Source organism: Squalius cephalus, assembly GCF_949319135.1.
Source record: "Squalius cephalus genome assembly, chromosome: 19".
Taxonomy (NCBI): Eukaryota; Metazoa; Chordata; class Actinopteri; order Cypriniformes; family Leuciscidae; genus Squalius; species Squalius cephalus.
The window spans coordinates 2,399,581-2,537,080 of record NC_137140.1 but is presented as its reverse complement, the minus strand read 5'-3'; the positions used below and the strand labels follow the sequence as shown (position 1 = coordinate 2,537,080).

The 137,500-nt window shown below is 37.4% G+C and overlaps 4 protein-coding genes across 7 annotated transcripts; 2 read left to right on the top strand and 2 right to left on the bottom strand.

Moving 5' to 3' along the window:
• The first annotated feature begins 6,531 nt into the window (after window positions 1-6,531).
• tnfrsf13b (TNF receptor superfamily member 13B) lies at window positions 6,532-20,830 on the top strand. Its single transcript, XM_079852031.1, has 5 exons — window positions 6,532-6,582; window positions 8,353-8,522; window positions 10,037-10,153; window positions 14,031-14,285; window positions 20,256-20,830. The coding sequence occupies exons 2-5, from the start codon at window positions 8,405-8,407 to the stop codon at window positions 20,477-20,479; spliced, it is 714 nt and encodes a 237-aa protein (XP_079708157.1). The 5' UTR covers window positions 6,532-6,582; window positions 8,353-8,404; the 3' UTR covers window positions 20,480-20,830.
• A 2,052-nt stretch (window positions 20,831-22,882) lies between these two features.
• On the bottom strand, window positions 22,883-79,850 carry usp22 (ubiquitin specific peptidase 22). Of its 4 annotated transcripts, none has more exons than XM_079852000.1 (15): window positions 79,808-79,850; window positions 79,575-79,718; window positions 70,005-70,058; window positions 60,305-60,437; window positions 47,341-47,454; window positions 44,636-44,737; window positions 39,166-39,332; window positions 37,020-37,167; window positions 32,646-32,751; window positions 31,461-31,619; window positions 31,247-31,373; window positions 30,684-30,775; window positions 26,549-26,611; window positions 26,058-26,207; window positions 22,883-24,278 (listed from the first exon to the last, which is right to left on the bottom strand). In XM_079852000.1, the coding sequence occupies exons 1-15, from the start codon at window positions 79,814-79,816 to the stop codon at window positions 24,236-24,238; spliced, it is 1,611 nt and encodes a 536-aa protein (XP_079708126.1). In that variant the 5' UTR covers window positions 79,817-79,850; the 3' UTR covers window positions 22,883-24,235. The 4 variants fall into 4 exon arrangements, with proteins under 4 accessions (XP_079708126.1, XP_079708127.1, XP_079708128.1 ...); XM_079852001.1 differs by having other exon boundaries at window positions 32,646-32,748; window positions 79,808-79,831; XM_079852002.1 differs by lacking the exon at window positions 70,005-70,058 and having other exon boundaries at window positions 79,808-79,849.
• A 2,615-nt stretch (window positions 79,851-82,465) lies between these two features.
• cops3 (COP9 signalosome subunit 3) lies at window positions 82,466-101,030 on the bottom strand. Its single transcript, XM_079851828.1, has 12 exons — window positions 100,712-101,030; window positions 99,757-99,886; window positions 99,560-99,672; window positions 98,869-98,918; window positions 98,699-98,791; window positions 92,761-92,940; window positions 90,683-90,823; window positions 87,609-87,782; window positions 87,403-87,489; window positions 86,363-86,476; window positions 85,894-85,974; window positions 82,466-82,798 (listed from the first exon to the last, which is right to left on the bottom strand). Exons 1-12 carry the CDS (start codon window positions 100,764-100,766, stop codon window positions 82,745-82,747), a joined length of 1,272 nt encoding a protein of 423 aa, XP_079707954.1. The 5' UTR covers window positions 100,767-101,030; the 3' UTR covers window positions 82,466-82,744.
• Window positions 101,031-102,334: 1,304 nt separating this feature from the next.
• Window positions 102,335-118,454, top strand: nt5m (5',3'-nucleotidase, mitochondrial). The gene is made up of 5 exons (XM_079852032.1): window positions 102,335-103,081; window positions 104,109-104,209; window positions 104,414-104,474; window positions 113,441-113,555; window positions 118,192-118,454. Exons 1-5 carry the CDS (start codon window positions 102,815-102,817, stop codon window positions 118,326-118,328), a joined length of 681 nt encoding a protein of 226 aa, XP_079708158.1. The 5' UTR covers window positions 102,335-102,814; the 3' UTR covers window positions 118,329-118,454.
• Window positions 118,455-137,500: the final 19,046 nt, after the last annotated feature.

The following is a 137,500-nucleotide window of genomic DNA, read 5'->3' as shown; positions in this document are numbered from 1 at the left end:
TAGCTTGTCATAAGATTTGGTTGTAAAAAAGAGGAGGTCAGGAACTAGAGGCTCGACTGACCTCCTGGATGAGAGCCCCATACAAATAGAAAGCATTGGATAAGAGGTGAAGGCAAAAGCGCACCTTATACTTCAGATAAGCCTATTGGTTTATAGAAAGCCAGCTGCTCTCTTAGTAATGAAGGGAAATAGCTCCTAACCCTGACCTAGCTAGATGGACTGACTCCCTTCAGCCTGAGGCCTATATAGAACCCTCCAAGGCTATGACCTTGACCATCCGACACATGCGATGGAGGATAGAATACCTTGAAGAATCATAATTATTACCCACCGGCACCTCAGTACCGGAGCAAAAAAAAACGATTCAGAGTGGCTCCTCCAGTAGTAAGTGAGAGGGGGCAGCATCACCACTCTTCCAGGGAGTAAGATAAACAGGAAACCGACTCATTAGATTCTTCTATATATATTTATATATACTCATATATATAATATATGTCATCCACAGGACATGATGGGTGCCAGGGATACCCCATCAGCCTGATGCCAATAAGCTGGACGAAAGGATTTACCCTCCAATCTACTGGAACATGGAGTTTGAGTGGGAATGTCCCTACATATACACCCTTAGAGGCTTGCGGAGGGCACTAAGGCCGCCACAGAGGCCCTAAGCATGAACGGGAGGTCCCGTTAGAGAGTAAGATGGAACACCAGAACTGAAGCCAGTGGGCAGTAATAACACTGGGTTCAATGCCCTCCCTAACTTAATTGTTTAGTTCCTAGTAGAATGAGGTTCTAGAATGGCTGTCCTAACCACCTCAGTGGAAAGGCAACCTGATTATGGATGGGACCCCCTCAGGGGCCAGACCCATAGTCTCCATAACTCTGGTCTGGGATGAAATATTGTACCCTCAGCCTGGGACAGAAGATCTCTCCTAACAGGAATTTTCCATGGAGGACTCTCCAGGAGACTATTAAGGTCCGAAAACCAAATTCGGGCCGGCCAGTACGGAGCTACAAGGAGTAGTCTCACTCCGTACCTCCTGACCCTTTCTAGAACCCCAGGGAGCAGGGCGATCGGGGGAAAAGCATACAGAAGTGACCTCGGCCACCTCTGTACCATGGCATCCAAACCCAAAGGAGCTGGATGTGAGAGAGAGTACCAGAGCGGGCAATGAGAGTTCTCATAAGAAGCGAACAGGTCAACCTCCGCCCGGCCAAACTCTCTCCATATAAGCTCAACCACTTCAGGGTGGAGCCGCCATTCCCCGGGCCTCAGCCCCTGCCTCGACAGGATGTCTGCTCCCATATTTTCAACCCCAGGAATATAAATGGATCTCACAGAGAGAAATTTGCCCTGGGACCAAAGAAGGATTTGATGCGCAAGTCTGCAAAGAGGGCGAGATCTCAAACCTCCTTGGCGGTTGATATACGAGACCACCGACATATTGTCTGTCCTAACAAGAACATGATGGCCTCTGAGGTATACAAGGAAGTGCCTCAAGGCAAAGAATACAGCCAACATCTCCAAACAATTAATATGTAATGAGAGATGATGGTCCTTCCAAGCACCTCGGGTGTAACGGCCCTCCATAACCGCACCCCAGCCCGTGAGGGAAGCATCCGTGGTAAGAGTTCTTCTCTCACATGGTGCTCCCAAAACCGGACCTTGAGACAGGAACCATGGTTTCTTCCACATGACCAGAGAACGAAGACATCTGTGCGTAACTCTGATCGTGCGAAAAGGGTTTCCCAGAGGAGAAAATCCCTTGTTCCTGAGCCACCACTGCAGGGCTCTCATATGAAGCAGACCAAAGGGAATTACCGTGGAAGCTGCAGCCATAAGCCCTAAAATTCTCTGAAAATGTTTTACAGTGATAGCCTGGCCTAACCTGATACTCTTCATTGTGTTTAAAATGGTTTCAATACGAGCGGGAGACAACTGTGCCCGCATCGTGACCGAGTCCCACTCTACTCCCAGGAACGTAGTCCTCTGAAGAGGAGTCAATGAACTCTTCTTTACATTGAGTCTCAGCCCCAAGCACCTCAAATGGTTCAAAACAACATCTCGATGTTGAATTGCCAGTTCTTCCGACTGAGCTAGAATCAGCCAGTCATCTATATAATTCAGGATACGAATCCCCTGAAGTCTCAAAGGAGCAAGGGAAGCATCCATACATTTAGTGAAGGTGCGAGGTGATAAGGCTAGGCCGAAAGGAAGAACTCTGTATTGATAAGCTTTTCCCCCAAAAGCAAATCTAAGAAACTTCCTATGATGTGGGATGATGGAAATATGAAAATATGCATCCTTAAGATCTATCGTTACAAACCAGTCCTCGGATCTGATTTGTTGAACGATCATAGGTATAGTCAACATTTTGAACTTAAATCTCCTCAAAGATTTATTCAATACCCTGAGATCTATAATGGGACGCAACCCACCATCCTTTTTTGGAACTATGAAGTACCGGCTGTAGAACCCGGAATCCCTCTGCTCTAAGGGCACATATTCTATGGCCTCCTTAGCTAGAAGAGTCTGAACTTCATCTTCCATCACCTGAGCCTGATCAGGAGCTACCAGTGTATGAATAACGCCACTAAACTTAGGTGGTCTAAACTGGAACTGGATTCTATATCCCTTCTCAACTGTATTCAGGACCCACTGAGATATATTTTGAAGACCTTTCCAGGTGTCTAAATAATCTACTAAGGGAATCAGTCTCTCAGGACTGACCTCAGGTGCTATATTCACATCTGTATTCTTTTCCTTATTTTTGTATTTATTTTTATTATTATCGGTGACCTGAAGCAGTTTTCTGGCAGGAGCTAACCGAATCATTTTTTCTACAGGCCTCGTGAGAGGTAGCGAACGTTTTAACCCACTAGATGTTATAGAAATATTCTGTGTGATACGTTCGCTGGAACTCGATGCGTCCCGAGGCGCACTCGGCGGCGGGAAGCAACATCGATTTCCTGAGGGCTCCGCGGAGCGAAGTTTTAAAAAGCTCACGCGGAGGGGGATGCCCTCAGAGGCCTGGGTGTCCCGTCATGGCCTCTTAGCCGAAGCCTTCTTCGCCTGAATAACAGTCCTCAGATCTGCTTTCGGGGGATAAGCTCCCTAAATGCGGCTGACTGTCGCTTCGCCTCCTGAAACCTATCGACGACTTGGTTGACTCCGTCGCCGAAAAGGCCAGAAGGCGAAAGCGGGGCATCGAGGAGACAAGCCCTGTCCTTGTCCCCGATGCCCGACAGATTCAGCCACAGGTGTCTCTCCGTAGCTACCAATGCTGCCATGGAGCTGCCGATGGCGCGGGCCGTCTCCTTGGTAGCACGGAGAGACAAGTCAACCACACGACGCATCTCCCTGATGTCATCGTAGGCGACCTCCCCGCTGTCGTCCACCTCTTTGAGGAGGTCGGCCTGGTATGCCTGCAACAGCCCCATTGTATGCAGACAACTACCAGCCCGACCTGCCGCCATATATGCCTTTCCCACCAAGGCCGATGTTGTACGGCAGGGCTTGGTGGGAAGCGTCGGAGCCCGCAGGGATGATGCAGCGTCAGGGGAGAGGTGCGATGCAAACGACTCTTCAACCCTGGGCATCATCCCATAGCCCTCCTCCCTAGCACCCAATATATTGGAATATAAATGAACATTGGGGCCAGATATACGTGAGGAGAAGGGCTTATCCCACGATCTCGACACCTCAGTGTGGAGATCGGGGAAAAATGGCAGGCTCCGACGTAGAGGTTGTGACCGAGGCTGCAGGAAGCGCTCATCGAGCTTACTTTTTACTGTCGCTTCCTGCACCTCAAGTGGCCAGTCAATCTTTAATTTATCAACTGCTCTGGTCACAACCTCTAGCAGCTCCTCAAATGCAGGGGAATGGACTGATGTTTGATTTTCACATTCCCCCGCGTCGATGCTCATACTCTCCAATTCCTCAGAACCAGAGAGTTCGAGCATCGGTCCCGCTACCGGGGCGGAAGAAGCCGCAGCGCGGGCTTCCGCACCCTGAGCGGAACCACGGGAACTAGCTTCAGAATGCTGAGAAAGGGCCGAAGCCGTCTCAGCATTATCCACTAGATCCCGCTGCGATCCCCATGAATGCAGACGCCGCGCTGCCTCGACAGACGCGGGACCTGATCCACGAGGATCGCGGGGCTGGCCGGATTCATTAAACATAGCTTGCCGGGAGCGGAGCGTTCTCAGGGGCATGCTTTCACAGTTAGCACAGACAGCGCCCTCGAGCGCTGCCTGTGCATGCTCCACTCCCAAACAAACTACACACAGTGAGTGTGTGTCACCCTCGGCGAGAAAACGTGGGCAAGGGGACGCACACTGTCTGAACTGCTTTTTCTCGGCCATACTCATACCATATAATAAACTCTTTCAAATATAACAGGACAAACAACACCAAATAAGACAGACAAGTTGTACATAGAGCGCTTGCTGAAGACCAGAAGCTAACACTTCCTGGTTCCTGTGACCGTTTTATAGCTTCCGGATCACCGTCACATGCGACGTCACGCGTGACGTAATGACGTTGCACCAATCAAGATTGGAATAGTTGTATAGTAGACTTCAGACGCTTCATGCCGAAGGCATTCCCCAAAGTATCGAGTATCGATGCAGCGGGAGTTCCCTTTACGAAAGGGAACTACGGACTGCAGCTTTAAGGCTGTAGGGGGCGATTTCGGACTCAACCCTTCTTCTAAAATGAATCCAAAGGATCCAAATAAATCGAAGAAGGGTTGAGTCCGAAATCGCCCCCTACAGCCTTAAAGCTGCAGTCCGTAGTTTTTCCTCTTTGTCGCCATCTCTGTTTGAAATCTGCAATTGCATTATTCGCGGAATTATCAATTTCGCCGCGCCGGTGTGGATCCTGGCATTCGCAATCACAGATTCTGCTTTTTGGAAGTATGACCAACATAAGAATTTTCCCTGGAAAATGTTCTGAACAAGTAACATCCACGTTTGTTCTGACCAACTAAGGGGAAAAAAGCATTGCAGTAAATCGCGCTGATTAAATCTAACGATCGCTCATCATATCACGCCAAACCGTGCAAATTATATTTTGTTCTCAAATAGTTAATGTTAACAACATCAGCACTGCGTGACATTTAATGCCCTTCTGATATTATCCTTGTTTTTCATGTTTTGCGTTTTACAGCGGGTGAATCTCCAGTTGGTGATCATTGCTTGAACCTTTCTGGATCCGCCATCAAATTGATAAGTTTAATTATATCAAGTGCTGTGAGAAAAGACTATAAATCTCCAGCATCCTCACACTCACAGCTGACTAGCCGAGACTCTTCTTTATGTGGACAGATGTGACGTAATGACGCAAAGACATGCTCGAATTTCCCGCTGAAATCCACCAGTACCACTGGAGTTAAAAACATTATTAGAAGCTCACCGTTTTGAGTCGAGCTACGGCAAGCAGAGAGTTTTGAACTTGCTCAAACATTTATTTTGGATCATTTTAAACCCCAAAAAGTTACAGACTGCAGCTTTAAATTTGAGGGGACAGTCATTTGTAGTGGAACCATAGATGAGTGCACTCATTCAATCCCATAATGCCCTGCAACAACGATTGTACGACCAATGTGCGCTCGACGGCTAGAGAATACCCATAATGCACTGTGAGGGTCATGCCAAATGAATTCCCACGTGGCGTCCAGCTGAATCATTCATCCATCCGTTTACAAACCACTGGTCCAATGTGGGTACAGCGTAATATCATACAGTATCATTCACCCCTTCGACTGCACTATATTAGTGGATTCATGTAGGGAACAGTGAATGAGGGTATAGGGGGCGATTGCGAACATTTCGGATATCGGCGATCTACTCCATCTGTGTTTAGATCATCATTTCTCTGCTTTTTATTCAAAAAAATTTTTTTTTAAAGGGGACTTATCATGAAAATCCCTTTAAATGCTCGAATCGGCTCATTTGCATTTAAAAGGACACGTGTTTTTGCACACACCCAAAAAGTGGCAAATTTGACAAGTGATAATAGATGATCTGGGGGTATTTTGAGCTGAAATTTCACACACACATTCTTGGGACACTATAGATGTATATTACATCTCGTGAAAAGGGGCATAATGAAACTTACACACATTCAAGAGTTGATAAAAAAGCATGAAACTAGGGGTTTGTTGTTGTTTCAAATCAGAGGCTCTGTTCTTTCTTTTGATATATTGCATGTTCAAATATTCATACAACAAAATACTTTGAAAGTTTTGTGAAAAACTGAACATGATAAAAAAAAAAAATATATATATTTTACACAGGCAGTGAAAGAGTTAATGCAACAGTTGCAGGTTTTACTCTTCTTCTTTGCTTCCTCTTCCAAAACGCTTTGGGTTTTCACGTTCTCAGATTTACATGTATAATAAACTGAGACATGTATGAAATCATCAGATGTTTTCTGCATGTGTAATAAAAAGCAGTTGCATTAGTGTGGTCTCTTGAGACTGTGTGTGTGGTTACAGTCAAATCATGTGATGGTACAAATAAACTCACACACACAGAAACTGAACTACAGACCACCTCATGCCTTCAGTGCCACTCGCGGTAAGTCATCTCTAAACTAACACACGCTGAAGGAGAAAAGCTCGCTGTAAAACGTGCTTATTTGAGGATGCTTTACAAGTGTAATCCAAATGTGTTACTAGTTATTTGTGAAATTTACTATTACAATCTTACACCATCTTTTTTCAGTGTAGAAAGAGTATGAATGTGCTTGATATTTACAGGCTATTAGCAGATTCACAACACTTATGAAGATCATTTTAAAAAAACTAACTTTTAATGGATTATAATTGAGATTAATGGATTGTAAGAACTTTTGGTAACACTTTATTTTACAGTGTCCTTGTTACACGTCACGTTATGTAATAATAACTATATACTATGCATAATTGAGTGCAGCTAACCAAGTGCATGTGGTTAATTATTATTAGTCAGTACTTAAATGTTTAATTACACTGTAACAAAATAAACTAAAAATATAACCGTAAAATAAAATGTAACCGAATTTTTTAATGTTGCTTATAATAGTTTAACAGGTACAGTTGAATGCTTATTATTATTGGTAATATATATATATGTGTGTGTGTGTGTGTGTGTGAGGGAGGGTGTGTGTGTGTGTGTGTGTGTGTGTGAGAGAGAGAGAGAGAGAGAGAGAGAGAGAGAGAGAGAGAAAGTGTGTGTGTGAGAGCATGTGTGTGTGTATGAGCATGTGTGTGAGTGAGTATATGTTTGAGTGTGTGAGTGCGTGTGTGTGTGAGTTTGTGTGTGAGTTTGTGTGTGTGAGTGAGTGAGTGCATGTGTGTGTGTGTGTGAGAGCGTGTGAGTTTGTGTGTGTGTGTGTGTGAGCGTGTTTGTGAGTTTGTGTGTGTGTGTGTGTGTGTGTGTGTGTGCGTGTTTGTGAGTTTGTGTGTGTGAGCGTGTGTGTTTGTGCGTGTGAGTTTGTGTGTGTGTGTGTGTGTGTGTGTGTGTGTGTGTGTGTGTGTTTGTGAGTTTGAGTGTGTGTGTGTGTGTGTGTGTGTGTGTGTGTGAGAGTGAGCGCGTGTGTGAGTGAGTGAGCGTGTGTGTGTGTGTGTGTGTGTGTGTGTGCCCTTGTTTATATTACATTATGGGGACCAAATGTCCCCATAAGAATAGTAAAACCTGAGATCACCTACATTGTGGGGACCAGCCAGCGGTCCCCACTTTTCAAAAGGCTTATAAATCACACAGGATGAGTTGTTTTGAGAAAGTAAAAATGCAGAATGTTTCCTGTGATGGGCAGGTTTAGGGGCAGGGGCAGTGTGTGTGTGTGTGTGTGTGTGTGTGTGTGTGTGTGTGTGTGTGTGTGTGTGTGTGTGTGTGTGTGATGGGCAGGTTTAGGGGCAGGGGCAGTGTAAGGGGATAGAATGTACAGTTTGTACGGTATAAAAACCATTACGTCTATGGAGAGTCCCCACAAAGATAGTGAACCAGACGTGTGTGTGTGTGTGTGTGTTTGTGTGTGTGTGTGTGTGTGTGTGTGTGTGTATGTGTTTGTAAGTGTGGTTAAACAAGTTTAACAGGTAAAGTTGAATGCTTTAGTATAATGATAATATATTATATTTTATCATATATTTTCATATATATAATAACGATTAATATAATTGTTATGTCCATCAAGCAAAGCACTTAAATAATTTTGTCCACATTTATACATGTATGCTCATCTTTAACTGTAATCTGAATATGACCGACCTTGCTTTGAATGAGTCACATCTGAAGATCAGCTTCTGTGTGTGATGAATCCTAAGACTGAATATGACAAACTAAAAGTGTTTGCATCTCTGCTTTAAGCTGTCAGTCCCTCATGACTCAGATAAACACAGGTGTGTGTGTGGACTGAGCGATGGCCCAGCGCTGCGGTGAAGGCCAGTACATGGACCGGCTGGTGCGAGAGTGTGTGTCCTGCAGTCTGGTGTGTCACAACAACCCGGTGGCGATCATACGCTGCTCTGAATACTGCGGTGAGTTACTGTCTGGAGCTCACAGCACGTGCTAGAAGTGTTTTTGTTTTGTTGTTTTAAAAGACCACGCCGAAAATACACACACACACACACACACACACGATGCCATCAAGCGGTATCTCTGGTCGTAATCAGTCCTTCACTGACCAATCAGCGTTCATTAGCAGAATGCTAGCGTGTTATGGGCAACAACAAGTCAACCTGTAAGAAATGGAAATGACAGAAGTACTCGTTCATTCAACTGTCGACCTATAACCCATGATGAACTTGCAAAACCTACAATCAAATCTGAGATTTCTCAACGGCAATCGGGTGAAAGAGACAAATTTAGCCGTCTAGCCCCATAGACTCCCATTCATTCTGCACTCATGGGCGATCGCCCCCAGTGGAGCTCTGGTGGAACTACAACCAACATTCGGTACAATAGGACTCAATAGGGAGTGGCCAGGCTCTCCGTAGACGGGCTCTGGTATCACTGTGCAATAAACTGAAGCTCCACTTCTATTATATAGAAATCCTCTGACATTTTCTTAAAAATGTCTAATTTTTTGTTTTGCTCTTTCCTCTGCACTTCCGCGTTCGTCATTACGTTGTGCGTCGGGTCAGGGGTTACTCTGTTCAGAAGCCAGTGATTATAGTTTATAAAATTATAAATATAGGTATTTTTCTGACACAAATGACACACTTCACTTCAGAAGGTCTTTATTAACCCCTGGAATCGTATGGATTACTTTTATAATGGATAGACACACTTTTAATGCACTTTTATAATGGATAGATGCACTTTTAATGCACTTTTATAATGGATAGATGCACTTTTATAATGGATAGATACACTTTTATAATGGATAGACGCACTTTTAATGCACTTTTATAATGGATAGATGCACTTTTAATGCACTTTTATAATGGATAGATGCACTTTTATAATGGATAGATGCACTTTTATAATGGATAGATGCACTTTTAATGCACTTTTATAATGGATAGATTAACTTTTATAATAGATAGATGCACTTTTAATGCACTTTTATAATGGATAGATGCACTTTTATAATAGATAGATGCACTTTTATAATGGATAGATGCACTTTTATAATGGATAGATGCACTTTTAATGCACTTTTATAATGGATAGATGGACTTTTTTGGTCTTCAAAACTTTCTCCAGCCATTCATGCTCATTATAAATCTGGGAAGAGCCAGGACATTTTTAAATACAACTCTGTGTTCATCTGAAAGAAGAAAGTAATATATATCTAGGATGACTTGAGGGCGAGTAAATTATGGGAAATTTAAAAAAAATTGGGTAAACTAACCCTTTTATGTACTGAGATTTAATCAACTGGTAATATAAAGTTAAACACCAAAGAATCTATTTAGCTCCAGACCTGTTTAAACTACATTAGACAACACCCAGCCCTCGTTAAACACGCCTGAGGCAGTTCAGCAGTGTGTGTGTGTGTGTGGGGGGGGTTGTTCTTGATGAATGACGTGAGCTGTTGTGTCGGCAGAGGCCTGGAGATGTAAAGCCGTGTCGGGTCAGTTCTACGACCGACTCCTGAAGAAGTGTCTGAAGTGCTCTGAGATCTGTGGCGGTCACCCGTCGGCCTGCTCAGACGCCTGCAAGAGTGAGTAAACCGTGTGTGTTTCCTTATTTTAGTTCATTTTTTTAGTTATTTGTATAGTGCTTTTCACACACTTCATTTCAAAGCAGCTTTACAGAAAATGCATGAGTCCACATTGCAATTTAGAGTGATCTGATATCAGAGGAAACTGTCTAAGTTATGCATTTCAGAAATGCACATATACACAAAATCACAGTTAGCGAAAAATGTATTACTTTAAACAATGTAATAATTTAATGCAGAAACAATGAGCTCATTGAAGTAATGAATATGTGTTTGTGTGTGTCCTCATGACTCGCTGAGGAATGAGTCACGTGACCTTAAACCTCTCCGAGCTTCTTATACATGACATTTTAGCTTTTAATTAAATTCTTTAAATTCTCAACTTTAAATTACTTTAAATTTGGCATGAAGGGGAGTTGCGCTGGTCTTTTCTTCCCTATATTGTGTCTATATCCGAGTGAAACGCTTCTGAAATAAGAACAAATGTGGGCGGGGCTTGGTTGTGTCTGTGGGGAATTGATTGGATGGTTGTGGTTTGCTATTGGCTGATCTCATGTGAGTGACAGGTTGCCCCGCCCACATCATCAGAGAAGAGATGTTATACGTTATTTTGATTCAAGATTATAGGAGGTACATGAATTTAAAACAAACAATAATGTGCACGGATAAAAAATGGTCAATTTTGATTTCATGGTGACTTTAACAGTTCAGAGGAGTTGCTAATAAAATAATTGAATTATTTAGGTGTAGAATCATAAAATGTAGAAAATCAAACTCAGTTTTTAAAAGAATTGTTTGTGTAGTCATGATAGGGTAATGTAAAACATTTGAAGAATGTCATATACACCTAGGATGGCTTCAGGGGGAGGGAATCATGGGGGAATTTTCATTTTTGGGTGAACTATCCCTTTAATTTAAATGTTATGTTAGCTGTCCTTTTTTTTAAATTATTATTATTTTATTGAACATATATAACAGCAAATCCATAGTTACACATCAAAACATAATTAAACAACAATAGAATTATAAACAGTAGACAAAAAGCCAGTAAATAAAATAAACAGAGAAAAAAACAACAACACTGAGCCAGGGGTAACATATCATTTAAAATCAATTTAAATGTGTACGGAGTATAATTATTTTCTATATATAAATACACACACATGCATACATATATTTAAGAAAAATTTGTTATTTATATATAAAATATTTATATATAATATAAATTATATATAATATAAATATATTTATACACAGTATATACATGCAAATATTTCTTAAATATATACATGCATGTGTGTGTATTTATATATAGAAAATAATTATACTCCGTACACACACATATATTATGTAAACACAAACTTTTATTTTGGATGCGGTTAATCGCGATTAATCGTTTGACAGCCCTAATATATATATATATACAAAAAAACAATACAACATACATTTTGGAGTCAGGGGAGCAAAGAAAACACATAAAACATAAATAAATAAATAAACATTCCCAAAAATACAAGACCTTTGTATTAATCAAATATTTTGACGACAGTTGACAAATAAACATATTATTTAAGGAATACTAAGAAAAGGGGCTTTTTGTTAGAAAACTTGTGAAAGTCAAAATGTGAAATTTGACTAATAAAATTAACAAATTAATTACAAAAGTCTCCTTATTCATACTGTTATCATACTTTAAATATCCCAAAATTACATATTCAAAATGCAAAACAAAATGAAGGAGTTAACCTTTTTCTTAATGAACATATAGATACTTTATAACATAACTTTTTCACACGACTACAACTTGGTTCTGTTTCCAAGTGCAAAGAGCAGAAAGAGCAGAAAGAGCAGCGTACATCAGTGTCGTTCTTACACTTACTAAGGAAATGTCTGACAGGGTAGAATCTTGAAAGAGATTTCTTTGACCTTGTTTGCAACAAAAAACTTCTGAGGTAATAACCAGACACTTTCCCAATCAAGAGCATGAACACATTCAGTCCAATAGGATTTGGTCACAGCCTCCTTTAAAATAGAGAATGAATAGATTTGTCATTGTTTTTAGACTGTAAAAAAGAAATTGTGCATTTAGAAATGTTTTTATTTTTATTTTTTTTTTTGAGAACATTATATAAACAAAGAAGGAAACAGTCACAATGTAGAACAAATACACGAAAGAAAAAAAGACACAAGACGGGGGTATACACTCACCTAAAGGATTATTAGGAACACCTGTTCAATTTCTCATTAATGCAATTATCTAATCAACCAATCACATGGCAGTTGCTTCAATGCATTTAGGGGTGTGGTCCTGGTCAAGACAATCTCCTGAACTCCAAACTGAATGTCAGAATGGGAAAGAAAGGTGATTTAAGCAATTTTGAGCGTGGCATGGTTGTTGGTGCCAGACGGGCCGGTCTGAGTATTTCACAATCTGCTCAGTTACTGGGATTTTCACGCACAATCATTTCTAGGGTTTACAAAGAATGGTGTGAAAAGGGAAAAACATCCAGTATGCGGCAGTCCTGTGGGCGAAAATGCCTTGTTGATGCTAGAGGTCAGAGGAGAATGGGCCGACTGATTCAAGCTGATAGAAGAGCAACTTTGACTGAAATAACCACTCGTTACAACAGCAACAGCAAAGCATTTGTGAAGCCACAACACGCACAACCTTGAGGCGGATGGGCTATAACAGCAGAAGACCCCACCGGGTACCACTCATCTCCACTACAAATAGGAAAAAGAGGCTACAATTTGCACGAGCTCACCAAAATTGGACAGTTGAAGACTGGAAAAATGTTGCCTGGTCTGATGAGTCTCGATTTCTGTTGAGACATTCAGATGGTAGAGTCAGAATTTGGCGTAAACAGAATGAGAACATGGATCCATCATGCCTTGTAACCACTGTGCAGGCTGGTGGTGGTGGTGTAATGGTGTGGGGGATGTTTTCTTGGCACACTTTAGGCCCCTTAGTGCCAATTGGGCATCGTTTAAATGCCACGGCCTACCTGAGCATTGTTTCTGACCATGTCCATCCCTTTATGACCACCATGTACCCATCCTCTGATGGCTACTTCCAGCAGGATAATGCACCATGTCACAAAGCTCGAATCATTTCAAATTGGTTTCTTGAACATGACAATGAGTTCACTGTACTAAAATGGCCCCCACAGTCACCAGATCTCAACCCAATAGAGCATCTTTGGGATGTGGTGGAACGGGAGCTCCGTGCCCTGGATGTGCATCCCACAAATCTCCATCAACTGCAAGATGCTATCCTATCAATATGGGCCAACATTTCTAAAGAATGCTTTCAGCACCTTGTTGAATCAATGCCACGTAGAATTAAGGCAGTTCTGAAGGCGAAAGGGGGTCAAACACAGTATTAGTATGGTGTTCCTAATCATCCTTTAGGTGAGTGTATAACTAATCAGAAAAGATTAAAAGACTTGCATATTTCACTTGTTTTTAAAGTCTTCTTGTTACACGAGTCAGAGAAAGTCCTACAGTAATGTTGGACTTCAGTAAGCAAAACATAGAAAAGTGTTTTCTGACCTGAAAATTTACATTTATGTTTATAAAATTTTGTTAAAAAAAAAGAAGAATATATTGTTTTTGTGTAATTGCTCTTTTTTTTTTTAAAAAATTAACAATTCCAAACAAAACATTTTCCCAAAGTAGAGAAAAAATCCTTATCAATGTTCACAAATCGGGAAAAGTCTTTCCTCAATAATTTAGAGTGATGGCAAAGCATAAATAAATGCACTATAGTGTCTGGGTGCTGTTTACAAAAAGAACAGTTTGCGTTAATATCTTTACACGATGGACTACTCGAAAGGAAACTTCTCTTGTCTCATGTGCTCATGTTTGCTGTCCTCAGATGCGGTGACGCAGGCTCCTGTGGGCGTGTCTGCAGTTCCTCTGGTCACCGGCAGGGGGCGCGCAGGGATCCGCACACACACACCCGCGCTGTTCTCTGAGGCGCTGCTGTTCTCACTGCTGGGTGTGTGTGTTACTGTCCTGCTGTTCACACTGACCACCGCGATCCTGTTGCTGATCAGGAGAGCCAAACAGCAGCAGCTCCAGCAGGACACCGGCAAACAGCAGCACAACCAACACGCGCAGTCATCCAAAGGTCAATATAACAACCCGAGCCTGCGCACGGGGGCGCTCTAACACGCCTAACAGTGTTATTAAAAGACCAAACTCAGCAAACATCATACTAGTAAACTATACCACACAGTAAAAAAAAATGGGGTTATTTTTTTTAACCCAACAGTTGGGTTACACATGTTGGGTCATTTTTAAAATCGTTGGGTAGCCTAATTTCTAGTAATAACTCGGCTGTTGGGTTAAATACGTATGTTGTATGTACACTTGTGTGTTTTGAAATGATGTACACAACTATGTAGCCTATATTTAAATTCAATTCTAGACTCCCCAAAATTTAGTTTGTACTTTAAAAATATATTTGTTGAGACATATTTATTGTTTTATACAAATAAACAATCTGTATTTGAAAACAAAGTGTATTTTATTTATTAAAATAATGTCTTAAATAAAAACTTAAACTTAACTGTTGGGTTATGCATTGGGTTCAAATAACCCACAGGTGGGAAGGTGCTACAGCGCCTCATAGTTGGGTTATCTTTAACCCAACATTATTAAGTGAGCATGTACAATAACAATCAGATGAGCCCCAGAATATGAACATATAGCGTTTAATTACACATTAAGCATTTTCCTCCCATAGAAAACCATGATAAGAAACGTGGCTTAATGTAATAAGGCAGTGTTATTAAAAGACGTATTTATACTTATAAAGTATACTATACAGAAACATCAAAGAGACCAGGATATGAATGTTGTGGAACGTGTTTAATGATGGTTCTTATAATGGATCTCTATGGAAGGAAAATGCTTAACGTGTAATTAATATTCTGGGCTCATCTGATTTTTTTGCACATATATGTAAAAATGCTGGGTTGTTTCAACCAATGTTTGGGTCAAATATGGACAAACCCAACCATTGGGTTAAAACATTAATTAAAAAATGTAAACCAATGGTTGGGTTTGTCCATATTTGACCCAAACATGGGTTGAAATAACCCAGCATTTTTAAAATTTTTTAAAAAGGTTTATTAATAAGGTGTTTACTGAGTTTGGTCTTTTAATAACACTGTCTTAGTACATTAAGTCATGTTAAGCGTTTTAGAAAGTCCCCTTATCTATACTATTACTACTCAAAACATATTCAGGATTTATGGAGACAGATTTATTCATTTTGCCGTACAACATTATTTTTAATATAAAAAAGATTTAGGCTATTTATTAACAATAATTTTTTTACACTATTTATGCGGGGATCTAAAAAATACATATCAAATATGTGTTTTTATGTGTAGGGAAATAAGTGCAGTTTTTTAAATGCATTTAAGAACAAAACATAATTTACATACAGGAGTAGCCTACGAGTACATATAAAAGTTATTTAAGGGGGGAAAAATATGGAAGTAAAATAATGTCAAATGTTTTTGAAACAAAAAGCCTGTTGAATTGCACTTCTTGAAAAAAAATAGGCATTGCATTAACCATGCTTGCATTTTAATGCATTGTATTTTTAGGGCTTGCATTTTTATGGGCTGAAATTCAACATGGTTGAATATTTAAGCTGTGAATATTTCAATTAAAAACATTTCAAACACATTTTCATTATTAAAAATTCAATAATCCATATTCACCTTTCATATTTCACTTCCAAAATATTCAAACTGTTTAAAAATACAACCTATAATATTCAACAGGCAATTTTCGGTCCATTTTATTTCGCTTTGAAAATTCGCTTCCACAAATTCGGTGGTTCAAATTCGACAGAAAATATTACGTTGACATCCATGAACTGCAGGAAGAGCAGTAGATTACCGAGCGTACTCTCCATCTGCTGTTAGTCGGCTTCACCAGCAGGTGGTGCAAAAGCTCGTGTTGTTGACGAAGACAGAGCAACAGTTAGAGCAAGCCATTCATTCATAAAACTCATCAATGCAAGTGTATTTGTGATTATTATGACGGCGGTTTTATGTTAAATTCAGTGTCTTCACAGTTACTTTCCCTGTGTAGCCTACAAGCATCTTTCTCTACCGTTAACAAGATTATAATGTTATTCCCCGATGCGGATATACAGATCCAATATTACATTTTTGAGGTTGACATATATTTCTCTTGGTTGTTTAGTTGCCTTAACTTTATATTGTGTCGATGTGCTGCATGCAAGCTATTAGGGTTTCCCTCAATACTTAAGGATTCACCAGCTGGACATATAAAACGCTTAACGTATAGCTTAATGGACTAATTACAGTGATATAAAAGACCAAACTCGTTTAATGCTGAGCGTTTCCCAGTGATAGACTGGCATAAAGTTGGCTTGACGTTGGACATTCGCACATTTAGGGACCGTCTCTAAAGTGTAGGCTATACGACTTTGGTATACACGTTTCTAACTTCAATAGCATTTGAATAGAACAACTTACAGTCATAAAACCAACTATAAAGTGTTCATGTAGTGTCAGGCATAATGCGCACCCTTTGGATTTTTTTATATTTATTCAATTAAAGTTTGCTATTGAAGTTAGAAACGTGTATGCTAGTGTTTTATGCAACTTTTGAGACGGTCCCTAAATGTGCGAATGTCCAATGTCAAGCCAATTTTACATTTATTAGGCTACATTTAGTCATTTATTTAGCAGACGCTTTTATCCAAAGCGATTTACAGTTAAACTAACAATAGGAGGACAGCAATATGCAAGTGCTATCTCTTCCCAGTTTAAGCTAATGCAATACACGTAGGCATAGCCTATACTATACTATACTGTAGAGAGAGAGAGAGAGAGAGAGAGAAGAGAAGAGAAGAGAAGAGAAGAGAAGAGAAGAGAAGAGAAGAGAGAAAGTGTTAGTATTGATCAAGTGTTGATTTTATGCCAGTATATCACGAAACGCTCTGCATGAAACTTTGCGCGTTACGTTCATATTCTTAGTCCATCGAGCCTATATAGTAGCCTACAGCCTACATCCCCAATAAGATGCTTGTAGGCTACACAGGGAAAGTAACTGTGAAGACACTGAATTTGACATAAAACCGCCGTCATAATAATCACAAATACACTTGCATTGCTGTTAAATGAGTTTTATGAATGAATGGCTTGCTCTAACTGTTGCTCTGTCTTCGTCAACAACACGAGCTTTTGCACCACCTGCTGGTGAAGCCGACTAACAGCAGATGGAGAGTACGCTCGGTAATCTACTGCTCTTCCTGCAGTTCATGGATGTCAACGTAATATTTTCTGTCGAATTTGAACCACCGAATTTGTGGAAGCGAATTTTCAAAGCGAAATAAAATGGACCGAAAATTGCCTGTTGAATATTATAGGTTGTATTTTTAAACAGTTTGAGTATTTTGGAAGTGAAATATGAAAGGTGAATATGGATTATTGCATTTTTAATAATGAAAATGTGTTTGAAATGTTTTTAATTGAAATATTCACAGCTTAAATATTCAACCATGTTGAATTTCAGCCCATAAAAATGCAAGCCCTAAAAATACAATGCATTAAAATGCAAGCATGGTTAATGCAATGCCTATTTTTTTTCAAGAAGTGCAATTCAACAGGCTTTTTGTTTCAAAAACATTTGACATTATTTTACTTCCATAGAAAAAACTAAGAAATGCATTTATAAAACTTGTACCTATTAAACAGCTGTGTAGTTTTCCTTGCTTTTGAGTTTTTACATTTGGATATTGTTTCTAAATATATTTTAATATAAATTTTAAATTGTTAATTTTTTCATTCCATTTGACTTTAAATGCATATAGTAACGTAGTGCTGGGCAATGATTAATCACATCCAAAATAAAAGTTTGTGTTTACATAATACTATATGTGTGTGTGCTGTGTAAAATTATTTAGTATATATAAATACTCACACATGCATGAATATATTTAAGAAATATTTGCATGTACAGTGAGGAAAATAAGCATTTGAACACCCTGCTATTTTGCAAGTTCTCCCACTTAGAAATCATGGAGGGGTTTGAAATTGTCATCGTAGGTGCATGTCCACTGTGAGAGACATAATCTAAAAAAAAAATCCAGAAATCACAATGTATGATTTTTTAACTATTTATTTGTATGATACAGCTGCAAATAAGTATTTGAAAAAATCAATGAGAAAATCAATGTTAATATTTGGTACAGTAGCCTTTGTTTGCAATTACAGAGGTCAAACGTTTCCTGTAGTTTTTCACCAGGTTTGCACACACTGCAGGAGGGATTTTGGCCCACTCCTCCACACAGATCTTCTCTAGATCAGTCAGGTTTCTGGGCTGTCGCTGAGAAACACGGAGTTTGAGCTCCCTCCAAAGATTCTCTATTGGGTTTAGGTCTGGAGACTGGCTAGGCCACGCCAGAACCTTGATATGCTTCTTACAGAGCCACTCCTTGGTTATCCTGGCTGTGTGCTTCGGGTCATTGTCATGTTGGAAGACCCAGCCTCGACCCATCTTCAATGCTCTAACTGAGGGAAGGAGGTTGTTCCCCAAAATCTCGCAATACATGGCCCGGTCATCCTCTCCTTAATACAGTGCAGTCGCCCTGTCCCATGTGCAGAAAAACACCCCCAAAGCATGATGCTACCACCCCCATGCTTCACAGTAGGGATGGTGTTCTTGGGATGGTACTCATCATTCTTCTTCCTCCAAACACGTTTAGTGGAATTATGACCAAAAAGTTCTATTTTTGTCTCACCTGACCACATGACTTTCTCCCATGACTCCTCTGGATCATCCAAATGGTCATTGGCAAACTTAAGACGGGCCTTGACATGTGCTGGTTTAAGCAGGGGAACCTTCCGTGCCATGCATGATTTCAAACCATGACGTCTTAGTGTATTACCAACAGTAACCTTGGAAACGGTGGTCCCAGCTCTTTTCAGGTCATTGACCAGCTCCTCCCGTGTAGTTCTGGGCTGATTTCTCACCTTTCTTAGGATCATTGAGACCCCACGAGGTGAGATCTTGCATGGAGCCCCAGTCCGAGGGAGATTGACAGTCATGTTTAGCTTCTTCCATTTTCTAATGATTGCTCCAACAGTGGACCTTTTTTCACCAAGCTGCTTGGCAATTTCCCCGTAGCCCTTTCCAGCCTTGTGGAGGTGTACAATTTTGTCTCTAGTGTCTTTGGACAGCTCTTTGGTCTTGGCCATGTTAGTAGTTGGATTCTTACTGATTGTATGGGGTGGACAGGTGTCTTTATGCAGCTAACGACCTCAAACAGGTGCATCTAATTTAGCATAATAAATGGAGTGGAGGTGGACATTTTAAAGGCAGACTAACAGGTCTTTGAGGGTCAGAATTCTAGCTGATAGACAGGTGTTCAAATACTTATTTGCAGCTGTATCATACAAATAAATAGTTAAAAAATCATATATTGTGATTTCTGGATTTTTTTTTTAGATTATGTCTCTCACAGTGGACATGCACCTACGATGACAATTTCAGACCCCTCCATGATTTCCAAGTGGGAGAACTTGCAAAATAGCAGGGTGTTCACATACTTATTTTCCTCACTGTATATAGGCTATATTTATACTAGGGCTGTCAAACGATTAATCGCGATTAATCGCATCCAAAATAAAAGTTTGTTTTTACATAATATATGTGTGTGTACGGTGTATAATTATTTTCTATATATATATTCACACACATGCATGTATATATTTAAGAAATATTTGCATGTATATACTGTGTATATAGATTTATATTATATATAATTTATATTATATATAAATATTTTACATATAAATAACAAATTTTTCTTAAATATATATGCATGTGTGTGTATTTATATATAGAAAATAATTATACTCCATACACACACATATATTATGTAAACACAAACTTTTATTTTGGATGCGATTAATCGTTGCCCAGCACTACTAATAATTAAATCAATATAAACTAAATATTTCTATCATCATCAACTGAAAAACATTTTTAACATAACATCCACTTGTTGAAAGTGAACAGGACTCACAGGTTTTCTTCGCTGTTTCAGATTCTCTGATGGCTCGAGCTGATGATGTGGATGTGGATCAGGATCAGGACAGATCGAGAGCGACTGAAACATGTGTTTATTGCTTCTCTGACCACACGGTGGCGCCACACACACTCTATCAGCAGGCCGGAGAGAACACACACACACCTCATCCAGCTCTCACACACTCCGACAAGAGCCGGCCGTTCAGGATTATATGTTCACCTACTCAAACAAGCATGTGAATAATAATAATAATAATAATACTAAAGTCAGATGTAACTGTACCGCACTGTGTCATTTTAGTTTTAATAAATGCTATATTTAATAGAGCACAACAGACTTTCTAAGCCACCTTCATCTTGAAAGTAGCCTATAGCTTTCTCCGTCATTTTCTCCATAGATAGACATGAACCATGAACAAAACCAACAGAATAACTCATAAATGACCATTTCTGATTCAAGGGCAAACACACACACACACACACACACACACACACACACACACACACACACACACACACACACACAATCCATACTTGAATCATCAATGGAAGTACAATATGAAACGATTAACTAGGCTATAAATATTCCACAAGAAAAAAATAAATAAAAAATCAAGCTCTGGTAAATCATAATTATGACAAAATTCAAAATTATGACACACTAAATCGAAATTATAACATAAATCTAAATTAAGACTTAAAAAGTAAAATTGTGACATTAATTTGAAATTATGACATAAAAAGTCAAAATTAAGACTTAAAAAATCATGACACTGAATCGAATATATAAGATTTGTCAAAATTATGACATAAATATAATATTATGATTAATTAAAAATAATAATAATTATGTCAAATTTATGACGTTGACTTTTAAGTCGTAATTTTTACTTAAATGTGTCCATTTCGATTTAGTATGTCATAATTTCTACTTTTTAAGTCACAATTTCCATGAAAAAAAAAAAAAAGCTAATAACTTCGACTTTTAAAGTCACAATTATGACTTACCGCGGCGGAGCATGAATTTATTATCATATGTGGCGGAGATGGGCTCCCATACAAGAGTGACTCTATCATAGATATCTGTGATGCATATCATATGTACATGCGTAGATTCTACCATAGACAGTAAAAGAAATGGACACAGCGACCCCATTGGATTCAACCATAGACAGTAAAGCTCCAGACAAGGCCCGCCATCTTGGAACGGTCAGCGTGACCGACGTCACTCACAGTAAAATGTTGCGTTCCAGAGGAGGCTGGAGTGCGCGGGAATATCGGAATATCCCTTATTAAAGTTCCAGGCAATCAAGAGTTCACGTTCACATTTTGACCAGCATAGCATATTGTGTTTTTGTGTCAATGATTCCCTAAGAAATGGGATAACCTTTCACAGTTGAGAATGCGTTAGTTTGTGTTTTTGTATGCAGTAACTCAATATTACAGGTTTGACTGAAAAAGTAAAACATTACTTTTTAAATGTTTTCAATTGTTCTATGATAGCTGTTTAATGTCATGTTAGCTTACGCCTTCGTTTTGTTATATTGTGTTAGTTAGCATTAGCATCCGCTGAAGTTTATTGCAGATATAAATATTCATACATGCATGAGTTTGCTTGCTTTGACTGTTCCAATATGGCGGACGGCTTACATATAGCGGCCCATCGAAACAGCTGCTAACGAGGCATCTGTTACTCTACACGACAGCTACTAAACACAATATTGTGTCTTAGAAACACATTTAATCGTTTAACAACATTGGAGCTCAACATATGTCTGTATATTCTGTGGAGAAAATCCAATGGAGAATCCTACTGTTGAGCGATCACTACAGGGAAAACATATATTCGAATATATATCACCATACTTTCACCCAATGATTAACCACTGTACATTATGACAACTGTTTTGCATCACGTTTTCTGGAATATTGTTTAAATATGCAAATGAGGTATTATCTCATTAAATATGCAGTAATTTGCAAACGTTTTCAGAAGAGAAATCTGAAAACATTAGATAAAGTCAAGTTTATAATGTGATTTTTTTTTTTTTTTGACATGTACAGTTTTTTAACAGGATATTTTGGATTTCTCTGTTTATCACTCAATAAGTCGGACAATACTGTCGACAGACAGCAGAAAAAAAATTTTTTTGCCATGTTTAAATGTTGTATAAATCAAGCAAATGATATGAACAAACCTTGAGATTATAGATGAATTCAACTGTAAAGTTTGGTGTGTGTAAAGCTGCTGAACTGTAGATTTCTGACTCAAACTCACCAACTTTAAAGATATAGATTGAAATTAGATACGCATATAGATGGTGTTATAAAATAAACACTTAAATGTATATTTTGGATGTTCTCTTTCCACTAGCCTGAAGGAAGATGAGATGTTATAGAGGCAAAATAGCCCTCAAAACCGACCAGTGCATGAAAAAACTGTTTTACTCGTGCCATAAGAGTATGATTCATTTGATTTGGTTTTCCAGCAGAAATAAAGATGGCCTAAAAACGAGCAAAAGAAATGGTGAAAGCAGAGAACAAAGGATACAGAGGCGAATGAGAAAGAACTGAAATGAATTAATTAAGAGAGGAAAAACTCATTGCTATTGAAATAAAAAAACAACCTTCCAACCCAGCGGAAAGCAGACATCTCGTGTTATTATTCCCAACTTGTTTCAGGCTGGAGAACAAATCAGAAACAGCACTTTTTTTCTTCACCATTTTTTTTCTCCATTGATTTGTTTTACATACATTACATACATACATACTATACATAGATACATAATTAACATTTATAAAATCCTCCCCAAAGTCTTTTAGCATCCAGTTTAAACAGCATGCCAAGTTTGAGTACTGATTCAGTACACACACACACACACACACACACATTAACACCACCAACACACAGGTGCCCACATACCTGCATGCGCGCACACACACACGCACAGGATATGCATACATGCGCGCACACACACACACACACTCGACATGTGGCTGAGGATAACACTGCTGAATCGAGCCATGGTGGCGACAGGCATCACATGAACAGAAAGAAAACGTCTTCATTCACAATGCGTCTGAAACACAAGCCTTCACAACCAAACAAACCTGCAGCCACACACTCATCAGCAACCGAAACTTCTCACGTCCAACCAAAGATCTGCGACGCAACCAAGCAAAAACACCCTTTCCATTCATATCCAAGACTGTAAGCACATAAAGAGAAAAGATGGGGGTATAGGACACGTAAACAAGAAATGAAGGACTTATAAAAATATATTTATATATAGATTTATGTGCGCATGTGTGTGAGAGTGTGTGTGTGTGTAAGTGTGTGAGTGTGTGATACATTTTCAGCCCTCAACCAAAAGAAAAACAAGCTTTTCCGAATGAAGAAGAAAAAAAAAGAAAAAGTGCTGGACAAGGACAGTATTTCCAAACTCAACCGACAATATAGGTTTACGCTGAAGTCAATAACACCTTTCTTTTGCATTCGGTACATCAATAATGCATACGAAGAAATAAAAAAGGAATATTTCCCCCTCATATACTTCTCGAGAAATCATCTGAGGACGAGGGAACTGATGCACGTGAATGCTTTATATTGTTTGTGGGTGAAAACGCAACTGAAAGTGAAGTGCGCGTGATGATGAAGATGATGATGATGATGAGATGTCAGTCTGTGTGTGTCTGTAGTGCCGGAGGTTCTCCATCTTCTCCTCCTCCTCTTCTTCTTCTTCTTCTTTCTGTCAAGTATGCTCCGGTTGCTCAGTGCAGATTGGTTTAGCTGTGTCATTTTTTTTCTTTATTATTTTTTTTTTTTCATTTAATTTCATATTTTGTTGTTTTTAATGTTCTTTAGTGAGAAAGGCTGCATTTTTTACTCTTCTGTCCCGGGACGAGCAAGTGTAGTTCCTGCTCTCCATCATCACGCCGTCACTCGTACGATCTTCCCTTCACAGCTTTGGACTCGGACCGCGTCTGGATCTCGGCTTACTCGTATTCAAGGAACTGTTTATGGTAAAATAACAAGTACCTGCAAAGAGAGAAAATACAATATATATATATTTATATATATATATATATATATATATATATATATATATATATATATATATATATATATATATATATATATATATATATATATATATATATATATATATATATATATATATATTTTAGAAACAACAGTAAAAAAAAAAATGGAAGCTTGATTTCGCCACACTTTCTCACTATTGTGAGATAAAGAGTTGCAATTACCATTTTAAACTGCGTTGTGGAAACAAGCTTCCATTAAAAAACAGCAGGATTATTTAAGTTTCAATGAGATATAGTTTCTATTAATATTTTGAATTAGTTTTCATTTTAGGTTTCAGTAACTATGTTATATGTTTTTGTCATTTTTATTAGTTATTGTCCATTTTAGTTGTCAGTGCAAGTGAATTATTAATAAACTATTTAAATGTACATTTATATATCTTATTATTTAGACATATAGTAATAGTTACTCAGTATGTTAAAGGAGTGGTTGATTATGATTTGACTTTCTAACTTTAGTTAGTGTGTAATGTTGCTGTTTGAGCATAAACAACATCTGCAAAGTTACAACACTCAAAGTTCAGAGCAAAGGGAGAGATTTGCTTTTAAAGAAATCGCTTTTTAAGGACTACAACAAACGGCTGGTAGAGACTACACCACATTCCTCCCGGGTTAGTGACATCACCAACCCTAGAATTTACATAAACCCCGCCCCCTGAACATGATATATAGATTATCAAGACAGAATATGCTAATCAATGACTAGAAGATAACTACACATAAGCTTCATAAATTCATCAACTAACCATTCAGAAATGTCCTGTTGCTTCTACATGTTGTCACTTCTTCTTGAGTCTCTCCATCATTGTCTGACTCCGGTTTGAACATAAAAGGCTAAAAGTTTTTGAAATGTTCAGTGCATGTGTGTGTGAGGTAAAAGGACACGAGCTGTTGTAGCTCCGCCCCCTGTGCCGGGAGCAGCAGCTCATTTGCATTTAAAGGAACAGACACAAAACGGTGCGTTTTTGCTCACCCTCAAAAAGTGACAATTTTAACATGCTATATAAAAATATCTGTGGGGTATTTTGAGCTAAAACTTCACACACACACATACACACTCTGGGGACATCAGAGACTTATTTTACATCTTGTGAAAAGGGTATTATACCACCCCTTTAATAAATGCTTTATTAACATGTATTCCTACAGTAATTCATGATTAATTCATGTAGTTTAGTGGTTGCCAGTTTACTATTTTTGTGAGCTCATCTAAAGTGAGGACTATTTATACGTCGTAAAGCTTTCATAAACCACTGACAACTCCTAAATAACTGGATTGTAAATGATGTAATAATTAAGAAATTATTAACTGATCATTAATAAAGTATGAAAATACAATTATTAAACATTATAGATATGCTTATAAATCAAGAAAAAAGCATGTATAGCTGTATTTATAACGTCTATTAATGCTTTATAAATGATGAATTAACCATTTAATGCTTAACTAAGTTATTATAACGTGTTATCAAACCTTTACTGTTCTGCTGAAGATAAAAATACACCTAAATGTTCCTTTGTGGGTGAACTATCCCTTTAAGAAAGCATAAGCTCACTTTAAGCAAAACATTACAATAAATGAAAGTATAGTTATTTCTACTCCAGCATAATTTATCTGCAGAAGTTTGATATTTGGTTTTGAATGCATTGAAACTCAAGTGTGACTCAAATGTCCACATAGTTTTTGGTGTGTGTGGATGAGCGTGAGACTGACCCCTCGCTGTCCAGGACATCTTTAATGCTGGCTTTAGTGATAATGGCGTCATCACACTTAAACCACTGGTCCTTGTGTTGCCGGATGAATGTGGTGTAATGGCCGCTCTCCAACGTGCCCTGATGATTCACCACTGCGAACAGAGAATACCTGCACACACACACACACACGTTAAGTCACCTACATTTATATAGCGCTTTTAACAATATAGATTGTTTCAAAGCAGCTTAACAGTGATCACACACACACATTCTTGTACATCTATCTTTATGAGGACATTCATTGACAATGCAATCTCTAGCCGCTTACCCTAACCTTACCCATCACAACTAAGTGCCTAACCCGACCCCTGCCAACATGTCCTCACTTTACTCTCTTTGTCCTCTAAAACTCAAACTGGTCCTCACAAAGATAGTTGTACTAGTACACACACACACACACCCCTGGTAATACAGCAGGAGCTGATGCAGTATTCTGAGTCAGTCACTTACTTGTTATCGTTGTTTAATGAGTCCACTGGTTGCTGGTACTGTCCATTCATTCGGCTCTCTTTACTGTGAGACGAACAGAAAATACATTAGCAATTAATTTGCAGAGTCACTCCACTTCGTTATCCATGATGAATCCATGACTGAATGTTGCCGTGTTTGTTGACGGGCATCAGAGACTGACGACCAAGGCCTTAAACTATTTTTTGCCAATGGCTGGTGACTTAAGAACATTTACCGGCCAAAAATACATTTTTACCAGCCATGACACAAAAACAGGGAGTTATGACACCAACATTTTAGATGCCAGTGAAAATTCACATTCCTCTATTCCAATTTGACACCACAGCTAAAACTACTAGCTTAACTTATATAAAGTTAATAGGCTACATTTGTTAAGACAAGAAAACTTTCAGTAATAAAATAACAAACAATCAAATTAAAAGCACAGATAAATACAATACAATACAATACATCCAAATTAAATAAACTGTTCTTCAGCCAGGTCTAATATCAGGTACCGTAATGTAATAAAGTAATCTAATCAAATAAATAACACTGCATAGTCTTCACATCCTTTTTAAAGGTTAAGAGGAGTGAGTGTATTTACATTGTCCTTTGCTGTTTGGTGAACATTAAAAACGCAGACAGTAGCAGGATTATTGGGATGCTGTCACTTTAAGACCGAATGAACATGATCATGCGTTTTGAGTTTGCGTTCACTTAAGACATAACCGACTATAGCCCCTTTAACACAGCGCGTTGATATTTAAAAATATATAAAATTGCTAGAGTGCCTTCTGTGTGAACGGCTGAACGCAAACACGTCCCAGGATTGATACCAGGATTGATGCCGGGATCGGGACCTAGTAACATTGCCGGGATCAGTCCTGGAACGCCCCGTGTGAACAAAAGCCAGGACCAATGCCGTAAGGGGTATTTTGTTGCTCTTAAAAAAAAAAAAGAGAGATGTGTTCGTCATCAACAAAGAAAGAACAAAAAAATGTGTGCAAACTAGAATGAAGCCGAGACCAGCAGCTCCTTAATGTCCGCGCTGAAGCTGAGAGCGTTCGTCAGCTTTGTGGAACGGGACGCGACGCGTTAGTGTACGACCGAATCCGGTAAACAATGCTCAAGCATGGTTTCTCGAGATCGAGAGCGCAGATCATTAGTAAAGTCAAGTCAAGTCAAGTCAACTTTATTTATATAGCGCTTTTCACAATGCAGATTGTATCAAAGCAGCTTCACAGTATTAAATAAAATAGTACATCAGTGTTTGTTTCTAGTGTAAAACGTCCACGTTTGGTAATGCTGATCAATAGTATTGTTGATTGATTGATTAAATTAAGTATCCCCAACTGAGCAAGCCAAAGGCAACAGTGGCAAGGAACCGAAAAACTCCATCAGGAGACCTAATGGAGAAAAAAAAACCTTGGGAGAACCCGGGCTCAGTCGGGGGCCAGTTCTCCTCTGGCGTTTATGAACTAGAGACCGGATTTAACTGTAAGATTAAAAGTATTATATAAATGCCTGGCTGAAGAGATGCGTCTTTAATCTAGTTTTAAACTGGGAGAGCGAATCTGAGCAACGAACAGTATCAGGAAGGCTATTCCAGAGTTTTGGAGCTAAATGTGAAAATGCTCTCCCTCCTTTGGTGGATCTGGATATCCTAGGTATGATCAAAAGCCTCGAATTTAGTGATCTTAAAGAGCGCGATGGATTATAGGGCGATAGAAGATCGGTTAAATAGACTGGAGCTAAGCCGTTTAGGGCTTTATAAGTCAGTAGCAATACCTTGTAATTAATACGGAACTTTATAGGTAACCAATGTAGTGATGATAAAATTGGTGTTATATGATCATATTTTCTTGATCTAGTTAGAACTCTAGCGGCGGCATTTTGGACTAACTGTATCTTGTTTATTGAGGATGCAGGACAACCAGCTAATAAAGCATTACAGTAATCTAGTCTCGAGGTCATGAACGCATGAACTAACTTTTCTGCATCAGAAACTGATAGCATGTTACGTAGCTTAGCAATGTTTCTAAGGTGGAAAAAGGCTGTTTTTGTAACATATGAAATATGATTTTCAAAAGACAGGTTGCAGTCAAGTATAACACCCAGGTCTTTTACTGTAGAGGATAAAGTAACAGGACATCCTACTATGTTAAAGTTGTATTGTGAGAGGTTTTGTGGGCGGTTTTTTGAACCGATAAGTATTACCTCTGTCTTGTCAGGATTTAATAAAAGAAAATTGCGCGTCATCCAATCTTTTATATCTTTAACACACTCTGTCAATTTGGATAATTTAAACTTAAGCTTAAACTTAAGACGCTGCGTAAAAGTGCACAACTACAGTGGAAAGAGTGGTAGAGGAAGATTAGACTGGCCTTTCTACAACACATCCTGACGTAACGTGTCTTAACGGGATCTTTACGGGATGTGTGTGAACGCACTCACTGATTCCGGAAAATCACTGGCAGTGTAAATGAACCAAAATCAAACCATCCCGGGACACATTATCCGTGTATTTTCCAGAATCTCTGTGTGAAAGGGGCTTGTGTTTACTAGGATTCTCGCCGAGACAGGCGTTTGCTAGGGCTGCACGATATTGGAAAAAAAAATTACACTGCGATATTTTTTTCCCAACGATATATATTGCGATATTGCGTGCCATCAATCCAGGCTAAAGTCAATAATTAGCCTACCATTCCATGATATTAATAATTTCACTAAGCAAGCTTCATTACAAGTGACAAAAAGGCCACTTAATATTTTATTCCAAAATTAGAACATATTTCTGTCAGAATTCGAAAAAAATATTTCTGTCAAAAAATCTTATTCTCTCTCTCTCTCTCTCTCTGTGTCTCTATGTTTTCGGTGCTGATGCAGTGACACGTTCATGTAAACGGCACTTAAAAGCTGTCACAAAGAACCAGCAAAAGTAATGATTATGAATATGTAAAATATTACAATGAGACATTTTAATTGTTTATTAATAAACAAGTGTTTTCTGTAAAGATGAAGTTGACGATCTTCATCTTCGCAGTAGTGATCGCGTGGGAGAGAAATGCACTTTTCATACGGATTACATAGTTTTATTTTGTTTTGAATGGTTCTGTTTAAAAGTAGAGATTTCTGTAGATAATAGATATATTTATATATTTTTTTTTAGGTGTGTGAGGCGAGTAGGCTACCTTATACGCTGAGTTTCGGTTCATGGATTCAGGCGCCGGCGCCTCCGTGTCGTGATTATGTCTGCTATATTTACTTTTTATTTATTAAATCCAGGAAATTGGATAATGAATCACTGATTAAAATTAAGATACAATTAATACAAAACGAAATTCGCTTTAAAGAAAGGCTTTGTGCTTTCTGTTTGAGGTCTCTGTGAAAGTTTTAATCAGTCTTTTAGTGCCGCTTTCATAACGGTCGCGTCCGTAATGGAGAACTGTCACGTAACATTGTTTTTTCCTCATAAATGCGAACACGAAAAATAAAATACTTTTTAAAAAACACAACTTCATAACACTCCAGCAAAGTACCTCTTTTTGGTCAACATCCTCCTTTTTGTAGACGAAATAGTCCCAAATAGCTGATTTTGACTTTCTTTTTGGTACGAAATCTTTTTTTTTTTTTTTTTTGTGGCGAATCCTCTTCGTCGCCCATTTTTTAGCTATAGGATGCCAGTGAATGTTGGCTGTGAGCGCGGTGAGCTGCGGCACAGCGAACCAATCACTGTGCAAACACGCGGAACGTGCAAGTCACCCCAGCAAAAAGCCATACAACAAACTTGTGTTTACTGTGTGCTACCCTGGTGCTACCGTTCTCTTAATACACCATGGGTGCTACTACCCTTCACGTCGCATGTTCTGGCGATGTGACTATCGCTCATTCGCACATCGCGATGTCGATGTTAAAACAGAATATCGTTCAGCCCTAGCGTTTGTTTTTGTTTTTTACATAATTTTGAGTGAATCTGTCCATGAAAAAGTGCTCAACATTGCATTTGCTAGAATTCAAGAAACTGTTACTGGCCATCTGGCGACTGACGCCGTTTCATACACGCCAACGCTGAGTTTTCCTCGCGTGTGGCGCTTGGCTAGTGTTGTTTCATCAGAGCTGAGTGAGGCTGTACCTGGAGGCCATGAAGGGCGTCATGTCCAGCTCCAGAGGAAAGGACACGTATGTGGTGATCTTACGCCGGAGCTTCGCTGAATGCTCGAACCGCTGGACAGAAGAGAACACAGGAATGAGAGATGCAGACGAGAGACAGGCTTTACAGAAGCACGTCTGAAGGCCAGACTCTCACACACACACACTCTTGTACATCTATCTTTATGAGGACATTCATTGACAATGCAATCTCTAGCCGCTTACCCTAACCTTACCCATCACAACTAAGTGCACACACACACACAGGCTTTACAGAAGCACGTCTGAAGGCCAGACTCTCACACACACACACACTCTTGTACATCTATCTTTATGAGGACATTCATTGACAATGCAATCTCTAGCCGCTTACCCTAACCTTACCCATCACAACTAAGTGCACACACACACACTGTGATTTTAGATGTGTGATTTAGTTTCAGCCTGATACTAATAAAAAATAAGATATATCAGTAAATAAATGTATATGATGCACTTTCATCTGCATCAAAAAAGAAACAAATGCACGCACACACACGTACGTACTTTGAGGTGGAAACATGCCACGATAGGAAGTCTCTTCATAGTCAGCTGCTTGGTGGACTCCTGGTAACTATGGCAACCGCTGCATTTGATCTTGGCGCTGCTTCCTAAGTGTTCGGGTCGGGTGAACCTGCAATGCAGAAGCGTGAGTCAGTGGCGTCCGGTGCGATCACAGATCCGTCCGTGTGTGTGTGTGTGTGTGTGTGTGTGTGTGCACCTGCGCAGGCAGTCTGTGAGTGTGGTGGCTCCGCTGGGATGACTGTCTCCGTTCACCACACTGCCGTCACTGCCCGGGCTCAGCGGCCAGAACGGGGTGGACGAACCCGGCAGATCCAAGCTAATGTCCCAGAAGGGGTCTATTGTGGTGGAGACTCCACTGCACACACAGAAAACACTGACGAATCACATCTTTCTCTCAGCGCTACTGATGCACAACCTCAAATAACACTCATGAATCCATTCAAACTTGATTTGATAGATGCATTTGCACTTAAATAATCAAGAAACGGCAGGAATGCAATGTGCATGATGCAATACCTCTGTTAAACACAAGGTGGCGTTGAGGAGCATTTATTTAGAGAAAACAAGATGCACAGACACTGGCTCTGTTCCAAAACCTAGTGAGCGGTCTATGTAGGGACTAGGGAGCATTTTAAGGCAACAAATTTAATCAAATATATCTTTTTACAGTGCAAAATTAACAAAACCATTGCTATCAGACTTTATTTTAATTATGTAATTGAAATGTAAAATCAGGGGTACTAGTGTGTCAACTGACTACATAAAAAAAGCTTACTAAAATGGATGTAGAGTGCTTTTTTACATGTTTATCTTTCTTTAGCATGTAATGTTGCTGTTTGAGCATGAAAAAGCTCTGAAAAGTTATGTTATAATGAATAAAGTTACAATGAATATGCAGAATAAAGGGGCGTGGTTGAGTTAGTTAATAGTGTGTTAAACTGATGGTTATGGTAATGGGCGGGACATTCCCCAAACACACTCGACCAATCACAACACACAGCTCCAGCCGACCAATCAGAGCACAGTATGCTTTTCAGAAGGAGGGGCTTCATAGAGACAGGAACTAAACAGAGCGTTACTGACAGACTGGGAAGAGAGGAGCCGCAAAAATGGAGAATATGAGGAAAATAAGGTGTTTTTGAACATTCAAACATGAAAACTTATTGTAGTAGAGCCCAAAAACAACATCAAGACTTCAAAAAAGGGACTTAAAAGTGGCCTTATTCACAAAAGACGAGCAGAATGTCAGTTCATTATTGCATTCATCAACACATTCAATGTGCCAATTAATGCAAGAACAGATATATGAACGGTTGACAGATGTTCGCTCGCCTCGTTTCATCTCACACACACACACACTGTGCTGTATATCTGGTCTTACTGGCAGACTTGGCAGGTGACGTCAGACTGCAGGCCTCCAGTGAAGATTTGGTCAATGATGCAGTTGCAGTGGTTTGGGTTGTTGGCTTTTTTCCCATTATCATCTCCTTAGCGGACATGGAAGCAGCATATGAACACACACACACACACACACACACACACACACACACACACACACACACACACACACACACACACACACACACACACACACACACACACACACACACACACACACACACACACACACACACACACACACACACACACACACACACACACACACACACACACACACACACACACACACACACACACACAGAGAGAGAGAGAGAGAGAGAGAGACAGAAGGTCTGATTAGAAAGCAGCGCTCGGACTGCTGCAGAAACACCCCTCCCTCTGCTTTCACACTGCAGGAGAGAGAGTGAGATCTGTCTACCGACTCTACATCTATATCCTCTCGCTCGTTTCATTCGCTCGCTCTCCCGTCTCCGTTTCGGAGCGCTTGCTCCCATCGCCCACGACTCCGACCTCAGTGCGTACACTGCGACAAGACTCTCCTTCGCTCTCGCACATGCGCGCGTTCAGAGTCCAATCAATATTTTAAGGAGGAAATGTTTTATCCTACAGAGTCACGAATCTGCACATGAACAACAAGCAGATCTTACATGAGAAGCGCTGACGTACTATAAAGCTGACGGTGCTGTGAGGAATCTTTATGAAATAACATGCACTAAATCTGCATGCTATCTGACACATGATCCAGAAACACATGATGATAAAGGCGGACCAATTAATAGAAATAAAACCGATCATCACACCGGAAACTCTGTGATTTCATACAATAAACACGTGTTGCATGTTTCAGAACGGCTAAATAAAAGCTTGATGGTTTTACATTTTCTTTAGAAAACTTATTACTATAGTAATCTTACAGTTGCACTTATAAATAAAACTAAAACAATCATTATTAAAATTATTACATTTTTATCTTCTTAAACACCATTTTTTATTTTACAGTATTTTTAAACATTAGTGTTTAATAAATCTTGTTTCATACTTTTATTTAGTAATAATAATAATAATAACCATAATAAAGATAATAGTATCTATTATTATTATTTTAATACATAAATCACTAAATGTGGCCAAATTTTGCAGCCTAACAAACTTTAAACTTAAAATTGCATTTTTAAATCACAATAGCAATTTTTATCAGAAAGAGAGAAAAAAAAAAGGTTTTTAAAAATGTTTTCCCGCCAAATCGTGCAACCCTTCTTAAAGGTAAATGTGTGTAATTTTCTTGATGTTAAAATACTTTCTCTATCTTAACCTTGTTTTAATTGGACACAGCAACAGCGGCTCCACCAATAGCGTGATTTTGAGGCGGGCTTTTTGTTTGTCCAGCCAATAGCAGATAACGTCATCTTTAATGTACATCTTTACCCGCCTGAAATGCATTCTGTTCCGGCTCGTCTTGCTTTCCGACAGCAGATTAGTCCTAAAATACACTGTCACCATTAACACACATCATGCAGCGTTACTTCATCCTCTTTCCTGCTCTAAACCACACATTTCATCTGAAAAGCAGCCAGGTGGAACTGATATAATTAGCAAGCTAATGCTGCGTTTCATTCAATTCAACCTTCGCAGGGAGTTTGATTGACAGGCGATCTGACCAATCATAATCCGCCATTTTTGTCCGACAAATCAGTCAGGAGAGTTATTAGATTAACGTCGGTGGATTTGAACTTGAAAGACGGAGTGTACTGACGTCTTTCCGCGGTTAAAACAACATTCCTTCTGATGTTCATTCATGGTTATCTGATGCTATAAATGAACTAGAAGGAAGAGATGATCGGTTCACGAGCCGCTTTAACTCATCGATCTGTCAGACACATTAAAGAGACACAAAACGGTATTTATGGTTTAATTTTCTTTAAAAAATGACCAACTTTGAAAGTTGGGACTGTTTAATATCAAAAGTAAGCTGGTCTGTCCTGTGTGTCAGTGTGTTGTCAGTGTCCTCTCTGCTCCGAGATGTGTGTTTCACTGCGTGAGAACAGTGTGTGTGAGAGAGGCGTGGCTTGTCAGACATAGCAACAGTAACTAAAGGGGGCGGGACTTTGTGAAGAGTCAATTGTGTTACTTAGTTACTTTTTTAGAAAAGTAATGCGTTACGTTACTTTTTTTTCACCATGGCTGGTCTTGTTTTTTTATAACAAAGTAATATTTTTGGGCAAATGCAACCTTTCACACCAAAAGCCTCAGGCTGAAGGAAACAAACCTTTCAGCTGCTGATATTCTGGATAACGGAAGAATAGGATGCAGGAGAAGAAAGTTTAACACTTACTTTACCAATAAAAAAAAACAAAAAAAAAACACGATAAACCACGATAAAATGTCCTGACGGTTAGTATTATCGTTTAAAATTTAATGATCATGAAAACCGTGTTCGATTATCGCGATTTTGAAAACCTTTTGTAAACCCTGTCCTGGCAGCTTCAGTCTGACGCAGTCACAGCATGCAACGCTGTTTTTTTGTATGAGGGTCAATCTGACTGCAGTAGATGTGAAAGACATGAATAAAAATTATGTTTATTCATCCAGCGCACATACCTGTATTTACTTCCTGTTTTCGGTCAAAGTCCATAGTAATCGATTGTCGAGTTCACGCGCATTGGTTTAGTACCTATGATCACGCGCATGAACTCGGCAATCGATTACTGAGGACTTTGACCGAAAACAGGAAGTAAATACAGGTATGTGCGCTGGCTGAAATAACATCATTTTTATACATATCTTTCACATCTACTGCAGTCAGATTCACCCGTGTTCACTCTGAAGGAATCACTCACATGACCTGTGCACTTGTAATGACACATCAAGGATGTTAAGAGGCTAAAAGCAGGTTTAAAACTTGCCCCATTGAAGTCAACAGGGTGCAAATTTCAAAAAGAGGATAACACGGTGTAGGCAACACCGATTTTTGTCGTTGTTCTCTGTACTGACAGCACTCCAAATGTACAAAAAAATGAGCTCAATGTTAAAATTGACCGGAGTTCTCCTTTAAGCCTCACTAAAGATATCAAAAATATTGTAAAACACCATAAAGTTTTCGTGCACTATATTCCAAGACTTCTGAAGCCATTCGATAGCTTAATGTGAGGTACAAATGAATATTTAAGTCTTTTATATTTATATTTAAAAACATTAAAAATATTAAAAAATAAAAAAATATTAAAAATATATAAAAAATAAATATTTTTAAATATTTAAAAACTTTTAATAGAAACTCATCTCCATACATTCAGCGTTCGGTTACGGCAGTAACACGAGGAAACTCGATGCTCCCATTATTATACTTCATTTGTAGAAAAAGGTCAATGGTTTTTCATACAAGCACTTTATCACGCTGGAGTTTATTTCTGAGCGTTTCTCCCGGGTGTCAGATCACACTGGAGTAGAGCGCACTGAACTGAGAGTCACTGAAACGTACAACTGTTAAAAGAAAAGGCTCAATAAACTGTTGCAGAGATATGATACACTACGCATCAATATCTATTCTCCTATAAGCCGCTCTATATCGAAGCCTTTCATATTAGCCCTGTAATACTTTTGGCCAATGAAAGATTACGATTATTACTGGTCTTTCTGGTTCTGTCGTATCAAATGTTGTTGCCTCATGAAAAAGCTGCGCTATACATATGCTATAAAATGAAAAGACATTTATTTTAAATGTAAATACATTTATTTATTTTTTATCAATGGAACATTTTACCTTTATTGGTTTCAAACTATATTTTTTTAAACTATAATAACATTTGATGCTAAATTATCCACTAAAACCTCATTTATAATAGCATATATAATACATATAATAATATAATATTTTAATGAAACGAGAGAGCGTGTTCGCGGTGATAGAAGAGATGTGCACGGTGTTATAATGCGTTGCTATTGACTACGGTCATATCATTTAATGTGTATGCTTAAAAAAAAAAAAAGTGCATAGAGCTGCTAATTTTATCTGTTGTTTGTTGATTTCCAAATATAAAACTTGAAATGTTTTTAGCGTGCGTATCAGTTGTTTTTGAACATTTTCATCTTTTTTTAACAAAACTGTGATAATATTGATAATCGTGATAATTTTGGTCACTATAATCGTGATATGAAATTTTCAGTCATTTTTGCTTATGGTTTCATTGAATCATTGAAGGTCAGAAGCAAGTACATTGGTCAATAAAGCGAGATTAAATGCATGTTTTATTTAATATATTAAAGGTTTGAGAGGAGCGTGGCTGGCCGGACTTAGCAAGCGCAACTAAAGGGGGCGGGTCTTTGCGTGTGTAATGCGTGTGATTGGCTGCGGTACCTTTGCAGTGTCTGTGCAGCACGTCGAGCGCAGCGATCAGGAACTCGTGAGCGTCTTGCTGCTCGTATCCGGCCAGGTGTCGAGCGTGGGTCCAGACCAGGTGAAGCAGCCGGAAGGGAATGTGAGGAGAGCGATGACCCGAGTAAAACTGACACAGAGAACGACAGAGACGTGAGCGACACACTACATGTGCATTTATATTATCAAAATACAGTAAAAAAATGCAATATATTATTGCAATTGAAAGTAAATGTATTCTATGTGAAGTGTGATTTATTCCTGTGATCAAAGCTGAATTTTCAGCATCAGTACTCCAGTCTTCAGTGTCACATGACCGTTCAGAAGTCATTCTAATATGAGGATTTGATGATCAATAGGGCTGCACGATTAACCGCAATTTACATGAAATCGCCCTTAAACCGATTTGGCTTATCACGATTATGAAATGGTAAAGTCTGTGATTGTAATGTGCAGCTTGTCAGTGCCGTACAGCTCAGGAAACGCGGCTCACTCTGAAAGCTCTGTGAGTTTGAGTCGCTTATAACATGCATTTGAAAAAGCACACTTTCCAGACATGAGACGCATTTATGAACCTCTTGTCCAACAAAAGACAACATTTAATAACACGCTTTTCCTCCAAACTCACTTCATGAGGACAGCTGAGCTCTTCTGTGAGATGATGAGCTTCTGACACGGATTAAACACACGACTGCCTTATTCTGTCAAAGTGTCTCAATCTTCTGTTTATTCAGATGCAGAGAGTGTGATGACCGATAGGGGTTTCCTGGAATGATGTGTGTTATCGTACTTCTGTGGCGTGTGTGTGTGTGTGTGTGTGTGTGTGAGAGAGACGCCCTCTGGTGTTCAGATGGAGCAGTGTTTACTGTATGGAGATAGATTTGTGTCTTTATTACATGCGAGTAAATAAATGATCTGAGAGAAAAAAAAAAGTTTGAGAAAAAAAGTTATCACACTGATAGCAAAAAAGCATTTCATGAGAGAAAAAATAATATTTGAGAGAAAAAGTTTTCATACCAATAGCAAAAAATAATCATATCTGAGACTAAAAAAAAGTTTTGAGAGAAAGTATTTTCTCATAGAACATAAAAAATAAAAAAATTCATATTTTAAAAATTATTTCTGAGAAAAAAAAATCTCTCTCAAAATACTTTGACAAAAACTCTCAAATATATATTTTTTGCTATCCGTGTGAAAATATTTTCTCTAAAAAAAGTTTCTCTCAAAACGCTTTTCTTTGCTCTCGATGCAATTTTTTGCTCTCGTGTCAGGATTTTGCTTTAGCTGTGAAATTTGTGTCATGGGCGGGGCCACAGTTTTCAAAAATATATGAAGCAGCACAGCAGTTTTCAACACTGATAATAATAATAAATGTTTGTTTCAAATCATCATATTAGAATGATTTCTGAAGGATCATGTGACACTGAACCAGCTCAAGAGTATTGATAATCTGATTACTCTGGCTGTGTTGTGTCTATGAGTGTGTGTGTCTATGAGTGTGTGTGTCTATGAGTGTGTGTGTCTATGAGTGTGTGTGTCTATGAGTGTGTGTGTCTATGAGTGTGTGTGTCTATGAGTGTGTGTGTCTATGAGTGTGTGTGTGTCTATGAGTGTGTGTGTGTCTGAGTGTGTGTCTATGAGTGTGTGTGTCTGAGTGTGTGTGTGTCTGAGTGTGTGTGTGTGTCTGAGTGTGTCTATGAGTGTGTCTATGAGTGTGTTTCTGAGTGTGTGTGTCTGAGTGTGTGTGTCTGAGTGTGAGTGTCTGAGTGTGAGTGTCTGAGTGTGTGTCTGAGTGTGTGTGTCTGAGTGTGTGTGTGTCTGAGTGTGAGTGTCTGAGTGTGAGTGTCTGAGTGTGTGCCTGAGTGTGTGCGTCTGTGAGTTAGTGTGTGTGTGTGTGTGTGTGTGTGTGTGTGTGTGTGTGTGTGTGTGTCTGTGAGTTAGTATATGTATGTGTTTCAGTGTGTGTGTGTGTAAGTTTGTGTGTGTGTGGGGGGGGGGGGAGTATATGTGTGTGTGGGGAGGGGGGTATATGAGAGTGTGTGTGTGTGTAAGTGTTTGTTTGTGAGTGAGTGTATATGTGTGGGTATATGAGTGTGTGTGGTTGTGTGTGTGTGTGTAGAGCTCTCACCTCCTGAAAGAGCTGAGACATTTCACACACTAGGCAAGAGTTGGACTGCATCTCACACTTGTGTCTGTCGGACAGGAAGAAATCCCTCAGCAGCGGAGTGTGTGTGAGAGCCTGAACGATGCAGTTCATGAAGCATGTGTTCCCAAGGTTTATTAAACCCCTCAATCCTGAAAGAGAAGACAGAAAGTACAGAGAGCATTAAAAATAAGGATGGACATCGAGTAATTTCAGTCGAGTCATCAAACACACAATAAAAGATTCATCACCAGCAGTGGTTTTGAGATAAGTTTTTCATTTATAACATACATTTTTATTTTATTATTAATACTTTATGATAGTTACTTTTTTGTGAGAGTAGATATAAAGTAAGTGAATAAGAAATGTAAGTGTTGCTAACATTACTATTTTTTTTAATTATTATTGTTATGCATCGTTTACTCCATTTTTATTAGTTAGAAATAATAAATATAACCAATAACATCAACATTTTATTCATTTACTTTGCATTATTTTCTGTTATGACCATTTTGTATTAGTAATTTATTATTTTATTAAATTTACTTAGTTTTATTTACATTTATCACCATAAAATGCATATTATTCATAAAATATTAATAATAATAATTTAAGTTAATTAACTTTCCATTTCCTGTTTGTCAATTTTATTAAAAAATAATTAGTAAAATGAGTAAAATGCATTCAAAAATACTATTTAAAAAATGTGCACTCACCTGGAGGTTAGTACCGGTAACCAATTTAGGTAACATGCATATATAAAAGAATAATAAAAAAAAAAAAAAAAAAAAAAAAAAGATATAAAAGGGCATTCAATTGTTATGTAACAAAAGCAAATGGAGAAAAGTCATTCTCAGTCTTTAGAGAATGTGTATTCACTAAAAAGAACTAGTTCAAAAGAGTCATTTGCTCAAGAACTAGACTCCTCTGGTGATGCTTTATGTCTTTGATTTGCTACAAAGAATCAGCTCAGAGCTCAAAAGAGTCACTTGTTTGGGAATCCTTCTATACGGTTCCCACTTTGTGTTTAATTCACTAAAAAAGGTCCAGCTCAAAAGAGTGATGCGTTCAGGAATCAGCTGATCTCCCAGTAAGTTTTCAACTCCATATAAGGAACTCAAAAGAGTCACTTGTTTGGGAATCAATCTACTCTGGTTGTTTTTGATTCACTACAAAGAACCGGCTCAAAAGAGTGATTAGCTTGAGAATCTGACTTCTCTGGTTGTGCTGTTGTTCTCAGTGTTTAGAGAATGTGGTCGAAGGGACACAATAATAGCGGTTTGACAAACAGAGTTTGGTTGCACTTTATTTTAAGGTGTCATTGTTACAGTGTAATTATATATTTAAGTACTGAGTAATATTAATGAACTACATGTTCTTACTATAGGGTTAGGGTTTGGTTGAGGGTTAGTTGCATGTAATTATGCATAATTTACTGTTATTACTATGGTAAGAACATGTAACATATGTAACAAGGACACTGTAACAAAGTGTTACCCAGAGTTTCTATCTATAAACAGACAGATAGATAGATAGACACAGACAGAGATAGATAGAGATAGATAGACAGAGAGAGATAGACAGAGACAGACAGAGAGATAGATAGATAGATAGATAGATAGATAGATAGATAGATAGATAGATAGATAGATAGACACAGACAGAGATAGATAGAGATAGATAGAGATAGATAGACAGAGAGAGATAGACAGAGACAGACAGAGAGATAGATAGATAGATAGATAGATAGATAGATAGATAGATAGATAGATAGATAGATAGAGAGAAAGAGAGATAGATAGAGACAGATAGATAGACAGACAGACAGACAGACAGACAGACAGACAGATAGATAGATAGAAAGAGAGAGATAGAGAGAGATAGAGAGAGATAAACAGACAGACAGACAGACATAGATGGAGAGATAGATAGATAGACAGATAGATAGATGGAGAGATAGATAGATAGATAGATAGATAGACAGATAAACAGATAGACAGACAGACAGAGAGATAGATAGAGAGATAGATAGATAGAGAGACAGACAGACAGACAGAGAGATAGATAGACAGAGAGAGATAGATAGATAGATAGATAGATAGATAGATAGATAGAAAGAGAGAGATAGAGAGAGATAAACAGACAGACAGACAGACAGACATAGATGGAGAGATAGATAGATAGATAGATAGATAGACAGATAAACAGATAGACAGACAGACAGACAGACAGACAGAGAGATAGATAGATAGATAGATAGACAGAGAGAGAGAGAGAGAGAAAGAGAGATAGATAGATAGATAGAGAGATAGACAGAACAATCTCTGTTACTGTAATTTCCTATTATCTCTGTAAAGCTGCTTTGAAACGGTCTATAATGTTAAAAGCGCTGTATAAATGAACGTGACTTGACTAGTGCAAATGGTTCAAATTGAGCAAACGCTCCATTTTCACAACGTTAATGGCCTCGCCTGAATCTGAAGTGTATAACCCCAGAAGTTAAAGCTCAGCAGGCTCTCTCCTCTGTCCGATCGAGTGTGTTCCCTGCTGTGCTGACGACGGGCGCTCGTACAGTTCGACGGGTCACCGGCCCGTGAGCTTCCAGACCAGCAGACAGACACGCGCTCACACAGGGCGGCTAAACGCCTTCACTGGCCCTGATCCAAACCCACAGCGCTCAGACATCTGCTCCTCACGCTTCTCAGAGTCCAGTTAAACTGAGGATGAGGAGAGGCAGACGGGACCAACAGCCCTGCAGAAAGGCCAACAGTAGCCGCGTTTCCACTGTCACTTCCGGGGCTGGATCGGGGCTTACTCGAGGCCAACGGCCAGGATTTCTGGCCCATCGAATACCTTGGGCCAAAGCGGGCCAGCTCGGGCTAGAGGAGTGGTTACCAACAGAGGAGGAGTTTACCAGCGCCGGATGATTCTGTCAGCATTAAAGACTTAAAAATAAAATAATTTAACTCGCGTTCATGTTTGAATGCCTTCTGTTTGTGATGCAAAAGACTATGTGCGCTAACCGTTACCATAGTAAACGCTTGAAGATACGCATAGTAAAAAAAACATAGCGAAGGCTTGAAGAAATCAGACCAATCTTAAAGGCTATGACAGTCATGTTTTTATTGTATCTGTCATAGCCTACGTCTCGTCTCTTTAAACCGGACTATCATAAAATAAAGTAACTTTTTTTTCAGGAGCTTCCTCTGTTTCTCTGACTGAAATATCTGTATGGGAGTCGAGAGATTGCTAAAGCTCCTCAGGTCGTGGCATAAAGTTGTAGAAATTATTTTTTTCTAAATGTGATGTAAATATGATAAAGAAACAGACGCGACTGAAGAAGTAAGTGTGTCCTCTTTCTTTTGTGAAATAGACCTAACGGTAATTTATTTCTGAGTGACTAATGTGCAATTTTGACATAAATTAATTCATTATTATCAATGTATCACGTTTTATTGTAAATCTGTGGTAAAACATTGATGCTTGGGTTTTTAATATTCAAGTAAACAAAAAAAAAAAAAATGTTTTCAACGCTGTTTCCAGTGATTTCTGATTAGTTTTCTGATAAAACTTCCATTTGTTGGTGAAAGGATGGGTTAGTGTGACGTTGTTCCAGAGAGGCGTGTTACGGGCGTGTTTTAGTGAAGCGCTGTGGAGCTTCTGGCCCGACAGTGGAAACGCAGGCCCGGTGCTATTGGCCCGAGGCTATTAGCCCGGCACGGCCCGTTTAAAGCCCTGGCCCGACAGTGGAAACGCGGCTAGTGAGAGAACTAGGGACGCACCGAATGATCGGCAACCCAAACTATTCGGCCGAAAATAGCAAAGAACAATATATATATATATGAGAGAGAGAGAGAGAGAGAGAGAGAGAGAGAGAGAGAGAGAGAGAGAGAGAGAGAGAGAGAGAGAGAGAGAGAGAGAGAGAGAGAGAGAGAGAGAGAGAGAGAGAGAGAGAGAGAGAGAGAGAGAGAGAGAGAGAGAGAGAGAGAGAGAGAGGGGGTGTTATCCGGCGTCTCCTGTGGCACTTTCAAGTACTAATATATTATTAATGCACACGAGTGATTGAACATCATACGTACGCCTGATCAACACACGGCACATCACTGCTGACAACGCCTCCGCTTCTGTCATTCCGGCGCCGGACACCGAAACTACATGCATGACATATACAGCGGAAACAAACTGTGTGTGCATCGCCTGAAACACGATAGCAATGCATAAAAACAGCTCATGTTAAGCAACTTAATGATGCTGGTACCGACTCCGGTTCGTTTAATGATTCTTCTGTACTTTTGAGGAATATTTGAGAGGATTTCAGATAATAGATGGATAGCATAAATTATTTAGTAAATAAAAAAATTAATAAAAAAATTAAACAAAAGAAGTGATAATTGTGATTTAAGTTTCACAGCACAACAAAACAAAGTAAGTTTTGTAAGCTATGCATGTTTGATTTACTAAACCTACAGAAAAGAGTTGGGAATCATTTGCCTCATGTGTAAAACACCGATTCAAAAATTTGCTTTTGACGCTGATTCTCATTTGCTTGAGAACTGGACAACTCTGGTTTGTGTTTTGTTTTTGATTCACTATAAAGAACCAGCTCAAAAGAGTCATGCGTTCAGGAATCAGCTGATCTCCAAGTACGTTTTCAACTCACTATAAGGAACTCAAAAGAGTCACTTGTTTGGGAATCAAACAACAACAGTCCTGTGCGTTATATTTAACATCATTTACGGTGTTTTTGTATTTAAAAAAAAAGCAATTGGTTCTGAATGAGAACTGGCTTCCAACACTAATTGATGTAAATTTTCTTAATTTTACCGTTGCTGAAGTCTAGCATCGTCTTTAATGAACACGCAGAGCCGAAAGCTGTCGTGTCGTGATTCGTTGTGTCATCGGACGCCTACAGTCTGTAAACCAACAGCCATCTCACACAATATCCATCTGAATTCATCATACACGGCCCATATTATGTCCTAAATGATCAATGGGAGCTCCGGCTCTCATATGGCTAATCGCATTAGTGCGTTACTCTGGGTGTGAGAGAGGCTAGCGTTTAGCGCCTACGCTGGGCCTGTGGTGCAGATATTTAACACTATTACGCCACTGCCAGGCCCTCTGACTGAGCGGAAACAGGCGAAAATGAGAAAAGGGAGAGGAAACGTTATTTCTCTAATGGCCAGAGTCCACATCTCCGCTTTATTCTCTCTGCGCCACGGCATGCAAACAGAAAAAAAATAAAAAAATAGATGGAAAACATCGCAACTGATGGCCAAGAAACAAAGAGTGGTCTTGGCTCCGGTGCAAAACTGCAGTCTCTAGACATTTGACTACTAGAAAATCATCTGAACCCACTGGTTTCATCCAGATGAGTGTTGGCAGAGGCCTGATCAACTGCGGTGTTATTGAGCTGGGTTTCAGAGATGTGGCCTGTGGGAAATGAACTTCTTACCAATGGTGCAGTTCGCTGTGATTTTTCTTCGTTTGGGGTTGTGTCGCAGCAACTCCAGCTCTCGCTTCGTCGGCTCCCACATCGAATACTTCTCTCCGATACCTGACGTTTCAGGGAATTTGCACATTATATTTCATACAAATCAAGCTTTGAATATGCACAAGACTGCATTAAAGTGACTAAAGATATTTTAAATACATGATGTTCTTTTGAACTTTCTATTCATCAAAGAATCCTGAAAAATATATGAAGAGTTCAGATGCAAAAGCCTCTAAGTGCTTATCTATCTATCTATCTATCTATCTATCTATCTATCTATCTATCTATCTATCTATCTATCTATCTATCTATCTATCTATCTATCTATCTATCTATCTATCTATCTATCTATCTATCTATCTATCTATCTGTCTGTCTATCTGTCTATCTATCTGTCTGTCTATCTATCTATCTATCTATCTATCTATCTATCTGTCTGTCTATCTGTCTATCTATCTGTCTGTCTATCTATCTATCTATCTATCTATCTATCTGTCTGTCTATATGAAGTGCCATCTGAAATTTTCTTCTAGAATGATCATTTTTATCAAGCTCGTATATTTAAGTTCAGTAATTTCACTTAAATGACAATTAATAGGTCATTTGCATTGCCATTTAATTTAAATTACTGAACCTAAATGTACTTAGAGGCTTTTGCATCTGAACTCTTCAAATGCCAAATGTTTCCATATGTATGAATAATCATAAATGTTTCTTGAGCATCAAATCATCATATTAGAGTGATTTCTGAAGGATCATGTGACACTGAAGACTGGAGTAATGATGCTGAAAATTCAGCTTTGATCACAGGAATAAATTACACTTTACTATATATATATATATATATATATAAGGGCTGTGAAAAGATTAAATGTTTCCAAACTTTTGACTGGTACTGTATATATATATTAGGGCTGTGAAAAGATTAAATCGCATCCAAAATAAACGTTTAAGTTTAAATAATATATATGTGTGTGTACTGTGTATAATTAAATTTGTATATATAAATACACACACATGCATGTATACATTTAAGAAAAACTGTTATTTATATATAAAAAATTATACTTGTATATAATATAAATTATATACAGTATATGTATGCAAATATTTCTTAAATATATACATGCATGTGTGTGTATTTATATATACAAAATAATTATACCAAGTACAAACACATATATTATTTGTAAACACAAACTTTTATTTTGGATGCGATTAATCTTTTCACAGCCCTAATATATATATACAGTACCAGTCAAAAGTTTGGAAACATTACTATTTTTAATGTTTTTGAAAGAAGTCTCTTATGCTCATCAAGCCTGCAGTTAAAAAAAAAAAAAAAAAAAAAAAAAAAGTAATATTATGAAATATTATTACAATTTAAAATAATGGTTCTCTTTTTTAATATACTTTAAAATGTTATTTATTTTTGTGATGCAAAGCTGAATTTTCATCAGCAAGTCCTCCAGTCTTTGCTGTCTTATGATCCTTCAGAAATCATTCTAATATGATGATTTATGATCAATGTTGGAAACAGTTGTGCTGCTTAATATTGTTTTTATAACCTGAGATACTTTTTTCAGGATTATTTGATGAATAAAAAGTTAAAAAGAACTGTATTTATTTAGAATAGAAATCTTTTGTAACAATATACACTACCGTTCAAAAGTTTGGGAACAATAACTCTTTTTTTTTTAAAGAAATTAGTACTTTAATTCAACAAGGATGTGTTAAATTGATAAAAGGTGATGGTAACGATTTATATTGTTAGAAATGTTTTTATTTTGAATAAATGCTGTTTTTATGAATAAATGCTGTTAACGTTTTACTCAATGAATCCTGAAAAAAGTATTCCACAAAAATATATTAAACAGCACAACTGTTTCCATCATTGATAATAACTGAGTATCAAATCATCATATTAGAATGATTTCTGAAGGATCATAAGACACCAAAGACTGGAGTACTTGCTGATGAAAATTCAGCTTTGCATCACAAAAATAAATTACATTTTAAAATATATTAAAAAAGAGAACCATTATTTTAAATTGTAATAATATTTCATAATATTACTGTTTTTTTTTTTTGTTTTTGTTTTTTTTAACTGCAGGCTTGATGAGCATAAGAGACTTCTTTCAAAAGCATTAAAAATAGTAATGTTTCCAAACTTTTGACTGGTACTATATATATATATATATATATATATATATATATATATATATATATATATATATATATATATATATATATATATAACGTGATTACCATGTTGCTAGCTTGATTTAACATGTTACCATGAATTATCATTTTGCATGCAGACTTTTTGGATTTCATAAAGTTTGCGCATAAAAAATAATATGTAAAGTTTGAAAAAAACTTTACAGTGATGACGTCATAGCAAGCCTGAAAACTAAAAACTTGCACGCTATTATTTTGAGGCCTTGCAAACAACAGCAAACGCAAATCTAGGATTACGCTACGCGTCACACTTGAGCCGATTCAATAGCAAGCTTTGGAAAATAATGAAAGATTAGCTCTTTATCAGCATCACAATCCAAACACACACTCTTGCCCTCCCGTGGCTCGCATCACAACAGTTTCGAATATTAATTTTCCGAATTAACGGCCTCTTACGCCACAGGCCGAGTGTAACTACCACCAACCTTGCAATTTCCAGGCTTTTCTTTGTTCTTCTTTGGCAATCTGCTCCATGTCTTTGTCGTATATGTAGTCTTGGCACACAAAGCAATATATTCCACCATACAAAAGGTCTATAGCTGAACAAGAGAAGGAGAGAGAGAGAGAGAAAAACACAAGGAAAGGACCTATTAGAGACCTTTTGGAGAAGTTGGCGTTCGCATCTTCCCGTATCTGCCCTGTAAATATGGATGAGGCATTAAGGAAGCATCCCAGCATTGCTCAGTGCAGCAAATCTGCCTCCTTTAATAAGTGATGGGAATAATAATTAGGGTGCAGCACAGAAACATCCATCGTGTGCCACGATATCGTGTCCTCTGTGAAATGTCATGGAGAGCAATCGCTTTTACCTGGCGGCTTCTTATAGCCCTGACTGAGGCTATAGTTGTGGACGAGGAGTAGCATTTATGAATGTATGCTTAAGTGCACTGTTAAAAAAAAACTAAAAGACGACTGTAAAAGTGCTACGGTAAAAACCTGTTATTCTATACAGGGAAAAACTAATATATCTAACCTTACATTATGTAATTTTGCAGTAAACCTCTGTTAAATGTACCTTATATTCAGCAAAGATGCATTAAACTGAACAAAAGTAACAGTAAAAACATTAAAAATTAACATATATTGGCCGATACCAACATGGTGGCCGATATATCATGCAATGGTACAATAGTAATAAATGCTGTTCTTTGACACTGAAAATAATCATAAATGTTTCTTGAGCATCAAATCATCATATTAGAGTGATTTCTGAAGGATCATGTGACTCTGAAGACTGGAGTAATGATGCTGGAAATTCAGCTTTGATCACAGGAATAAATTACACTTTAAGACATATTCAAATTAAAAATGGTTATTTTAAAACTTATTTTTCCATGATATTTCTACTGTATTTTTTTTTTATCAAATACCCTTGGTGAGACATCTTTCAAAAACAAGATTTTTTTTTTAAAATATAGTAAAAACAACAAATCATCTTATAATTTACAATGAAAACTGTAAACTGTGTGGCACTTCACATTTGATGTTTTTATTTTATTTTAATAATCATGTTTCTTAGGGTTTAATTAGGTTTTTTTTGTTACATCATATATTTTTGAATGAAGATTAATTGCATTATTTTAGTGTTATGATGGTGTTTTGTGTTGTTTTGTCCATCTTCTATATATTAGCATTTACCACAGCTTGTGATGAACTTTAATCATATATTTTTCTCATTAGAACCTGCATTATTACAGTTATTGTCAGTATATGTTAAAGGTAATGCAGGTTTTAGTAGCCGTGTGACTTTGCTATCTCAGCAGAAAAGGGCTGATGGATTTAGCCATACAATTTTTTTTAATATATTTTATGAATATAAAAAAAGAAACATGATTAATAAAACGAAAAGTTCACAGCTTTCACTGTAAATTATATGATGATTTGTTGGGTTTTCCCTTGATTTTCATGTTTTTTTGAACGATATCTCACCAAGGCTATTTGATAAAAAAAATACAGTAGAAATATCGTGGAAAAACTGTTTCAAAATACATGCATACACATACACACAATATGTAAATATGTTGCCATTTTTACTGTGTTTTAACAGAATTATTCTAATTATTATATTTAAAGGAACACACCGACTTTTTGGGACTTTAGCTTATTCACCGTATTCAGCCATCTTCTAACCGTATCCATACTGGGAACTACAGGTGCTGGTCATAAAATTAGAATATCATCAAAAAGTTGATTTATTTCAAGAATTCAACTTAACAGGTGAAACTAATATATTATATAGACTCATTACATGCAAAGTGAGATATTTCAAGCCTTTATTTGTTATAATTTTGATGATTATGGCTTACAGCTTATGAAACCCACGCAATCAAAATCCCAGAAAATTAGAATATTACATGAAATCACACAGTAATTACACAGTGATACCATGGTCATTGAAGCAGGTTTTGGTTATTTTGGCAGTGTGGGCCGGTGCAAATCCTGCTGGAGAATGAAGGAGGCATGAAGTGCTCTGGAAATGTCCTGGTAGACGCTGCGTTGACTCTGGGTTTAATAAAGCACAGTGGACCAAAGTCCTCTTTTCTGATGAGAGCAAATTTTGCATCTCATTTGGAAACCAAGGTCCCAGAGTCTGGAGGAAGAATGGAGAGGCACACAATCCAAGATGTCCCAAAAGTCCCAAAAAGTCAGCGTGTTTCCTTTAAAGTTCACCACAAGTTGCTTTTCCACAAGCTGTGGTAAATACTAATATACAGCAGATGGACAAAACAACATCATAACACACAAATGAAGCAAAATAATGCAATAAACCTTCATTCAAAGACATATGATGTAACAAAAAAAAAACGAATGTACACGTCTGATAACAAGAAACCCTAATTAAACCCTAAGAAACACGATCATTAAAATAAATAAAAAAACATCAAATGTGAAGTGCCACTCAGTTTACGGTTTTCACTGTAAATTATAAGATGATTTTTAAAATATTTTTTGTATATATGTTGCCATTTTTACTGTTTTAACAGAATTATTCTGTAAAAATGACATGGTTTTATAATTTTTTTACACTGTGCCATTCGCCCATTTCTCCAACCCTGCAGTACCAGTACCTGTTTTTCAGTTCCCATGGCAACCCCATGATGGTCTGTTTCACACAGACGCACTAAATGTTCGCAGGTGGAGTGAAGCAGTGGGAAGCGGCTTCTATTTGTGACACGACACTAATGCACAGCCTGGCACACGCTGTCGACAGCCGCTCGGACTCAAGCTTTTAGAGGCTTTCAGTGAGAGCGACCAGCGCCTGAGCGTTTGCACGGCTATTTTCAGTTATTGGAAAGGGACTGAAGTCTTATTGTGCGCGCTAGTTGAACTGGCAGGACGTTAACAATCCGCACAGGCATGTGGTAAATCTGTTAAATCTGCTCAAAAACGACCCCATTTACTTCCTAAATTAATGCATTTAGTCTCTTTGTGCAAGATTAGGATTTATTAGAAATGCATTGCATGATCTTTAATTAAAATGCAATGAAATCTAATATTTAAAATAATAAATACTAATGCACCGATCCATCCAATTAAATCTTAATGGATTTTTCTTTTCTTTTTTTTTTTATTAAACAGGCTTTATTATTTTCCATTGCAATATTTCTGTCACACTTGCAGATGCATCACACAATGGAAGTTGAATGCGTTCTGCTGCTGTCTATTTTTGTCTGAACGCATTCTGCGGATGATATTGTCATGGCAGTACATTCCTATTAAACTATAATCCTGTTCAAACCATTCATGATGTATTAAGATTCATTAAATGGTAACACTTTAAAATAGGATTCACTTCATTGATACATGGGGCATCATGAACTAACTATAAACATTAATATTTTACAGCATTTACAGAATCTAGGTTGATGTTAGTTGTTATGAATACAGTATTGTTCAATGTTTCTTCATAATGCATTAGTTAATGTAACTATATAAATATAATATAAATATATACATACACATACATACATATATACACACACACGTATATGCGTGTATACGTGTGTGTGTGTGTGTGTGTGTGTGTGTGTGTGTGTGTGTGTGTGTGTGTGTGTGTGTGTGTGTGTGTGTGTGTGTGTGTGTGTGTGTGTGTGTGTGTGTGTGTGTGTGTGTGTGTGTGTGTGTGTGTGTGTGTGTGTGTGTGTGTGTGTGTGTGTGTGTGTGTGTATGTATGTATGTATGTATGTATGTATGTATGTATATATATATATATATATATATATATATATATATATATATATATATATAAGGGCTGTCAAAAGATTAATCGCGATTAATCCCATCCAAAATAAAAGTTTGTGTTTACATAATATATGTGTGTGTACTGTGTATAATTATTTTGTATATATAAATACACACACATGCATGTATATATTTAAGAAATATTTGCATACATATACTGTATATATATTATTTATATAGTTTATATTATATATAAATATAATTTTTTTATATATAAATAACACATTTTTCTTAAATATATATATGGATGTGTGTGTATTTATATATACAAATTTAATTATACACAGTACACACACATATATTATTAAAAACAAACTTTTATTTTGGATGCGACTAATCGCGATTAATCTTTTGACAGCCCTAATATATATATATATATATTATGTGTGTGTGTGTGTGTGTGTGTGTGTATGTATGTATGTATATGTGTATGTTTGTATATGTGTATGTATGTATGTATGTATGTATGTATGTATGTATGTATGTATGTGTGAATACGTGTATATATGTGCATACATATGAATTAAATGTTCATTAGTAAAACTTAATGGACCGTAATGAATGAACTCATCTTGATGGGTTGTGTACTTTGTGCCATGTCTTGTATGTGTGACTGGTTTTGTGATCCAGGGTCACATTTAAGCGCAATAAGATACAAAAAATGACTAATTTTGGTTCTTACAAGCTTGTTTGAGAGGCGGCTTATGAGAGCGGCACTTACATAGATCAGTAGTGAGCGTGCGAAACCTGCGGGAATAAGTCAAATTATGCGCTGTGTGTGTGTCAATTCAGAGGGAGCGAGAATAAGCATATCAGTGTATCGATACTGCAAAGGAGGAGGATTGGAACCATTCTTAGATATTCAGTATCAATACATATCGAAAAATTTATATTTTTGACAACACAACAACAAACTCACAAAAATCGAATTATTAGAGACTATTTAAAACTATCATGAACAAATCAAATGCATTCCTGATGAATAATTATTCTTAGAAATGTCAAATCAGCATTTTTAGTTGGCAGAGCTACTGGTCTGTATGAAGTGAGGGAGAAGGTAAATATTATTGTCATTACGTTTATGAGCACTACAATCTGAACAAATGACAGAAAAGAATAAAGGCATTTTAACTGTATTTCTTAAACCGTGAAAGTGTAAAATACTGTGACTCAGGCATGATAGCTTTTAACAGTATTTGTCAAACGAGAGAAGTTGCACAAGAGCATGAGGTGGGGTTGCATGATGCGCGCACACACACACACACACACACACACACACACACACATCAGATGAATAAACCAAAAGCATAGCAGGCCTTCAGGTAACCATGGGAACCGGCACAGGAAAAAGAGGAAAGAACACCGAGATCAAGTCTGACAAGTGTGAGCCGGAAAAAAGCCACAGCAAATAGAGGGCGAAAAAACAAAACGCAATCTAAATAAATTGCAACAACAGAGACGCACAAGCCGAAAGAATCGGTGGCTCATTCAGACTTAATTACTCCCCGTTCGTCTTTGGAGAATAATCACAGTTTTCCTCCTCGGGAACGGCGCGCTCATTCACAGATATCCCATGTATGGAGACTAACCTAATTAACTGTTCAATTAAACTCCGAGGGGAACGCGGGGTGTAAAGACTGAGCGACGCTTCGACGCCACCTGGGAAACACAGCGGGACTCCAGCGATCGGATTAGCCTCTCTGCTAACATGATACCACGGATGCTGATGAACGGACCAGTGGCAAGGGACTCGGATTTGTTGGCAAAAAGACGCAAAAAAATGACTAAAACTAACGAAAATAAAAAGAAAACAGAAAGATAAGTCAGGTTAGAGGCCATCCATATTATATTTAACACAGGCGAGGCTGTGAGGATAAATGGGGCGCAATGTATAAGAGTTTTTGCCTACGGAAAGTTGTTTTGGAAAGATAATTAAAAGCAAAAAAAGTGAGTCCCATACTTGGGAATTTGCACACACACATTATTGAACACACACACACACACAGTTGTGGGTATGAGAGTGCAAGAGCTTGCTGTTCATTCACTCTCTCCATCGACATTTCATGCTGGTTTAGAGACTCAAACCTTAAAGTGCTCTATTAAGCCATTTTAAAAGTTCCTAATGTAGCTTTTGAGTCTCCTATCACAGGTTTTCATGCATCAAAGGCCAAAAAAACACTTTAATTTTCTCATAATACACATTGCAGAATCAGCTCTTTTCTCTCAGTTTCTGAAACGCTTTGATCAAGGATTCAGTCTCTCTAAGCTCCGCCTCTCTGAGAGCTGCTCTGCTGTGATTGGTCAGAAAGCAAACACTCATTATCATATCTGAATCTCAGCTCTTGATCACAGTGATACGAACAGTAACGATGGCGTGGGTTTTACCGTATCAATCTCATCAAAGTGGATTTGCTTTGTCAGCAGAAAACAGCGTCTTCTCGACACGGACAACACAAACCAAACTCTTCCAGTCTCAGATAAACTACAGTGTTTGAGGGCGGAGCTAAGGGACGCTGTTCAGCCAATCAAGACCAGAGGCGGACATTATGCAAATAAGTTACAAACTATAAACTACAGTGTTTGAGGGCGGAGCTAAGAGACGCTGTTCAGCCAATCAAGACCAGAGGCGGGCATTAGGGCTGAACGATATTCTGTTTTAACATCGACATCGCGATGTGCGAATGAGCGATAGTCACATCGCCGGAACATGCGATGTGAAGGGTAACGTAGTACCCATAGTATATTAAGAGTACGGTAGCACCAGGTTAGCACACCGTAAACACGAGTTTGTTGTATGGCTTTTTGCTGGGGTGACATACGCGTTCTGCGTGCCTGCACAGTGATTGGTTCGCTGTGCCGCAGCTCACCGCGCTTCTATGGCGCTCACAGCCAACATTCAAAAATGCGCGACGAAGAGGATCCGCCGCAAAAAAAGTCAAAATCAGCTATTTGGGACTAGCCTATTTCGTCTACAAAAGGAGGATGTTGTCCAAAAAGAGGTAGGCTACTTTGCTGGAGTGTTATAAAGTTGTGGATGGTTGTCTTTTTTTAAAATTCGTTTATTTGTCGCAAAATTCGCATTTATGAGGAAAAAACAATGTTAGGCTACGTGACATTATGGACGCGACCGTTATGAAAGCGGCTCTAAAAGACTGCTTTAAAACTTTCACAGAGACCTCAAACAGAAAGCACAAAGCCTTTCTTTAAAACGAATTTCGTTTTGTATTAATTGTATCTTAATTTTAATCAGTATTTCATCATCCAATTTCCTGGATTTAATATATAAAAATTAAATATAGGAACTAGCGCCTGAACTGGAGATTAAGCTATGATCCATGAAACGAAACTCAGCGTAAAAGGTAGCCCACTCGCCTCACACACCTTAAAAAAAAAAAAAAAAAAATATATATATATATATATATATATATATATATAAAATTATATAATTATATATATATATATATAAAAAGGATAATTTTTTTTTAAATTTTATATATATATATATATATATATATATATATATATATATATATATATATAGTACAGTAAGATATAAGATAAGATGTAGATATATATATATATTATCTACAGAAATCTCTACTTTTAAACAGAACCATTAAAAAATATATAGCTATATTTAATCTGTATGAAAAGTGCATTTCTCCCGATCACTGATGCGAAGATCGCGAGTCAGTATTGTCAACTTCATCTTTACAGAAAACACTTGTTTATTAATAAACAATTAAAATGTCTCATTGTATATTTTACATATTATTAATCATTACTTTTGCTGGGTCTAGGTGCCGTTTACATGAACACGTCACTGAATCAGCACAGAAAACATAATTTTTCAGGTCCTAGAACCCGAAGAACGTTAGGTCCTGCGTAGAACGTTCACCGAATTCTGAGAGAAATGTGTTTCTGGAATAAAATATTAAGTGGCCTTTTTGTTACTTGTAATGAAGCCTGCTTATTAGTGAAATTATTAATAACATGCAATGGTAATTATTGACTTTAGCCTGGATTGATGGCTCGCAATATCGCGATATATATCGTTGGGAAAAAAATATCGCAATGTAATTTTTTTTCCAATATCGTGCAGCCCTAGCAGGCATTATGCAAATAAGTTACAAACTATAAACTACAGTGTTTGAGGGCAGAGCAAGAGATGCTGTTCAGCCAATCAAGACCAGAGGCGGGCATTATGCAAATAAGTTACAAACTATAAACTACAGTGTTTGAGGGCGGAGCTAAGAGATGCTGTTCAGCCAATCAAGACCAGAGGCGGGCATTATGCAAATTAGTTTCAAACTATACAATAACTCAATTTATCTGCAATTTGATCTTTGAAACTTTGCTGAACTTTTACATTCAAACAGCTGCATCACACACACTACATGAAAGGTGATATATGAAAAAAGCATAATGGGGCACTTTAACTTTTATTGTGTGCCACATTCACCATTAAAATAAGTGTACTGTGTTTTTAACTCTCCATTTGCTAAAGTGTACAATTAGTTGTGCTTCCTTTACTAAAACAACTGATGGATAGAATCTGGATTACATTTATTCATTTCCGATAATCCGAGCATCACAATAAAGGAGGAATCTGTCGCCATTTCAGGTTCATTGCAACTTTTAAACTATTGTAAAGAACTTGGATTTGTTCAAGAAACCCCTTCAAATAATCCATGACATCAAGAGTCTTAAAGGGTAACTCTCGCCAAAATTGAACCTAGGCTCTTTTTGTTAATTTACCCGAGGCAAACTATAGTTTAAAAGCATAATTAGAATGGAAACGCCACTCAAGTTTGACCGTATTTTCGTTTTAGGTTAAAATGCCTTGTGAATGGGGCACTTCTATGATAGCATCAAAAATCGCTATTTTTAAAGCACTAAGAAGGCTCGACACAACATGAAACTGTGCTGGAAGTCTCACCAGCGGCTCTACACATGAACTCCAGCATTGAGAACATTGTTTTTGTACACAGATTTTACTAAAGAGAAAGATTTCGAACAACTCACTGTCTCTGTGTCCGTCGGCATTTTGACAGTCAAAAATAGTCGATCTCCGAATGTGAATGAACTGACTCTGAATTTTAATATTGCTTCTTATAATGAGGATCATTTTTCAAATACAAGGTCAATATTGCTTTGCACTAACGACAAAACAACAAATTATCCGTGAATTTATATGGAACTAAGCTTTAGGAGCTTTCCATCTTTACTCTCCTCCCTGTTACGGAGATCGACTATTTTTGACTGACAAAATGCCGGCGGATGGAAACACAGTGAGTTGTACACAAACAATGTTCTCAATGCTGGAGTTCATGTGTAAGAGCCCCTGGTGATACTTTGAGCAAAGTTTCATGTTGTGTCGAGCCTTCTTAGTGTTTTAAAAAAATAGCGATTTTTGATGCCATCATAAAAAAGTGCCCCATTCACAAGGCATTTTAACCTAAAACGAAAATACGGTCAAACTTAAGTGCCGTTTCCATTCTAATTATGCTTTTAAACGAAAAGTTTGCCTAAAGTAGATTAACAAAAAGACCCTAGGTTGCATTTTGGCGAGAGTTACCCTTTAAATGGATGACAAAGTCCCAAACTTAGAGTCAGTGCATCCATGTTCTCCTCTCTGATTTTAGCTTCTTTATGGACTGTTCAGGCCATCTGTGACAAAGACTGCCAACCGCATTACAGAAAGAGATGCTCATGCTCTCCTTCTCGGAAAATAAAGCTAATTTCGGGTTTTTCAAAATAACACCACCACTTTTCTGGCCTACTTTAGAACATATTAAAACATTTATGTTCTAGAGCACAAACTTTTGGTTCAAAAGCATATGAATGGTGTCAGGACAGAAGTTGTCTAAGATGCTTTTGTTGCCGTCGAACAAACACGTTTGCCCATATATATTTCTAACTGATCAGACTACAAGGCACACGAGCTACTTTCACATGCAAACAAATAATCCATTAGTAATCCGTCTGAAAACATACATTCTTTAATAATTTTCTTCAATCTACAAGTTTAGTGTATTTAGTTATTTGTATTGGGAGTAACCCACAAGCAACGTTCTCCAGTTAGCCTAGATACAGTCAAACCAACGTTTATTCAGACACTTTATCACAGTTTATTCGCTATAATTATAGGTAATAAAATATGACAAACTCAGTTGATATTTGACTGGTTTTGTCCATCCTTCTGTTAGACTGTCTCACAAGTGAATTATGTTGAATATCTGTCAGCTGTTAAATTTAACTACACAATTAGATAATACCAGTTTAGCTCAACCAATCACCAAGCAATGCTTCATTGTGTTCAGTCTGTGTGTAAAAAGGTCACATTAGCAATTAAAGAGAAAACACTTCAGCAAATTGGTCCCAAATATGTATAAATTTTACTGGTAGTCACTGTATTAATAATTTTTGGGTATAATATGTCACAGTTTACTTTATTTTGCTCTCCTCGCTTACATAAATTAACTAGGTGTCCTGCACACATTAGTTAAAAAAAAAAAAAAAAAAAACATTCTAAAATTATCTCTGGCATCTGAATAATTTTTGGTTCGACTGTGTATCTTGGGTGGTTCTTCCTCTTTCAATACACAAGAGGAAATCCTAAAAGATGGCAGCTTCAGATCTCTAGGTAGAAATTAATTAAACTGATTGTGTGAAGCCTGAGGGTGATCTGGAAAAGCCCCAACCCTCTGAAACAGGTGGCTGATGAACTCTAAGCCTTCGCTGGAAGCAAACACTGCAAGTCACACAGAGTCAGGGACTATTATCCCCTCGCACACTATAATTACCCAATTTCCCGTCTGTTTGCGCTTCTTATTTGTTTGTTGTTGGAGGGTGGCGCCCCTCCTCATTAAAACAGAGGGGATAATTACATGCCACCGATGCATTAAGGAACTGGGAGATTTCCAAGACCCCATCCAAACATCCACAGCCGCATTTGTGCACTTGCTGCCTCTTGCTTGTCGAGTACAATCAGAAAAGCGTCCTTTTTTTAATGGCTTTTGGAGCAGAAATGAAACTAGATTTCTGTGCATGTATGGTGGGGTATTTGATTAAACCAGTACTTCTCTATTCAGTATTCAACATTAGGGCCCTGCGATTTCCGTGATGTGAAAAGGCAAATAGAATCGACCGAACCCGGTCACAGAAATGGAAATTACTGTATAAACTTATAACACGGAACTTGGAAACTTAATAAATTGAAAGTAGGGCTGTATAATTGATCAAATTTTGATCTAGACTAATGTCTGTGAATATTAAAGCAGAAAAAGAAACTCCCAACCCATCAAAATAAAAGTTCAACTTGAAGAAATTATGACAGAAATATATTTGTAACATTTAACAATAAGGTCTCATTAATTAATGCATTAACTAACGATGAGCTATATATTCTTAAAGCATTTATTAATCCTTATTAAACAATTTTGGATTTTAAAAATGTGTTAGTAAATGTAGAAATTAACATTAAGATTAATAAATGCTGTAGAAGTATTGTTAACTAATGTAGAGTAGTGAACTAATGTCAACAAATTAAAACTTGCTGTAAAAGGTTACCAATATACCACGATTGTACAGTAGAATGTACTGTACTTCTCAAAGTAATAATAATGAGTATTACAATTTTTCTTCCATGTTTTAAACTTAACTGTAAATCATAAATACAGGAAAATTAACAGACAATAAAAAAACAAATACAAATTTTACAAATTTAAATTGTTAAAGTGGATTAGACATGCTTTTTGATTATTAAAACGTAATTAAATCATTAAAAACAAGAATCTAGAAAAAAAAAACGAAATATTTGGAAAATTAAAATGGTTTTCAATGTTAAACATTTAATAAATTGCTGTTAAATTGTATAAATTTCATGATTTCAAATAATTAGCCATGCGCCTTGGTTAATACAATTTAATTTAACCATAAAAACAGAATCCAGTAAAAAAAAAGTTTAAATTAATAAACAAATAAAAAATTAAGGGGAGAAAAACAGATTGTATATGCCCCTACATTTTTTATAAAAACATTTAACAAATCATTGTTAAATTGTAGAAATTTCTAAACATGATACATTTTTTAAATGTAACCATTAAAACAGAATCTAGAATAAACTGAATTCGGAGGGGAAAATAAAACCCTAAAATATGTTCTGAATGACCCGGTGTGACTGTGTCCGTTATCCATCGTCTCTATCAGAGTTTAATTGTCATGATTGTGAGTCGTGCTCATATGTTCTGTTTTCTGCGTGTCTTACCTTAGCCGTCGAGAAGCTGAACTGTGTACGAGTAAGCAGTGTTGTGTACTGTATTACTGCCTGATGAACGATACTGTGAACTCGTTCATTCTGGTGTCTGTGAACGGCACACTCTCTCAGTTTAACTTCGTTCAATAGGGTGCCAGATTTCTGTAGAGCCTTCCAGGCGAAAACCCGGCTAAAACACACCGTAAACCGGCCTTAATATGTAGCGGAAAAACACCCAATCTGGCAACACCAGCCGCCAGTGTCTACTGACTCTCTTGTTCGATCTCGTTCATCAAAATTAACGTTCATTTAAGGGGCTTTAAATGTTATACCATTAACTGGGAAATTCCCAGAACACATCCACCTACGCAATCTTGATCATATTCTGAATTAAGAAATCATTATAATGCAGTCAAAAATCGTTTACAGGGAACATAAATAATTACTTTACCTTCCGAGTCTTTCGTTCATTTGTCACGTGACAGACGCAACGAACGGATCGTTCATGAACGACTCATCACTAACGTTGCGAATCAAAACAAAAAGCAGCATGTTGGCGTCATGATCATTTAAACGAGTTTTATGAGACAGGCCGGTGAGGATGGGAAAAATCTGATGCATAGCTTCAGTGTTAAAACTGATAAAATAATTATCTATATGGGCTGTGGCAATCATTTTGAAAAAAATAATATCTTGCAGCAACATGGAAAAAAAGAACTAGTTAATTTTTGGAACTGTGAACTTAGTTCAAAATTTTTTGAGTATGAACTATGAACTGAACTAGTTCATTTTAAAATTTGTGAACTGAACTTTGAACTAGTTCATGTAGAAAGTGAACTTTCCCAACACTGCGAGTAAGTCTTTGTGAAGAACGCTCGTGTGCATCTTACCTAGGTTGTGTCTCTTGTTTTTGGCGTGCTCGTGGATGTGTTTCTTGCTGAAACAGCCGAAGAACACACAATGGAGACAGGAGTGAAGTCGATTTAAATGAGCTCCACACATGTGACACATACATGACTTCGCCTAGGATGAAAAGAGAAAGAGATACAAGCGTTTAGTTAAAGGGATACTTCACCGATTAGCATTAAGCTTTGTGTCAGTAGAAACCCGGTGGTATTTTGGCATGACCGTGCTTCCCTCCCTCATGTCCCCCTGAGACGAGAGATTTCTGTATTGTGTGTCTGGAAAAAAACCTCTGATGATGCAAAAATCTTCATTTAGCTTCATCATCAGAGGCTTTTGTGTCCAGAGGCGAGAGACTCCAGCCAGTAGGAGGAGCTCGTCCCGCATGTCTTCAACCCGCCCATAGGGGGATCTCACCATAAAACGCCGTCTTTTCAGTTTCCAGTCGACTAGTAGCCTAGCTGTATCATTTCTCCCGACACTGCCCTCTGTAACCGGTGGGCGTGGCCTCGTAGGGCAGTGAAGCAAGTGCATTCTGGGAGTTGTAGTCTTTCATCCACATGAGGCAAAAATACATTTTCTGGCTTTTCTCAGTCTAGAAGGCTCCAACTTCTAAAATAATTTCACATTTCTGCTACATAAATGACCCAATTTAAATACACATTCATCTTTCCAGTGGTGAAATATCCCTTTAGTTTATTTTAGCACAGCAGAAGGGGTTCAGGGAGCAAAAAGTGATTTTCTCAACGGAAAAACCTTTTAAGACAGATCAACCTTTCATTATAGGGACACGGACAACAATTTATTGCACAAAACTCTCAAAGTCCTTGAAAAAAAAATGGATAATGCATAAATAAGGGGCCGATTGTAAGTCCTGAAATTAAATTTAAAGGCGGTGAATGTGTTACAGAAGCGGTGCTTTGATGGCTTTAGCAACAGTGTTTCAGAGAGAATTAATTTAAGAGACAAATTATATTATATTTTGACGTGTTCATGATCAGTTTAATCTCTGAAGGTCTAAATGCAGTGAATTTGGTCTTGTAGTCCTGTACCCGAAGCTGAAAGCCTTTTCCCATGTGACGCATCAGTCATGATCCCACAGTCGCCAATCACCCTCTGGCTCCGCCTGCTTACAGTAGCCACGCCCCCAAACTCTCACTATTGGTTGAGCTGGAAAGTGATTGACAGATCTGAGCAGACACTATGTTTTGATTAGAGATGCGCGATATATCGGCTACCATATCGGTATCCGCCGATATATGTTAATTAAGAGAATTTGGCTGATATATTTAAGACAATAAATGTATTTCCTTCAGCTGAGACACTTCAGATGCGCACTATTCAACATGCATGATGGTTTTGAATTGCTTGATTGGCAATATGATTGGAATCACTTCAAAAAAGGAAAATATAGTTAAGTGCGGTCATATCGCCTACATAAAATTATAAAGAGAACATTATAATTGTGTGTTTGGGACATTGGGAGTTAATGGTGAGACTTTTGCTCTTGTAATCAGGCTCTCAAAAATTATATACAAATTTGGATTTGGATTTGGATTTACCGGCCAATATATCGGTTATCGGCTTTAAAATATAAAGAATTAACAGTATTCGGTATCGGCCAAAATGTTCATATCGGTGCATCCCTAGTTTTGATGATGCCTGGGACTTTTAAGGGAGATAAACCCATGAATGGCATACTAGTACTACTATTAGTCAGAACAATAAGCTGGGTTAAGAGAATGCATTTTAACATTCGCTTCACCTTTAAAATATGCATTAAACAGAAATAGCAAAGAAAAACCACAATAAGACTAGATGATTTGTTCCCATTCCTAATTTGTACTCGTTGACTATCCCAATACCCTGATCTCCAATTTAGTACAGTACTGTTGGTTTTAGATCACTAAACCGCTCCAGCGTTTAACAGTTCGCTCAGCTTTTACCTCCAGACTTGCTATTTTTGTAGAGACCCCATTTACAGCTTCACATCTCACCCTTTCGTTATTCCCTGGCGACACACCACCCAGCAGACGACTGAGAATAACTGAGAATAACTATCCTGCCGCATGAATGGAGCGCTAGAGCGTCACACCACAGAACTGGAGCACTTCTGCATGTTTCTTTTTCATTACAACAGCTTTAATGAAACTACAACCACCAAGGCCTGAAGTCTAGTGAGGGACATATGGAAAAAATGAGGATGTTACAGAGAAAAGATAAATGTAAATCATGCTAACGTCATTATTAAACCAAAAGAAACCTTAACGTTCTCATTCGAGTTGAAAGAAAGCGGCCCTGTGGATGTTTCGGGAGAGAGAACGAGACGGGAAAGGCCTTGTTTTGTCCGTGTTTCATCAGAGTAATTTGATCGAGGGAGAAAGGCCTGCGGTAAGGTGAACTTGGCGAACATATGATGCGGTGTTAAATCACACAACAGCGCATTAAACATCTGCATGGGATCACAAGAGCATGGCTAGGCTATTATAGGTTTTGAAGCTGCAGTGAAGCCTAATATCATTGAGTATTACAGTAATATGATATTCAAAAGTTCCTGATCACGTCATGAAACGGGATCATTTCATGACCAAGCATCTCGCCACACCCAGACTCTACAACACAACCTGACTGTGATGAGCACAACAGTGCACTACTCACAGTTAGTGTGCAATACATGTCGTATGCAAAATATCTGTAGGAATAAAGAGCGTTACCAAAAAGTGCATTACAGAACAAGCAATGCAATGTTCTTGACACGACCTTCCATTTCTGGTCATGTTCTTTACGCATTTTTTTTACGCCCTAAAAATTATTTTTTATTAAACTTGCAACGAGATCATGCAAAAACTATTTTGAGAGATCATGCAAAAACTATTTTGAACTATGAACTGTCCGAAACATTTAGCAATGCATGCATAATGCATCTATTTTTAAAGATCAAAGACAAAACACACAATTATGTAAATAATGACACAATGATCATTTTTGGATGAATAATAATAATTTGTTACATTTTCCACAAATATTAACATCATAATTCTAGCCAAGTTTTTATATTTAAATTTTAAACAATGTCATGCACCAAAGAACCCATATTTATCAGCCGGTTTTGATCAATTTAAAACCATTGGCATGTCGGCTATAAAAAAAGGCTGATATAACAAACCGATATTTTATTAATTAATGGCGTGAACGTGAAGACACTACATAAGAAATATGTAATGTTCTGTAATAAGTCAACTATGAGTTAATGTTGTAAATAAGAAATATTATATGATAGCATGATTAACTAGAAGGTTTGCTTAGTATTTTATCTCACTTTGTGCCTCTCTGATTATGTTGGCCTGTTGAATGTTAAATGGATCCAATCCATGTCTAATAAATATGATTTGATGATGCAACAAACCTTAATGCATGCGTTTTTGAACTTTAAAACATGATCAAAACAATCTATTTTAAAGACAAAAGCAAGCAAGCAAGTGACAAATATCGGTATCAGCCAAAAACAATAATTTGAAAAAATCCTATCAGTGTATCCCTATAATGTACATTTATAATGCTATACTTTGTGTTAAATTACCTTGGCTTTAAATTACAGAAAAGTAGTTTATGGTTTTTCTTTTTTGGTTTTCTTTTAGAAAATCATAAAATATATGACTTATCATGACTATCATAGATTTCATAGACTATCAGATTATTTTCTTATGCTATAGGGACAATTGGGAATGCAAAAAATATATTTGTTGTAGTCATTTACCATTATAGAGGTTTACACAACTATGATGGAAGTGAAAAGGGTACATCGTAAAAAGAAAACTGCCTTTCAAACTAAAAATATTTGCATAGCACAGTAATTCAGTGATCTGAACATTAGTTTCACTCTGAACATCTCTGACTCTCCACACATCCTGATCACATACAGGCGTCATTTCTCCTTTACATCTACACTTCATCCTGCGATCTCTCTCTCTCTCTCTGTCCTCCTGTTGTAATGTTGAATTAGATCATGCATTGATCCGGACCTCATCTGAGATGTGGATGTGAGGCTGAAGAACAAGCTTTTGAAGGATCAGCTTCGTCCTACAAGATCCACTGCAGGCTACGCGACGCGTGGAGAATCTTTGCAGCTTTGCTGGCACACATTTGTAAAATAAAACCCCTAAAATGGCACAGCGACGAAGCACCAAACAATTGCCTGCAGTCACCCGCTAAAAAAAAAAAATAAAAAAATAAAAAAAAAAAAAAAAATAAAAAAAAAAATAAAATAAAATAAAATAAAATAAAATAAAATAAAATAAAAAAAATAAAAAAATAAAATAAAATAAAATAAAATAAAATAAAATAAAATAAGAAGGATAGATTTGTTTGGGGGGGAAAAGTAAATAAATTAAATATTAAATAAAAAAATAGGGATGCATAAAAATAAATATATAAAATAAAATATAAAAATAATTTAAAATCAATTTCATTTTTTTTAAAAATAAAATTAATTTATTAAAATAAGATAAAATTAAAAATAGATTTTGTCAATCAATCACGATCTTCATTTAAACAATTCTCAAAATTCCAAGATCAGTCTCTTATTCTATGCCTGTATACATTCATTTCTGCAGATGTATAATAAGCAGTCTGTCCCGCTATAACAAACTTCATCACAATTAATATTAATATAATAAATGATCATAAGTATTATTATTTTTAAGTATTCAATTATTTGCTCTCTTCATTTGTGAGTCGCTTTGGATAAAAGCTGCTAAATGATTAAATGTAAATTAATATAATAATAATAATAATAATAATAATAATAATAATAATAATAATATGGCATGTTTGATGGTTTCAGTCGTTGTTGTACTGCGAAACATACAATGCAACCAACTCAGTCTGATTCACAAACAAATGACTCACATGAGACGGTTCTTTAGATGAATCGAATCAAAACGAAAATGAAATCCATATGAATAGGTAAGTAGATGACATCAGACCAGAGAGAAGGACTCCTCTGTTAGCCACGGAAACCAGACGATGATGCCGGAACCAGTATAACCAGCAACAAACCAGCACTGTCATCCCTCTCTAACGCATGTGCCTTTCAGTCATTCTGGCAGCGAATCAACATCCTAGAGGACAGCGGGAAGGATTTTTTCATTGGTCCTCCATGCACTATAGAGACTATGTGTGTGTGTGTGTGTGTGTGTGTGTGTGTGTGTGTGTGTGTGTGTGTGTGTGTGTGTGTGTGTGTGTGTGTGTGTGTGTGTGTGTGTGTGTGTGTGTGTGTGTGTGTGTGTGTGTGTGAGAGAGAGAGAGAGAGAATTGTCTTTGGCCATCCCATCACATTTTATTTAGTCACTGTATGTCAGCACCCCTCTCCGACCGGGTCTGTAACAAATCACTCCAGTTTTGGATAATTTCTGTTATGGTTATCAAACTCTAGTTGTTGTGAAATGCTTTGTTTGAGGTCAGAAGTTATGCAGTTAATGCATTATGAATTGGAATGCTTAAAAAAAAAAAAAATGTGGCCAAAATTTGGTGCATCCCTATATTGAAAATGCAGTCCAAGTGAAATAAAATGTAGGTGTTCTTATTTATAGGGTAAAAATGTGCCTATATTGTGAAAAAAACCATTTCAAATAAAATGTAAAATATTTTAGGTTTACATATTTATAATTAAATAAATAAAATCAAATAAATAGACAAAAAAATAAAATAAATTACATATATATATATTTTTAAATAAATATTAAAAAAATAAGAGACAAAAAAAATGTATATTATATATATATATATATATATATATATATATATATATATATAAAAAATCAATAAAATTATATATATATATATATATTTTTTTTTTTTTTTTTTTTTTTTATGTCTATGATTATAAACCATTCATAAGGATCAATAACGACAGTGACTATAACCAGCTTTCGAACCGCCAATCACATCGGCTCTCGCAGTTTCTGCGGCAACCGAACATCCAATCACTGCGTGGCTGCCGTGTTTCCAAGATCACAAGTGTAGTAGGAGGCATGTGGGTGATGAGGAGAATCAAGGGAGGCAAGAGACATGAAAGAGGAGAAACAAAAAAAGAGACACAGAGAGGGAAGCGCTGATGATAAAGGATGGATGACGGTTCAAACGCATGCAGATGAGGTACGAGAACGCCTCGACTGTGATGAGCCCGCTCGAGGCCAAATAAACGAGATCAGCTGAGAGAAACAGAGCGCATGTGAGCAAATGCAAAGGGAGTGTAAGACTGATGCTAAGAAGCTGAAGGCAACACCACAACACAATTAGTGGAGAGGCCTTGTTGTCAATTACCCAGAGTCCCATTCTGCTGAAGGACTGCTTCTGAATGGGAAGGACGCTCACGGTGTGAAACGTTATTACACTTAATCCCGGAGTCTATCCCTTCTCTGCAATTAAAAGACTCATTAAGATCTGCAGCAGAGAAATAGTGAAACTCTAGTTTCTTTAAAGTGATTCAAGTAACATGATGAGACAAAACATTATGACCGCCTGTCTAATATGGTGTTTAATTGATTACAGTTAATTTTGTTGGCTATTTTTTTTTTATTTAGTCTTAGTCCTGTGTCAAATGTGTACTTTTTAGCTAGCATTAGGGATGAACCGATATTAAAATTTTGGCCGATAACCGATAATTCTTTATATTTGAAAACCGATATATTGGCCGATAAATCTTTTATATTTTTTGAGAGCCTGATTACAAAAAAAAAAGTTTCATGTCCCAAGCACACCATTATAATGATGTTCTTAGGGGTGTGACAGTTAGTATATAACCATGAGACCGACGGTTATAGTCGAACACCGTCATTAGATCTCTATAACCGCCAAAACCGTGTTATTAAAATATTTTTTACAAACATTTTTTATCATAGAGAATGTTTAAACACTAATTAAAAACAATTGTTAACAGTCTGTGTCATTAATGGTTTACGTCGTTTCCAACTGTATTTGATTCTTTGCCAAGTACCAACGCAAGTTTTGTTTTGTAAATCAGACATGATTTTTACCACTTCATTAAGTTTTTCTTTAGAAAGCCTTTCTTTAAAGCGAATTTCGTTTTGTATAAATTGTATATTAATTTTAATAAATGTTTCATTTATATTTAATAAATAAAAAGCAAATTAGTAGACAATATAATAACCGTGACATTGAGGCGACAGCGCGCCGCGTTCACTTGCATTGCATTGTTAAAAGCCTTTCTTTAAAGCGAATTTCGTTTTGTACAAATTGTATCTTAATTTTAATAAATGTTTCATCAACCAATTGCATGTATTTAATAAATAAAAAGCAAATGACAATATAATAACCGTGACATGGAGGCTCTGATGCGCCGCGTTCACTTGCATTGCATTGTGAACTAGAGCGCATCTCGTCGTAAATGAATGAAACTCGTAGGCCTACGCCTCATACATTAGCATTAATCCATAGACCGTCCATAGACTGCAAAACAATCAGCGGGTGGCGGGCGGGTGTGGCTTTGAAATTTGGTCAAAAAACGTTGGTGCGGATGATGAGTTTTGTGATGCGGTTGCGTACGAAATAATACCCCATCCGCGTATCTCTATCGATAACAACATTGAACTACACAAATATTAATTTTATTTTTTTTAATTTAGGCGATCAAATAGCTAATCAGTGTCTGCTCGTTTATTCAAACTAAGTTGTCCTATAACAGACGAACCCCCCCCCCCCCGGTTATGTTACGAACCGTCACATTTGACTCACGTCATAACCGTCATCACCAATTCTGAAACCGGCACACCCCTAGATGTTCTCATAATTTTATGTAGCCGATATGACGGACTTGCGCTGCACATGTTGCACTGAACTAGATTTTCCTTTTTGAAGTGATTCAATCATATTTCAATCATCCATCATGTTGAACAGTGGCATCTGAAGTGTCTCAGCTGAAGGAAATAATACATTATTTATCGGTTTTAATATAATCGGCGAAATGTTCTTATCGGGCCGATAACGATAACATTAAAAAGGAACATATATCGGCCGATACCGATATGGTGGCCGATATATCACACATACCTAGTTATCATCATGTGATATGATTTTTGTTTAGTCAAGTTTTAGTCAACTAAATGTTTGAGCAATTTAGTCAATCAAAAGCGTCACTTTTTTGTCATGCTGCATAACGGTAAAATTGCTATTCCCGATTATTTTGCTCAAAATTATGAATCAATAGACATTTATTTTTACATTTCATTAAAATTATTGCACTTTCACCTATAAACACAAATCAAGCTAATATAGACGTAAACCACAAACGCTAATATAGTCAAGAGATTCATGTTTAGATTTATTACAGATCATCTCCGAGAAGATTCGATTTTAATCGCAGAAAACAACGCAAGTGGCTCGTGAGTCGTGACAGAACACCGACCGGCTGAATGACACTTTCATTTCAGCAGAAATCTCAAATGGATTAATATAAACGAGATCATCCGCACGACTTCCGCAGTGTAGAGAGAGCATGTGCGCATGGTTGCCAGATTGCAAACATTAAAGGGATAGTTCGGCCAAAAATGATATTTAACCCATGATTTACTCACCCTCAAGCCGTTCGAGATGCATATGTCAATCATTTTTCAGACGAACACATTTTCAGTTATTTTAGAAAATGTCTTAGATCTTTCAGTGGTTACCAGAAGCAAGATATTTTCATTTATAAAGTTTTAAATATGTATATTTTTAAATATGTATATTTTTACGACAAAACTGCACGGATTACCCTCAGAAGGCCTTCGTTTATCCCCCTGGACCCGGATGGTTGATTACTTTTGTGAAGGATGCAGGCACATTTTGGGACTTGAAGGAAGTGGACCCCATAACTTCACATTATAACCACTGAAAGATCTAAGACATTTTCTAAAATAACTGAAAATGTGTTCGTCTGAAAAATGATTGACATATGCATCTCGAACGGCTTGAGGGTGAGTAAATCATGGGTTAAATATCATTTTTGGCCGAACTATCCCTTTAAGTAAAACACCGGGTAGAAAGCGTGTTCTTTTAACAGAACAGCTCTGATTGGGGGACTGGTTTCATTTGCTCCGGATGAATATTGTTGGTGTTACAGGGCTTGAATTTCGGCGTGGGATTGAGCATAATTTTACTAATTCCTGCACAAAATCTGCGTGCACATAAAGAGAGGCATATTGGATATATAAAACAGTATAATAGGACCATGCGTCAGGTCTTAAAGTGACAGCAGCCTAATATATCGGCTGACAAATTATGAGATAATATTAAAAATATCTATATGGCAGTTTCTCTCCATTGTATCGATGCCAAAATTGTGGCTAGTGAAGTGAGTGGCTTGTAAGTTAACTTTGGAAAACCACTAGCCACTGTGGCTGGTAAGTAAGCCCTGATGGCCATATTTGTGTATATGATGTACATATGAATATATTTGTATTGAATATATGTATATTTTGGTGCTGAATTTGTTTGTAAACCAGTTTATTTACATGAACAGCCCAAAAATGAACGAACCAAATAAATGTTTAGGAGAGTGTGTCTGATTATTTGACCACAAAGTTGCATGCAGGCTACGGTCACACTACTGAAAATGTATTAAAGTAAGAGTTTGTAGTCTCTACTTTTGACTTATTAGTCCAACAAAAGTTCTGCAGTTTGTGGTACCTTGAATGTAATCTTCAATGCATCTGGAACGAAGCCGCCCTCCTCCACCACACACTAAAACCCAGAGAACAGAACAATATCTTGAGATAAAAATGATCAAACGTTCTTGATTTGTATTCAAGTCACAAAAGCGGTGTGTTTAAGCATTTGTAAGGCTGTGAATTATGAGCCAGTAAAACTGTAGTCCTTTATCTCCCTCCTTGAGTCGCATTGCTCCTTTTCTTCAGCTTTTCTGATTTAAAACATCCTCTACGCCCCTTTAAAACTCCTCCGAGGCCTGATGTCGAGCGCTTTAGACTCGCACCTTATCCGTAAATATTCCCGTTGAGGCTCAGGAGAGACATGCACATGCTGTGGGACCGTATATATTAAACACGAGAAGCTGGTATCAATATGACAACCGGCCCATGGTCCAATTAATTATTGATGGTGAGCTGGAAGCCCATATAACTTCACATGCAGAATAGATGTGGAACAGCCGCGCTATAAAAATAGTTTTAATGGTAAATTAAGAATATGCGAATAATTGGACAAGCTTCAGTGAAGGCTTGTGTTAATCACTGCGATGGCTAAGATGAACTTTGTGTGGATGATGGTTGTGCAATTTTTTTCAAAAGAAAGACATAATTCTCACCCTCAGACTAATGACCACTATTAATTGATGCGTTTGTGACCGTCGACAAACAAAATATGAATTAAATGTTCATTAGTAAAAATTAATGGACCGAATTTAAGTCATCTTGATGGGTTGTGTACTTTGTGTCATGTATTTTACAAAGGCCCAATGAACAGCCGGTATTAACAAATCTTATTTTAGTGTCCGTGACCCTGAGTTCATATTTTACCAGGGAGGTAATATGTATGCATTACATATGAATATATGAAGTGGTTATACATTACAGAAATGTCAGTACTGGTGTGCAAACACTGGTACAATTTCATGGTTCTCTGCACCAATTTTTATGCCATAGCAAAACTAACTGGAGGACTGATTAAAGTAACCATTTGAAAATAAGAAAATATAAAATTACTGATGCTAATAACAAGTGTATACATATATACATACTAAAGTATGGTCAAAATTGGTACCCAGAAGAACCATGAACCAATGAATCAATGGTCCATTCACAAAGAGCGCAATTTACCTCATTCCTGAATGAATCAGCTGTTTGAACAAATCGAATTAAGGACTCTAATGGCAGATTTAGTTTCTTATTTAGAGTATCATTTCATTAAAAAAAAATAATTTTTCCATATTAATTTAGTAGGTATAGTTCACTCAAAAAATGAAAATTCTGTCATCATTTACAAGCCTAAAAGTTTATATTCTAAAGATACTTTTTGTAATATCTATTTGATGGTTTTCTCCTTTAAAATTTTTATTACTTTACATTATTTTTGGGGGTATGCCAAATGTAATGTATGAATATTTAGATTAAAAAAATGTAATCGCTTGACAGCCCTAATATATGCATGCACACACATGCAGGCTACTATAATATAATATAATATAATATAATATAATATAATATAATATAATATAATATAATATAATATAATATAATATAATATAATATAATATAATATAATATAATATAATATAAGAAGAGTACCGGTATGCAAAAGCCTCTAAGTGCCATTTGAAATTCTTCTAGAATGATCATTTTTATCAAGCTTGTATATTTAAGTTCAATAATTTCACCTAAATGGCAATGAAGATTACCAATGAATTGTCATTTAAGTGAAATTATTGAACTTAAATATACGAGCTTGATAAAAATCATAAATATCATTCTAGAAGAAAATTTCAAATGTCACTTAGAGGCTTTTGCATCTGAACTCTTCATATATATATATATATATATATATATGTATGATTGATGTGTTATGCATGTCATTATTAACTAGCCCAGAGATGTGAAGCTAAGCTAAGGTGAATACAAGCACATACGATAAATAAATGAACACACCCGCAGGCGTCTCTGCATACGTAATGAGTGCTCTGTTCACTTGCTGTTTGAGCAAAGCAAACACCGTTGTCTACATGAAATACATAAAGCCAGCTCAGCAGGGATCATTACGATCACGGCATGGATATAACTAAACCTAAGCGAGGCGTCTCTTGTGCTCATAGTATAGCAGGTCTGGTATTTATAGTAAGTCACATGGTGGGGAAAACACAAAAAAACTCAATTGAACACTTATCTTTGAATCTACTGATTCAGGGCATGGGAAGGAAAGCATCCATAATAATCCATGTAATCGGACTCACTACACAACAATCCCTCCTCAATTGTGCTGACTTCAAACACTACAGCTAATAATGCGATGTTTAGTGGCGCCTATCCACCTGAGCAAACCGCACGGGTAATCTGGTAATCTGAACCGAGTCCTCTAGCTGTGAAGGACAGGCCTTGTGTTTGCAGCATATTTTTCATAAGAATGAGACAGGATGAGACTCTTAAAAGTGAAGCAACCAATCACATTTTGCCTTGTTTATTTGTGGCACTGTTAATCTGTAATGGATAATGGTCACAATAGTAGGCCGATGTCAAGCAGGATCATATTGCCCGCGTTATCGTGACATCTAGCTATTTTAAAAAAGCCTTTCTTTTAAAAACAAATGAACACTATGCTAGTATGCTAAGCTGTTAGCTTGCACACTGAAGGTGAACTGAAAACATAAAGGGAATCATTTAATTTAACAATTTTTAGCCGTAGTAATAAAATGAGATGTGATTTACTAATTAACATTTTCATGATTAAAAATTAAATACGCTATAATTATTCTCTCATTTAAGGCTCTGATATAAGTGAAATCAACTAATGAACTGGTGTGACGTCATTTTGAACAAAATCAGGAAAGCAAAGTTTGTTTTAGGAGTTCGAAACAGCAAAATTTTCCAGAAACGCCTTCGAACTAACATTGGTCCGTGACGAAGACGTGACGCGAGCGTGCGGCTCTGAGGCTCCGCCTTCTTTAACGTGGACATCTTCTCCGGTTCAGTCCGTCGAGGTCAAACGAGTAAAAACATGAACACATTGGAGATTAATGACATAATTGTCATTAAAAAGTTATTATTATAACTTTACTATTATAAAAACTGCCTTATGTGCAACTTAAATGTTTGTACAAATCCATTGTTAATTTTATCCTGTAATATTATTGTAATGCAAGAGAAAAATGTACATGTATTCTACCGTTTATATCCAAATCCAGACTAAAGATTCTTCTAGTCAACTAGTAGTCATTAATTTAAGCCCTTAGTCGACTAATTGCACGTTTAAATTAATTTAATGACTAAAATATATACTGGGGGGAGGAATATACAGCCTATTCAACGCTGATTATAATGTATATGATAATGATTGTGAATGTGTCAAAAAATGGCAAGGAGACATTATTAATGAACTAGTATTGTCTGCACAGATGAAGTTGACGATGCGGACACGTAGCCGAGAGTGGACGCGCCTATAGAGAAAAATGCACCATTACATAATCAGCACACATTTGATTTCTATTTGAATTGGTTTGTGTAAAAGTAGACATGCTCCGAAAAGTGGTTAACGGAGATCGAGACGGCAAAAAGCAAATCTTGTTTGTTTTCTTTATTTTACAAATATTTTGGCATTGTGAGTTTACACAAATAAAATTAGACCCTTTACAGTTTCGAATGATCCATATGACCAAAAATGTAGCATTTTTTCGAGTATTTTAAGCCGTTTCTGCTCTTATCGCGCCGGCGCCTCCATGTCATCCAGTAGGGACGCACCGATACCGATACCCGTACTCGGGTTTCGGTCCGATACTCTGCTCATGTACCCTCGAAATCCAGAGTTCTCGCGAGACCACAAGTTGAATTTGCTCAGCGAGTTTACTCTGGCGTCGAGTAATGATAAAGATTGATAATGAAAAAAAATTCTGTTGCTTTATCGTTATCGGCGGATAACGCTGTCCAATCACGAGCCAATTTGGCGTGTTACTTATGTTTACTCACTTTGCTGGGGAAGTTCGTGTAAGCCAAATATGTGCAGATTTAGCGATATCTTGATATATTAAATACAGCGTATATCTGCTCATATCTGGCCTTCTTGAACACACAACAAATTGTCTACAAATTGTAACAAAAAGTTACTTGTCACTACGCAAAAAATAACGGCGCGCTCGTTCAGTTGCATTGAAGCACTAGCGAAGATTAAAAAGCATTCTGTTAACAGAAAAGACTTATTTTCCAATATCCTACATATTTTTTTATGTTCTGTGTACTGTATTGATCTGTCCACCTAAAACACATTTTGGGCGAAAAGGATGAGAATGAAAGAAGAAGGGAAGAGAAGGCTGGGTGACAGGAATTTGCTTGAAAAATAAATAAAACTTTATAATTGTATAATAATTTTTTTTTTTTTTTTTTTTTTTTAATTCAAACAAATTCCTGTCACCCAGCCATCTCCATAGCTTTGACATAGTTAATCTGGTTTATTTCATTTCTTATTTTGGCTAGTAGAAGTTTTGAATGGCCGGTAACTTAAATTTAGTAGCCAAATTGGAGGTTGAGTGAAAAAGTTCATTTCAAAGCTGTGGTTGTGAACGCTGCTATTCTTTAATATTGAGAATGATTTTTAGAACTATGTGCCCTATTTTAAGGATCTGAAACGCAAGTATCAATTATCAAACGCGAAACGCAAGTAACTTTGTGGGCGGGTCTCGGGCGCTGTTGCTATTATACCGGCGGGATAAATGACTCTTGCGCCGACGCAAATCTAAAATGTGTTGGTCTGAAGTCGCTTCATCACTCATAGGTGTGGTTTGGGCGTAACGTGAAATAAACCAATCAGAGCGTCATCTCACATTCCCTTTAAGAGCAGGCGCGCTTGTTCCATGGCGGATTGCTATTATAACGGCGGATTTGCCAGGAGCGGTTCACAGCCGAGGAGACCGACGTTCTCGTCAGGGCCGTAAAACACAGAGAAGTGACATTGGGGATGGAGAAACACACACAGATTAGCTTCGGTTAAACAGGCGTATGATAATGAGGGTAAATGTGTAAGCTAGATTTATGCCTATTATCTTCATGGACACAACAATGATTTCCCTCGTGTGGAATATTTTTCCTTGTAATAATGTAGCCTATGATTTGCAAAAATGGAAACTGCAGCATCTGTGTAGATGAGAGAAGCAAAGTGTGTGTGTGTTGTGCACACGCTACATTATGGCCAAGCATGCGCCCTTAAAATAACATCTGAATAACATGCGCCACTGACTTTAGACGAGGTTTCTCCTGGTCAGTGGCGGAATTGTTTTCTGAAACTGCAAAATAGCACCAGGGAACGTTTGCGCCGGAACACGCCTCCTCTTTTCCCTGAACCGCCCCCGGGAGCGCAAGTTCATTCCCTAATTTACCGACGTGCGTCTGTGGAGGGAAAAGTCTGTGGCGGGTGCAAAATAGGAATGATACATGCGTCAGTGTCAATTGATACAAAGTCAATTGCGCTGGGTGCAAGATAGGGCCCCTTATCTTCATCGTTATCTTTACAGTTATCGTCCTTGGTGTGAACAGGCCTCAACTATTGAGGGCAAATCCAAATGAATCACTCGTGAATCAAAACCCCAGGCCTATTGTGAGCATCAGACGGATGGGTGTGCCATCTGAAGCTTAGACTCGGCACTGGTGTAAAAAACATCCACTAAAGGCCTTCATCACACACACACACAGTGTGTGTTGTTCTGCAGCGGGGCTTTATAAGCTCCTCGTACTCCTGCTGTTCCTTCACGCGAACAACCTGACAGATGAGAGGCGAGCCGGTCCCTTTCCCACCTGATGCGATCTGGTTTCTGACAACTTATGATTAATCTGTCAATTGTGACCTAAGACGGGTAAATTCAGCATTTCGCCCATGTCTAAACGCTGCATTAAAGCGTTAGTTCACCTAAAAATGGAAATTATGTCATCAATTACTCATTGTGTCATTGCAAACCCATAAGACTTTCTTTCATCTTCAGAAAGAAGATATTTGGTAACACTTTACAAGAAGGTTCATTAATGTATTAACTAACATGAACTACCAATAAGCAATACATTTGTTACAGTATTTATTCATCTTTGTTAATGTTAGTTAATAAAAATACAGCTGTTCATTGTTCGTTCGTGTTAGTTCACAGTGTATTTAAAGGGATGCTTCACCGATTAACATTAAGCTTTGTATCAGTAGAAACCCGGTAGTATTTGAATGACCGTGCTTCCCTCCCTCATGTCCCCCTGAGACGAGAGATTTCTGTATTGTGTGTCTGGAAAAAAACCTCTGATGATGCAAAAATCTTCATTTAGCTCATCAGAGGCTTTTGTGTCCAGAGGCGAGAGACTCCAGCCAGTAGGAGGAGCTCATCCCGCATGTCTTCAACCCGCCCATAGGGGGATCTCACCATAAAACGCCGTCTTTTCAGTTTCGAGTCGACTAGTAGCCTAGTTGTATCATTTCTCCCGACACTGCCCTCTGTAACCGGGAGGCGTGGCTTGGGCGTGGCCTCGTAGGGCAGCGAAGCAAGTGCATTCTGGGAGTTGTAGTCTTTCATCCACATGAGCCAAAAATAAATTTTCTGGCTTTTCTCAGTCTAGAAGGCACCAACTTCTACAATAATTTCACATTTCTACTACATAAATGACCCAATTTAAATACACATTCATCTTTCCAGCGGTGAAATATCCCTTTAAAGCAACACTAAGGAACTTTTCCTCTTCGGTCCCCCTACAGGTTGGAAGTGGAATTGTCCATTACCGCTGTTGTAAATAATTTCGCTTAAATAAATAATTTATTATAAGTTAAAGAGTCACGATCACTTGATGAACATTTAATTTAGGCTTTTATTAACATATAAACATTGATCCGCGAACGTACACCAATCACGCAAATATGGTAAACGGAAGGATATGAACATTTTGGCCGATACCGATATAACTCGATATTACATTTGAAAGCCGATAACCGATATATTGGCCGATAAATCCAAATCCAAATTTTTATGTAATTTTTGAGAGCCTGATTACAAAAACAAAAGTCTCACCATTAAATCCCAATGTCCCAAACACACAATTATAATGTTCTCTTTATAATTTTATGTAGCTTATATGCTGTATTTTCCTTTTTTGATGTAATTCCAATGATATTTCAAGCAATTCAAAACCATCATGTTGAACAGTTGCGCATCTGAAGTCTCTCAGCCGAAGGAAATAATACATTATTTATCAGCTTTAATATATCGGCGAAATTTTCTTATCGGGCCGATAACGACGACAAAAAATTACCATATATCGGCCGATACCGATATGGTGGTCCCTATCCCTAACAAAAGCTCAACCGTACTTGCTCGGTTCATATGGATTTATTTTATGAATGCTTTGAAGTGTTGGGTTTCAATGGAGGGACAGACTTCATTAAAAATATCTTCATTTGTATCTTAACGAAAGTCTTATGGGTTTGGTGAGAAACTGAACACAGAATTTTCATTTTCGGGTGAACAGTCCCTTTAAATAAACTAGAAGAATAGCGGGTGTGTCTAATACGTCAGATGTGCTGCAATACAAACCAAATTACAGTTTTCAATGAGATATGGAGAATATGGACTTTGATTATGATTATGCCTCTAAAACTATCTCCACTATATGCATTAATACCTCCCAGAAAGCTTGTCATTCAATGCATACGGTATATTAAAACAGTGACATTTACTCACTGAATTTGGAAGATAATGCACACATCATGTGGCTGGTTTATAGATTAGAATTATTGTTTTTTTTATTATTAATAATGCACACAAAAAAAACATCACCTATAATTTCTTGAAGAATAAAAAAAATAAATGCAATAAGAAAACATAAAACTCAGTTGACTTGACCTCAATTGTGACGATGATGAGTCATGCAATCCTGAGTGAACCAGATGTAACTTGAGGCAACATGACGGCACTCACCCTATATTAATAAACAACCCATTACCAAAGATTCGCCCATAAAATGATTATCATCAATATGTGTTATCATGTGTGACATATCAATCTGGCAAGCCTGTGAGACTGGCATTTCTTTCAGAGCAGAGACGCGTATATCGAGGGTGACATTTGATTTGCATGAATCATGATGCATATTTCAGGATAATCCTTTGTTTTCCAGAGGGAGATGGGTAGAGTTAGGATAGTTAGTTATTAAACTGTCATTTGATGCCACACGCTTTGACGCCATCGAAAAAGCGATGGAAGTCTGACTCATTTCTGCGAATTGGTTCTTTCGAACACTTATTTAATGAAGCGATTCAAAATGACAAAATGTGCAGCGTCACATGGTTCCTAACCGGTTCAGCTGCCTTAGTTCCAGTAGGATTTTCTTCCATTTATCTTGAGTTAGGGAAAAGGCCATGAAATAAGCCAACCAGCTGCGAGATTAATCAAAACATTACAAATATGATTTGAAGGAGAGAGAAAAAATTGAAAACGGCACAGAAAGACAAAGGCACCAGACTGTGAACTTTAATGATGGAAGAAACCAAGCATTGGACTATTGTTTAAACACATTATGTATATAAAAACAGTATATTTTGAAATATGTCTTTTGCAGTGCATCATGGGAGTGGGCAGGAGTTATTTTGCTGCAATTTTTTTGTTTCCATTCTCTGATTGGTGGAGAGTGTGAGCAGAATCATGGGTAATGTAGTTATTCATCGGAAATTCTCGGTTAAACATTATTATTTACAAAATAAGTTGTAAGAATGTTGGCTAGCGGCTTTAACAAAAGCATTTACAATCATTTAACGCCTAACGTTAGTAGCTCACGTCACAGTAGGTCTGCCTTTTAAGTTTATTGTTAATAATCAGTTCAATCAATCAAAATATGTAGATTGATTTACTATTAATGGTTTTTATTTAAATGTAATGTCCGGTTAGTTGAAGCAGACTCAACTCTTTAAAAACGTCATTTAGCTCAGTTATATTTTTGAATAATTAACGGTTCTCGGTTCAAACAAGTCGGCGAACCGATTCAGTGCGGTTGTTTAAAAGAAGCATTCGAACTGGTTCAAACGATTCACTGAAATGATCCGTTTTAAAAACGGTTACGAATTGTTGCTAAAATAATGGAATTATTAGAAATGGAGGCAGTGAACATAACTTGTTTGTCCTGAATGATGACACACAACGGACAAATTTCGTGATAACTGTGAAACTGAAACCTCTATTCGTGCATTGGGCAATCAATGATTTTAAAGGCCTGGTAAGCATCAGACAACGAAGAAATGAGGTCGTGTATTGGTCAAAATGACATCTCGTGGCAATTAAACTCGCTTAAAGCAAGTAAAAAACACTGCCAGCTGAATAGCATCTCTTGATCCCCACGTCCAGCCCCATGAAAGCAATGCATAAGGAGTCTGCGCAGGCCAGCCAATGCATCCACATAGGGATAAACGTGGATTCATATCTCTTGGTGAAAATAAATCACGAATTGGGTCTGAGGGGGCAATGCGACTTGGCATCGGGAAGGATGGGCCGATGCAATGCACCACTGGGTTCTGGTGGATTTTATTTACCTTGCGTTTCCTGGTTTCGGCAGAGCCGCTCCACACAAAGCACTGGTATATGACCCGCAGATTCTGCTTCCAGTTGTCCACTTTGAACCCGTTCACATGGGAGCACCCGGCCGGACTCATGACAGAAAACACATTCGAGTTCCTCTGTATTTCAGCGATGAAATGAAGTCACGAGGAGAATTATCCACCAATTGTTCCGTTTTGCCAGGCAATGCGGGGTCGAAGATGCGTACCTTATACATGCGTGGAGCGTTTCTCAATACCCTCGCTGCATAAATATGTCATTCCTGACGATAATAACGCGCGCAAGCTTGTGCTAAAACTGAGCACACTTTGATATTGTATTTTCCAAGTCGGCTGTTTTAATGGACGGCAATGGAATTCAACTGAGCACCGTGGGCGACGCAATCCTTGCGATACTAAGCGCTGATTGGCAGATGGCTTGTAGCCCGTGGCTTTGATTGGCTAGCGCGCGTGTCATTTCCGTTAAAGCCCCGCCGACGTTTCAGAACTTTGAAATCTGATTGGCTGGCGCGTCCGCTTGTCTTTGTTCAAAGACTTGGAGCGCTTGTGATTGGCTGCAGCTGCACCTCGCGTCGGTCCTTCTGTTCTTGTTGGTTATGTCATTCAAGTAGAAAACACACATGCCTACCTGCATTGAAGTTGTGAATTTGAAAATCAGTGTTGTCATGAGTGTGAAAGTGGAGCTCTCTGTCCCATTCGTTCATTACGGAGAACTGCTCACTGAATACATGGACTGGTTGGTTGGATACATTAATTAAACAAGGCATTTTAGCCCGTTTTAATGTTTTGTTGATTGCATATAATAGTGGCATAAGCTATTTTTGTCATATTTTAGACCCAAACCATAGATAAAATACAAATATAAGTGAAGAAATATAGGCTTAAAGAAAATGATGCCTATTTTCTGGGGGAAAAAATAAGACAAACATCAATTTTATCATCTTATTTGGTAGTGACACGGGAATATAAAATAGTGTAACATCAAGAAACACCCTTATATCATCAATGAATAGTTTATAATAATATTACTACGAAATGTAACAATTTTAATGACCTATTTTGATAGTGACACAGGAATATAACATATAATAAGACCAAGAAACACCCCAATATCATCAATAGATGGTTTATGAATAATATTGCAAGAAAAATTAAGCCTGTAAGTTGAAATGTAACTAGACAACATTCAATTTCAACTTAAAAGAAATATAATTTATTTTTGCTAGTTCATATGCTCTCAAGAAACCCAAATCATCAATATAACTGTTTATAAATAATATTAAGAGAACAATTAATTGAAATTTAACAATAAATCCTTTCTTTTTATTATCTAATTTGATAGTGCCACGTGAATATAAGATAATAAACACCTCAAATCATCAAAAATTTGTTTATGAATAATATTACAAGAAAAATGTAGCCTAAAAGTTAAAATTTAACTAGACAACCCTCAATTTAATTATCTATTTTGTTAGTGACACAAGAATATAAGATAACTATCTCTCAAGAAACAACCCAAATCATCAATAGATTGTTTATAAATAATATTGAAATAAAATTAATTGAAATTTAACAAGAAATCCTTTCATTTTATTATTTAATTTGATAGTGGCACATGAATATAAGGCAAGAAACACCCCCAAAATCATCAATAAATGTATCTAAATAATATTACAAGAAAAGGAGGTTCAATAAAATTGAAAATTCTACAAGCAACCCTCAATTTTATAATCTATTTCGGAAGTGACACTGAAATATAAGACATTCCTCTGAAGAAACACCCCAAAATCATCAATAGATTGTTTATAAATAATATTACAAGAAAAATTAATTGAAATTAAACAAGAAAGCCCTTCATTTTATTATCGAATTTGATAGTGGCACATGAATATAAGATAAGAAACACCTCAAAATCATCAATAATTTTCTTATGAATAATATTACAAGAAAAATTAAGTTGAAATTTAACTAGAAAACCCTAAATCTAATGATCTATTTTGGTAGTGACAGAAATATAAGACATTCCTCTGAAGAAACACCCCAAAATCATCAATAGATTGTTAATATCTGAAATTATCAAAAAAAAAAAAAAAAAAAAAAGAATTTAAATTTAACAAGCCCTTCATTTTATTACCTAATTTGATAGTGGCACTTGAATATAAAGCAAGAAACACCCCAAAATCATCAATAGATTGTTTATAAATAATATTTAAATAAAATTAATTGAAATTTAACAAGAAATCCTTTCATTTTATTATTTAATTTGATAGTGGCACTTGAATATAAAGCAAGAAACACCCCAAAATCATCAATAAATGATCTCTAAATAATATTACAAGCAACCCTAAATTTGATAATCTATTTTGGTAGTGACAGACACACATAAGACATTCCTCTGAAGAAGCACAGATTTCGTCTAAGTAATATTGAACACCTATTTTTGGAAAGCCTGGATTTGAAATGCCCATCTTTTTCCTAACATGACCTGAACATGTTTTCGTGGAAGTCAGGCTCAGGTAGCATTAGTTTCTGGGTATGTGATGATGTGTAATCTATTTATGGTGAAGCCCAAATCGTGAGAGACCTCTAGAGGACTGGAACAAAAGCACACCTTCGCCACGAGCCACGTCTCTGCTGAATCACGGTGAGCCGCAGTGAGCGTTCGGCTCGAGGGCGAACTGAACATTAGATCGGCTGATGGATGAAACTGTCTTTGGGTGAAAGAGCATCACATCAGAGAAGCTGTCGAAACGTCATGTAAATGTCAGCGCACTAAATGGAGCCTGAAGATGCACTTTGAGATGATAACATTGGTCAAGTTCGGCTTTTTGCACGTATATGATCTCATTGCAATAAAGACAAGCATCAACTCTTTTGAACAAAGAAGTCCAGTTTCTTTATTTCGCATGACCATGAATGATGCAAGTGGCATGTCAACCAAGCATTGATAAATAAACACTGACAAAAATGAGTTCTTGTTTAGGGTTGCACTGTGACAGAACCAAAAAAAAAAAAAAAAAAAAGGGTCATTCCACACATTTATGTTTTCCTCCAATATAGTCCATATTCAACAGAGCGTGAAGGTTTTCCAGCTTTTGGGATGAGGACGGGGACGCGGGGATAACGCAGTGATCCACCCTAAAGCTTCAAGAGTAGCTTGACGTCTTGCTGCCGACGTCATCCTCCTGCGTTCCCATACTCTGGAAACGGGAAAACACACAAATTAATCCTGGAATCACAACCTGGTTTTAGGGATGGGCGATTTTCCCCCAAAAAAATCATATCATTATCTTATAACAAATGATCACAATCCAAGATTTGAATCGTGATCTTCCCAATTTTGAGATGGAGAATATCCAGACTGATCTATTTGCACAATTTAAGGGATACTTCACCTCTGGAAAGATGAATGTGTATTTAAAATGGGTCATTTATGTAGTAGAAATGTGAAATTATTTTTGAATTTGGAGATTTCTAGACTGAGAAAAGCCAGAAAATGTATTTTTGGCTTATGTGGATGAAAGACAACAACTCCCAGAATGCACTTGCTTCGCTGCTCTAGGAGGCCACTCCCAAGCCACGCCCACCGGTTAGAGAGCACAGTTTAAACAACAAGGCTAGGCTACTAGTGAGTCTCCATGACGAGTCTGCCCGGGATTTCGAGATCGCCCAAGTCGCCATTCATCATGTTTACTGTGGCGAGCAGGACGAGGCTGAGGGCCGCGGGAGAACGGCGTGAGGCCGGTGTGTCGTGATTACCTGTGAGACGCAGCGGTCTCGTATCTCTCACGGAGGAGCGGGAATTAGCAATGTTAAAACGCACATCAACCGATCACTTGTTTAGCGTTCATGTAAACACTACATTCAGATTCACCAATCGGAATGAATTCAGTTAGATTGAAACAAAAGGTGTGTATGTAAACAGTGGCGGTTCTACATTGAATTACACCCTGGGCGAGACCCCCTTCGATTTTTTTGCAGTGTAATAACTGAACTTGTAACAGTTTTGTTGCAAAGAACAATATTATGGTGAAATTATTTCTCGTGTTTGAGCTAAAACCGAATTATTGTTAAGCATATAGCAAGAATCATAGCAAAAAGGCTAACAAATAAGAGTTATACCCACCAATTAATATTGCCCCTTCATTCATGACATGGATACCGTAATCATACAGAGAAAACATAGTTGCATACCTTTATCTTTCGCTCGTTTCTAAATTGAGCACCTGATGGCTTTGACCTTTCTTGTCCATCTCTTATTTGGCACTCGACATCGACAATCCCCTGATTTCCCCTGATCCCCTCCATACCAACTGTCACTCACGAGTCACGACCAGAAGTCAAGACTAAACCAATTCACCTTGGTGGTGGTGATCAAGTAATCGTTTTGTATTACCTATTTTTATTTGCCATTCAGACAATTCAGAAAAACAAAAATGTGCAGGAAATATAGAGGCCTGTATTTATAATATTATGAATGAAATGTGCGTTATTTGGAAGAAAGACGAGGTGTGACTGACTTAGATAACTATATGGATCCCCCCCTTGTCCGTTCCATTTGGGAGAGACCCAGAGATGAACTGTCATCCGCGCCCGCGCCTCCGTGCCCCCCCGGACCCTCCCCTTTCCCCTTCTCAAACAAAAAGCTTCTGTGCACGGCATCTTCTCAGCAAGCAGGGGCGCCTGCAGCTGCAGGGGGCCCAAATTTGCCAATTCCCCACACAGTGAAATGATAGATAATAGAAAATCGCTTTGCGGCGCATTATTTTTTTGCATTATTTATTATTTTTTTGCATTATTTATTATTTTTCCGGCGGCGCCGCCCCCCCCCAAAAATGCCGCCCCGGGCGATTGCCCGGTTCGCCCGTGCCAAAAACCGCTACTGCATGTAAACATAATGGCGACTGCAGAAAGCAAAAGCCGAATCCCGGACATTTTGGACGATCTCGACGGCCGGACATGTCCGGGACAAAGAGGATGGTAACCCCTACTACTCAGCTTTCTCCACAGAACAAGAGCTTGCTAGCTTAGCTTCCAAAGAAAGACGGCTGACAGTGTGTACATTCTGTGAGTGAGATCCCACCCCCTATGGGCGGGTTGAGAACATACGGGACAGCTCCTCCTACTGGCTGGAGTCTCTCGCCTCTGGACAAAAAATCCTCCGATGACGCAAAATGACGATTTTTGCGTCATCGGAGGATTTTTTCCAGACAAAAAATCCATAAATCTCTCATCTAAGGGGGATATGAAAATACGGTAATTCGAAAATACTACAGGTTTTCTACTAATACAAAGCTTAATGCTAAATCCTGAAGTATCCCTTTAAAACACAGTATTGCATTAAACAATCAGTTGTCCAAACAGTCATCAAACCCTGAGTTAAACGTTAACACACTGCATATCACATGAATTAAACATACATTGATTCATATTAAAACTACTACAGTTATTCAGTCAAGAGCAGTGAGTGATGTTGTCTTTGTCTTTTAACATTAATAACAGACAGCTGCAGATATTTGCATGAGGCTTTAAGACCAAACGCATGATCTAATCTAATGACACGCATCTGATTTCTCTATTCACATAAGCCGTGTGTCCACCAATGGTTTTTTGGCGTATTTTTTGAATGTTCAACTTTGGGTAAAACGCAGCGCTCATCACTGTCACTTTTTACCCAGCCATCCAATCACAGTGGAGTCGAAAGATTCAAGGAAAAGAAAACGAGAAACTGACCGCGTGAGGAACCGGACAAGAGTCACACTCGGCTTTCACTCGTTAGCGAGAGCTAAAGAGCAGCAAAGGATGCAACAGCGATGCGGACCTGGCGTTCTTGTTGACGGACTAATAAGTAAATCTCTTATTTGTAAACTTGCTTGCGTTCTATGTTCTATGTATGTTGAGACGGCTCTGCGTGAGTAAATACGACAGTAACGTTAAATACAAGTACTCCACAGCGACTCTAGGGGTCGCTGTTTGACTAAAAACGTAAACTGCATAGTGTGCCTTTAAAGGAAAGGAATGGCACGCGGCACAATGATCATTTTATCTTGATTATCACGTTTTCATAATCGTTTGGAAGCCAAAATCAAAATCGAAACTAAAATTTGATAGATCGCACAGCCCTACTCCTGTTGTTGAAATGTTTTTATCAAACGTGTCGCCATGCATGAAAGTCACATGATATAATATGGCCAGTCAGCGCAGTCAGACGTCTTCAAGATTGATCATGATATCAGATTGCCCACCCCTACCTGGTTATAAGAGCTTTAATTCAAAATGTTGCTCAAACTGGTACCTTTTGCACGAACTGAGGATTTACGGTGATTTCCTGATCCATGGACTTTAGTTTCTCATCCAATTCTATACATTTCAGCATCTGCATTAGAGTCAAAGACAGATTAACACTGAGACATCTGTGGACTCAAATACTCTACGATAACATATAAATGAGTGTTTAAATATCTGAAATAAACATTATATAATGAATAACAAATCAGCTGTGCATAAACATTATATTGCATTTATAGTTTAATTCAAGTAGTGCAGAATCTGAGATTTCTTCTTCATATACATTACATTTATCATAAAAATATAAGTATGTATTCAAATTTCTCTCAAATGTCCTTGAAAGAGATGATTAAAGAGATAATGAGGGTGTAAATATACAGTGCATGTTGTTCTCTGGTGGTATTTTAGGCTTCATGTTCTTGTTTTCTACTACATCAGCAGTGAAGTGAGAAAAGCACTGTTTTATAATTACTAACCTCTTGGTCAATTTTGTGGAGCATTGCAGGGTTGTTGTATTTCTCAGGGTTGTCATGGAAACAGACCATGCCGTCTTTCTGGTTGATACTTGCATAAATCTCTCCATCATCAATCTGAGAGATGAAAAAGGAAAGATTTGAGCACCAACAATCTGCAAATATTAAACAAACATGAAGCAGAGCAAGACAAATTGTTTAAATATGTCACCGCAAAACATCCAGTGATTCTCAACAGGAAATAATCAAGTAGAAAATATATATTTCATATTATATAGGAGTTATATATGTAAGCTTGTTTCTGACACAGAAATAAATAAATCAAAAAATATCTCACAATTCTGACTTTTTTCTCAATCGCAACTGTGAGTTTGTTTCAGGGTCATTATCGTAACTAATACTAAAACTATTAAAAACATTTCTGTTAATTGAAATAAAGCCAAACTAGAATAAAATATAAATAAAAGTTGAAAAACTAACAGAAAATTAGAGTTGAATCACTAAAATCCACTGGAAATAAATAAAAACTAAAACTAAATAAACTAAAAAATAAAGAATAAATTAAACCTTAATAGCAATATTTAAAAAAAATAACAATAAAGCGCATAATGAAATCTAAAAATTAAACTAAACATGAACACAAAAAAATATAAAAAAAGGCTAATTCAAAATATTAATAACACTATGATACAAATTACATTTACACTAGTTCATGTCTAATTTTACTCAGAGTAACTCGCAAAAAATAAAATGAAATAAAGTCAGAATTGTGAAATAAAAAGTACTAATTTACTTTTTTGTTCCGTGGCAGAAACAAGCTTCCATAGTTACACAGCGGCCGCACGTTCCCTAGTCGCTTACACATAATTACTCACTTTTATTAGGCTTTTCATTTGGATGTATATTTACACATTATCAAAAACTACTGTGGCTGATTAATAATAACATTTTTATAGAATTTCCAATTCATTTCCAATGTCGAACATCACAAAATAAACATGTGATTAGAGGAGCTGTGTGTCGTTGTGAAGCCGATTTCCTACCATATGCAGGACGTATTTCTCGGCTTCTTGAGGGCCGGAGAGCTGAACTCGACTTGCCATGTCTTGTAAGGATAATGTCAAGAATGTCTGTCAATCAAAAGAACAGAGATCACCATTTCCGTTTATCAGCACACAGTATATCACGCCTGCAAATTTACAAAACAAACGAAATACACGCAGAGCATCTGATTATTGTAACTTCAGACCTTGGTTAGCCTCTGAATGTTCTTCTTGTAGAGTGAGGACAGGCATTGTTTGACCAGGCCGGTGTTGTTGTCGCGTGCAAACGTCTCGCTGTGTTTGCTGACCTGAAGACGCAGCTCTGCCGGGTTATTGGTGGCGTACACCTGAGCCAGCTCGTGGTAAGCATTACTGAGGGGCTTTACATCACAAACACACACACACACACACACACACACAAAATATGATTAGCTTATGGAGCCTTTAAAGGGGTGGTATAATGCCCTTTTCACAAGATGTAAAGTAAGTCTCTGATGTCCCCAGAGTGTGTGTGTGAAGTTTTAGCTAAAAATACCCCACAGATATTTTTATATAGCATGTTAAAATTGTCACTTTTTGAGGGTGAGCAAAAACACAGTTTTGTGTGTGTTCCTTTAAATGCAAATGAGCTGCTGCTCCCGGCACAGGGGGCGGAGCTTCAAGAGCTTGTGTCCTTTTACCTCACACACATGCACTGAAAATTTCCAAAACTTTTAGCCTTTTATGTTCAAACCGGAGTCAGACAAAGATGGAGAGACTCAAGAAGAAGTGACAACATGTAGAAGCAACAGGACATTTCTGAATGGTTAGTTGACGAATTTATGTATGTGTAGTTATCTTCTAGTCATTGATTAGCTTATTCTGTCTTGATAATCTATAAAACGCGTTCCCGGGGGCGGGGTTTATGTAAATTCTAGGGTTGGTGATGTCACTAACCCGGGAGGAATGTGGTGTAGTCTCTACCAGCCGTTTGTTGTAGTCCTTAAAAAGTTATTTCTGTAAAAGCAAATATCTCCCTTTGCTTTGAACTTTGAGCGTTGTAACTTTGCAGATGTTGTTTATGCTCAAACAGCAACATCACACACTAACTAAAGTCAGAAAAGTCAAATCATAATCAACCACCCCTTTTAAGGTGCTCTCCTGAAGTCCTGGTCAAGAGCAGAAATGCCACATTACATGTTGAGTAGGGCTACACAATTAATCAAAATGAAACTGCACACAATTTGGCAAAGGCTGCAATTATTTTATGCCCAGTTTGTCAGAGTACGGCTGATCGGTAGTAAACGCTGCTTCATCTGAACACCAGAGGGCGTCTCACACACACACACACACACGCCACAGAAGTACAATAACACACATCATTCCAGGAAACCCCTATCGGTCATCACACTCTCTGCATCTGAATAAACAGAAGACTGAGACGCTTTGATAGAATAAGGCAGTCGTGTGTTTAATCCGTGTCAGAAGCTCATCATCTCACAGAAGAGCTCAGCTGTCCTCATGAAGTGAGTCTGGAGGAAAAGCATGTTATTAAATGTTGTCTTTTGTTGGACAAGAGGTTCATAAATGCGTCTCATGTCTGGAAAGATGTCTGACGCGTGTTTCTTTTTCAAATGCACGTTATAAGCGACTCAAACTCACAGAGCTTTCAGAGTGAGCCGCGTTTACTACTGATCACAGAGTCATACGTCACTGACATGATGCGCATAGAAAAAAAAAAAATAATCGCAGCCTTTGCAATTGCATAATCGATAGGGATGCACCGATACCGATACTAGTACTCGGGTGTCGGTCCAATACTGTGCTCATGTACACGTACTCGTAAAAATACCCTGATGCAACTGCACCTGACACCACTTTAAAGGGATAGTTCACTTTGAAATAAAATTTTGGTATGTTTTAGCTTTCCTCAAGGGCATCCAAGATGTAGGTGTCTTTTTTTCCGCAGTAGTTTCAGTTTTGATATTTTTAGTTCAAACCGTTCTTGTCTGTCAGTCATTTCATGCAGGTCTGTGGTCACTGTCTCAAAGAGCATGCACAGAGTCCAAATTAAACAATTCCCCATCGTAAGTACACATTGATGGCCTAAGACACGAGACGAGCGGTTTGTGTGAGAAAACGAACAGTATTTATATCGTTTTTACCTCTTATACACAGCCACGTCCAAGTGATCTGAGGGCGCGGGCGCATCCTATTGTGTGACGTGTGCGCAGACTGGTGCATAGATATATATACACTAGATGTAGCCTTGTCTACGGCAGTTCATTGGAACGAATGTCTTTAATGCGACATCTAGTGTATATATATCTATGCACCAGTCTATATAAATACTGTTCGTTTTCTCACACAAACCGCTCGTTTCGTGTCTTAGGCCATCAATGTGTACTTACGATGGGGAATTGTTTAATTTGGACGATGGGGAATTGTTTAATTTGGACTCTGTGCATGCTCTTTGAGACAGTGACCATAGACCTGCATTATACGACTGACAGACAAGAACGGTTTGACGTAAAAATATAAAAATTGAAACTACTGTGGAAACAAAGACACCTACATCTTGGATGCCCTTGAGGTAAGCTAAAACATACCAAAATTTTATTTCAAAGTGAACTATCCCTTTAAGGGGCCGTTCACATATCAAAAAACGCGTTTCCATAAAATGTTCCATAAAATGTTACATAAAATGTTGTTGCTATGCAACTATGAACATAGACACGCCTGGAAAAAGAGTGCGCCGCACCGCATGCCGCTTCTATTATGAGCGGGCTTACCGCGCGCCTACATTTGAAATAACAAATTTGCACGTGCAAAAAACGTGATATGTGAACGGCCCCTTATGGCAACCTGACACTAGCCTAACCTCTCGTCAGTTGAGCAGGCAGGAGGAGAAATGTCAGCCGATTGGAGATATTTTAAGATAAGCGATGATGATAAAAGTAGAGCAGACTGCAAACTATGCTCTGCTAAATTAAGAGGACAGGTGAGAAATAGCTCCTTTAACACAAGCAATTTGATAATACAAGTTGTATAGGCCTATTTACTTTGTTACAGTCATAGAGTGAAAAACCCCTGATGAAAATAAAACATGATTAGAAGAACTGTAATGGTATTATTAAATACTCATATTGGCACTTGGTATCGGCGGGTACCCAAATGTAAGCACTTGTACTTGGTCTGAAAAAAAGTGGTATCAGTGCATCCCTAATAATCGCAATAATCCAAACCGGTTTAAGCGCTAGTTCATGTTAATTGTCCCTAATGTCGAGGCAGAGAGGCTCACCTTGATGAATCGGCCCACGATCTGTGACGTGTATTTGGGAAGCTGCTGGACTTTGCCATGAAGGATGAGGGACACGAGGATGTACTTCTTGTACGCTTCTAACATGATGTGACTGACAGCCATCGCAGGAGTGGTTATTGCCTGAAGACAGACAGAAAGATTCACTTAAGGCTAGAAGAGTAGAATAGATACTTATTTACTGGGGAATTAGACATGAGGATGCAAAATATACTGGACATTTACAACATATTTATAATACCATATATTAATTGTGAATTTCACAATGATTTTAATGTGCTTTTTACTTGGTCATTAACTTTCTGTTACACCGCAACTGCAAAAACAGTGATAGAGTTTGATTCATTTCTGTGAATCAGTTCATCTCAGTGAATCAGTTCTGATTCGCTAGGCCCATCACTCAGTGAAGTTTATGGAAGTCTGCATGTGGCATGTATTACATTTCTTAGTATGTAGGTAAATAGTCTCGTCATATAAAATATAAATAGAAGTTGCTATGGCTGCTTTGACGCATGTCTGGTGTGGGATTGTGTGTGTGTGTGTGTGTGTGTGTGTGTGTGTGTGTGTGTGTGTGAGTGTGTGAGTGTGTGTGTGTGTGTGTGTGAGAGAGTGAGTGAGTGTGTGAGAGTATGTGTGTGCGTGTGTGTGAGAGTGTGTGAGAGTATGTGTGTGCGTGTGTGTGATTGTGAGTGTATGTGTGTGAGAGAGAGTGTGTGTGTGTGTGTGTGCGTGCGTGTGAGAGAGTGTGTGAGAGTGTGTGCGTGATTGTGAGTGTATGTGTGTGAGAGAGAGTATGTGTGTGCGTGTGTGTGAGAGAGTGTGTGAGAGTATGTGTGTGCGTGTGTGTACGAGAGTGTAAGTGTGTGTGCGTGAGCGAGAGTGAGTGTATGATAGTGTGTGCGTGTGTGTGAGAGAGTGTGAGTGTGTGTGATTGTGAGTGTATGTGTGTGAGAGAGAGTGTGTGTGTGTGTGTGTGTGCGTGCGTGTGTGTACGAGAGTGTAAGTGTGTGTGCGTGAGCGAGAGTGAGTGTATGATAGTGTGTGCGTGTGTGTGAGAGAGTGTGAGTGTGTGTGATTGTGAGTATGTGTGAGAGAGAGTGTGTGTGAGTGTATGTGTGAGAGAGAGTGTGTGTGTGCGTGCGTGTACGAGAGTGTGAGTGTGTGTGCGTGAGCGAGAGTGTGAGTGTGTGTGAGAGTGAGTGTATGATAGTGTGCGTGTGTGTGAGAGAGTGTGTGTGTGTGATTGTGAGTGTGTGTGAGAGAGAGTGTGTGTGTGCGTGTGTACGAGAGTGTGAGTGTGCGTGCGTGAGCAAGAGTGTGAGTGTGTGTGCGTGTGTGAGAGTGAGTGTATGATAGTGTGAGTGTGTGTGCGTGAGAGAGTGTGAGAGTGTGTGATTGTGAGTGTATGTGTGTGTGAGAGAGAGTGTGTGTGCGTGCGTGTGTGTACGAGAGTGTGAGTGTGCGTGTGTGTACGAGAGTGTGAGTGCGTGAGCGAGAGTGTGAGTGTGTGCGAGAGTTTGTGTGCGTGAGAGTGTGTGCGTGTGCGAGAGTGTGTGTGCGTGTGCGAGAGAGTGTGTGCGTGTGCGAGAGTGTGTCTGCGTGTGCGAGAGTGTGTGTGCGTGTGCGAGAGTGTGTGTGTGCGTGTGCGAGAGTGTGTGTGCGTGTGCGTGTGCGAGAGTGTGTGTGCGTGTGCGAGAGTGTGTGTGCGTGTGCGAGAGTGTGTGTGCGTGTGTGTGAGTGCCGTTCACCCTGTTACGAGTTGATGAACCACTGAAACGATTTTGGAAACATTATTTTAAGGTACAAAAGAATCTTTGGTGTTGCTTTAATGGGTAAAGCTACAGTCTTCAGCTAGTCAGCTTGAGATCCTTTCCATCTAAACTGGTTAAATCTCTTAAGCCTAGCAGACTGAATGTTTAATGAGCGATAGGATAATCTCTCTATTTTTTTTAGTCATTAGCAAGAACCATGTTCATCCACACAGTCACGCAGAGCCGAAGCACAACCTAAACGACGTTCTTCCACAAAAAGCATGCAAGACTGCACAAAAAAATGAATACCTGTTCAAAGAAATACAGTGCCCGTTCAAAGTTCTTCAGACCGGTGTAGATCATGCCTCCATAGTAGTAATAACACAGAAAGGGCTTTGCGTCGTACGCTCCGTTCTCCTTGCAAATATCCATCATGTCCAGCTCCAGGAACGGGACTGCAGGTTTGAAGCACTTGGCTAATAGGCATAACTGTAAACACAGGGCTGCATTATTATTAGTTGCACAATAAACATCTGAAAAAGAAAAAGTCTGTTTAACCCTCTGATGTTTATCACTTATATCCTAAGTAGACACGATAATCAATCAAAGTCAATCAAAACCCACAGCCAATCAGAACAGCGTGTGGGCGGAGTCAGCCAATCAGAACAGTGAGTGGGCGGAGTCAGCCAATCAGAACAACATGTGGGCAGAGTCTCGCGGCGAGTGCGCGGCACCAGAGAGTAATCCTGACGGCACTCGCAAGAAAATGGATAAGTCGCTACATAATCAAATTCACAAATATTACACCATTTAAACATTATTAACAATACATAGGCTACTGAGTTACTAAAACAATCTTTGTCAAAGAATACACTTGTTTGTTCACAGTTTGAACGTTCTTGTTTCCATTTGTTTAATTTCAAGATCTGAGGTGAATTATCCATTGTTGCTTTTACAGCCTCAAAGCTGGAGCACTAAATGATACTCAGAGTCACATTACACGCTTTTAACATTAAATTAAGCTCATAAACAGTGCTTGAGATTATCATCGTCACACTTTGTGTTTGTTGTTCCAGCGCAACGTCGCAGAAAAATAGAAACAGTTTCTAAAATAGAATTGTCGCGTGTCGCCGTTGCGGCTGGATAGGACAAACACTCTCATTAACATGGAAAACAACCTTTTATCGCGCGGCGTGGCGTGTAGTTAGGACACAGTGTTTCACACTTTTCGTCCACAAGCTTCTTTCTTTTTTCATGAAATGAATGCACTAGATTTTGTTTCAATACTATTTATTCTTTAAAATGTTGTACTTTCATGGTACTAATGTTTAGCTTTTAATTAGGCACCATTTGTTTTTATATAAAAGACTCCTCAGAGGAGCGGTTTCCTGGACAGACATTAAGCCTAGTCCAAGACTAAAATGGGCTTTAAAACCAGGGGCCGTATTCACAAAGCATTTTATCTTACCACTAGGAGTACTCCTAAATCGCACTAAAACATTTTAGCTAGGAGTTTTCTCTTAGAAGTTATTCACAACGCCTTTCAGACCTACTCTTAGTAAAGAAAAATGACAACTCCTAAACTAAGAGTGAGTCTTCGTTGCTATGGATGACGTCATTACTCATGCACGAGCTTGACTGAAGTGACCACTTTGATTGGCTGATGATTGTAACGTGGGAATGATTCCAAACCCCTCCCCTACGATGATGAGTGACAGGTGACAGGTCTGAGAATGCGTGCGCTACACAAGTAGTGCGAAGGACGGAAGATGATGAATAACTGAATAAATAGCCTAAATGAATAAAGAGCAAGGCAAAACAAATAGCCTATAGCCTAATGAAACATATGGATTGATGCAATATCTTTGCAACATTATTGAATTAATCTGTCACTATATGCCTCTGCCTACGTTTGCAAAGAGAAGAACATTTTAATTTGATTCACAATGATACGGTACAATTAGTTTACATGCAATGAGTAGCCTAGTTTTGGTTGTTGTTTGTGGCGTTATTTCATCCCTAGTTATGCCTACAATGCAGAATAGTTCCCTCGCGATGGGAAGCTCCTGTAGCGCCGCATACGCATTTCAAAACATCGCAGCGTGAAATGCCACAGAAAGCGGTTTGTGAAGGTCTTAGTGAGTTAGGAGTCCTCTCGACTTCTTTTAAGCTGTCCCAGGCTTAGGTGCTACTTTTAGGGCTAAAATGCTTCGTGAATTACTCTTAGTCAAAAAAATTAGGAGTCCTAAAGTTACGAGTGACACGCCCATTATTTTTAGGAGTTGCTCCTAAATTCGCCAGTTAGGAGCTACTTTTAGCCTTAAAATTCTTTGTGAATACGGCCCCCAGATTAACAGAAATCTGCTTTCTCTGTCATGGTTTTAAATAGTCCTAAACTTATAAGTCTAGTCCAGAGATTAATAAACTGATTTCCTGGAGGAAGACTAGAGCTATTTCAGGACTAAACTGAGGCTTAAACTAAACCTAACACAAGGGAGGTTTAACTTCAGATTAATGTTGTTTCAAAGATGACACATGGATTACTTGTTGACTATGTCAGTGAAGATATATATATACAAACACACATGTCTTCTTTCAAACACAACATTAACCTCCTGGCAGGTTTATTTAATTTTATTTGTATTTATTTAATTTTATTTTTCATGGTCATCAACAACAGGTTTTTTTAGGTTTATTTGTATATTCTTCCACAACACCGGTATTGAATTACCGCTGTAATGTCCACAAAACAGTAAGGTAATAAAGCTTATGATTCAATCCTACCTGAAGTTGTTTTATTGCTCTAGATGGGTTAATTTGCATTGAATTAATTAAAAAATAGATTTCCAGGCATTCCTTTTCTTTGATTCCACAGCTGAAGTGTGCAGTTTTTCTTTGCTAAGTAAAGTTTTTTCCTTGGATTTTCTTCTTGGTTCCATACAATTTTAAGCTTTTCATGGTTCATTCCATGTTTTATAGACAGACTTGCTCCTGCTAATTAAAGGGTTAGTTCACCCAAAAATGAAAATTCTGTCAGTAATTACTCTCCCTCATGTCGATCCAACCCCGTAAGACTTTCGTTCAGAAAGTGAGAGCTGTCTCACTCCTCCATAGGCTTCTCTGTAATTGACACTTGCCATCCCAGAAAGTTAGTAAAGACATCATTAAAGTAGTCCAAGTGACTACAGTGGCTCAACCTTAAGTTTATCAAGCGACGAGAAAAATAACTACGTCAGAACTAGGGCTGTCAAAATTGCTCAAAAATGACGTTCGAATATTCCCTCTAAAAAACACAGGAATATTCGAACTATTCGAACATGGTTGCGCATTTTGTCAATGACGCACATTACGTCAATAACAGGACACATTAATACAAAGAGACATAACTACTTGTATAGGTAGTTAATTAATTTAAGTTTAAACATATTTGACAATGTATTACCAACACAAAACCAAGTAAATAAACTAACGGCCAAGATCGCAGACCTCACTCTCGCTCACTCGCAGGCACTCTCTCTCTCTCTCTCTCTCTCTCGCCCTCGCGCTCACGCTCTCTCTGCGCATAACGGTTTAAATTAACAACAACAATAAGCACATGTTGAGTGCTGATCAAGAGTTTTGTGCAAGCAATTTAAGGTCGCGACTCTTGTCCCAAATAGCAGGCTTCATTCAGTGATTGAAACAAATTTATTAACATTAATTGAAGTTTTACAGTATAGAACCGACATTGAACGCTCCGAGCGAGCTGTGCTGTGGTCAACATAGAACTTTTCTGTTTAACGTTAAATAAAATGAGGCAAACAATTCCGAGAAATGTGACAACAAAGAACTTTTACCCTGAGGTTCATAAAAAATAAAGTGCTATTAAAAAAAGAAAAAGGCTACTTACATTCTTGGTGCTTGTATTAAAAAAAGGAAGAAACACTGACTGCAATTTATTCCATTGTCTTTTTAGTGCACTGTCAACTTTCAGCAGTGACGCTGTGCTAGACAGTGCGACTCGTGTGACCTGTCCCTCAGGCAGCGCGCGCGCCCACTCGCAAAGCAGACAGCCGCGCCTCTGCTTCCGCGGTCGTGTTTTTCCATATTCGAAATTCACATTCGAATATTAATTTTCACGTTCGAATTTCTGTTTTTTAAAACTATTCGAATATATATTCGAATTTAGAATATTCGTTGACAGCCCTAGTCAGAACATAGGCTCACTATTGGCCAGCATCACACGCATCACATGACCAGCGTCGGCCAATAGTGAGCCTCCGTTCTGACGTACAACCCAGAAGCGCTGCGTTGTTACACTACGTGAACTCACTCAGAGACATACAGAAGAAAATGAAGTGTTAAATAAAGTCATTATTTTAGTTTTTTTGCGCACAAAAAGTATTCTCGTCGCTTGATAAACTTAAGGTTGAGCCACTGTAGTCACTTGGACTATTTTAACAATGTCTTTACTAACTTTTCTGGGCCGGCAAGTTTCAATTACAGAGAAGCCTATGGAGGAGTGAGACAGCTCTCAGATTTCATCAGAAATATTTTCTTACGGGAGTCGTACGGGGTCGGAACAACATAAGGGAGAGCAATTACTGACAGAATTTTCATTTTTGGGTGAACTAACCCTTTAAGACTAGCACAGTTGGTTTTAAATGTATTTTATTTTGTTTTAGTTAAGGACTTCATAGCCCAAGTTTTAGTAATCTGTACTTAATCTGTGTTTCAGAAAGCCATGTTTAATGAATCGTTCTAGATTAAGGCCTACTCCCATCTTAATTTAAACGCTGTCTGGGAAACCTCCTGAAAGACTATCAGTCTCCTCTATCATGACTGATCTGTGGATTGTATTTGCATATTCATAGAACCGCGTATACTAAATGAGACAAGGGTGTCGAGTTACATTCAAACTATTTTAAGGCATGAAAAAACACTTAAACATGTCATTTTGGTGATCAAAGACGAGTTTTAAGGGATAATAGTATTGACTACAGGGGGAATATAAAATATTCAAATTCAAAAAAGTAAAACGTTTCTGTCTAAAATGATCAAAGATCAACTTGACTAATAAACATCTGGGCTGAAGTCGCCTGCGTTTCTTGCCAGAACATTCTTTCATTTACTGAAACTGACAGCTTTGTGGGGATTTCATTTCAATTGTTCATATTTGTCAGACAATAGCCGCTTTCCGACCAATTAGTTACAGGAACTTAGTTATAGGAACTGTCCACTTCTAAACAGTTCTAAGAACTACTCTCCCCCAAACTCTTTTATGGGCCCCAGGAAGACTAGCAACCACATTGTGGAAGCTAATGGGGATCCAAATAAATAAACAAAAAATAAACTCGGTTTTGCTGTTTGCGTTCGCACTGGCCCAGTGGCCATAGGAACTGGTAGGAGGGGTAAGGGAGTGACGCAAGAACGGTGACTTTTATTTTGACGGCGCGACGGACCTTTATTTTGGCGGCGCTGAGAACGCCAGAGCAAACAATGCTCGCATTCTCTGTGTTTATTAGTTAGCGATCTGTCTAACAGTACTGTTTAATATCTTATCAGATAGAACTGTTATAGAAAGTAGACAGTATATGAAAAAAAGGTTATTAGCCTATGCCGTGTGGTTGATGTCCAGTGTTGTTAGCTGAGCAGAAATACATAATCATGTTTCACTTGGTCCCCTCAAAGTTGCGTTGGATTTTCTCTTCAGCATAAAGGTTTAGAGACCCATCTATCACTGTTTTCCATGTTTGTATAGTTAGTTTCTGGAGTAAATATATAGGCTATAATCTGTGTGTTTACATTATAGCTGTTTTAAAAATGGCGGGTGCTGGTGTTCCGCGTGCGTTCGGTCAATCAGCGAACACTAACGTCACGGATAGTTCCTATAGTGGTGGTTTAGACCCTACTCTGAAGTAGGACCTAAATTAGTTCCTACAAATGGAGTTCCTAGAACTAAAATCGTTCCTAGTTCCTGCGGTGCGAACACGCCGACATCCGGGTACTTTAGCCAATAGTTCTAGGAACTGTGAAAAGGTTCCTCCGGTCGGAAAGCGGCTAATGTTTAGTTTGTTCTCTTAGCTATTACAATGACAGACTTTCCACTGCAATAAATAATAATAACCAAAACATCCCTGTATTATCATTTTCACAGCGTTACTGTTGCCTCTTACTTTGCTTACCACACAATTCCATCTTTAATTATCTATAACAAGTTAATAGCACTGCACTGACACAAAGTAATGTTCTCCGACTCCAGACTCACCTGACACAGGTCTGCGTGCACTGAGGTAAGCTGATTTGTGTTCATCTGCATCTTGTCTATGGCCTGTTTAAGTATACTTATTCCACGCAAGGGCTGTGGAGAACAAGACAACTTAACATCACTCGTGTAATTTAAAGATGACAACTCTAAAATGAGATAAAGACACTTGCCTGTTTTCTTTCTACAAGGGCATTTGTCAACTGATGGCACAGACCAGCAACTGAAAGGAGAAGAAAAAAAATTAAAAGAGGAATACAAATGAAACAGTAGGCTCGTCGTTTCCATTACAGATTTGCACAAAACTTTTGTGATTTTTTTTGAAATGTCGACAAAAAATTATTGGGAAATGACGCCGTTTCCATTAACCGATGTTATGCGACTAAAACTCTAATTTTTTCCTCTTGCGATGAGTAATTCCAATCATCATGGCGACGGACATTGGTAGGTTTGTCCATAATGGTCATTATTATTAATGGAAGGAGACGTATGCGTGTTATCCAATCATTAATGGCAAGGAAAGACCCTTATACTTGTGAGTGGCTCATATGAGGCGTTTCTGGGTGTTTCTCCCTCATATCTGCTTCGAGGTCTTGATTGTGGCATTTCTTTGTTTAGAATCCATTATTCCTGTAATTCTTTTGTCTTTTATGAGCTTAATAAAGAACTCTGTCTCATATTATGTCCAAACACACTACGTCAGGTGACTGTAAATGCGCAAAAACTGCTTACATTGCATTTAAATTGAAGAGTTTCCATTGGACGTATTTTCAATTCGCAATTTCATTTTGTGCAATTTGAAGGGTAATGGAAACGCGGCTAGTGTGATGAAAAACAAACAAACAAGCTGAGGTGTTTTCGTACACGTGTCTGTGGCGTATCGGATGTGCTCTCCGTTGCAGGTGCTGATGAAGAGTTGGACTTGGGAAAACAAGGTCTCGAAATCAGGGATGTTTGGCATGGAAAACTTCACAAACCTGCAAAACAGTAACTCTTTCAGACAGCCGCAAAACACTTCATAAACTCTCAGTGCTATGGGACTCAACAAGTCACGGACTTACAGAACCGCTAAAACCCCAAGCGAGTGCTCTTGGATGTCCAACGCTCCGAGAACAGTGTCCAGATGGGAGAGATTCTTGGCCAGAAGCTCCCCGCTTTTATTGATCAGTTCACATAGTTGAGTCATCTGACCTGAGAAGCACATGACAACATGATTCATGTTAGTGATATTATTCTAAAGTAAATGCATATGCGATCAAGATCAAATTTTTTGTTTGTGAAATGATGATGAACAGTTCCGCCTCCCTGAATATTTGCTTTACGTGACAGAGAAACACTAATAACAAACATCAAATCTTTTTGTATTTGATTCTTCATACATCCAACACATCAATTATATTTTTCAGTGGCAGAGATGTCATAACTTTAAAAAATATTTGTATCATAACAGATCTTTAAGTCAGCCATTTGGTAAAGTTGACATTTATTTTGAATTTTAATTATATTGTCCATCTCCAATTAACCAGTATCTCAGATATTGTAACAATCTTTTTAAAAAAAACACTCGATGAAAGCGGAGACTCAAATAAATCTGTACAAGTACAACTGAAAATATTGTTTCTGACTCCTCTTTACAGAAATAACACAAGTTGTTAATAATTTTTATCCATGATGTCAATGCAACTAATAGTAAGATCCGGAAGATAACCAATTACAGGTTTACTATTATTGTTATGAAGGTATTTTATGCCATATTTTATAAATGACTCAGCTAACATGACACGTCCAGTAATTTCATTAATTTAAAAGCTGAGCGGTTATGATGTGCAAATATTCAGCAGCTTTACGTTTTTGTATTAGTAGTCGGACGAACAGAGTAAGATAAACAAATACCATGTGTTACTGCCTGAAGTATAAACAGCTAGCATGCTTTCAAGCTAACTAGTTTTAGCATTAAGCTAGTTAGCCCACGGATTCGTTACTCTGAGTGTTCACGAGCGGTGTAAATGTCCGTACCTTGAGCGGAAAGTTGCCGCACATTATTCACGAACTGCTCCAGAGCTGAAGCCATCGTTTTTGCGCTTTTAAGAGGATGTTTTTCATTCAAATGTCAGAAGCAGCTTTCCAGTACAGAAGGGACGGGCCCTCAGCCGCCAACAGTAAACAACAAATATCGCGAGGTTTGAGTGACAGCTCAGATTCCACGAGATTTCACTCTCACTGGAAAGCAAACTCCGTAGAAGAGATCATTTTGAGGTAATTTAAGATTTCACTTCACAAACACATACCTATTATTTATTTAGAGCTAAATGTTTCATTTACAACAACAAAAATCACAGGATTTGGACTTTGAAAATGGACATGTATCTTTAAGGAATAAAAGGAACATGTCGTTATTTCTTCCGGTACAAAACAACAAAGACACTCTCTGACTGGAGAGATGATCAACTTCTTAATTTGCGAGCAGAAGAAGCCAGGATTGATAGTTGAATTAAGACTCTGCTTGAATAGTTTAGGTGAAGATCTATTTTAAAATCTCTGTTAAATAATAATTTAATGTATTATAGGTTAAAGTCCAAATCTTTATATTTTTCATTATTTTAGAGAAAAATATTAAAGAAATAGTTAAGCAAATAATTATTTGCTTAGCTTGTGAGCTTACTGAGAAAAGTTTAATTTGGCTTAGGATATGTGGCATAATTTAAAAGATATTAGAAAATGTTGTAGGATTTTCTATTTGTCTTAAAAGTTATGTCAGCCTTGACAAATTATTTTTCCCATATAGGGATTTTTACTAAAAATCTATGATTTGATCCCAAAAAAGGTAGTTAAAAATCGGGCAAAAAGACAAAGGTGGAAGACTGATCATAACGGCTTTAATGAGGAAACGAACTCATTTTACGTCTATTACAAAATATACGGATATTTACCGGTAAGCAGTTTCACGCGACTTGATTGTTTAAATTCCCAGATCTGTGAAGTGTTTTTTTTTTTTTTTTTTTTTTTTGTGTGCAGAATAATGGTTAATGTAGTTTTTCAGCAGGGATTCTTCCGTTAAACATTATTATTTAAAAAAAAAATTGTATAATGGTTATAAGTTATTGTTGAAAAATCAATTCCCCCAGTATGGAGAAAATGAATGGATTTTTTTACTTCCGGAAACCGACTGTTGAATCCATAGATATGATGTCTTATGGTTGAATCGCTTTTGGGGGACATTCGGCCACTCCAGACACGTCTGTGCGTCCGCCATCTTGGAACGGTCAGTGTTTCGCCATTCACAGTAAGAATTAATGATAATGAATAAAAAGATTGAATCGATGACAACGAATAATGAAGCCACAGCATTGTGCTGCTTTTGGTGTCAAACAGCCTAGATTTAAATTCCCGAAGAAATGGGATAATAACCTTTTAAAGGTGGGAATGTGTTAGTTTGTGTTTGTTATGTATTGTATGTATGTATATGTTTGTTATTCTGTGGTAACTCGTGTTAGCAGATGCAACTTTGTCTAGTTGCATTGTGTTAGTTTAGCTACATGCGCAGATTTTTTTCAACTTGCTCTCGAGTGATCACGGACCGTTCCAATATGGCGGACGACTTACAGAGACACGGTGAGGCATCTATGTTTGTATTTCTACGGTCCAACGGATACTAGAGAATCCTAAACGAGTGCGCGATCTCTCTTTTCGCAAATAGCCTCGGTTTGTTGTTCACTGACGGCGTAGAGCAAAATAGCCACTAGTTTTCAGCATGATTTTGAGTATGTAAACAAAGTGGTCAGATTAAAAATCACACACACTACTGTATCAATAACGTGCTTCATTTCGCAAATACTCCGCGTTTGACTTTAGCTGACATTTGCTCTGCTGTAAACAAATGCAGATTCGGGAGGTCAACACTGTTATTCAACACCAGCGACCGCTGGAAAAACATGAGACCCTCTGACCCCACAGAAACTAACAAAAGACTCCGCAAGAGTCGCACAAACGCGTTTACAATGTGCAAAACAATAGAGAGCCAACATAATGAGATGTGCTAGCAATCGGCATCACTAGCATATGGGTTAATGCACACTGTCAAGTGACTAACGTTGGATTTGGACGGTTATTAAGAGGTTTATGATGAGTTTATTGCCGAGGATTGTACGGTGGCTCAAGAGGAGCCCTTCCTCGTTCCACTTTCACTATCAAAGCAGAGTAAATATGTGTACGAACAGCAGAAGACTGCGAGTTCTGGTGGACATGGACGGGGTCATCGCGGACTTCGAGGGGGGATTCCTGAAGAAGTTTAAGGCGAGGTTTCCCAACGAGCCTTTTATATCATTAGAGGACAGAAGAGGATTCTGGGTGTCCACACAGTATGGAGACATGAGGAGTGACCTGTGTGTAAGTGTGTGTGTGTCAGACGTGTGAAATAATAGTCTGTTTGGTGAAATGGAAGAGTTTATTGAACCTTAAGACTAAATATAGTATTTAAAAAATAAGTTTTGTGTATGTGTTTTATATGTATTATATAGTGAGAATATGGAGGAAAAAACATTACAAAAATATGTAATTTGCTGCAGATTCTGATATTTATATGGACAAAACGTGATGGAATTCTGATGCTTGTAATGCAAATCAAAGAGATATTTATAACTGATGTTTATGCATATAAATATCAATATCTGCCAAATGTAAATCAATGAGACCTTTATAACAAACAGTACAGCAGATACTAACATAAAATGCATAAATAACTTAGTAAATATCATGTCTTAGTAAGATTAGCCTATATATAAATGCATAGTTTTATTATCAAAGCTCTGTAGTTTTAAAACATAGGCCTATAACGCAATGATTGAGAGATGAACAAATAAACCTGATCATTATATTTAATACTCATGATTTTTCAAAAAAATTATGTATGGATAATCAAGTAAACCTGCTTCAGTCCAGTTGAAATATTACTAACGATATCAAAGTTTATTTAATAAAAATCAGTGCAGATTTGACAGCAGAGAGACACTGAAGGTTTTTACAGTAATACTAACAGGCTTTTACTTGACTTTTTCAAATTTATTTTATTTTATTGACAAACTACCTTGTAACCAATCAGATCAACGTGTGATCGTCAACGAGTGGATCTCTGAGCTGAGTGAGTGGAAGCGAGGCTCATTTGCATATTCATAGAACCACGCATACTAAATGAGCAAAGGGTGTCGAGTTACATTCAAGATATTTTAAGACATGAAGACATTTTTTTTTTTCAAGGAATTTATTTTTAAACGTCATTTTGGTGACCAAAGATGAGTTTTAAGTGCTAAAATTATTGACTACAGGGGGACTTTAACATTCATCAGGAATAGTGAGCTGCCACACAAAGAAAACAAAATTTTCTTTAACTTCTAATCAAAGTTTGCTCTGATTGCAGGACAAGGCCATCAGCATTTGGGAGTCAAAAAACTTCTTCATGGACCTGGAGCCTCTTCCCGGAGGAGTCGAGGCGCTGAAGGAGATGTCCAAGATGGAGAAGTAAGATTTCAACTAGTTATGTCATTAATTTTATTTGTTGCAATCATGGAAATCAAATACCTAAATCGCCCTATTATAAACCCGCCACCCTCCAGAAGATCTTGCATAATAGACAGATAAGCGCAGCTGGTAATAGACGATCTCCCTTGAGTAAATGTTTGTCTGGATATTACCATCTGACTTACTTTCTCTTCTCTTCCCCAGTACAGATGTCTTCATCTGCACCAGTCCAATAAAGCATTACAGCTTCTGCCCGTATGAAAAGGTGAGATTCTCTTAAACTGAGCTTCATTTATACAGTCAAACCTAAATGTATTCAGACGCCTTCAACATTTCTCACATTATCACAGTTTATTCGCTATAGTTTAGAAAATGGTAATAAAATATGAGCAGAACTCAGTTGATATTTGACTGGTTTTGTCCGTCCTTCTGTTAGACTGTCTCACACATGAATTATGTTGAATATCTGTCAGCTGTTAAATTTAACTACACAATTAGATAATACCAGTTTAGCTCGACCAATCACCAAGCAATGCTTCATTGTGTTCAGTCTGTGTGTAAAAAGAGCATTAGCAATTAAAGAAAACACACTTCAGCAAAACATGATCAGCTCAAAGTGTCCCAATCATTTCTGGTCCCAAATGTTACTGGTAGTCACTGTATGAAGAATTTGTGGGCATAATATGTCACAGTTTACTTTATTTTGCTCTCCTCAAATGAACTATAGTGTCCTGCACACACTAGATAAAAATAAAAAATAAAATAAAATCTGGTGTCTGAATAATCTTTGGTTTGACTGTAGATGCATGTTGGTCTGATTTTCGGGGTCAGTGACGTCACAATCATTTTTTGTCTCGTAATATCAGTAAATCGTCAAAAAATGTAAGTGTGATGCAATATCTTGATATTTTATAACACAGAAAATATCATCAAAAATCTTAGGCAGTTATTCTTCTGTTGTTTCTTAGTATTTTGGAAAAAAAATACTTTAACAAAACTGCTACTCAAGTTTTAACTACTCTATATTAAAAAAAAAAAAAAAAACGAAAAGATGTATAATCCTGTAATTGGTTCTCTTCCTAGTCTGACTTTTTTTATAATATATCATAAGAATTTTAATCAAAGAAAAGAGTTCTTCACCTAAGGCAATGGTGAAGTGGAAACAGGATTACCACTTCCTTGTTTTTAAGAATTTGTGGTCCGATATAAATAAATATGTAATTCCTAATAAAGTCAAAGAAACTCACTTTAAAATAATAAACAGATACTATCCATGTAATGATTTTATTAGTATGTTTAAAGACTGGTTTTCGCCATTTATGCAGTTTCTGTAAAGAAGAAAATGAAACAATTGTACACTTATTTTTCAGTTGTAATTATACTAAATTATTTTGGTCCCATGTTTCTTGGTTTCTTTTTGAGATATTTTATAAGTTTGTCACAATAACTGATGTAATGGTCTTGTTTATGGATTGTGATTCTGGTTTATTGGAAATGGATAATATAATTAAACTTCTTATTCTATTTGGAAAATATCATATGCATAAAGCAAAATGTATGTCGACTGTACCAAATGGTAGACTATTTTCCACTGATCTGAAGATTTTTTTATGACTCTCTAACTTCAATACAAAACAATCGAAAAGCTCTAAAGACATCTAAACTGCTGAAAAGGATACTTAATGTATTAGAAATATGATTGATATGTGATATAGGATGCAGAATAATGATCTTTTTGTTTTACGGATTCAAATGTCTCTGTATTCCCCTTTTCTGTTATATCAATTAATAATAATAAAAAAAAAAAGTTCACTTGATCAATTTTTGCATAATAACTTTTCTTGAAATCTAGTGCAGCAGATTAATGGCATATTTCGAGAGAATCGTTCAAATTGGTATAGAAGCATGAAATTTGGCACAGATACTCTCTAAGGGTCACTCTTTGGGAAAAAGACGTTGGCCATCCAAAAATTCAACATGGCGGCCATTTTTTCCAGATGGCCGCTATTTCTGTCAAATGCTCATTATGTCAATCGTTCAAACAGTGATGTAGGCATTACATTTTAGAGCCCTGCATTTCAGCCCGAGCCCGACGGGCCCCGACTTTTTTACGCCCCTAGGGCCGGGCTTCGGGCCAATTTTCACGTCATAGTTAAAATGCGGGCCGGGCCTCGGGCCCTTTTTGGGTTATCCTGCTTTTTATATTTTTAGACATTAATTAAAAAAAAATATGAGAAGTTGACGTTGACGATAGAAAAACAAACATAGAAAGAAATTTCGTAACCTCATAACTTATGGCATTATTTTCCTGTCAAATGTCGAGAGCGCATTATTGTAGCGTGAAAGTAGGCTACATTAATATAATGCGCGAGCGCGAATCTCTCTGCTCGCACACGGAATATAATGTGCCGAGCGCGAATCTCTCTGCTCGCGCGCGGGAACTGGACGTGCCCTGCACTTAAAACGTGTTTTAAATACTGGCCATTATAGCCATGAGCTAATCTTAAAATTACACTGACATATGACTGACATGACAGTCTGTCTCACGCACGCACACAGAAGGTTTCCCGTCAGCGCGACCCAAGATTCACCTCATGTGCAAATAATGGAGAATATTAAGAGAAAAATTGCGTGCGTGAGAAAAATTTGTGATAGAAGAAAGGAGGACTGGGTTAAAACCTTCCACTGTGGATGCTTAGCTATTCTTTTTCTCCACGATGCTCTGTTAGAGACTGTTCTAACTTTTCGTTTGATTGGACTTTATTTTCGTTTAACTGTTGGAAACCTCTGATGTTTTTCGTTTGATTGGACTTTGTTTTCGTTTAACTGTTGGAAACCACTGGAAAAAAGAATGGCCATGTTCTGTGGTGCATTTTTGAGGTAAGATAATCTGCAAGTTTGTTTTTAATTTATTTAATTTAATTTGTTTATAGGCTATTGCTCATTTCGTTTGCAAGCGCTGTTGCGAGCAGCCTGAGCCTGCCTCAGTATTTAAAAAAAAATAAAAAATTGACTCACTGTGGTTTAATAAATAAACATTTATTAAACTAACTGTCTGTGTGATATGCTTGAAGTTTTTTATATCTATTGATTTTATTGTAGACAAGTAAAGTATTATAGCATTGATTTGAGAGGCTCAATTGATCAAACATGTTTTACTTGCTGTCGGCTCGGTTTGCTTGGTCGTCATTTAAAAAAAAAATGCTCCAAACATTTGTCTAAATTAACCTAATAAAGAAATGAAAAGAAACATTAATTTACATAACTAACAAAGAAACATAACTAACAAAACTGAGCTATTTTAATGGCTGCAAATAGGGCAGGCTGCCGCTGTGTAATGAAAAGAAAAAAAAAAAAAGAAAAAAAACGGGCTCGGGTCGGACTCGGGCTGATAATTCTGATGAGCTGTCGGACACGGGTCGGGCTAGGGCTTGAGCGTCTCGGGCCAGGGCCGGGCTCGGGCCTAAATTTGAGGCCCGTGCAGGGCTCTATTACATTTTGTGAAAATACTCTCTTCAGAATGTTTTTTTGGGAAAACGGTGCTTGTCCCTCAAAAATTCAAGATGGCAACCATTTTTCAAGATGGCAACCATTTTTCAAGATGGCAACCATTTTTCAAGATGGCAACCATTTTTCAAGATGGCAGCCATTTTTCAAGATGGCCGCCATTTTTCAAGATGGCCGCCATTTTTCTTGAATCCTTAATTTTTTTTTTTTCAAAAAGTGATGCTATCATGAAATTTGGTACAAATATTCTTAACCTGTTAAGCTGCAACCCCACTTTTGAAAAATCCCCAGAAATGACATACCCAAACTAAAACAGATACAGTTCATGAACCCTTTGCACTAAAAGCACAAGTATGATCTCATTTGAAAGCTGACACCTGGTAGTTTATTGTAAATGTAGAATTAATTATTGTCATAATGATTTTTTTTTTAAATAGCTTAAAAGTTTTGTAAAGTTATTAGAATTTTTTTTTTATGAAACATATTAATGAAAATAAAATTGAAGTTGGCACTGGAGCAATCTAGAAATGCACTACAGCTAAAGCCACATGTCTGACCATGTTATATTTAAAATATGAAGATAATAAGTCTAAAACTCTGTATTTAGTTAAATGTTTTTCAAGATCATGTCATGACTTTATTTTGATTAGGCTACTCTAAAAATGCTACTGATGTTTAGTCATCGTCTAAGCATCCATTCAGTCTTTTGTCTCTATTGTTTTGTGGTGCAAACGAGCCCCATTCAGTCTCAGTCTCCCCCTGCACACATTCACACCTCTCCAGCCTGGTTATGGCTCGAAATATGCATTTCTTTTGTCTGCATTATAGTTACTAACGACTGGCTATTCACAGGCTATTCATAGGGTTTCAATCCCTAATTTCTTTTATCAAAGTTCTCACTTCACATTTGAAGTGCACTAAATAGTGGTCAAATGCACTAAAACATATCAGTAAGCATTCTTATTTAGAACAAAATTCATAAAAGAATAACCCCTGGTGGCAGGTGCACCTGGGCTAGCTAGCATGTTAGCTTAGCACACCATCAATACACGACCATTTATGAGATTAAAACCATGTTTGTGCTCCAAACTTACTTCATAACGCAATCGAGTGTTTTAAATAATCTTCTGTGATCTAATTTGGCTTCAGATAAAAAAAAATTCAGACAGAAAACATTATTTATAGTTTTATGCACGATGATAAAGTCTATATCGATTAACATTACATTATAAATATAATCTATTATTATGAAAATACCTGGCATGGCTTGAAGAACACAGGCAAATCAAATATCATAGCAAACATGTTTATTGTCTTCAAAACATCTTTAATCTGCATATTACAGCGGGATCTCTGTAGCTTTGTGTGTAGCAGTGACGTCCTGGAATGTCACATGATCATGGCTCTTCTTCATGTTCCATATATGGATTATTTTTTGTGCATATAGCGCCCTCAGGCTATTGGTATGAATTGAAACAGGAGCTGAAATACCATCATTTGTGTCTCATTCATCTTTACAACAGAGAGAAACTCCACCTCAGAAGGCTTGAGAAAGAGTCACAGAGTGAAACAATTCAACCAGCCATCTTTCTTATGGCTCTTTCTGAACTGGTCACCTATATTGTTGAAACCAGTCTTAATTCTGATGGTCCTTCCGCCTTCCCTCTCGCAGATACAGTGGGGAGAACAAGTATTTGATACACTGCTGATTTTGCAGGTTTTCCCACTTACAATCTAAAACGGAATCTAAAACAAAAATCCAGAAAATTACATTGTATGATTTTTAAGTAATTAATTTGCATTTTCTTGCAAGTATTTGATACATCAGAAAAGCAGAACTTAATATTTGGCATCTAAAACGTGTGGAAAGCACGGCCGCGCCGCTTCTACAAGCGGTTGCGTCTGTTGTTGCTATGCAACCACGAACTGCTCTCTCCATGATGACGAGGAAGTAAGGATTAATTTATTTCTAGCCCTTTACAACTACATATATTTATGGAGATGAGAAATAAAAACCCGCCCTGTCCAGCTATGATCCGCTGTTCGGCCGAGCTTTCGATGTTGTCATGGAAAGGTCAGTTGTTTTTTTGTCACATGACCTGCGTGCGCTTGCGGCATTCTGAAAAGTTTAGATGTTTTCATCTCACCACGGCATAGGAGCGCCTGGACAAACGAGTGCGCTGCATCGCATGCGTGTTTCAACCGTGTCGCTTCTTTTATGAGCACACGTCCAAACCTCAGCCAGGTGGTCTCTGAATAAAACTCCCACAAATATAACGGAATCACCAAACAACGTCGGCATTATTTAATCCTCTGACCAGTGTTTGTAACAGCTGCCGTATGCATATGGATAGCCTCAAACTTAGCTATTTGCAGCTCCCTAAATACAATGACAAGTAGTTTTATAGATGAGGCATTTGCGTTTTCCATTTGGACCCACAAATTTGCTTAGCTATAGTTGCACGCACATATAGAGCAACGTGTTTCCACTTTCAAAGTGTATTTCAGCTAAGTCAAACAGTTAAAAAGATGCTTTGAAATTTTAAAACTAACCGTTGTCTTGAAGAGGCTTCCAGCACTCTGCTAGTGTGGGAGGGGCAGTGCATGGGCTGCACGTGAACTGCAGCTCTCCAGCAACACAGAGCTGCCTGTGGACGCCTGTCTGTAATTAATGCCGGGAAAAAAAACTATCGCCGAACACAGCAGCCGCGTATCGGCCGATGCCGATACACGTCAAACCCGCAAATATCGGCCCGATTTATCGCCCGACCGATATATCGGTCGATCACTAGTTACTAATGGTTTTCTTTGAGACTGTCGTCCCTGCTCTCTTCAGGTCATTGACCAGGTTCTGCCGTGTAGTTTTGGGCTGATCCCTCACCTTCCTCATGATCATTGATGCCCCACGAGGTGAGATTTTGCATTGTGCCCCAGATGGAGGGAGATTGACCGTCATCTTGAACTTCTTCCATTTTCTAATAATTGCGCCAACAGTTGTTGCCTTCTCACCAAGCTGCTTGCCTATTGTCCTGTAGCCCATCCCAGCCTTAAGCAGGTCTACAATTTTATCCCTGATGTCCTTACAAAGCTCTCTGGTCTTGGCCATTGTGGAGAGGTTAGAGTCTGTTTGATTGAGTGTGTGTACAGGTATACAGGTAACGAGTTCAAACAGGTGCCGTTAATACAGATAATGAGTGGAGAACCGGAGGGCTTCTTAAAGAAAAACTAACAGGTCTGTGAGAGTCGGAATTCTTACTGGTTGGTAGGTGATCAAATACTTATGTCATGCAATAAAATGCAAATTAATTATTTAAAAATCATACAATGTGATTTTCTGGATTTCCGTCTCTCACAGTTGAAGTGTACCTATGATAAAAATTACAGACCTCTACATACTTTGTAAGTAGGAAAACCTTCAAAATCAGCAGTGTATCCAATACTTGTTCTCCCCACTGTATGTGCAACCTGTACCAGCAGCGTATCCTTTTTTCTAACAGTGGCCCTTCCTCTCTGTGGACTACACTTTGCCGTGGTGGAGAGGCTTGTGTATGAACTCCATTGAACCTGAGAGCTATGCCGGCGGGGATTTTATATCCCTGGCCAGTTTAACTAAGCTGGACAGGTCAAAGAAGAGGAGGCAGACAAAGCAGACATTATAACTATTTGACAGAAATGGTGGCCATCTTGAAAATGGTGGCCATCCTGAATTTTTGAGTGGCACATACCTTTTTCCAAGAGAGTGTTCCTTTAAGAGTATTTCTGCCTAATTGTATGCTTGCATCACCATTTTAACAATTTAAATAATTAAGGCGAGACACTACGGGTGAATAGGGTAAAAATTATAACTAGCAGATATCACCATGAAACTTTCCCAGTTGATTACCTACATTAAGATGAGAAAAAAATGTATTAAAAGTTTTCTGTAATTTAATGTTTAAATATGCAAATTAGGCAATATCTAATTAAATATGCGCTAATTTGTATATATTTAAAAAAATGAAATCTGAGTATTGGATAAAGCCAGATTAAAAATTATTTTTTCATTGTGTTCACATATTAGATGGGGAAAAAATACAGAGGCATTTATGGATATCTACTTTTGTTATCCTGTAAATCATAATATACTGTCAATAGCCTTAAAAAATGATTTTCGCCATGTTTTTTGGAATAAAATGTTATATAAATCAGGCTAGGAATAATATATTTACAGATCCCTCTGTAAATGTCTTCATAATATAACTAGGTACAAGACTGGAAAGATTGGTGTATATAGGTGCTACTGAAGTGGAGATTTCAGACTTGGAGTATGAGAGAAAGGTCATTTTGAGAAAACGGGCTTTAAAGATTTATCATCAGCCAATGAGATTGCGCATTCAGCCCTTTTACTTTCACGATTGGTTGCTGATAAAAAGGAAATGACCATATTTGGATCCGACAGCATTGTACAGTGAAGAGAGAGCTTTCCAGCGGTGCCTGTGATGACAGAGAGCAGACAGAGATTGCGGATCGGCGGGAGGATTTACAACGACAACTTTTGTTGAATTTACGCGAAATCTACAGACGCAAACAGACAAAGTGTAGTAAAATAAAGACCTAAATGTGTATTTCGGACTTTTTTTCACCACAGTCTGAAAGAAGACATGTTATTGAAGACAAATATCCAAAAATCTCAAAATTGACCAGTAAAAAAAAAAACAATGTTTTTGCCTGCCATGTCTCACCTTAATATTCGACAGGAACAGTGGCCATCTTTAAAAATGGCGGCCATCTTGGATTTTTTGAGGGACAAGCATCTTTTTCTATTAACATGTCCTTTAGAGAGTATATTTGAATAAAATTGTATGCTTGGATCACTGTTTGAATAATTGATATAATAAGCATTGAATACCATATTGAAATTTTGAGTGGCCAACGCCTTTTTCCAAAATAGTGGCCCTTAGAGAGTATCTGTGCCAAATTTCATGCTTCTATACCAAAGTGAACGATTTTTTTACTAATCTGCTGCACTAATCCTATAACTGTTTATTTACAGGATATATATATATATATACGTATGTTTATATGTATGTGTGTGTGTATTATATTCTGTATGTGTTTGTATGTACTATGTATGTAGAATGTACTGTGTGTGTATATATATATATATATATATATATATATATATATATATATATATATATATATATATATATATATATATATATTGTTATATATATTGTTATATATATATATATATATTGTTATATATATATATATATTGTTATATATATATACAGATACAGTGCTGGTCAGAATTATTTGCCCCCTTGGTAAATATGATCAAAGATGGCGATAAAAAATATTGTATTAAAAAAATTAGCAAAAATCTAACCTTTTATTGAAGTAAAAGACTTTAAAGAATTGAAACTTTGACTTCAATGAAAGGTTAGATTTTTGCTAATTTTTTTAAATAAAGTATCAAAAGGATAAAAAAATGCAGATTTATTTTTTACAGCCATCTTTGATCATATTTACCAAGGGGGCAAATAATTCTGACCAGCACTTTATACATGTATATAGTTATTGTTAAATAATCAATACATTAAGGATTTTAAAAATATAATAGAGATTATATATTATAAGATATAATTTTATATAATATCCTGTTTTCAACTAGAGTCGGTATTTCAGTGCATTTTCTTCCCATTTCCACGGTTTCCTCTCATTGTGTGTGTTTGTCCACAGTACGCATGGGTAGAGAAGCATCTGGGCCCCGAGTTCCTGGAGCAGATCATCCTGACCCGAGACAAGACCATCGTGACCGGAGACGTCCTCATCGACGACAAGCCTGATATCCTCGGTGAGTAAGAGCTGCCGTGGTGGATCAGGTGTCCGTGTGATCCACAAACACGCGTTTGTTTTTCCCAAGCGGCAACTTTCCAATCTCTCTCTTGAATCAACATGGAAGTGAGTTAAACTGCAGTTCATCGACTGGCCACTAGAGGCCGGCTGCAGAAGAGACTCAATCCCATAGACCTCCATGTTAAAATATCCAATTTTACAGCAGAATAAAACATGTTTACAGCCTGGTGCAAAAACTGGTTTTGGTCTATATAGCTAATTTTGCTATTCATGACGACTGTGAGAGGAGTTAATTTTTTTATAACTCATCCGTTTAAATTATATTAAGCCTTAAAGGGATAGTTCACTTTGAAATAAAATTTTGGTATGTTTTAGCTTACCTCAAGGGCATCCAAGATGTAGGTGTTTTTTTTCCGCAGTAGTTTCAATTTTTATATTTTTAGGTCAAACCGTTCTTGTCTGTCAGTCGTATAATGCAGGTCTGTGGTCACTGTCTCAAAGAGCATGCACAGAGTCCAAATTAAACAATTCCCCATCGTAAGTACACATTGATGGCCTAAGACACGAAACGAGCGGTTTGTGTGAGAAAACGAACAGTATTTATATCGTTTTTACCTCTTATACACAGCCACGTCCAAGTGATCTGAGGGCGCGCGCGCATCCTGGTGTGTGACGTGTGCGCAGACTGGTGCATAGATGTATACACTAGATGCCGCCTTAAAGACATTCGTTCCAATGAACTGCCGTAGACAAGGCGACATCTAGAGCGACCGCTCGTTTCGTGTCTTAGGCCATCAATGTGTACTTACGATGGGGAATTGTTTAATTTGGACTCTGTGCATGCTCTTTGAGACAGTGACCATAGACCTGCATTAAATGACTGACAGACAAGAACGGTTTGACCTAAAAATATCAAAATTGAAACTACTGCGGAAACAAAGACACCTACATCTTGGATGCCCTTGAGGAAAGCTAAAACATACCAAAATTTAATTTCAAAGTGAACTATCCCTTTAAAGTTCTGCATAATTAAGGGCGTGGCCTCTTGATTGACAGGTGGATTGCCGCTGCTGTCACTACTAGCTGTTTTTTATTTTTTTATTTTAAAAATTACAACTACAGTCAGGTAATGAGTAAACAAACAAACACACACACAAAAAAGACATATATAAAGAAACAGTGACAAACTTGACAGTTAAACAAAAATGTGCAAATGCTTACAGATTGAAACACACTTTGCAGCTTTCTTATTTTTCAAACCCAATATTGTGTTTCGGTATTGCTGAATTTCTGATCTTAAAATTAAAAACAAAGGCTTGTTTCCTCCGAATTTACATTTATTTATACTAAATTTATATTAATTTGTTAATTATAAATTTATACTAAAAAAATCCAAAAAGATATAATAGCAGGTCTGGAGACAATATCCCTTTTAAACACAGCCCGTACGACTGCTAGCCGTTTGTCTGTTAGCGTCACGTCTCGTCAGCTAATCCGCCTTTTGCCCGTTTTCGTTTATCCGGTGTGGTGAAGTGATGAGTCCCAGTTTAGGACCCCAGTAATATGCCTGATCTAAAGCTGTTCTCGTGATTCTTAATGTAATCAATCAAACTTTAATTCATGTAATAAAAATAATTTTATTTTTATCCTGATTATTTATATAGTTAAAGTGAAAGAAAATGCATTTTTAGGTATGTTTTGCGACATTGTTAATTGTTATTAAGCACTAAGGCATAATATAATTTTTTTTAACTTTGTTTAATATCAAAAGTAAGCTGGTCTGTCCTGTCTCAGTGTGTTTCACTGTGTGAGAACATGTGTGGCGTGAGAGAGGCGTGGCTTATCGGACATAGCAACAGTAACCAAAGGGGGCGGGTCTTAGCGAACGGTCAGTTCAGCCCATTGAAGTTTCCGCCAGTAGTGGGCACTCATGCAACGTAAGCAATGGCGTACATCCGAGTGAACAAGACGGAGGGAAGTTAGCGAGTGAAGGGCATGACGATTTTGGACTGGAACGCAGCCGGGAGTGAAACGCTGCCAAGATGGCGACGACCGGCTCCGCCCACTTTGGGCTTCAGAAACACTATGTGTGACATCACGCACACTATATCCATATGTGACCCTGGACCGCAAAACTAGTCACATGTGTAACATTTTTTTAAAATTGAGATTTATATCACATGAAAGCTGAATAAATAAGCTTTCCATTGATGTGTGGTTTGTTATGATAGGACAATAGTGGGTTGAGATACGACTGTTTGAAAATTTAAAGGTGCAAAACAATCAAAACATTGAGAAAATCTCCTTTAAAGTTGTATAATTATGTTGGCGATTGTGCTGCATCCACTCACACAAATAAATGTTTTATATATTTACGGTAGGAAATTTACTAAATATCTTCATGGAACATGATCTTTACTTAAAGGCACAATATGTAACTTTTCTGCTTTAAAAATAGCAAAAATCACTATATCTATGTTAGATATTTTTTTTAGTTGTGTACTTACATTATCCCGACTGTTTCCAACAACTTTCAAACCAGGAGAAATTTTTATTTAATTCGAAGACACGTCACGTTTCTTTATTTCCGTTTTGTTGCAGTCAATGGCGTCATATCCGCGTTCTCCCTGGTTTCCGCTCGTGCTGCCATAGCAACCAGAGCCCTCTGATAGTAACCAAGGCGACAGACGTGGACAATGTAGTTCGCAATGTCTATTTGCACGCTGTTGTTGTTTCGTTCAAACATTATGGACCATGGCAAGCAGACTTTGGATAAAAGAGGAGAACTAAAACGAGAATCAATATCAGCGCGGTGTTTTCGAGATGCCGAGAGCTCCCATAGACAGTATATAAACGAGAGCTCCACGTCCGAGACTTCGACCGCTCCTACATGTACTTTATTAAACAGGTGAGCACATTTACATAAAACGAATCAATGTTTTATAGTTCAACAATGATAAAATGTTAGAATATGATCTGTATGTTATTCTAATGTTGATCTAGCTTACTGCTAGTCTCATACAGACAAACTAACACATACATTTCAACACATTCAAATGCAGTTTAGTGTGATAGTGTAATGTTAGACCAGGTGAAACAGCGCTGCGTTACCTCACAAGTTTAATTTGTCTAATAAACTGACCTGTGAGTTTATTCTGCACTCGTGTAGTTCGGTAGAATGAAATGTCCATATTCCTTTTATATCCGCGGGACTCGCGTCGCGTGTGGAGCTGATAGCTGTCTCTTAGCAATCCCGAACTGCTTCATATCACAGTCATGATAAAGGCATCGATGTATTCAGTCATCCATAAAAATTATTAGATCGGTCGGCTTGACGTTGACGACATGATCTATAATTCTTAGCAAATGTTGCGTCATCAAACTACGCCTTTGTTATTGCAAGAGGTTAGCGGCGAAAAAAATTACATAGTGTACGTTTAAAGGGACATTGTGTGGGATTTTCTCCCATCTAGTGGTGAAATTGTATTTTGCATTCAAACGAATAGTGCTCTCCAACGCCTCGCTTTTTCAAATGCGTGTTGCATCTACGGTAGCCGTTATGTACCAAAAAGCTATGACAGGATGTCCTCTAATAGCACTTCATCGAGTTTTCCTTCAGGTTAACTGGTTTGTTATTTCAAACAAACTGAAACTTGACACAATGAACAAACGAATGTTACAGTTTTGAACAAACAAGACTTACAACCTTGTTTTTAGGGCCTTCTCTACTTTACTCAATAGCTGCTATTCATCAAAGAGCCTGTTTAACTTTTAACTATAAATGTTCTACTGTCTATATAATAAAGTACACAACCAAGCAATGAAAAAAAGCTTGTAATTAAGACCGTACCAGTCGAGAAGACTGGCTTTTGAAAGCTTTCTCCTGCATTAGCTATCCCGACATTAACCCTTGTTTTTGTAATCTCCGGTCACGTTTTCTTTTACGGTCTATTTTGGACTTTTTCGACGACGAGGACTCCTTATCCTGTGACTCAGCATATGTATGGACTCCTCCATTATAAATAACCGTACAGTGCAGCCTTTTAAACTTGCCGGGGCAGTGACAAGCGCCTCTCTCTGCTCTTCTCCTCCGCTTCTGCTGGCTTCAGTCACGTGACGCTGGCTCTGAATGAAAACGCGTTGTGGAAACGCATTAGCCTAGTACTTTTTGTCCCTCTTTGCTATTATAGTTTTTCAAGATGGCGGAACTACATGGAATCCCGTCCCATTTATATAAAGATAATAAATTCTTCGTTTACGAGGATAAGTCAGATCATTGGCAGAGGTATTTGTACACCATTGAGGACATATTTATGAATAAAAATATTGATTTTAGATAATAAAATACCTGAAAAACTACACATTGTCCCTTTAATATCCTCATGATTTTTGGGATAAAAGAAAAATCGATAATTTTGACCCATACAATGTATAGTTGGCTATTGCCACAGATATACCCGTGCGACTCGAGATCCAGGGTCACATATATGTTTACAGTCTATAGTTTTTCCGTTTTTCCTTTGCAATTTGCAAAGGAGAGATATTTTCTATAGGCTGATAGACAGTATTTTCCACATGTCATGGTCTCCGTAATGCCATATTATTTTTACAGTCTGTGTTTTTTTCCGTTGAAGGTGTGGAGCCCAATCCCACGTGGGAACACGTTCTCTTCACCGCCTGCCACAACAAACACCTGGAGAACCCTTCGCAGCGCCGGCTTCTGTCCTGGGCCGACGACTGGAGAGCCGTTCTGGCCAGCAAACGCCAGTGAGACATGAGATCACATCCCATCATGCTCTCCTTCCACAGGGAATCCAGATCTGATAGAGACGGAGCGACACGCGTCACAATCTGAAAACCACACGCACACAATGTGGAAAACAAGCCAACCGTCTCCATTGAGTTTGCCTTGCGTGAAGCCGCCTCCTCATTTATGACTTATAGGGTTAGTTCACCCAGAAATGAAAGCTCTGTCAGTAATTACTCTCCCTCATGTTGTTCCAACCCCGTAAGACCTTCGTTCATCTTCGGAACACAAATTAAGATATTTTTGATTAAATCTGAGAGCTGTCTCACTCCTCTGTTATTGAAACTTGCCAGCCCAGAAAGTTAGTAAAGACAATGTTTAAAATAGTCCAAGTGACTACAGTGGCTCAACCTTAAAAATAACTACGTCAGAACGGAGGCTCACTATTGGCCAGCATCACACGCATCACATGACCAGCGTCGGCCAATAGTGAGCCTCCGTTCTGACGTACAACCCAGAAGCGCTGTGCTGTTACACTACGTGAACTCACTCAGAGAAACACAGAAGAAAATGAAGAGTTGAATAAAATCGTTATTTTAGTTTGTTTTTGCGCACAAAAAGTATTCTCGTCGCTTGATAAACTTAAGATTGAGCCACTGGAGTCACTTGGACTATTTTAACGATGTCTTTACTAACTTTCTGGGCCGGCAAGTTTCAATTACCTAGAAGCCTATGGAGGAGTGAGACAGCTCTCAGATTTAATCAAAAATATCTTAATTTGTGTTCAGAAGATGAACGAAAGTCTTACGGGGTTGGAACAACATGAGGGAGAGTAATTACTGACAGAACTTTCATTTCTGGGTGAACAATCCCTTTAAAAGCTCATTTTTAGGGGTCGACAGCTTCTAAAAACGTATTTCTGTTTTTTTTTTAGCTTGTTTGCTGCACACACCGCAGCTTTTAGACACTGTTTTGTCTTTTAGTTACAAGTCATAAATGACGAGGCGGCAGCTTCACACAATGCAAAGTCAATGGAGACGGTTGGATTGTTTCCCCCCCGGTGTGTGTGGTTTTTAGATTATGATGTGTGTCACTCTCTCTATCAAATCTCTGGGAAAAAAACATCCCATCATGCTCTCCTACGACAGGGAAACGAGCTCTGATGGGTAACCCGCTCCTCTATGATCAGCCCTCATATCCAGTGCTATTCTGTAATGATCCATTGTACGACGGGGAAACGCACTGTGTTTTTATAGGACACACAGTTTTTCATGCAAGACTTTTTATTTGTTTACGTGCATTCAGAGAGAGCTCACATATTCATCGTTTACATCACGCATACACTGCCTTTCTACAAAGGGGATTGAATATTGAAATACTTTTTACGCTCCCGTCCAGCCTCACGTATGCACATGCGAACACGAGCATGAACGATTTTTCACCGGTTTTCTCTCGGTATGTTAACATGAATGCATGATTCCTTTATTATGAAGTATAGTTTTAATTCAGGGAGAGCCACTGGAAAAAAGGGATCAGTTGACGTAACTTTAAAAAAAAATGAGGAAACCCGTTGTCTTAAAATTATTAAGTAAATAAACTTCATGCATAATCAGAAAAATTAAGTCATGTCAATTACTTGTCAAGTTGACATAACTTATTTTTTTCATTTAAGCATTACGTTTATTTACTTAAGGCAATGGGTCTACAATTTTTTTTAAGTAAGTGAACTGATCACTTTTTACAGTGGCCTGTACAAGACACGTTTGAATGTTCTGTCTTATGTTGTGTGATGTGAATGCATGTGTTTCTCTGGGTATGTTGTGAGATGTGAATGCATGTGTTTCTCTGGGTGTGTGTGTGTGTGTGTGTTGCACTCTTGACACTAGAGGACGCTATGAGCACATGGCTTTATTATAATGCCTGTGAAGAAGAAAAAAAAAGTGTTGCTTTTTAATTTCGGTTAATACTTTATTAGTTTGGAATGGATATTTTAATAAACTTTTTATGCATTTTGAGGATAGGTGTTTGGTTTATGGTTTGGCAGGTGCATTACCTTTGGCTGTCATGGATGAGAGCGGACCGTTGAAATGTTTGGGGTCGTTAAGATTCATTAAATTGACTAAATTACCTTACAAAAGATTTATATTTAAAATAAAATACTGTTCTTTTGAACGTCCAATTCATCAAAGAATCCATCAAGAATAAAACGTTTCACAGTTTCACCAAGTTTTCATGTTTCTTGATCACAAAATCATCATATTAGAGTGATTTCTGAAGAAGACTGGAGTAATGATGCTGAAAATTCAGCTTTGATCACAGGAATAAATTACATTTTACTATATATTCACATAGAAAACAGCTATTTTAGATTGAATTAAAAAAATATATATATATTTCTGATTTGCTGCTCAAAATAACATTTCTGATTATTATCAATGTTGAAAACATTCGCTTTACTTTGTGGAAACTGAAACCTTTAGTAACTGAAAAATGTCTTCACTGTCACTTTTGACCAATTAAATGCGTCCTTGCTGGATAAAAATCTTAATTTCTAAACAATTAAAAAATCTTAATGACCCCAAACATTTGCACAGTAGCATAGATATAATATATCTGCAGATGTGTGAGATTATAATCATGAGACACTCATGATTAGTTCATGTTAGTTAATACATTAATGTTAACTAATGAACCTTATTGTAAAGTGGGGTACACTTTATTTTAAGGTGTCATTGTTACACTGTAATTATATATTTAAGTAGTAATATTAATGAACTACATGTACTTACTATTAGGGCTGTCAAACGATTAATCGCGATTAATCGCATCCAAAATAAAAGTTTGTGTTTACATAATATATGTGTGTGTATGGAGTATAATTATATTCTATATATAAATACACACACATGCATATATATTTAAGAAAAATGTGTTATTTATATATAAAATATTTATATATAATATAAATGATATATAATATAAATATATATACACAGCATATACATGCAAATATTTCTTAAATATATACATGCATGTGTGTGTATTTATATATAGAAAATAATTATACACCATACACACACATATATTATGTAAAAACAAACTTTTATTTTGGATGCGATTAATCGCGATTAATCGTTTGACAGCCCTACTTACTATAGGGTTAGGGTTTGGTTGAGGGTTAGTTGCATGTAATTATGCATAATTTACTGTTATTACTATGGTAAGTACATGTAACAGGACACTGTAAATTAAAGTGTTACCAAATAATTAAATGTGCAGAATTTGAACTGAAAACACTAAAATATTCATACTTGAACAAACCGATACTCTCTAGAACTTTCTTTATCCAATGATGGTTCCAGTTTGAAGGGTGTTGCATCAAGGGTTAAAGGTCACAGGTCACATGATCTCTTCCTGAAGGCTGAAGGATTAACCCGGAGGTCGTGAGAGAGGTTGCGTCAGTTCTTCAGTGATGTTTGACCAACACTGCTCATGCATTACACTTTGTTTGTCTGCGCTTCCTTTTGTCCTCAAAGTATTATCTTTTTTTTTTTTTTTTCTTGTGCTTTGTGCCATGCAATTTAGAAGTAGATATGAATTAATTTGTAAATGTTCATTTAAAAAGTGAAGTTTACACATACTGATGATCAAGAAGTGGTGCTAGTGTCTCTTCACCTGAATAAATAGCCATGAACACCAAAGCTATTGTGTTTTCATTATTACCAACAGTTTATCTCTAGAAGTAGGTCTTATACAGGTAATCTCGGCTATTTAACATTTATGTTTGGATGAATTTTGTTTGTTTTTTTAATAAAATATGTTACTGTTATAGGATATAATGGGACTAAAGGCACGCCATAAGAAAAAAAGGTGCTTTTCACTACTTTCATAGTGTATGATTGCAGAAAATATATATATATGTTTGTATTGAACATGTATTGAGTAACAGGTTTTGTGTGAAAATAAATCATAAAAGTAGTTTATTAAAAATCTCATAATGTATGAGGTGGCGACATTTATACAAATACTTTAACTAAAATAATGTTTTTAATGACGTCTAAGTACTTGTTCAAAACAATCACTCTAGCAAAGTTTGTATTCTTTTCTGTTTATTTTGTTTGTTCAATAAATACACTGTCATTAAAAATGTTAATAAAATATACAGAAAAAAAGATTTAAAAAAGTTCAGATTTTGAAAGCATTGAAGATCCCATAATATTTTTATATATATTTACAGTTGTAACAATAAATTATATTATGATATGGTCAGTATCATATTTTCAAATATAGTGGTTTCATTATAAATATGATGATGATCTCTAAGGTGGACACCAAACTTAATATATGATATTTACCATCTGAATCTAACCATGTCATGTCAAAAAATGGAAAAGTCATCCGGCGGTTTATTATTATGTTAATTAGTGTGTCTTTCGCCTCGACAGCATATTCTTCTGTTATTAAAAAAATTAATTACCTTGAACAAAACTGAAAATCATTAACAAGACCTTCGTCATTTTAAACATTTTAAATAACATTTTAAATAACATCAGATCAAATTAGCTCAGAATCAAGTTTTTGTGCCATCTAGTGGTTGAGAGGAAAATAACATCAAAGGCGCTTTTTACCCCGGTGTGCCTTTAGCCCCGTTGTACCCTATATATATATATATATATATATATATATATATATATACTGTATATATTACCAACTGGAGAAGTCATAGAAATTCAATGCTCAAAACATTTGGGATCACTAAAAAGACCACTGTATTGTGTTATCTGTGAAAAGTAAATGTATATTATATGATCCAAGTACTCAACAGAGTCATGGATGTCACGGTTGTTGTGTTTGTTAAAGTCCCCCTGTGGTGAAAATCCAGCTTTTAATGTTGTTTATGTGTCTATGTGGTGTTTTTAATATGCTTTAAGACAAACCATGTGTAAATTCATAAGTCGACAGCATTGCTGAGTATTTCCTCCTTAAAACTGCAGTGAACCAAAGACAGTCTCAAAAACACGCTTTGAAATCGCTGGTGTTTCTGACGTCACAAACTACCTTGTAACCAATCAGATCAACGTGTGATCGTCAACCAGTGGATCTCTGAGCTGAGTGAGTGAGTGGAGGCGGGGCTCATTTGCATATTCATAGAACCGCGCATACTAAATGAGGCAAGGGTGTCGAGTTACATTCAAGATATTTTAAGGCATGAAGACATTTTTTTTCACGGACAAAATGTTTAAATATGTAATTTTGGTGATCAAACATGAGTTTTAAAGGGTAACTCTCACCAAAATTGAGTCAAACTTTTGTGTAAAAGCATAATTAAAATGGAAACGCACTTTTAAGATTGACCGTATTTTCGTTTTAGGTCAAAATGCCTTTTGAATGGGAGTGCTTGGGGCACTTTTATGATAGCATCAAAATCGCTATTTTTAAAGCACTAAGAAGGCTCGACACAACATGAAACTGTGCTGGAAGTCTCACCAGCGGCTCTACACATGAACCCGAGCATTGACAACATTGTTTGTGTACACAGAGTTTACTAAAAGGTAAGGTTTTGTACAACTCATCCCTAACAAATAAGAAAAATAAAGCAAAATAAACCAATAATAGAAAAACATGAATAAAAATAAATAATGTATGTGTTTTTACGTGGTTCAAAAGTTCTTAAAAGAGGCTTAAAAGACTCATCAAGTGTCCTCATTTAATAGCCGGATTGCCTGAGGATAAAAACTCCTCCTCAGTCTTTCTGTATTAGTTCTCAGGATCCGGTAATGCTTCCGTGAAGGGAGCCATGACAATAAGTTATGTCCAGGATGACATAACATCTATTATAAAAAAACACAATGGAAATGCCAATTATTGTTTGATGATCTCAAACTAATTTTTACACAAAATAAACTAGAACCAGAATCTGAAATTCTGCTAAATGTTCATTGTCCCTCTCAGATTAAATGTATTAAGTAGCATTAAGTACATCAATAATGATTATTAAATTGTAACATTAATTGTTTAAACGACATGCCTCATCAAGAGGTTCAGAGTAGAGTTTACATGCTATTGTCATTAAAGGCACTGCAATATTTTACTTGTTAAAAAACGCAGTCTTGAGGTGTAAAACACACATGGATGGAGGAATGCTCAACATGTGAGGTCAAAGTGCAGATTTCCCAGTTTGCCTTCTCTCTTTCAAAATTGGGGACATTTCTTGTTTAAAAGCAAATACGCCATTAAACAGACTGTCATCATGAAGAATAACGTCTTGTTTTCTTGCTCTGAGATGCTCTTTCCAGCATGTGATGTTCTGTCAAAACGACCTCATGCTACATAGTCGTTTCTGAAGCACACATAGAAAGAAAACAACGAGTAGAAACATTATTCTAGAAGGCTTGGGAAAGTTTCTCTGCTGTAGTTTTGAGCCTCATGATTCGTCGGAAACACTTTCTATCTTCTTAGCAACAGCTGTAAGTTTGTAAATGTCGAGGCTATTAATATAATATCGCGCCCACACACTCCAATCAAACAGTGCACAGATTATTTTTTCCCCACGAACAGAAAAAGTGCATGAATCTGTTTTTGTTTCTCGCAAGCAGGAATAAAATAAACTATATGAATAGCCTACATACAATCGTTAAAATCAAAATTTGCATTCAATTTAATTTAATTATGACCGCCGCTAGCATAGCTAGCGAAAGCGGTCATATAGGGATTGTCAAAGTTTTTTTTTTTTTTTTTTTCGTCCTCTACTGAATTTTTCGTCAACGATACCAGGGACACCGAAACACCGGGGAACATGAAATTTGGTGGGCATGTAGCCCCACTAGACTTTAACGGAAAAATTTAGTTTGGTCCCCGGGGGCCACTCCCCCCCCCCCCCACGCTGGGCCCCCCCAAACCCAAAAAATGCAGTTTTTCCTAAATAACTACCTGAACCGTGGCACCGAGGATGAAGAAATGTTTATGGTATGTTGGTCTTAAGGGCCCACATCAACCTAGCCCATAATCACTCATTTGTGATTTGCGCCCCTTCCCATAAAAAATGAAAATGCAATATTATTCTGCTTTAATCGCCCCTATCTTCAGTTGAGATGTTCAGAACTGCACCATATTTCATGTGTATGATTAACTTGACATCCTCTGGGGGTATGCTAAGTTTCGTAGAATTTCATCCATGGGGGGGGTATAAAATAAATTCATTTATGTGCACATTTAGTGGCTGTACACTCATCGGCCTGTAGATGGTGCTGTTGAGCGAAGGGTTGCTGGTTTAGGATGATACTGTCACACACACACATGCAGGAATACAAACAAACGCAAGCATGCACACACACTGACATCCACACGCGCAGACACACACACACGCGCACACACATGTACGCACGCATACATACACGCACAGACACACACACACACACACGCATACACACACACACAGACAGACATGCACATACTACTACGTTTTTTAGGTATCAGCCATATACCCGATTTACCAATACCCAGTGTGTTATGCTTGGGCAGTATACTAATGAGGTGGGTGGGACATGTTTCATGCCATGTTAGATCACATCCTGAGAGTCTACGCTTTCAGAAAATATATAGTTTATATAGTTGAATCAGTTTTCTCTTCATGGTACAGACCAAAATGTATTATGTGTACACTTTCTTCACCTAAATCCATAAAATCCCATTAATTTCAATGGGACATTTACTTAAGTGTTCTACTAGGTACAGTGGAAATGAGTTTAATTTTGTTAACATTGTTTTTTTAAAACTCTGGGACCAGGGCTACAAGATAAAACCACTTTTTGGGGGAAAAAATGTTTTTTATTTCAGTAAAACACAACAAACCCAGGCCAAAGTCAGATAACTGACTTTTACCATCAACAGGCACCTCAACCGTTTGGTAGAGGTTTGTAGAAATTGAATGGGAGGGTCCTTTGAAAAAAAAAAACACAGATTTTTCATACTTAGTATGTATAAGTATAAGTATATTTTTTGTGGAAAGCCAGTGCAGGCCTGAGCAGCGGTCATATTTTGTACCGCCATGCGGTACATCTAGTTTCCTACCGTATCGGAGAGAAATGTTGATCTGCCGGTTGTGGGTTTTTCCTTGTGGAGAACTCTCATGTCTTCGTGTGTTTGAAATTTAAATAAAATTACGCATTTAAAAGTTAATGACCAAACGTAGGCCTACTGTATCTTTACAAAAGTTCACAATGCTGTTGCAGACTAAATATAATGTGGATAACACTGAAGAAATATTTTTTCGTCAGGTTAGAGATTATTAATCACTCAACCCTGTTTATCTATAATATTGTTACGAGTTGAACGCACATGAACGCCACCACAATATCGTAAACACGAGTGGGAAGCCCGATCTATGCGAGTTGTGGGCGTGTCAGCCGCGTTTCCATATTTTCTAAATGTCGATAAAAAACTGTTTCGAAATTACGCCGTTTCCAACCGATGTTATGCGACTAAAGGTCCTTGCACACTGAATCCGAAATTTTCGCATGCGTTTTTTCGTATCCGTCATTCTGTGGCTCTAAACCATAGACTGTAAAAAAAGATGGACGACGCCCCTTCGCTCTCTTCCATTGATGAGAACTGAAGCCGCCAGTGTCCCGATATGGCGCTGACATATTGGAACTTGAGTCTGCGCAGTAGCGATCTCGGGACCAGACCTGCGCAGTCGTGAGCAGGAAGTAAAGCCGCGAAGTCAACGCTCCGCCCTCACTCTCGTCGGGAGAGTGCATTCTGCACACTTTTTTGAAAATTGATTGCAGTACGACAAGAGGCTTGTTAAAATAAAGTAAATACAATCTCCTCAGTCCTCCGAAGATCCCGAAAAAAATGTCCGTTGGTGCTTCAGTGACTACTTCGCTCAGAGAACCTGTCAATCACAGCTGTCAATCATGACGTTACACCACCGCATCACGTAACTAACTAAAAACCAACTTATTTTTGAAACAGACACTTGAACTTACATCAGCGTGATAAAAACAACAGCAAATGAAAGAAACCACCTTTGGAAAAAATATATTTGAAGTGTAATTTAATTGTTTAGTTGGTCTCGCGTCCCGTTGAATAACACGGCGAGGCGGGGCTTATGACCTATACTAGGACCAGTCACCGGGGGGCGATCGAGAGGTTTTGGCTTCACTTTTCAGGGCTTGTGCGGCACGCTTGCTCTAAACTGTCAAAACACAATTCAAATGCTTTTTACGGATGCGAAAAACGCAGAAAATCAAACCCGATCCGTTTTTTTTTTTTTTTTGACGGACGAAAGTTTCGGGGGCAGTGTGCAAGTGTGATTGACATAACGTGAGGTTGTATTTATTTTTTAACGTGCGAAAATGTAGGACGCGAACTTCACACTCAGTGTGCAAGGGCCTTAAAACGTATTTTTCTCCTCTCGCGATAAGTCAATCCAAAAATCGCGGTGATGGATGTTGGTATGTTTATGTAGGCCTATATGCCGGTCAGCACACTAGCCATTATTTTTAATGGAAGGAGTCGTAGGCGTGTTATCCAAGCATTAATGGCAAGGAAAGTTATATATGGGAGTTTTTGCGATATTGACGTGTTTCCATTGGGCGTATTTTCAATTCGCAATTTGAAGGGTAATGGAAACGCGGCTAGTGAGAAACATGCCGGAATAACAATACTTAAAGGTAGCCTATTTAGCAGTGATATTTGTCAGGCTTTTCTATTTTACAGCGAAGTAAGCAAACTCCCTGCACAGAATATGATGGCATTATAATATAACAATGTAACGGTAACATTTGCAGTGGCTTCATAAATTAATTAAAAACATAAAAAAGCAATGCACACCTGATGCACATTTCTTTGTTCTTCATTTTCTAGAACTAGAGTTTAAGAACCTTGCTGTATTTTTGTGTAATCAATTAAGAGAAAGTACACCACCATCTTAACATACTCCAACGAAAGTGACTTGAACGCACATGACGTCGTAAACACGACTTAAAACCATAGACAGTAAAAGAAATGGACACAGCGACCCCACAGACTTCAATGGAGAAAAGTGAAGTCAATCAGAAGCACTCACTTCCTTATCGGACTTTATGCCTCCACGTCCCCGTGAGCTTCTCCTCCCGTCCATACGGTAATTTCTCTACTGTGCGACAGAGAGTCTTGAATATTGAATATTGAATTGAATATTGATTTCGACACACTATGATTTGGGACACACTTAGGCCCTGACCTAAACCACGCCCAAAACACTTGCAAGTTTGAAGGTCGATTAGTCCTCAGTCCTAATACCAGGTACAGATCTTTTCCTTGTTGTTTTGGCCTTACTTGCACCTGAAGAAAATGCATCTCTTTTTATGTTGGAACTGTTTGTTTAGAGTTATTTTTGCACTGTTTATATATGGCCATCACTTGCTTATTGTAAATAAATGTATTAGGAATCTAATTGGGTTGCATTTGGGGACTCGAACGGGAGCTGAGATGCAGCTGAAACGTACATGTGATTTGCAATGGCATCAAAAAAGGATGAAAAGTTAGTTTGGAGGGCAAGCAAGTTTATACATTTAAAAAATAAATAATAATAATAATGGGGTTCTAGTCGAACTCTAGTGTTCTTGAGTGAATTTTAAAGAACCCTTTATGCCAAAGAGGTTCGATTTAAGGAGAAATGTCTTAAATGGTCGCATAATACTTTCACGTTTAACAAGTTATTAAAATGTTTTACTACTGATAAAGTATGTTTACAAGCTGTTGAATTCATAAAACTTACTTAAAAGTTAAAATGAATTCAAACTAAATCCTGAAAGGTTCTATATATATATATATATATATGATGGCTTTAAGATTGTAAATAGAGTGAGTCTGGGAGAAAGAGAGAAACACCAGCATTACTAGTTTTCCAGAGAACGAGAGAGGATTGTGGAGGCCGAATGCGTCATTACGAGAAATCCCTGCGGTGTTATGAAATGTATGAAACTGCGTAAGACTGTTCTGGCAAACACTTCACTGGACTGTCCGGATGGAATTGGGGTTTTATGCTTTATGATTCTTCAGAAATCATTTTAGTATGAGGATTTGCTGCTCAAGAAACATTTCTGATTAACAGTTGTGCTGCTTCATATTTTTGTGGAAATCGGGATACATTTCCATTCAAAAGTTTGGGGTACATTATTATTAAAATAATAATAATGATAAAAACATAATAAATAATAAATTATATATATATGAAGAGTGCCATCTGAAATTTTCTTCTAGAATGATCATTTTTATCAAGCTTGTATAAGTTCAGTAAATTCACTTAAATGGCTATGAAAATTACCTATTAATTGTTATTTAAGTGAAATTACTGAACTTAACCCTTGTGCATCCTTGAGGACATTTTTGGCTTTTTCAGTTTTGTTTTTTTGATCACTTTGCCTGTGTTAATGCTAACTGCATAAAATTTGGCACGGGTGTGTATTTTTATTGGAATTTTACTATTTCATCATCATTTTCTTTAAAAAATCAATTTTGCACTAGTTACACAAAATACTTCCTCTCAGGACCTTAAGGACAAAAATGTCCCCATTGAAACCCATTAAAACTGCATTTTTTAATCCCTGTGCCGTTTAACTATAAAATGATGCAATCTTTTTTAATAGGCTTTCATTCTGTTGGCAAGGCTTCAAAATTGACATTTTTACCATTTTTTATCAGATGGTGCCATTTTTTCAGGTTAGGCCTATAAAGCAAATACTCGCTTTATTCCTGTTTTCTGCTTCGGCATATTATAGAGCCAACTGGATAAATTATGCAACGATAATTGTGTGGGTTTGTTGGTATGGATGTCTAAGTGTGGTTGGTATGTGTGTTATAAAAAAAAAATGTGTTTGTGTGCATGTGTGTGCTTGTAATATTTGAGAGAGAAAAACTCAACTGCAAATCGAAAATTCAATCACTGTGTTCACCAGTGGAGTTTTGCTGGCATCCAATGGGGAAAGTCTGGTACTGCACCCAAACAAAATCTTACTGAAAGCTCATTTTTTGAGATATCATCCTCAAATTCGGAACACAACCTGTTTAGATTTATGGCTTTGAATTTATATCAGTTTTAGAGTTCCAAATGTTTCATAAAATATATATTTTATATAAAATATTGATTATAATGTTCATAAATATTTTTTCATAAACTTAAACTTCTATAACATTTTTTTGGTTGCACTTTTTTTCAATTTTTTCACTTCAACAACAATCTGCCAAGGGTCTTCTTTAAAATGAGACCAAACTTAAGTATTTGCTCCCAAGCATAACATTTTTATGAGAGTTTTTTGACTTGGACATTTTTGTCCCTTTTGGACCTATGAGTAAGTTTTTTTTATTTTTTTATGTTAACTGCATTAATTTTGGCACATGTGTCTATTTTTATTGTAATTTTACTATTTCACCCCCATTTCATTTGAAAAAAAACAAATGTTGCACTAGTTACACAAAATACTTATATATATTTTATATAAAATATTGATTATAATGTTCATAAATATTTTTCATAAACTTAAACTTCTATAAAAAAAATTTGGTTGCACGTTTTTCACTTTTTTCACTTCAACAACAATCTGCCAAGCGTCTTCTTTAAAATGAGACCAAACTTAAGTATTTGCTCCCAAGCATAACATTTTTATGAGAGTTTTTTGACTTGGACATTTTTGTCCCTTTTGGACCTATGAGTAAGTTTTTGTTTTTTTGTTACTGTTAACTGCATGAATTTTGAGCTATTATAGAGCCAGTTGGATAAATTATGCAATGATAATTGTGTGGGTGTGTTGGTATGGATGTCAGAGTGTGGTTGGTATGTGTGTTATAAAAAAAAAAAAAGTGTTTGTGTGCATGTGTGTGTTTGTAGTATTGAGAGAGAAAAACTCAACTGCAAATAACAAAGCCAATCACTGTGTGACCAGAGGAGTTTTGCTGGGATCCAATGGGGACAGTTTGGTACTGCGCCCAAACAAAATCTTACTGAAAGCTCATTTTTTGAGATATCAACCTCAAATTTGGAACACAACTTATTTAGATTTATGGCTTTGATTTTCTAGCCGTTTTAGTGTTCAACTTGTTTCATAAAATATATATTTTATATAAAATAATATTCATAAATAATTTTCATAAACTTAAACCTATATAACTTTTTTTTGGATTTACTTATAAAAAAATTTTAACTTCAGCAATAATCTGGCAAGGGTATTCTTTAAAATGATACCAAAGTTAAGTCTGTGCTCCCAAGCTTCAACTTTTTATAACCGTTTTTTGACATGGACATTTTTGTCCTCTTTGGACCTATGAGTAACTTTTTTAAATTGATGCACAAGGGTTAAATATACAAGCTTGATACTTAGAGACATTTGCATCTGATCTCTTCATATACATATATACATATATATTTATTATTATTATTATTTTAATAATAATGTACCCCAAGCTTTTGAATGGAAATGTATCCCGGTAATATATATATATATATATATATATATATATATATATATATATATATATATATATATATATATATATATATATATGTACTTTATTGCATTAAATTGATCAAAAAGTGACAGTAAAGGCATTCATAATGTTACAAAATATTCTATTTCATATAATTGCTGTTCTTTTGAACTTTTTTGAACTAAAATTATTTATTTTGCTTCTAAAATATGAAGCAGCACAACTGTTTATAATAAATGTTTCTTGATCATCAAATCATCATATTAGAATGATTTCTGAAGGATCATGTGACACTGAAGACTGGAGTAATGATTTGATCAGCTTTGATCACAGGAATAAATTACACATTTTAACTAAATTATACTATATATTCACATAGAAAACAGAGGCATCTTTCAGAAATAAAACTCCATGATACATTTTTGTGAATGTGAAAAATATACTTCCACGTGAATTGATCTGGACAACAACAACAACAAAAAATCAGTTCACTATAAGAAAAGCCTGAAGGAACAAGAGGACATTGTAAACATCAGCTTGTTACTTTCCAAGCATTTCTTTTCCCCCTATTTTTGTTTATGTTCTCCATCTGGTTTATGATAGAATGGGATGCTGTTTCCAAGAGCCGACCAATCAGAGCGTTGCATCTGTCACATGACACACACACACACACACCTGTGCACACAGCTCTCAGTTTCCAGCTTCTCCAGGATGCTGATAAGAGAATCCTTATAATCGTTTACCGAAAACCACTAATTACTGACTCATATCCAAGCTAACTGTACGAGGACATCGTTTCGGTTGTTTTGGTCAATATACTGACCATCAAACTTCCACATAAATCCAATCAGCTCTCATATTTTTTTCCTGAGAACCAAAGTGACTCAGTCTGTATACATAACAGCAGGTTTCAAGCACACCTTCCAGGAAACAGGCATACCTGTGCGCAAATACTACAGTAATGCAAGCAAATAAACCATAAAAGTGCACAATAAATCATGATGTTAGCCTGGAAGAGAGGGCACATGACTGGCGAGACCTACGGTAAACACCAAATAACATGACAGACGGTTCAGATCGATCATCATTAGCTGTGGGAAATCAACTTTCCATTTTAGCCTGACTGCCTCGTGCCATTTTTATTTTTATTTTTTTTTACATATGTTTACATATATTAGTTTTATTTCTGTTATCATTGTGGCTGTTTTAGTACATCAAGTTAAAAAAATGAAATAAATAAGTTATGGTTTTAGTTTTACTTATAATTCCCATAGCAATGCACACACACAAAATATACAGTGAGGAAAATAAGTATTTGAACACCCTGCTATTTTGCAAGTTCTCCCACTTAGAAATCATGGAGGGGTCTGAAATTGTCATCGTAGGTGCATGTCCACTGTAAGAGACATAATCTAAAAAAAAAAATCCAGAAATCACAATGTATGATTTTTTAACTATTTATTTGTATGATACAGCTGCAAATAAGTATTTGAACACCTGTCTATCAGCTAGAATTCTGACCCTCAAAGACCTGTTAGCCTGCCTTTAAAATGTCCACCTCCACTCCATTTATTATCCTAAATTAGATGCACCTGTTTGAGGTCGTTAGCTGCATAAAGACACCTGTCCACCCCATACAATCAGTAAGAATCCAACTACTAACATGGCCAAGACCAAAGAGCTGTCCAAAGACACTAGAGACATTGTACACCTCCACAAGGCTGGAAAGGGCTACGGGGAAATTGCCAAGCAGCTTGGTGAAAAAAGGTCCACTGTTGGAGCAATCATTAGAAAATGGAAGAAGCTAAACATGACTGTCAATCTCCCTCGGACTGGGGCTCCATGCAAGATCTCACCTCGTGGGGTCTCAATGATCCTAAGAAAGGTGAGAAATCAGCCCAGAACTACACGGGAGGAGCTGGTCAATGACCTGAAAAGAGCTGGGACCACCGTTTCTAAGGTTACTGTTGGTAATACACTAAGACGTCATGGTTTGAAATCATGCATGGCACGGAAGGTTCCCCTGCTTAAACCAGCACATGTCAAGGCCCGTCTTAAGTTTGCCAATGACCATTTGGATGATCCAGAGGAGTCATGGGAGAAAGTCATGTGGTCAGATGAGACCAAAATAGAACTTTTTGGTCATAATTCCACTAAACGTGTTTGGAGGAAGAAGAATGATGAGTACCATCCCAAGAACACCATCCCTACTGTGAAGCATGGGGGTGGTAGCATCATGCTTTGGGGGTGTTTTTCTGCACATGGGACAGGGCGACTGCACTGTATTAAGGAGAGGACGACCGGGGCCATGTATTGCGAGATTTTGGGGAACAACCTCCTTCCCTCAGTTAGAGCATTGAAGATGGGTCGAGGCTGGGTCTTCCAACATGACAATGACCCGAAGCACACAGCCAGGATAACCAAGGAGTGGCTCTGTAAGAAGCATATCAAGGTTCTGGCGTGGCCTAGCCAGTCTCCAGACCTAAACCCAATAGAGAATCTTTGGAGGGAGCTCAAACTCCGTGTTTCTCAGCGACAGCCCAGAAACCTGACTGATCTAGAGAAGATCTGTGTGGAGGAGTGGGCCAAAATCCCTCCTGCAGTGTGTGCAAACCTGGTGAAAAACTACAGGAAACGTTTGACCTCTGTAATTGCAAACAAAGGCTACTGTACCAAATATTAACATTGATTTTCTCAGGTGTTCAAATACTTATTTGCAGCTGTATCATACAAATAAATAGTTAAAAAATCATACATTGTGATTTCTGGATTTTTTTTTTTTAGATTATGTCTCTCACAGTGGACATGCACCTACGATGACAATTTCAGACCCCTCCATGATTTCTAAGTGGGAGAACTTGCAAAATAGCAGGGTGTTCAAATACTTATTTTCCTCACTGTATATATATATATGTTTCGTACAATATGATTTTTTTTCTTTTTTAAAGCAACAGTTCTGAAAACCTCATGTCAGATATTTAGTAAACATGACAGTCATGCTGGTTTTATGAAAGCCAGAGGATTTCATGCTTCCAGTTGTTATGTGTAATAAATCAATGGGCTTTTCAGGATGTTCGCTGTGGAAATTGTTCCCATAAATTATGGATGAACAATGTTAGGTAAGTCAACATGAGAACACAGTCGGGTCATTCTTGGAAAACACTTCATGTGAAAAGCATCATGACAAGATAAAGGGGAATGAGGAGACACAAAATAAATAAACAAACTTTATTTTTCAACTGTAATCCTGCATAAAAATGATGTCTTTATTGATGTGTATTGAAAGCAACCACAGATATCGAGCCAATGCCTATTTTTCCCCATTGTCCACTGGCCCTGACAAACTGCACACTTTGAGGTACAGTAATGTGTAAAAGTCATAGTCATGTCTGTATTTTCATGCAAAAAAAAAAGGTTTTAAGTCAGATATTTATATCTTTTGTTGTAGTGTGTCAGTAGGAAATATCAGTTTACAATTCCAAACATTAATTTTGCCATTAATTGTAATAATCCAGTGAGATTTTTGCATGATCAAGGAATCTGACAGCAAGCCGGTATGATCTGATCTCACCATCATCGAGTCCGTCTGTGATTAACATGAAGAAACAGAAAAGTTGAGACAGACTAAATCCAGAAAAACTGAGGCAACGCTTGAAGAAACTTTCCTGCAAAGCTGCATTAATGTGAAAAGTTTTAGGCACTTGTGTTAAAATGCTGTAAAGTGAGGATGCTTTCAAATATAATGTCATAAATTGTTTGTTTTTTTATCAATTAACTTCTATTAACTAATGTAATCATAGACAGACTCAGATCATACCGGCTGCTGCACTGTCAACCCGAATAAGTTAGCAAAACTCAAAAAAATTGAGACAATAAGTTACATCAATTTTTTAAGTTAAGAAATTCTAAGTTTAAGTAAGCAGAACACATTATATAACATTTAATTTGAGCATTTACTCTCCCTTTGCGTGTCATGGCAAAGCATGCTGGGAAATAGAAATTCCAGCCCAGTTTCAGTTAAATTTAAGTTAGTCTAAATTAAAAGAATCAAGTTCACAAAACTCGAAACTATAAAACAATTCAGATTACTTAAAATGTGTCAGTTTTGTGAACTCAAAAGAAAAAGAAGGTTCTAAATACTCATAAAAGTTTATTTGTTTGAACTAATTTGTTTAATTTAAGTTGGCTCTACTTAAACCAATTAATTATTTTTAGTGTTGGGGTTTACAGTGTGTCAGACTCCTTGTGCGTACAAAAAAATATCACTGGATTATTACAATTAATGGCAAAAGGAATGTTTGACACACTACATTAAAATATATCAATAACTGGCATAAAACCACTTTTTTTGTGTGAAAATACTGACATGCCTGAGACTTTTGCACATTACATCATTCAAACAGGAGTTATGAAGCTAAAAGTTTAATGCCAAAGGTCAGAAATGCCTTTAACCTTGAAGGATAACAAAAGTAGTCTCAGCAAGAACCATTAATCATGATTTATCACACTAGATAATGTTTGCGTATTTCAAACAGGCTCTTAAACCCCTGCCTTGAATTAAGTCGTGTTGTGACAGCTTGTAAAAAAGGTTTATTGCACAAAATGCAACTCTTCAATTCACACCAACAAATCAAATCTGCATTGAGTTCTCAGTATAACATCTGAAACAAGTTAATCAGTAACAATGAAAAACATGCACAGTATGGGTAAATAGTACAGTATGGGAAAATATCCTTTATTGGGATATTCCTGTGAGAAAATGTCCATGTTGTTCACACTGCAACAGTAAATGCATTGAAATAGTTCTGTAGTTGTCCTTCTTTATAACACTTTACAATAATCCCAATGCATTAACTGGTAACACCTTAGATCAGGGAACATTATCCACTATAGTTTATAGTGTGTGTGTGTGTGTGTGTGTGTGTGTGTGTGTGTGTGTGTGTGTGTGTGTGTGTGTGTGTGTGTGTGTGTGTGTGTGTGTGTGTGAGAGAGAGAGTTTGTGTGTGTGAGTGAGTATACGTATATGTGTGTGTGTGTGTGTGTGTTTGTGTTTGTGTTTAATGTGGGTTTTATTATCACTATAGTTGCTTATCAGCATTATTTTAATGTTTATTAGTAATTATAAAGCACATATTAATGCATAACGTGTGAGCAGGAACGAGGCAGAGATCGAGAATCCAGATGCAAAAAAAGTTTATTAGAGAAACACAAACAAAGAATAATCCAATCAAAGGACGAGAATGAATCCACAAAGAGAAGAACGACCGATAAACAACAACAAAAGGTTTAAATAGACAGGTTAACAAGAAACAGGTGTCAGTCATTAGTAGTCATGGGAACTAATGAGGGTAACTATGGCAACAAACAAGACAACAAGGGAAACAGGAACCAAACAAAGAAACAATGGGAACTTATTGTAAAGGGTTAACATTTTGGTGAACTGGTGACTAAAACAATATACAGGACATGCAAATAAATGTTGTTTTCAGCCAGTGTCATTGGTTCTCATGAATCCCCCCCTCGTGTGTTTACAGACTCTGTTGTCACGAATGTCAGCGCCGTATGATTGGTCTCACGCTGAAGGATTTCACACACATGGAGTGAGACTCATGAAAGATGGACTGCACTTCTAATGCTGTCATTTGTTCATTGAAAGGCAATAAGGGAAACATGCATAAACTGTAAACTAATAAACTTGAGAGGAGATTTGATAAAAGGAGCAGTTG

Coding starts and splice junctions, on each gene's coding strand:
- tnfrsf13b (XM_079852031.1), top strand. CDS start 8,405: ATGGCCCAGCGCTGCGGTGAAGGCCAGTACATGGACCGGCTGGTGCGA. Junction 8,523..10,036: donor ACGCTGCTCTGAATACTGCG/GTGAGTTACTGT, acceptor TTGTGTCGGCAG/AGGCCTGGAGATGTAAAGCC. Junction 14,286..20,255: donor ACACGCGCAGTCATCCAAAG/GTCAATATAACA, acceptor TCGCTGTTTCAG/ATTCTCTGATGGCTCGAGCT.
- usp22 (XM_079852000.1), bottom strand. Junction 60,438..70,004: donor CATTGAAGATTACATTCAAG/GTACCACAAACT, acceptor TTTTCATCCTAG/GCGAAGTCATGTATGTGTCA. Junction 39,333..44,635: donor CACAGCGAACTGCACCATTG/GTAAGAAGTTCA, acceptor CTTCTCTTTCAG/GATTGAGGGGTTTAATAAAC.
- cops3 (XM_079851828.1), bottom strand. CDS start 100,766: ATGGCTTCAGCTCTGGAGCAGTTCGTGAATAATGTGCGGCAACTTTCC. Junction 98,919..99,559: donor CCGATACGCCACAGACACGT/GTACGAAAACAC, acceptor TTCTCCTTTCAG/TTGCTGGTCTGTGCCATCAG. Junction 87,490..87,608: donor ACATTCAGAGGCTAACCAAG/GTCTGAAGTTAC, acceptor TTTGATTGACAG/ACATTCTTGACATTATCCTT.
- nt5m (XM_079852032.1), top strand. CDS start 102,815: ATGATGAGTTTATTGCCGAGGATTGTACGGTGGCTCAAGAGGAGCCCT. Junction 104,475..113,440: donor GCTTCTGCCCGTATGAAAAG/GTGAGATTCTCT, acceptor GTTTGTCCACAG/TACGCATGGGTAGAGAAGCA. Junction 113,556..118,191: donor CGACAAGCCTGATATCCTCG/GTGAGTAAGAGC, acceptor TTTCCGTTGAAG/GTGTGGAGCCCAATCCCACG.